General features: G+C 39.6%; 1 protein-coding gene across 1 annotated transcript; it reads right to left on the reverse strand.

Moving 5' to 3' along the window:
• Positions 1 to 13,899: 13,899 nt before the first annotated feature.
• On the reverse strand, positions 13,900 to 96,977 carry Arsj (arylsulfatase family member J). Its single transcript, XM_021158790.2, has 2 exons — positions 95,741 to 96,977; positions 13,900 to 16,611 (listed from the first exon to the last, which is right to left on the reverse strand). Exons 1-2 carry the CDS (start codon positions 96,130 to 96,132, stop codon positions 15,207 to 15,209), a joined length of 1,797 nt encoding a protein of 598 aa, XP_021014449.1. The 5' UTR covers positions 96,133 to 96,977; the 3' UTR covers positions 13,900 to 15,206.
• Positions 96,978 to 144,179: the final 47,202 nt, after the last annotated feature.

The following is a 144,179-nucleotide window of genomic DNA, read 5'->3' on the forward strand; positions in this document are numbered from 1 at the left end:
TGTGCCTGGAGAATATGTGTTATGTCGTGACATATGGGTGGAGGTCAGAGGGTAATTGAGGAGCTAGTGTTCATCTTTCACCTTTATGTAGGTTCTTTCTTTCCACCTTTATGTAGATCTGGGCTCCTGGTTCTGCCATCAGGCTGGGAGGCAAGTGCGTTACCCACTGATCCCTCTGCTCTTCTTACTCACCACTTCTTAAAGTAAATTGTATGTCAATTTTACTTATAGAAAGAATTATGATTACTAATAGACAACCAATTTTTATTCAAATATAATTTCTGTCATGAATTTGGGGGGGGTTATGGTAGATAAGTACATCAAATTTATTTGATACTGAAAGCATAAATTTAATGTGAAGCTTCATAGCTTCTGTTTTGAATGCTGCTTCTATATGTATGTAAGCTTCTTAAGTTATGTAGACTTTGGGTCCACCTAATTTTGACATGTGATTTTTACTCTTTTGCAAGTAATTTTTATAATTAACATTATCAAATAGTAGTAGGCCAGGCAGTGGTGGCACATGCGTTTAAAGCCAGCACTCAGGAGTCAGAGGCATGTGGATCTCTGTGAGTATGAGGCCAGCCTGGTCTGTAGAGCCAAGGCTACACAATGAAATCTTGCCTTGAAAATCCAAACTAAACAAATAGAAGTAAACAGAAATTATGAATGATAAAATAGGGATGGCTTAAGGAAACAGAAAGTAATATTCATACATATGAATGACTCATCACCCAAAAAGCATAGCTTTATTTGTCTCACTTCAGGGTAAATATGCATTCACTTTAAAATGTATAACCCTGCAGTATGTCCCTTTTGCAGTAGAAAATCTAGCAAGACACGAGGTTGGGCTATCCTAATTCACACAAGCATAACAATAATTAAACATGCAAAGATGATCATGAATCTGGTAGTAGTTAATTAAACCTTTTGTTATTATTGGATATCCTTAATATCTTTAGTTAAAGGTAAAGATATTAATATTTAAATATTAGTGGTTAGGGGACAGAGTAAGGCACAGTGACAAATAAGAATGCAGTATATGTAAAAAATGTCATACATAAGATTACTCTGTATGCTAACTTAAGAATTAATAAAACAGAAAGCATGTGTATAGATTCTAATGTTTAAACAATCATTTTTCTTCAGTTTTTAAGAGCTATTAAAGTGATTTTAATTGTTGTAAGAGGGTAAAAAGAAAAAAAATGGGCAAGAGGAAAGAGTCAGTGTAAGGAGAGAGGAATAGAGGAAGAAAAGTGTGGTGGGTAGAATAGTCTAAGAAATAGAAGGATTGTCACAGAAATATTTGAGAGCAATGGAGTATTTAAGAGGAGTTATACTTTCTCAGTAGAGTGCCATAGAACAGGAGAATATACATGCAGGGGCGATATATATTTTTCATTATAAATTTTATTAAAATTTTTATGGGAAATGAGTTTGGACTATGACTATAGGACATGACTCAAGTGTGAATTAAATACACATGCAGATTTTACTATACTTATGAATATGGTTAATTGTATTCACATTAGACATGTGATCTTAACTATATTGCCCCACTTTTGTGAAGTAATTGTAAATGAACTGATTCGAACTATTCAAACAATAATAGGGCCAGGGGAGTTGGTTCAGAGGTGAATCAGCTTTTCTAAATTCTGTGTACTGTTCTAACTGAACACTATAGTGTGCAAGACACTCTTTTAGCTGCATCTTGTTTTTTCTTGTCCAAGTTATGTAGGTATCTTTTTTTAAATTTATTTTTATTACGTATTTTCCTCAATTACATTTCCAATGCTATCCCAAAAGCCCCCCATAACCTCCCCCCCCCACTCCCCTACCCACCCACTCCCATTTTTGGCCCTGACGTTCCCCTGTACTGGGGCATATAAAGTTTGCGTGTCCAATGGGCCTCTCTTTCCAGTGATGGCCGACTAGGCCATCTTTTGATGCATATGCAGCTAGAGTCAAGAGCTCCGGGGTACTGGTTAGTTCATAATGTTGTTGCACCTGTTATGTAGGTATCTTGAAGTGGAAATTCTATTTAATGAGATAAGCACAGAGTGGCCATGTTAATATGTTGTACGTAGGGAACTGTCTAGAGGTGTATAAGAGAGAAGTGTAAAGCAAGTACAGGAATTCACATAATCATAGTTATATGGAGCAATAAAACGTAAAAAACACAACAGACAGTATTTAAACAAATGGTTCCCAGATGAAAACACTGACAAAATTTAAAGTCTTAGTTACTTTTCTAATTGCTCTGAAGTGACACCATGACCAAGGCAAGTTACATAGGAAAGAGTTTATTGAGGGTTAGATTTCAGAGAGTGAGTCCATAGCCATCACAGCAGGAAGCCTGGCAGCAGGCAGGCAGACATGGTAATGGTAGCAGAGCGCTTACATTCTATATTCAAGTAGAATGATGATGATGATGATGATGATGAGAGAGAGAAATTGGAAATGGTTTGGGCTTTTGAAACTTCAAAGCCTACCCCAGTGACACACCTCCTCCAACAAAGGCCACGCCTCCTTATTCTTCCCAGACAATACCCTGGGAACAAGCCCAAGCATTTAAATGGATGGAGACCATTACTAGTCAAACTACTATATCCCAGAAGTCCCAACTGTAACCTTTTAATAATCACCTAACACTCCTTCCTCATCAGAATAGCATTCCAGTGTATGAGTTTATCACATTTGCGCTCCAACTAGTGGTTATTTGGAGAACTTTCCAGCACTAAGCTAACAAGACTACTGTTGGGTTGGAGACCGTACTGTTGGAAGGGCAAGCCCTTCACAGCCTCCCACCCCCCCAAAAAAGCCAATTGGCCTTGTACTAAGGAGCCAGCCGTTACCCCCCTTCTCCCTGTTTCCTGCCTGTCATCCAAAAATGCGGAGGAATATCAACTCAGTGTTATTCTTAATAGAGTGCATTTCAAATTTGTTCAGTCAAACTTCACCAGGGATCCAACGCCCTACTTAAAATTCAACTAGGAAGTTACCTATTCAGCACTAATTAGCATTATAAAGTCAGAGCCTACAGCTCAGGGCTTTTCTGTTAGTTGTTTACTGGGATAGAAAGGACAGTCTTATCCAGATACGGTTTACCATAAGAAAAGTTAGGGAATCCAGACAGGTTTTTTCTTTAGCCCTAAGAATTCAGGCAGAACTATTGAGCATAGATACATTTTTTGCCTCAGGCCAGCCTTTTCTTTTTTATTTTTATTAACAACAGGGAGGAGATGCAGCCTCCCCTCACCCAGCCTTAATGGTTCCACTGTTTACACCTGGATGGAGCTTGCCGGCTCAATTGTTCTGCCGCGCTCACTGCTGGAACCTGCTGCTTTGCTGTTCGGAGCCGTGCACGTGGTCACCCTGCTATTGGACCCCAAGGTTAATTGGCGGGAATCGGGCCCCTCCCCCTTCCTTTATAATGGAGTGCCGGAATAGTAAAAATTGAACCTTGAGCAGAGACCTTTGTCTTGGTTCCTTCCTTATCTCGAGCAGCCCAGGCCCTCTTCTCTTCCAGGTTTCCAAAATGCCTTTCCAGGCTAGAACGCAGGCTGTGATCTGCTGGCCAGACACAACACTGTTGTTAAGAATTTCTACACTTTTATACAAATTTTAGTGAATATATAAAACACACTTTTGTAAGTATATACATAAAAGTGCACATTCTATGCTGTAATGGCACACACAGACATCTTGATGTAACCAAAAATATTCTATATGTACTCATCTTCACTGGCATGGCCAAAAGATGTCAGACGAAGTGGTTTTATTGAATTAGACTCTTTTCAGATGCTTATCATAATCACTAATATTTTATAGTGTCATTTCATTGTAGCCTTCCCATAGAAGTGCATAGCTGGAGTGCTATGATTTTTATGTATATATTTTTTTGACGCTTGTTGACTCTGAGCTCATTGTCATGGATTTGTGTTATCTTTCATGAAGAACTTTGTACTTCTCTTATTGATGTGTATAAATTTCTTATGTGTTTCAGGAACTAATCTTTTGTGAAATTTATTAACTGTAAAACAATTTTCCTAGTGGCAGTTTTCATTTAATCCTATATACACTGTATAGTTTGCTGTTTTTAAGTGTACAGGTTGGGAATTTTTAGGGCATTACCTATGCAATTGTACAGCCATCCCTATGGTTCAGTTATAAAATACTCACTTTATTCCCAAAGTTTACCTCACTCCTATTTGTGGCTAATCCCTGTCCTAACCTGTACCCACAGACAGTCACTGGTCAATGTTAAAGCAAATATTTTCACGTTTCCTTCTGAGCAAGTGTTACCAGCATCTGGGGAAAGGGAAATGGTTTAGAAAGGACAGCAAACATCACTTTTCCCTCAGAGCCAAAGGGTTATCAGGCTGGGTTTTTCACAAACTCTTAGCTTTCTAAGAGAATTCATTTGTGTTTCAAAGGCTTGCAAATGAGAAGCCAAGGCGGTGCAGTCAGTGTGGTTCCTGCTGTGGAAACTGGAAGACTAGAGTTTGGGTCATTCATACTCACACACACTCACAGTGATCTCTAACCTCAGCTCCAGTGGTGGTGAGGTGCAAGGCAGACTGGATCCCCAGAATTCAATAGACAACTGGTAAATACATGCTGATTCAGTGAGAGACACTGTTAGAAATCCAAGATGGAGAGCGATAGAGGAAAATGATATGTCTACACACACACACACACACACACACACACACACACACATGAAGCTCCCCACCCCCTCTTAAAATTAAAAGGTGGAAGGGGAAGGAGGGTTTTTTTTTGCTCAGATAGGAGGGGCGGGGACACAGCAGATGTGCTTTCTTTTATTAAACTCTTGGTTCCCAAATGCATAGTTCTTATCCAATAGTGACTCTTGACCCTTGCACGAGCTTTGAACATATGCTTTGTCATTATTGCTGTGCTGTGTGGACTCTGACATGTTCTACAAGACTCTCTCCTTTGAGGTAACAGATAGAAGTGAAACCTAAGCAGAAAAATCGATCCTGGCTCCCATTGAGAAATCACTCCACACACACAGGAAAAAAATAAGTAAAAAGCTCTTTAGTTGTAGTATGCATCTACTTTTGGCTAGTGCCCAAAAAGGAGCTAGCCTCAAACAGAAAACTTGACTAACCTATTTAGACTGGATGTTTATACATTCACCTACATGGATATACTTAAACCTTTTCCAGGTCCTGGCCCCAGGTTACATTTTGAACAATTTAAAGAGAGACAGGAGACTGTAATCTGGCAGTTTAGGCAGATGAGAGACTTCACTGTAAAGATGTTGCCAGGACTATTTTGTAAACCTGTGGTGTTGGTTTTTTTCCAATAATTGTCACATAGGGTCATCTTGCCAAACATGGCTGAATTATGCTTTCCTTAAGAAAATAAAGAGGGCTTTAAGGTGGACGGGGCTTAAGATGATTGTTACCCTGTGCATCCCCCTGAGATGCCTGGATAGAAGTCTTTCATAGGCAAAAGAGCCTAATGACCCACTACAAGTCAGGGTTGTCTCCTTTGTTATGGAAATGAAGCCAAATATCTGATCAATTCTGATCACCATTTACATGCTAGTAATCCTAAACTTGGGCTTATTCCAAGCAAACCTGGTTAGTGGACTCCTTATCTTTGGGGTATTTTAGAGGCAGAGCCTCCTTAGTGGAAGTCTACTTTGTGTGACCTAATGTCTCTTAAGCAAGTTTATTGGTAATTTCTTTATGACATCAACTCTATTACTTCAAGTTCTTTTTACATCAAAATCTCATCTATTTTGCTGACAATCATGAGAGCTTGTTTGAAATGATTCCCTTTTCTGTTCTCTTACTCTTTTCTTGCTGCCTTCCTCCTCCTTCTCTTGCTCTTCCTCCTCCTCTTGCTCTTCCTCTTCTTCCTCCTCCTCTTCTTCCTTCTTCCTCCTCTTCCTCCTTCCTCTCTCTCTCTCTCTCTCTCTCTCTCTCTCTCTCTCTCTCTCTCTCTCTCTAAATCGAGACAGTCTTGCTGTATATAGTTCAGGTGGCCTTGAACCCTGGCAATCATCCTGCCTTAGCCTCTGGAGTACTGGGATTCTAGGCCTGCACCACAAGGACTGGGTTTTGAAACATGATTGCCTAGAAGAAACAGAAGAGAGACCCACTTCTGACTGGCAGGGTTCGAGAGAAGCCAACAAGAACAGCAGCAGACGTTTTGAAGAGGGCACAGAAAGAGCCTCCTTAGCGAAAGTCTATTTTGTGTGACCTAATGTCTCTTTAAGCAAGAGGCTTGTGCTGAGGGCAGTGAGTCAGTTGGTCTGTGGGTCAGGTAGGGCAAATGGTGTTTTTGTCTTCAGTTCTAGGGAAAGGAAAAGAAGATCTGGGATTTCCAAATGCAGGATTTCTTAAAACGTTGTCTAGGTTCCATGAAAGTCAAACATGGATCATTCTTGTACTTTAGGTACTTAGAAATTGCTTTTGCTAAGAGGCACTGGTTGACAGGGTAACCAAAAGGATCTGTCCTGGCATCTCTACGTGCTTTTGCATCAGCGCTTCATCTGCAGGTAGCCATGACGATCATTAGAAGAGAATCTATCCAAAGGCCAGTAATACCTAATCTTTCTTATTTCCTTTTAAAGCTGCAGGCATAATGATAAGAGTTTCTGAATGGTCTTACCAGCAATGTGTTGCTGCATCCCATTCCAGACCCCTAAAATACACCCAAAGGTCTGTATCCTTTGTCTTAAATCTGAAGTCACCTAGGATCACAGGAAGAATGAGGCCTAGGCAAATAGGATATCAGTGCACAATACAGTAATAAACAAGAGTGATGCTGTACCCTGAAGTGGTAGTAATCGTCTCATCTAAAATGGTCTGTTACCTCAAGCAAGGAACTTCTTTGAACCACCCTGTAGAACCATAATTGAGATAATCATTAAGGAGACGCTATTTGGAACCCGGTCAACTTAATCTTGAATACCTTTTGCATCCTGTTCCAGTTCATCCTTGATTTAAATCTAAAGTTTATGACAGCACCCCAAAGATGAACTTGGGGTCACTCCACCCCCATTTCTGCTCCCCTTTCCCATTGTGCCACACTCATTCTGTCTCCTTTCTCTGCTTTTCCCCATTATCCATCCATCTCTTTAGCAGGAGTAGTGGGATGGGTGGCCAACCAGAGCTGTTGAGTCTGGAGTAACAATTTCTTGAGGGATGTGAAATGGTGCAGCTTGAGGCCAGTGAGGATGCCAGGAACTGCATAGCACAAGCCAAAGTGTAGGGAAAGGTGGGTCTTCTCCACACCATGCATTGCTTAGGCCCCACTGCTCCACAGACAGCAGGGAGACATCGGGACACCGAGGCAGCTGGGAATTTCATAGCTGGAATTCTGTGGTAACTGTAGCTCTCAGGAAAGCTTGAAGGAAAGAAAAATAATTGATAGCATTATCCAGCTGATATTAAATCTAAATGCCTGGCAAAGATAATGAAAGACAGTGTGCTCGCCTTTTTCTCTGTATGGATGTTAGACAGAGTTGTTCCTATCAGGAAATGCTAAAAATAGAGAATAGGTTCCTGCATAAGAGATGGCGAGTTCCCTTGACAGACACGTCATCCTATTTCTCCTTGATCCTCTGGATGTTTGGTGGCAGCAAAATATAAAAAGAAAGTGGTTTTAAGTAATAAAAGATTTTTTTCCCCTAATCATGTAAAGAATTCCATTGACTGTCACATTCAGGTACAGTGACCTTATAAGGTGACAATTTTAGGTGAAAGGAGTTTAGAGCCCAAGATGTAGGAAGGTTTTTCTTGATACCTCACAAGTTGTAGGAAGCATTACCGAGATACCAACTTGTTTGCTAAAGTATCCTGCCACGGAGGAACACACTTATCTGTGGTCCCTATGCCATGTTTTCATTAATTAAGCTCCTATCCTTTAAATTTTCCTTTAAAATTAAATGTATATGTGTATATAAATTATATATGTATACAAATATGTATATATTATATATTATATTTACATCATTTACCACTCTTTCCTCTAATTTATGTCTTCCCAAACACCCTCTCATATTTATGGTCTCTTCTTTAAATATATATAACATACTTAATTATATATACACATATGAATAAAATGTAAATACAGCCTGTTGAATTTTAGAATAAGATCTTGCATACAACCTGTACAAACCATTGTCACATAACACTTTCTTCTACCATTTTGATCCTGTTTATTCTGGTCTTCCAAAGTATTGTTTGTAATCCTCTGTTTTACAGGCACATTAGACTGCGCCTTTAAAGTGTCTCTGAGCCCACTGATTCTTCTATATATCACTAAACTTTCTCCGCAAACTGCGTGCATTCTGCCGTTTCCTTCCCCTGTAGGGTGTAGGGGAATCTGCACCATGTCTCTCTGGTGCCTATACCTTCACTTTGTGAATACTTTTGTGCACATAAGTCATTTGTGTATTCCTCCTATTAAACAGGCCAGCAGTTCACTCCAGGACACGTTCAGAAGGCACAGATAAAAGTTCTCCTTTTGACCCCACTCTTATTTATTGGAATTTCATGGTTGTTTAGAATTTGAATGTCAGTTGATGCCACTTTTCAGTCAGCTCTCAGTGCAGAAGGGACATTAATCCTGACAGCATTGATCCCGGGAGGATTCATATGACGTAATCACATTGATGACTGGGTTTGAATTTTTATCTAGAAGACACATTTTACTTTTGATTTGAGAAATAACATGTTTCCCATTTAATTATCAGTAGAAAAAAAATTGGCAGGTAGTGAATAGGCAGGATATTTTTAATGAGCCTTTGTGTTATTGAATTTCAACATAGAGATTTATTGTTCCCCATAGTTGTATTTTCCAGTTGACAGAGACTGTGACAAGATTGTGACAAATTTGAGAGAAAGGAAAATTTAAACCAGAGAAGTGCAGTCAATATTTGGGTAGGTATAGTTTAAACTCTGTAACTTCCTAGAACATCATGATGCCAGGCAATGAATCAACATCATTCAGATGTCCAGCCTACCGGTAATACGAATAAGAAGGGCATACCTTTTCCAAAACCAGGATTCTTACTCTTGTCAAACTGGAGAGTTTTACAAAAACAGACAAACGAACAAACAAGAAAACCAAACAAAACCAAGATGTGAACCATAAACCATTTAGCTTCCATGTCCCTAGGGAGACACAAAAGTTGATCTGATAATTACATTTTTTTTCCCTTTCCCCAAATGGTACAAACAAATCATTCACAATTTCAGCCCCTGTTTGTTTCCTGGAGATTGCTTAAAGCTCGTGCGCTTTGAAATACTCAAAGCTGTGTTAGAAAGGCAATATTCTGTGTTATGAGGAAATAAAAATGATACAGATAAAATTTGCTCTTCATTTTATTTGATTCTTGCTAAGGTTTTGACTGAGACACTGTGTTCCAGTAAACAAGTTTTTTTTTATAGCACTAGAAACTTCTCTACTTTATGTCACTTTTGTTATTATGAGGAATGCTATTAAACATAATTAATTCTAAACTAGGTATGGTGGCACACATCTGTAATCGCAGCACTTTAGAAGTAGAGGCAGGATTGTAGGGTTGGGGCCGGTGGGTGTGGGTGTGTGTGGGGTGTCCCTTGTCCTCTTCGCCACAGTTCACGGCCACTTGGCAGAACTGCAGAATGCAGACTTTAACTGCACTTATCCCATGACGCTGCCAAGAGGGTTGTTGAGCTGTAGGGGTAGCCCAGATGCACCGCTCCGGGGTGGGAAAGCTCAGTCTGAGTTATGAAAAGGCGGGAGCTGGCTCGGGGGTCCCTGGGCCTGGGTCAGGGTCGTGGGGTTCTTAGGCTGTTGGACAACTGTGAGCACTTATAGTCGCAGAAAAACTGAGAACAGAGTGGGGCCCACCAGATGGGTCTAGCCTGGTGTTGGGGGAGGTGGAAAGGAGAGCTCCCGCTGGTCCCACAGGGAGAGTCTTTGGGTTGCCAAGTGGCAGGCTTGGTGGTGGTAGCGGCTGGGAAGGGAGAGAGGCCTTCCAGGAGAGACTAGGCTGAAGCTCTGTAGGCATATCTCCCCCATAATAAGAGGCAGTCCTTGGTTCTGAGGCATTTATTGTCTTGGTGGAAAGTGGGTGTTTAAATCTTCTCAGGTTGGGCCTTAATTTACATAGCTTTTGCAGGGAGGAATGTCTGGAAAGGGAATCTTATTGGCAACCACCTCTGGACCTCTGGGTACCTCATTAGCATGGAGACCTCTGCCTTGAGCCTACATGACAACAGGTCACTTCTCTTTCCCTATTGTTTTGGTCTGAGATGTTAGGGATGCCTCATCTACATATGGAAGGACTTGGGTGTTGCCCTTACATGACTGATGGCCCCAAATCTATGAGGGGGCTGTGGCTATGAGACAGAGGACTGATACTGGGAGCAAGAAAACCTCCTATGGTCCTTTCATGGTGTCTGGGGCTTCAAGCTTTAGCTACACAGAGGACCAGGCTTCCTCTCAGGGTCCACTACCCCACACAGCATTCTGAAGTTCAAGATCATTATGGTGGTATGGATAAGAAAGGCCCCTATAAACTCATATATTTGAATGCTTTGTTTCTAGGTGATGGATTTTTAAGGAAGGATTAGAAGGTGTGGCCTTCTGGAAGAGGAGTGCCACTGGGAGGGGCTTTGAGGTTTAAATGCTCACCACTGCCCACTCCCTTTCTGCCTCCAACTTTTGTAGATATAATCTAAGCTTCAGCTACTTCTCCAGCACCATGCCTTCCTGCCTGTTCCTGTGTTCCCTGCCATAGCAGTAATGGAGTGACCCTGGAAATTGTAAATGGACCCCCAATGAAACGCTTTCTTTTATGAGTTGCCTTCGTCACGGTGTCTCTTTATTGCAATAGAACTGTAACTGAACCGTCATCCTCTTATAGTTTAGTTAAGTGCATTTGAACATCCTGGGCTATATGAGATCTTGTTTAAAAGTAAAAAAGAAGGCCGGGCGTGGTGGCGCACGCCTTTAATCCCAGCACTCGGGTGGCAGAGGCAGGCGGATTTCTGAGTTTGAGGCCAGCCTGGTCTACAAAGTGAGTTCCAGGACAACCAGGGCTATACAGAGAAACCCTGTCTCGAATGAACAACAACAACAACAACAAAGTAAAAAGGAAACCTGGCCATCATGGTGGTGTGCTCCTGCGGTCCCAGCACCTGGGATGCAGATAGGAGGTAGGAGGATCACAGTGAGTCAAGGACAGCTCGGTCTACACAGCAAGTTCCGGGATAGTCAGGACTCCATAGAGAGACACTGTTTCAAGAAGAAGAGAAGAAGAAGAAAAAGATAATTAGTTCTGTTTTTAAATTATGAAATCCTCATACAAGAAATAAGAAAGGAAACATAAACAAATGTAGAGTATATCATTTTACTTACTCATTCAAGTCTATGTTGAAAGCACCATGTTTGGGGTGTGGTTTGGGGTGTGGTAATGTTGCTGTAGATGAACAGGCACATCAGCCTGTGTAAGACAGTGTGACTCAACATGGAGAAAGAGCAAGAGGAAATGTGAGTCATGTGCCTGGGGGTTGGGGGGATGTTGTGATTTTGTCTTCTGGGAGGATGGATTCAGCAGGGATCATTGGATCCTGTCTGCTGTTGTCATTATACCCTTGTGTATGTCACTACTATGGCACTTAACAGATGCTGAGCCAATGAGTGATTAAGCATTCTTTAAATGAGGTCTTCCTGTAATCTTTATGTCTTTTATATGAGTTTTCTGTTTAGCATCTAACTAACCTGTTATTGTTTGTTTTTGTTTTTTTTATTTATTGAGTACTCATTTGGCTAGAAAGTCCTTGGCTAGAAAGTAACCTGTAAAAAGGCAAACCATTGTAAACAGCTGTTAAATAAATGAATATTGTGATGTGTTTTTTTTCCCCCTTAAGAAACAAAATAGCTACTGGCTTATCATGTGCGGATTTGTTTGCTGGGTTAGGCAATTTCTTCCTGTCAGCTACTGCACAGTCACAATTTACATGCTTATGAGTATTACAAATAAGAAGAACCAATCCTGAAGGCAAATTCCTTGGAGAATCGAAATGTAAAATATATTAACTATAATTATTCAACTTTCTGTGGCACATCTTCCCAGTTAAGATTTTTAATGGAATCTTGATCAAGAAAATTATAATATTCATCAATATTTAGGAAAGTGAGAAATGTGAGTATATTCATAAATACAGATGAAATGAGTTTTGCAGCAGACTAGACAGGTAAGAGCTCTGTGGTTCCAGATTGTAAAGTTCTTCATACAAAACTGTTTTGTAATTTTTTTGTTTGTTTGTTTGAAGACACCATTCTTAATCTCCATTCCCATCCTGTCCATATAGCCACCTCCACAAATTATTTCCTGGCAAAGCCAGTGGGGATTTCTCAGGTCATCCTCAGGAAAGGATCAGAAGTCCTCAATGACGTAGTTTATTCTTGAGAAAGCCACAGGCAGCAGAGAAATGCATCCGGAGCCTTAGCCAGAAGGGAACAGGCAATGGGGTACAGAGCTGGAGTAGATTGGAAGGTGCATCCCTTCTGAGCCATCTGGGGATGCACAGTGATTTGTTGAGAGTGCTTGGGAAACAATTTTGTTCATTCTTTTGAGTTTCCAAAGAGTGAGACACTGATACTTTTCTTCATTAGCCCACCCAGGACCACGGGCAAAGGGCAGGAGGGAGACTTATTGGGAAAAGAAGTTCTGTGGGAGTGGGTAGGGTGATCAGAATACATTGCCTACATATACAAACCTGACAAAGAATAAATAAACGTATTTTCAAAGTAGCAACAGATAATTCTAGAGCCATTTCCTGTCAGGAAACTTTTGGCTTATATTCAGTATTAAGAATTTATGGTTATTTATGGAGAACAAATAGTCCCACCACAATAGGTAACTGGGCTCCCATATGGGTTAGGATTCACAATCTTAATTTACCTCTTTGATCCTTTTTTGGTCCCTCTGCCATTAAGGAACATATAGAAAATTGCACGGTAAGATTCTATGCTTGTAGTAGCAATTTTACAGTCTGCCAGAATCCTAATCCAAATAATGAATTATAAAGAAGACTTTTTATGATAAAATAAATGGCAAAAGGCTATGTAGAAATTCTCATCTTTTGTAATTTTAATGCCAAGTGGGCTTTGAAAAAGTATGCATTAGTTAATGTTTTAATATTTTTGTTTCTTTTTGTTTTTCTCCCAGGGTCTCTATAACCCTGTCTGGCCTGAAAATTGCTATACAGACTAGGCAGGTTTTGAACTCCGGGAGATCCACTGGCCTCTACTTCCCAAGTTATGGGATTAAAGGTGTGCACCAACATGTGTGGATCAACCAAGGATTATTTAAAAACCTACTATAATAAAACCTTATATTATGTAAGTCACAACACAATCTTGCATTCTACCAAGAAAGGCCTGTATTGACATTGTTTCTATAAGACAAAACCTCAGGACATGCTATATAGCAAAATGGAGCATTACTCTTTAGAAACAAAAGAGTAAAATTAAGCATTTTTACTCATCTGGCCCATTTTAGTGCAGTTTCAGCGCTAGCTCAAAGATCCATCCACAGGTTTTCAGAACCACGGAGGGCAACCTCTGTTTTCTTATATTTGCATGGTAAATGGTGCAGGCCCTACCCAACTCCACCATCACCCCTGTCTGATGGTGGTTCTTAGCCACAGTTCCTGCTGTCTGTGGCTCTTCAAGTGTGGCTTCATGCCTTCTGCATTAAGAGAGAACATGGCCAAGAAAGCTTCACGCCAGGACACTTGTGGCTCCATGGCCCTGTGATTAGCTCCATTACAGAGCGTCATTCTTTAACCCTCTCAGGTTCCACTGCAGATCTTTAACTAGGCCTCATGTAATCTGTACTTCCCATTTCTATTTTTCCCCTACTCTGTACTATATAAAAGAGCAGGGCCATCATAGATATTATTTATCAATAACAGGACACTGTTCTCAGTGCAGTGAGCACATGGGGAGAAATCTCTTCATTTGCAAAATCTTTATTTATGACTATGTTAGTCCACTATCTCTTCTAATGCCCATTTGCAAAGATAGTTGCCTGTTACCAGGCAAATTATGTATATATTCATAATCATAAGTTCAAGGTTAGCCTGGGCACCTAAAAACACTAAAAAGATTTTTATTTGTCAAAATGAATAATATGATTGTTTCTGGATGTAAAAAAATTAAATCAGGAAAGCCACACTAATGCCATAAAATAAATCACTTTAATAATTAATATACATAAATAGTTTATGTTGGAGACAGTAAAGTCAAATCAACTCTGTATAGCAACAAATTTACAAAATTTAAAAAATATATTCATCTTCTAACATCTAAATAATGGTAAAATATGATGGCTGTAATTTTTTTGAATGAGTTTCCCCTTATATTTTATGAACAAAAATAAATTTTACAGTAACTTATGGTATTACAGTGCTTAGTCACCTTAAAGAATTGAAATAAAATTCTAACGTAGAACCTAAAAATAAAATAATTAAAATCACTTGTGTAACTCTTTTGAGAAATAAATTAGGCACTTTATATTGAAATTCTTGTTCTATCAAAGTGTTTGGGACGTAGTTACATTCATTTCTGGCAATGTTCAGACATGATCTGCCGTTTCTTTAAGCAGGATAAGATGAGATACAAGCTGTCCGCGAAGAGAAGCAGCTTTTCCTCAGAGAACAGGCGACAGCAATACAAAATAGAATTAGCTTAAAAGCCCAAGTTTCATGTGATACATACTTTCTTTTTTTTTTTTTTTTCATTTAAAAGTACAGTTTTTAGACCTTTGAGAGGATACAACCTCTGACGGCATCAAAAGTCATCTCTTTATCATGTTACCCTGTAATTACCCTGCACTCAAGTACACGGTGGGTCACAGTTCCTCTCGTGATTCAAGGGATTCAAAGCATTCTGTTTGGCCAACTCACTCATGATTCATCACGGTTTACACAGACTAGGGATAAATAAATAACTGCGTCCTCCTCCCTGTGTGGCCTGCAGAAGCATAGCCTTTGGCACCCAGGAGGGTAGTTTTGTCCATGTGGTAGCCAGGTACCAGAAGTCGCTGGCACAGAGCAATGTGAAAACAAGCCCGAGGCGGTTGGCCGAGGTATTTCTGAGCCAATTTCTTTGAATTACCTAGAAACCAGGCAGTATAAGTTTAGCCAAGGCAGAAAGTTTTGCATTTAGCCAATGGCAACACTTGGGTGGCATTTTGTTGAGGAACGAGCTGCCAGCTGCTTCCTCATCCTCGCCTTACTTTTTTTCTTTTGCATTTTGTTAGCCTTGGTTTTGTTTGACTTCTTTTTCTTGTTTTCCTCTTTATACCATGGACCCCAGACTCCTCCGTTGAGCCTAGGGTTGCTTCTGGGATCCTTCGGGGGGTACCTGACAGGCACGGCAGTCTTGTTGAATTGTGACAGTCTCCGCAGCAGCTTCTTCACGATGCCTGGATACCTGCTGGATAGGTCCACTCTCTCATACGGATCAGCCGTGATGTTGAAAAGCCAGATACTCTTGCCAGTTGACAAGGTAATCCTTTCATTGTGCCACCGGTTTGGGCCCAGATTGCTGAAAGCCTGAGGGGGGACCCAGTCACTGTAGCCAGGATTGCCTGTGAGCAGTTTCCAGTGTTGTACCCGGATGGCCGACTGGATTGCGGTGTTCCAGATTCCATAGCCTGCTGCCCAGGAGCCATTTTTCGCCTTGGTGTATATGGGGTCAATGTTGTGCAAAATATCCACTCGAGGTGAACGAAGACCTTCGCTTATGGTCTCCCAGATATCGTATCCATCTAGCTGAATGTCTTCATCAATCTGTCCTTCAGCCAGTGAAATCAAGGTTGGGTACCAATCGGTGATGTGCACAAGTTCCTTACATACCGTTCCCTTGTTTTTTAGAAGTGGGCTATGCACAAAGCCAATTGCCCGGATGCCTCCTTCCCAATATGTTCCTTTGCTGCCTCTTAGTGGCCAGTTACTTCCTCCTGCTGTGGGCTGCCCACCATTATCTGAGGAGTAAATGATAATGCTATTGTTATAGAAACCATACCTCTTTAGGGCCAGGGTCACATTGTGGATTGCTTCATCCAAGCAGGAGAGCATGGCTGCGTACCTCCTCCTGTTTATGTTGATAATGGATCGGTAGTGTTCAAAGTATCTACCAGGGGCTTGCAGTGGTGAGTGGACAGCTTGGTAAGCCACGTATAAAAATAGAGGTTTTGTGGGATCATGGGTGGCTAAGATTTGCTGCACTCTCTGCGTGTACATCTGTGTAGAATAGATGCCATTGTCATAGTCCCAAGCTGCATTGTCGTTTTCGTACAAGTCATAGCCACACACCCCAGGACTGTCACATTTGTAGTGTGTATAATAATCACCACTTCCCAAAAGAGAGCCAAAAAAGGTATCAAATCCTCTCTTGGTGGGCATGCAGTCTTTTCTGTAAAATCCCAAGTGCCACTTCCCAACCATATGGGTTGAATAGCCGACCTCCTTTAGCTTCTGAGGTAGGGTTGCGTTGTCCAGAGGTAGACAGTTGGGTTGGGTAGGTCTAATGATGGAATGCTGAAGTCCCGTGTGTATCTGATACCTTTGAGGAAAGAGCAAACATTTTGTCAAGGCAGGATAAAAGGGACATTCTCCATACAGATGATTCTTAAGTTAAATAAAGATTCTGTCAAGATCAACTCAACCCCGAATTAAATATAAACAATTGAGTAGCTCTATTCTATTTCCAAAGTTTTAAGTGGCTTCATGTTTAACAGTTGAAGAGAATTTTCAATACTTAGGAAAGTAAGATTTACCCCTTATCTCAAAGTCTTTCAAAAATCCTTATAAAATTTAATTAAAATAAATAGTGTTTTAATTATACGACAGAGTGCTACTAATATAGAGAATAACTCACAAAATTAGAGCATTCACACTAGCTTCTGAATCATATCCTGAGATTACGTATCTCAAACTAACACCAGTGTTCTAGAACACAGGCAGAAATAAGCAAAAATCCCTGGGGTAGCTTGTCAACCAATATTTCACGCTTCATTCCCCAACCCACTGGATCTCTGAAAAAGGAAATGGTTTCTGGTGCAGAAACCAAACTCAGTGTCTACAGCTAGAGCAGGAGGTTGTTCTTCTAGTTCCACAGGAAGTAAGAGCACTTCTGTTTGCCAGTGTCTCCCTTCCCCAACCTCCTTCCTCCACCCCATCCCTCAGTAAATTGCTTAGAATGAAGTCTAGGAAAGCAGAGTGACCTTTCTGTACTGTATTAAAATGACAAGGAAGCTCATTTCCAGCATTTTCCCTAGACATTTTCCCAAGGGATTACCCCCAGAACCAGTTACTATCATATTAAACATATGGGGTTACTGTGAGTCCACTTGCACCTGTTAATTGATGATATTTGAAAACAGAATTGACTGCAGTTATTGGCCATGCTCAAAATAACTTTTAAAATAGAACACAAACACAAAGGCTATTAAAAAATTTAGGTCAAAATGAAGGTATTCTTGGACTCAACTAAATTGCAAAGACACAAAGTAAGAGAGAAAGCCCAAGCTTGGGCTAGCTTCTTCGCAAGAATTTTATTTCAGTTCTTTAAGGTTACTAAGCACTGTAATACCATAAGTTGCTGTGACATTATGTTTGTTTATAAAACATAATAGGAAACTCATTCAGAAAAATTACGGCCATCATTTTTTTGCCATTATTTGAAAGGAGATGTAAGAAGATGATTATATTTTTAAATTTTTGTAAATTTGTTGTTATATAGAGCTGATTTGAGTTTATTAATTTCCAACATAAACTATATATATATATAAATTAGTTATTAAAGTTATTTCTTTTATGACTCAGTAAATAAAATGAAGACCTGAGTTTAGAACCTCAGAACACACAAAGGAAAAGATAATCATGGTGGCCTATCTATGTAACCTAGCACTGGCGGGGACAGGCAGATCTCTGGAGCTAGCTGGTGAGAAGTTTAGCTGAATCACGGAGCTACACAAATATATACACACATAGACCTAATAGAACACACACACACACACACACGTGCACACATACACACATTCACATACACACACGCACACACATACACACACACACACACACACACATACACACACACACCATAAAATGCTCCCCAAACCAACAAATGTCCACAATGATGGACTTTTGGATGGATATGTACTTTGGTGTGTTTAAATGCTTAGTAGGCAGTGTGATGCAAGTGTGAGTTCCTGAGTGTTAAAAGCATATGGGTGCTGATGAGGGAGTAGGGCCTGTGCTGACCTCATCTCACTTTGCCAAGCTGCATTTGCATCTGCCAGTCACTCCATTCAGCATTAGCAGTCAGCATTTCATATCAATCTCAGTTGTGGGAACTTAAAATGGAGAAACTCCTAAAGACATTTCACAGTTCAGAGGGTGTTATCATTGTTCTTGACAATTTTGGTCTCGCTGAGGATCCATAAAAATCCTATGTCAGATCACTAATTTTGTACATAAAAAATTGAGAAAGGCCTACCAAGGAACAAAGCATGTATTTGTAAAATTTTACCAATAATTCACAGGACTATGTTATTATATCTATATCTATATCTATATAGATATAATTATCATACATATACCATATATTGACCTGAATGCATATCTAATTCCTCAAAAGGTTAAGGATTTCAAGCCTTTGTAATTAAATTGGTTATTTCTCATCGAGGGGTAGAAACAAAGGAAATGATGCTTATGAAAATGTAAGAAATGTTTGTGGAGGGGAGAAAGGTAAAAAGAGAGGAGGAGAGAGGAGAGAAGAGACAAAACTGAAGATGGGGAAGATGTTAGCAGATAAATGACAGTCCAGAGTCAGTAGTGAACCAAGAGGCATCTGCTTCATTTTGAAGATGGGGAAGAGTTGGCAGATAAATCTGAGTCCAGAGTCACTACGGAGTTAAGAGGTTTCTGCTTCTCCTAAAATAGAAAGGTTTCTATACTGGGAAAATTTGAACCAATAACAGAAAGTTTTGCCAATAACTCATAAGGAATGAGAGCGTTTTCAGGTCATTTTCTCCATTAGTAGTTCTGAGGCTCAGACTACAGGAAAGAGTTAGGAGCAGAATGTGGGACCCTGATTAAGTAGGCAGGTGTTAGAATCTGACATACCTGGGTTTGGATTTCCACAGTTATCTATGAAATTGGGGGGATTCTTTAACCCTCTGATCTTCAGTTTCCTCATCAGGGAAATTAGGATGATAGTATATGTTGGGATGTTTGGATCCCAAAAAGAAGCACAGAGTCTAGGGTGGGGAGGACAGTTAGAAAATGGCAGTTGTCACTATGACCAACTAACAGTGTAGACTTGGTGTGTAATGACATTGGTAGAAAGTTTTATAGTTCGTAGATTTTCTTTCATATGTCTAATTACACTCAATCCTCAGTGTTGTAGGGAGAAGTCACATTCTGTGTCTTCATTTCATGGCCAGGAAGGCAGAGAGGCAGAGAGTTGTCGTATTTTTATTGACTGCATCAATTGCCCACCAGACTGTGACCCTGATTTTGGAATAGCATGGCTGTGCCTGTTACTCATTCAGTTTTCAAGCTATTAGTTACTATGACTACTTCCTGAAAACATCCAGGGGCAGTCAAAAGTGAAGGATTAGCAAACCAGATAGTGAGGCTTATGTTGATCACAGAAATATTTGAGATTTTAGCAGAACATTGGGCAAAGGCAAAAAGAAACTCTTTTCATGTTAGCCAACCCCCCCCCCCCCACACACACACCTTCACCCTTGCACATGATTCCTTCGCTTCCTAAAGCTTTGTTATTTCCTAGGCATAATCAAGATACAGCTAACAGTGGAGGCGACTTAAAGGTACAAATTCTCTTGCCTTAAGATTAGGGGAGATGGAGGCAGTGCCTGCCAATCATATGGAAAGCAAGTTGCTGCTTCTTTTTGTTCCTTCTCCCACCAAGAACATTGGTAGATTGTTTTAATTCAGACAAGAGAGGGATGAAATCTGAGATGAGTTTGCCTGAGTATTTGGGGTGAGCATGGCTTTCACTCGACAGCAGCAACTGTCCAGAAGACACAACAGATAACTTCAAAATATACCACCAAATCCTGAGTGAACAAAAGGTAGTTTCTTTCTTCTTTGATCTCAACTCATTGAAGGAAGAGTCTAAAGGACCCCTTTTAATCAGGAGGCCAAAGTTAATGTGATTAGTAATGAGACAAACTGGAACTGTGTGGAATGCTACTAAAGAGGAAGTTCTAGGAAGGAAGATAAAACAAAAACAACACACAAAAAAAAAACCCCACTATATTCTCTACAGAATTCCAACCAAACATACAGAGCTTGAACTTACTACAAGATTATGTTGTGCTAAGAAGGGTCTTGAAGAAGGGGTATTTCCAGTTTGGAAGGAATTAAGGGGAGGTGATGATCAAATGTGTGATCCTGAGCTACAGTGAACACAACCAGAGAGCTGAAAGAGCTAAGGTGACTCTCAGGAGTAATTGAGAAGAACTATGTTGGTTCCCTAATTTGATGGAGTCTAATAAAGAAGAAAAAAGGCAATACGGGGGTGGGGGGTAGGGGTATGGTGCGTTGTAGGATAACAGTATGAGGGATGGTGCATGCTCATGTTAGAAATTAACTCTTAAGATAATTCAAGGAAAAATGTTTCTGGGTTTCCCTGCAATTTTTCTATGAATATGAGATGGGGTCAAGTATAGTAAAATACATAAAAATAATTATAAGTAAAAAATATTTCCATTGAAATTTCAATTAGTTTAATGGCTGTATATGAATTTATGGAATTAGATCCACTCAACTGTAAATTCAGTAAACAAAAAGAGAAAACATACTAATGAGAAAGAAGAACTAAAGTGCTAATAAGGAATTATATTATATTAAAGCAAATTCTGAGAAATAATAATTCCACCCTATGCAAATCAGAACATAAAGAGAAAACTGTTTACTATTGAAGCACGTGCCTCAGTTTATACAAGTGCACATTTGTGTACTATTATAAAACAAATGCCAAATAAAAATTTAAGATGAGACAAAACTAAGAAATTAAGGAAAATACCATAAGATGGAAAGACCTCCACCTTATACTTTATTATTTTCTTAGTCATAATCAAGAAACCACTAACAATGGAGACAACTTGATGCTTATGCTCAAGAATCAATAGGATTAATATTGTGAAATGACTATCCCGCCAAAAGCAACAGTCCCCATCAAAATTCCAACACATTTCTTCACCAAAATTAAAAAAAAAAAAGAAACAATTTCAAGCTCAGGTGGCAACACAAAAACCCTGGATAGTTAAAACATCCTGAATAATAAAAAGAACTGTTGGAGATAACACCATCCCAGATTTCACATTGCATTGCATAGTATAATAAAAATTTCATGGTATTGACATAAGAACAAACATATCAACCCAGTGGAATTCAGTTGGAGTCCCAGACATAAATACTCACACCAATAGACACCTGATTTTTTTTTTTTTAAAGAAGCCAGAAGTGTTCATTGGAGAATGAAAGTATCTTCAACAAATGGTGCTTGGCAAACTGAAGGATGCATGGAGAAGAATCTACATAGATTCATACTTATCACCCTGTGCAAAACTCAACTCCAAATGGATCAAAGACCTCAAAATAGGGTCAGATATATTGAGTCTGATAGAAGGGAGAGTAAGGAATAGTCTTGAGCTCACGGGAACAGCAAAAGGCTTTCTGTATAGACTATTATTAGGCACCAAGAACAAGAATTAATAAATAATGTTATATATTTACTCTCATATATGGATGTTAGCACTTCAACCTTGGATTTCTATGCTGCAACCTGAATAATCACAAAGGTTAGGTACCAGGATGGGGGCAGTGAAGGTAGAGGACCTCCTAAGGAAGGGGAAATAGGATTTAGTGTTACTGAGAGATAAAGGGGAAACTATATATATATATATATATATATATATATATATACAATTCAAATGAAGTTATTGTATAATGTGGAAGACAATAGCCGAATTAGACATCTTATTCTACCAAGTAAAACCTCCATCAGGTTTTTATATCTTACTGAATCATTGGTCAGAGGATCCCATGGTCTGCCCAAACTTTGCAGGCTATTGTCAAGGCTATTCGTTGCCCTCTACAACCTGATGCTAAACCCTGTTGCTGAACATGACACTTATGTATTGAAGTCACTAATAGAATCTTTACCCCTACTGACAAGAGTTCATAGCGCTGAAGAGATTTTATGCTTTGGAAAGAGAAAGTTCATCATCACTGTCACCAAGCTACAAACCCTGTGACCTACAATAGTGACCTACAATAGTGACCTACCTTCAAGATATACTGCTACAGATGCAGCTAGAGACATGAGCTCTGGGGGTACTGGGTAGTTCATATTGTTGTTCCACCTATAGGGTTGCAGACCTCTTCAGCTCCTTGGGTACTTTCTCTAGCTCCTACTCGGCCATCATTGGGAAGAGAGGCCCCTTGGTCTTGCAAACTTTATATGCCCCAGTACAGGGGAACTCCAGGGCCAAGAAGTGGGTAGGGGATCAGGGCATTGGCAGGGTACAGGGAACTTTTGGGATAGCATTTGAAATGTAAATAAAGAAAATATCTAATTAAAAAAGAATAAAAAAAAAAGAAAAAAAAGATACACTGGTACAATAGTGGCACAAATGCCATGAAAGTAGCCAACCACTTTTTGACTATTTGTACGGTCCATTCCATGGGATAGAATACATGCCTGGCTGCTAAAGTGACCAAGAACCTGAAACTAGACAGGTCATAAACCTAGGGGGAAACCTAATAGTATTATTATTTTGCTTAAAAAAAAAAAGAAAACATATGCTGTCCCAAGCTATCGTTCTCGCCAGCAAGAACACACTCGGACAAACAGATTCTTCTGTGGCAAGCTTTATTGCTTCTTAAGGAGGGAAGACCCAGACCCCGGAAAATGGTGCTGCTTCTATAGCCTTCAGCGTGGTGTTTCAGCACCTGATGTGGCGTGTCAGCTCCTGATTTGTTGCTCGCCCATCACCTCATTACTACGCCCCGAGATAGGCAGTGACTAGGCGTGAGTTCACTCTCGCACTTGCGCACAAGGCTTGTTTACTAGTTAGGCACAGCGGAAGCCAGCACAATCTTATAATGGTGATTGCTCACAGCACGCTTCTCCACAATATGCAATAAAAATGACCCCTAATGACATTACTGTACCCATAGATCAGTGCCTTGTTCTGCCTTCAGCAGAGTAGCCTCTTTATTCAGTAGATGGTGTCTGTATATGTATGATGTGTGTGAAAATTAGTTCTGTGTTAGCCATCCACTGCTGAACATGGGGCCTACCCTTAATTGTGATTAACGCATGTGTCTTCTTCATAGAGAGTATTTTGAAAGATTGCATTACCTTTATTAAAAATAAAGTGACACTCCTGAACTAGTTCGCTTTTTTGGTCTGCTTCCTGTGTGAAGGAGATTCAATAAGATATGCATGCACCTGGCCATGATGGCCACCTGGTAACAACAACTACCACCATTCTCATTTCCCTGCCAGTTGACAGGAAACACGCTAAGTGGCCCTTTCACCTTGGCAGGAGAACATAGGAGGGAGTTTATAATCTTTAAAAAAAGATATTAATTTGTATCACTAGGTATTCGATATTATAATTTGAAAATAATTCAATTTGTCCAAGAATGTAGGATCAAATTATGGTTTAAACTAATTACACATGCAACAAACCTTTATAAGCAGAATATAAAATCAATGCTAATGGGTCTGTGAGGATTCCGAAGTCCAGAAGCATAAAAGAAGCCACGAGTTCAGTGAAAATTGATTTCAATAGGAGGGAAACAGACATAGGAGATTATAGTTTATAAATCGAGTAACAGATATTCATAATGCATAAAAATAATATTGCATATTGCAAAAGGTAGTTATTTATCACTTGCTTTAAGAAGACTCTGCTGTCTTGCAGAATAATTCTATTTATAGGCCTTAATTTCATCTTTCAGTTAATTATACCCTGGAGGTTGGTGCAGCTGGGTATGGGTGTCACAAGAGAAGAACTCATTTTCTACTTAACAGTCATTTCTCTACTATCGTCCAAACACAATGCTTACTTTGGGGGCCATAAAAATTATTGAAATGGTCTCTGCTATCAAAATACTCAGTCTAGGGGATAAGACCAAAAAGCAATTAGAGAACCTTCTGATTACCAGCAAGCAGCCCAGCATTCTTCCATTAAGTGCTGATGGGCAGGATCAAAAGACTGCTCATTTGGAGCTATGTTTAGACATTTAGTACAACCACTGGAGTATCTTGGAAATGCTGACCAAAGAAATTGAGAGAACACAGAATAAAGCACACTATTGGGGGAACCAGACTCTAAGATAGTTCATTCAAGAGGAAGCACCATCCAGGTGGGGGCTGAAGGGGAGATAAAGAATGTTCCATGCCTCCATGAGATCCAGCTGTAAGTAATTTTCTCAATTAGTGATCACAGAGGGAGGGACCAACTCATTTGTGGGTGGTGCCACCCCTGGGCTGGTCGTCTTGGGTTCTATAAGAAAGCAAGCTGAGCAAGCCAGGGGAAGCAATCCAGTATGCAGCTCCCCTCCATGACTTCTGCATCAGCTCCTGCCTTCGAGTTCCTGACCTGTGTGAGCTCCTGTGCTGACTTCCTTTGGTGATGAACAGCAATGTGGAAGTGTAAGCAGACTAAGCCCTTTCCTCTCCAACTTGCTTCTTGGTCATGATGTTTTTTTGTGCAGGAATATAAACCCTGACTAAGACAAACATGAAAAATCCATACATGTCTTCAGAGGACATAATGTGATGAAGCTGGAAGCTGCTAAATGACACAAGCTGTGTTATGGTATTGAGCAAACTAAACATTTCATATAGGTCATCGATCAGCATGGGTGCGCTGTTCAAAATAATGCATAATAAAACCCTTGCATTAGCAAACTCATTCAGACAGCAGTGAGGACAGATTAGTGAAACAAGACATACTTGTGGCTATTTAGTCTAAGAGAGAAACAGTGTCAGCAAAATCTAAGATTGGCACAGTGAAGTTGAACTATGGGAATATTGTGTTTATAATAGACACTCTATAGGGCTACTAACTGTGGATGGGGAGCAAGGAAGACAGAATGTTCAAAGTGGGCTCCCCAAGTCTGGGTGTGAGGAGGTCTCTTGCACTGAGATATGCATCCCAGGAAGAGACATTGAAAGGGAGGGCGGTGAGTCCTGATTTGTGTTGCTAAAATGTACAATAAAGTAGGGGAGATTCAATACTCATTAGCTTGTAGGCAGCAGTCAAATTCATTAGACTGTAGACAGATAGGGATAGAGCGGGAGAGCCAAAGTGGAAGCCTAGAAAATATCCCATTTTGGAGCAAAGCAAGAAGTACTAGCAAAAGGCTGAGCTGAAGCAGCTACTGTGAACTAGAGCAGGGGAGAGTTTTTAAGAGGTGGAGGCGTCACCTGCCATAAAGAAGCAGGAAAGGTGAGACCTGGAAAACATCAACAAGATGCAACACAAATACATTTCAATAGAAGTCCGAAGAAACAGAAAAGAGGGAAGACACAGGTGGGGAATGGAAATGATCAGATTGTGAACATGGACACTGTTTCCAGAGGTGGGGCTGTAAGTGCTGATGGGGAAAAATGTTGGCAATATATCACCACGTGAAAGAACAATGGTTGAAGCAGAATGACTCTTCTATTATAAAATGTTTATGACAAAAGTGTTTAGGTCTCATAAGGATAGGGTCTTTTTCCACTACTACATTACCTAAAACTGTTTGGGGTTCATACATAATACATAGTTTAGGAAGCTGTTAGATTAATGAATAATGTAGCATATTCATAAGGAGAGAAAAACCAGTGAGACTGTATGTGAAACTATTAAACATGATTATTTCTATGCTGATGACAATTGCAGGAGAAGATACTTTTATTTTGTTTTATAAACTGATAAATTTATATATAAGTGAAATTTAGATGATTGCCTTAAAATTAGTCTTTTCTACTCAGAGTACATAGTAACTCTTGTCGAGTCTACAAATTATATATATCATAATTATATATAATAAATTACATGTATCTACTGTCTAATCTATCTTGGTTTTCAAATCCTCCTGTTTGTCCTTGCAATTGCCCAGGATCCCCAACTGATTAACATCTTCAAATTTATTATTCTGTTTAACTAAATGCCGATTTCCTTGTGGAAAAGACCTACTAATCACACACGAAGTGGCTCCTCTTTGAAAATAGTTTCAATCAAGAGGAAGATTCATCACTAGTACAGAATTTTCTCTTTTACATTCTTCTATTCTCTGGGGGTGAGATTAATTGATGTTAATTAATTAATATGATACTTTATCTTTTCAGAATCAATCCATGGAACCTGGGCTACTTTCTCCCAAGTGTTAGGATTACAGGGTGCATCACAGTATGAAGCTCTGTAGACCTACTGTGCAATCATAAGATCTCATGTGGAATTTACGAACTACCACATATCTTTCAAAATGAATACCCCTTCCTGATTTCTTTGTATGGCAACTTATTTTCAGGAAACATTTCGAGGAGCAGCTTTGTGGGCACATTTAAAATTCTCTAAACCAACATGTTTCTAAGACACAAATAATCACATAAGATAGTGTGTCCATACTTCAAAGTACTTATAGTTTCCTTCTAGTCTCAATATGACCACAGCTTACTATTATATAAGATAAAGTTTTTCATGTTCAGTCTCTCTACTCCAAACAGAAAATATATTTAATATTAAATGTTAAACCATGCATGACATTAGTAACTATGCCCTAGAAACAGGCTACATTACAGAAAATATCCTTAATAAGTGTTTTGTAAGAACAATTAGGATATCACAGTAAAATATAGTTCCTGGGAAAATGTAAAATCCTTTCAATTAATTCAAAAGTATTACCTCTCTCTTTTATATGAATCAATCTAAAGAGATTAGCTTTTCCTTCTATAGATATAAATGTCATATTTAAGAAGTGTAACATCTCTTTGTAGTTATGCCGTTTTTCTTGTTTTGTGTAGTGTGCTTGTTCACATGTGTGTATGTGTACACATATGCATTCATGTGGGGGGTGCAGAGATTGAATCTGGGTGCATTCCTTCATTGCTCTTCTCCACCCTGTGTTTTGAGACCGAGTCTCACATTGAACGTGGAGCTCATCCCTTCCCCTAGGCTGGTCGGCCAATGAACTTCACAGATCCTCCTGTATCTGCCTAAACCAGCTGCTCCAGCGCTGTAGTATAGTTAGAGATGCGCTACCATGCTTGGCTATTGAGGGTTTAATGTGGATCCTGACAATTCCAATTCAGGTTTTCATGCTTGACCAGCAAGGACTTCTCCACATGAGCCTTCAAACCCGGGAGTCATAGAACTTTGAAGAAAAAAAATTAAAGTTATGAACACTTTCAAATTTATCTTCATTTCGTGATTCTGCAGCTATTAATCCAACAAAAAGTTCCATTCATGAACAGATTATTTCCTTTTAGCTGTGGTTAGGAAGTACCTGTCAAGCAACTGAATGTCGTGGCTTCCTCCATTAGACTGATAATGTCAAAGTATCTCATTTCAAACTCATGTGGAACACATTTGCATCTTAGCCCTAAGGCATGAAAAAGGAGTTGAAACTCAAGATGGTAGTTCCAGGAAAAAAAAAAAGGAAGAAAATACAAATTTAATTTAGTAGAAGCTGCACTTCTCAAGCCCTTAAACATTATGGGTACTGTAGCTCTGGTGACGATGTTGGTGAAGTATAATGCATCATGAAGATAGGGAAATTTGTGATATACTATGTATCTGAATTAGGGGACATTTTTCTGTCTTACAGAGAGTTGAGCAAATAACACAATTGTTTATTCACCATCCCGGCTGCTTCTCTTCACGTTCAGCTTATTACCTTCAAAGGATGTTTATAATTCTAGGATGAAGCAGTTTCCACGCATAGGGGAGAGCATCGTTGAGTAAAATGTACATTAATTGCTATAAATGGAGCTGATGAATGGGATGGTTGGCACAGGCACACTGGGGTAAAATGTATCCACTCATTAACGGGTGTTAGGTTTCCTTAACGTCTGAAGTTATGGGCTTTAACGCACCTGTGCCTTTGCCCTTTGATTAGTGTGCTTTCTAAATTCTAACAACGACAATAGTTGACTCTGCTAGATAAAAACACTGAACCACTGTTTGTTTGTTTATTTATTTTTATATTAAATTCTAAGTAGATCATTTTACTCTTTCCTTTCCTCCCTCAAACTCCTCCCACTACCTGCTACTTGATTCCTGTCAAATTATGGACACTTTAAAAAAATTCATTATTGTTTCACACAAACATAAACACATGCAACACACACACACATATATACACACACATTCATACTTTTCATCTATATCTATATCTATCTACTCATTCTGTTTACTCTTACTTGTTTGTATCTGATTTCAGGGCTCATCATCTGGTACTGGATTACCAAGGAGGGCTTTCATCCCTTATGGAAAACTGTATCTCCAGCACGGGACCATTTTTTCATAGTTTGGGATTTGTTATTAACATGAAAATATTATGAAGCAATTCATACTAACAAATAAAAATATAGAATTAATATATAATGAAGTATTAAACTTTAGAAGTAGCTTTAAAATTTCACTAGAAAATTAGCATGGTAAAATGTATTTGTTACCCTAACATTTATTATAAATTATTTTCCCTATCCTATGCACTACAAAGGCATAGCTGTTACTGCTTTGATTTTGTATAGCAATTTTTCTCTTCTTTTAGTTTTCTCCTTTATGTAAAAAAATTACTCAAAATATTTGCTGTATTCAATTCTTAAGGTTTTCAGCTATGAGATATTTCCTAGTGGTAAGAACCACTTTTAAAATCCAAAAGAAAAATGGATATACCCAGATGATCTCTGATACATGTGTCTCCTGTCTTAAATACCCCAGGAGTGAGAAACCACCCACATGGCTTTATTCTTGCAGCCACCTCTTAACCCCCTTGCAGCATGGAAAAACAGTCTTCTTTTGTGGTTATTAAAAAAAAAAAAACAAAATACATTTTCTCTGTAAGCCTATAGAGTCCTATGTTTTCCCCAGGAATGATATCCTTAATTCCTAATGGAGTGATCAGGAATCACTGCACATAGGGATTGCTGCAGTCAGGTGAGAGTCCAGTGCCTGTGTGGTGGGGAGACGGCAAGTAGATGGCTCCACACTTTATCACACACACTCTCCGGAGACTCTTGATTTTGGGAAACGTTTCTCTCATGTTCATAGCTGAACCTCAGAGGATAACTGCCCATTTCCTGGACGATGAGCGGGAAAGTGAGTATATCTGTTAGGAACCAGGGTTTGGGGTGATTGGTAGGCACCCAAACTGTGCTCCACTTTTGGATATTCTCATGATTTGACATTATAGGCATGTTCTAGCAAACATTATGGAACATCCAGCCAATATGGTGACGCTATGAGAAGCTGAGATGGGTTGGTGGTGATTATAAGGCCAGTGTGGCTTCATAGTGAGCCTCAGTGAAAAACATTAGGAAACAAACAAAAAAGGAGAGGGGGAAAGGGCAGGGGTGGGGGTTGGGGAAGAAAAAAATAGCCCAGAAGAGTCAAAATATACAGGCTCAAATCTTGTTCTCAGGTAAGCTGAAACTTTGGTTAAGTGAGCTCCCCTGAACCTCAGCACCATCTTTATAAAGCAGACAAGAACAACACCCAAACTCCACAAGGCTTTGTTCCTTTGTCCTTTAAGTAAACTAGAATATATAATGCACATTGAATAAATGTAGGCAACAGGAGTTAATAAAGGACTGCTCTGTTCCTACATCTTACTTCCTCCCATTCCATGGTCCTTTCAATCTCCTTTTTTCTTTTCTTCCCTGTTCGTTGAACACAATTAGAGAAGCTCAAATCAGAGTGAAGCAGAGCTGGTGCCTAGGGCTGCTCTAAGGCCAGTAGGATGGCGAGCTGTCTGCTGCCTTCCCTTTTCCTGGGGGCTTGGAATGTGCAAGCATCCACCATCCGAGTTGCCTCTTCTCCTCCCTTTTACTGCACTAATATGTGAGTCCCTTGAGGTGTCTGTGAGGAGATGCAAAGAGACAATCCGCACTGTGAATGTGGAAACCCATGGTTCTTGCTAGTGACTCAGATTTATTTTCACAAATCAATATACATTCCAAAAGGAGACAGTTTGAAAAAAAAACCCACGAGGATAAGTGTTGAATCTATACGAATATTTATGATATGTTATTATACCAATAAACAAAAAGTCTGCTCAGTAGTTAGACTTTCTAGTGTTAATTTAACATGTACATTTTGATACACCCCAAAATTTGTTCCTGAAATTTTTCTTTTCGGTGTTTAATATGTTTAGTGTATTATCAGAGGCAAGAATGGTTGGTAGATAATTTCTGCTGGGATATTGTTTTTTTAGTCACTAGAGATAGGTTCCCAAACTACTCTACAAACACGGCATGCATAGCTCCAGGAAAATAGCCATTTCTGGGAGAGGTGTCTGTCTCAGAGGCAGCTGTGTTGGTCACTGCAGTGCATGTCCTTTTGTCTGACTCTCTTGCCTGCTGACCCTTTCCTGAATAATTGAAAGCAATCATTCAGTCACATTCCTCCTTCACCCTTCACCCGCTGGTCACCTCCTTTTAACATTTGTGGTGTAATTCCAGTACTGTCCATTGCCATAAACTTCGGCAATCCTACAGAGTCCAATCCTGCCAGATGTGTCTTGCAGTTAGGTTCTAAGAGAGAGATTTCCCCAAAGTAGCTTAATTATAATTGACATTGATGCTATTAAAAACGTTCATAAAAGAATGAGAACTAAAATTGTTTTCAAATGTTCAAATGTACTTCTTATATTTTAATTATAGCACTGAAGGCTACTAGGAATATCAAATGATCTGAGCTACTAACCATAAATTATGCATTTCCTATTATTATTTGCCACTATATCATTGCAGTATTCAGTGTGACTGATGTATGCTTACCAGTAATTCTGAAATTCGGCTCCACATCTTTTTTTGGGAGGGGGCTGGTTTAATTTACTTTGAAATGGTCAGCTATAAAATTATGCACCTGAGAACACAAATGGAAATTTCATTTTGTTTTTGTATTCTTCTCATTTACAGAAAATGGAATAGCTTTCTCACTGAGTTACAATGATTGTTAAAAGAGTCAATATATTAGAAAAACATTGGAAGTACAATATCAAGCAATTACAGGTTCATAAGGGTTATTAGAATTTTAATAGTCTTATCATACTTTCCAGCCTGTTGCTTGTTTTGCTTGTTGCCTGGTATTACCTCATATTAATAAATAAGATTTTAAAATGTTTGTGTGTGTGTGTGTATGCGCATGAGAGAGAGAGAGAGAAGGAGAGGGAGAGAGAGAGAGAGAGAGAGAGAGAGAGAGAGAGAGAGAGAGAGAGAGAGAGAGAGCAGGGTAACTGTGGGAAGTCCTTTTTCTCCTACTACTTTGCAGGGCCTAACCTCAGGTAGTTAGGTCACTGAGCACCTGCCATGCTGTCTTGCTGGCCCGGTAAGATGTTTGATGAAACTGTTGTTGACCAACTTTTGACCTGAGAACACAACATACATTCATTTTCCTTTTCTGACTACATACCTCAATAAGGCTGAATTTTCTGTATAAGCTTAAACAGAAACAATAGATAGTAAAGAAAAATCTAGATACTACCAGTCAGTGTTGGCATTAATAGTTTCAAAACAACAAAGGACACTACTCTTCTCCCTCCTGATCCTTGCTTTGTAGACTGGTTATATTCCATAAGAGGTCTTATTTCCTATACTCATCCTTATTCTGGTGAAAGCTAGTAGGTAGAACTCTGCAAGCACACCTGATTTGGGAACACCAGTAGTGATGTGGGTCCTGAGGCTAGAGCTGGTGCTTAAATATCTCTGAGTTATACTATGATGAAAAGGATTTGAACAGATGTGTCAGTCAATGGCAATGGGCCATACATTCTTTATTTAAATCATAAAAATCTCCCTCTAAAACCTAAATGATAATATTAGACAACAGTATTCTAGTCATTAGGAGATGGGCTTTGGAGTGACCATTCCAATACAGAGTCCATCCTGGTCTCTGTGGCAGAATGAAAACAAATATTTCAAAAAGTGAAAACAGTGTGTGGATTTTTTTTTCATAACTCAAGTCTACATTGAAAAAAATCTATATTTCTCCCTTAAAATTCTCCAATAGTTGGCCATATTTTTATGAATAGCTTAAAAATAAATAAAAGGAGAACCTTTTTCTGCTATATGAGCTATACTTAAGCTTAGAGATGTCTAGTTTTAGAGCAGAACATGGGGTTCAGCTGAGATCAAGGACCCAATTGAACACAGTCCTGATGGGACTGAGAACCTCTAGAAATTAGTGGAAGACTCCTGAGACTGCTGGACTGACAGGCATTGAAACCAACTTTAAATAGGTCAAACAGCATGAAGTTCCAGGCAGAACCTTGGGTAAACTTCTTCTCAATGCATACAGAGACTAGGAGTTCTTAACAATTAATTAAACATTCCATGCCTTAATGTGAATGAAGCATCTGTGTTAACTTTCATGTACTAATCCAGTGATAATTATTCACACTGTGCAATTAAACAGAGGAGTCCTGGCTTGCGGGCCGAGCACATTGCTGTGGGTTAGGCCTTGTCACCTAGCTCCTTGGATTTCCTTTTATAAACATCCTGATCACAGCTCCCTCTCTCATTTCCTCCCAGTCCCACCCTTACAAATCCCTCCCTCCAATACTCCTCTTCTCCTCAGAGAAGGGGAATCCCTCTTGGGTACCACTCATCCTGGTATAAACCTTTATATAGAGATAGAAAAATTAAAACTACTGTTCCGGGATCACAGTGGTTACCTGGGTCAAATAACCAAGTAGCTTCCCTGAATATGAAAATACGCTTTCATAGAAAAGTCATGTTTTCACGATCTTAACTATCATAAAATGTCCTCTGGAAAACCTTTGGTTGCTATTAGGTACAGATGAGATTGCTTAATCAGTATACCACACTGAGTAAGTGAAATACTATCCAGGATCGCTTTGTACTATCCCACATAGTGTGAACCCATACCACGTTTACAGGAAAACATCTGAGTGACTATTTCTGAAAAGCTAAAGGACTTAATTAACAGCACTTGTAAGGACCCTGGGATAAGGGGATCCCGGGAGCCTTTTCGTTCCAATGTGCTAATGTAAGAAGCTTTCGCCAGCCATTGAACGCTGAAAGATAAACTGGATTTTCATAAAATAAGAACTCTCTTTTGGTACAAAGGGAAATCATGGGCTGGGGAGAAGAAATGGGTCAATGAATGAACTGACACACTACTTGCTGTCAGCTGTGGGGACATGAGCTTGGATCTCCAGAACCCTGTAATGTTGAGTGTTCTGGGATGCATCTGTGATCCCAGCCTGTCTACTGTGATGTAGAAGGCTGAAACTGGAGACTTCCCATGAGTTATGGGCCTGCTAGTTTGATGGATACAATAACAAAGAAAAAAAAGAGACCTCTGTTTCAAGCAAGGTGGAAGGCAAGGACTAGGGCCATCTTCTTCCCTTCACATGGGTCCCGCCATCATGAAATTAAAAAGAGAAAAGAACAGTCATAAAGAATGCAGAAAACTATGTGCCACTCTAAAGGTGGACTGAAGAATTGTGACACATGCTTAGTACTGAAGTTGGGGTTTAAATCCATGGGACATGGCTGGTGAGTGTAGTCCTGCTATGATTGGATACTATGAGGAAGTCAATCTGACAAGAATTTTACATATATTATCGTATTGTTTAGTAAAAGTGGATATTTAAAACTTTAAATAGCAATGCATCAAATCATCAAATGTCACACTCATATTTGATGTGGAAGAAGAGCAAGCCCTAGAAAGCTCCCAGTGGGGAGATTTCCAGGAATAACATTACACCAGGACACTGAGGCTTGGTTAACTACATTGGAGGCCTGGACTATGTCAGTATTGTCGGGGGCTAATTTATGTTCAAACAATAAGAGATACTGTTTAAAGTATTCTGAAACACACACACACACGAGAGAGAAAGAGAGAGAGAGAGAGAGAGAGAATTTTCAGCGTTCACGATTCACCCAGGTGTGGTCACATACACCTGTTATCTCAGAACTTGGATGACAGAATCAGGAAGATCAGGAGCTCAGTATCAGCTTTTATTGTATAATGAGTTTAAAGGTAGCCTAAGCTACACAAGACTCCACTCCCCTTCGCCCAGAAAACAATAAGAAAGGAAAAATAATAGAAACTCCAAACTTTGGGTAATCTCAAAACCTTAACAATATTTGCAGGAAACCATGAGAAAGAAGTGTTGGCACCGAGCTTTACAGCCTCTGTGTTGATGATCGCTGTGCTGAACATTGCTCATTTTAGCACTATTTGAGGAGTGGAAAAAAGAGGGCTTAAGACAGCAGGCCATTTCAAGCAGAGAATACTAACTAGTAAGATTCTTTTAATCTGCATCCTTTTAAAAAAAATTCTCAGTTAAATGCCCATGGAAAGAGGGGCATTCAGAGTTACTCACCCAAAACTATAGAACCTGCTTAAATGGCTAGAGATATAAATTTTAACCAAGAGGCCCTGAGCTCCAGATACAACCAAGCTAATTACACAAGCTGTTATGAAAAGCCCTGCTCCCATAGCTCAAGGAAAAGCTGGAAGCTATAGGAACTATTTCCCAACATGTGGTAGCTTTGCTTCTTAGAAACTAGATGCACTAGAGTTGAGTTTTCTCCTTCACAGATTACTGGAGCAAAGGCTGCAGCCAGCAGTTTCTAACCCAAATCATACGCATTTCCTACTTCAGAGAATCTACATGCAGACAGCCTGGTGAGTGAAAAGCAATGAGAGGAGCCTTGGTTTGCACAAGTGGACCTAAACCAAGGAGTGCCAATGGTAATGTGTTGTAAGAACAATTTAAACAACAGGCAGAATGCCTGGGCAGCACACGGCACACAGCACACAGCACACAGCCCCCTCTTAGGATCCATCAACATCACTGTGAGAAAAGTACTGTATTGATGACATAAGAGACTATTTAAGAAACTCATGAAATAGTTGCCTGTAACTATTTTCCCAAAGCAACACTCTGATTAATTAAACCCCATCCCTTTAGACATTGGATAAGTATCAAATTGCAGTTCTGGGTGTGAAAATGTAAACTAGCCCAAATTAACTTGAAAGAGTGTTAATTGGTGAGAATTTTCAATCAAGGAAGAAATGTAATTCATCACTTAATTTTCATATTAAACATGTAAATAGGAGAGTTACTATCAAATATTTTAGGTATTCTTTTGTGATTAGCTATTGTTCTGGGTTTAATTATGGCCTATATAGCACAGTATTTTCCTGTCTAGTTTGTTTCTGTTCTTCTCTCTCACGTCACCAAATATATAGTCATGTTTTATAGGTACTTGATACAAGCATCAGTACACTTAGCTCTCATCAATCCCTCTTATAGTCTCACTAGGTTAAAGACAAACTTAATAGTCTTTCGATGTATACTCATAACTTTAAAAACAAAAACAAGACATAGAGTAAAGTTTTAGGATACCATGAAATGTTGTAATATAAATTAAATTATAAAACTCTCTCTAGCGACAGAATTCCGTTTGATCATGCAGAGCACTTTTCTTTAATCACATTTCCTTCTAGTGTGCTCCATGGAAGAATGCAACTTGTTCTACATAGAAAATTGTGGAATGAACCAAGTCAACTTGGCCAAGCCAAGGTACACAGATATTTCACTCAACAGTAGTCTAGATAGTTTCTGAGAGAAATGTGAGGTGAGACTAAGACTTAATTCAGTTGATTGTGAGCGATCAGATCGCCCCCTGGGTGGGTCTCATCAACTTAGTGCAGACACTTGAGAGAAAAGGTACATTTTTCTTGAAAATAGAGTTCTGCCAGCAGAACATTGTTTGACTGACACTGCCACATCAACCCCTCCTTCCTGTGGCTCCATCCTGTCAGGTGCCAGTTACCCTATGGATGGTGGCTTTGTGCCATCCACAATTCTATAAGGTCATTCCTAAAATCACTCCCTGTCTCTCCTACCAGCTCTGTTTCTTTACAGAATATTGACTAATGTCAACTATTATTTCAATACTCGAAGTGCTTTGTAAAATGTTTTAGAAACAGAGAGTAACACTGATATTTCTTAAATTATTAGGGAATAAAGAGTAATATAGAAGCTTGAAAGTTAAAAATTCATCACTATACTAACGGAAACTGTTCAGTGTAAAGAATACAGAACCAAAATTAGGGAAAAGAATGGAAGTTGTGTGCAGCTTTGTCGCACAGTATTAGCATTGAGTTCTCTTTGTTGCTCGATGAAAGAATAAATGAGAAAGTGGTTGGTTTCCCTTAAGACTTTTCATAAATAAAATAGGACGTCTGTATTTAGCTAGCTGAGGAGCCCACAGTTTGTTAGAAGTATGTGTGGGTTTTTTCCCCCCAACAGAACCAATTTAAAGGAGAGAGGTTTTATTCTGTATTACGGTTACGGTGTATAGTCCATCATGGTGGAGAAGCAAGGTATCAGGAACTTCATGCAACTGGTCACAAGGCATTCATAGTTAGAGATTAGGTGTTGATGAACACAGGATGCTGCTCAACTTCCTTACCTCCACATTATACATCCCAGGGTCACAGACAGAGAATGGCATTACCCATAGGGATAAGTCTTTCAGTTTCAATAAAATCAAGATAATTCCTCACAAGAATGCCAACATCCCAGTCTCTAAGATAATTCTAGATTGCCAAGTTGACAATCATGACAGTACCTTTCCAACATCCCATTTGGTAAGTAGAGGAGGTGAGAGAATCCAGGGCTATCAAATCAAGCACAGCTGAAAGGTCAAAATAGCCCCTAATGACAAGCAGCCATTTATATTAAATGTAATATTAATTAAAACCCAGTTTTTTTTCGTTACATTAACTACATTTTCTGTGTTCATTGCTGCCTGTGGGTAGTGGCTATGAAATAAGGTATAGAACACTTGGGTCACCAAGTAAAAATCTGTAGGATTGTATTCTCTAGTGCAAGATTGTAGTTATGACTTTTAGTTTTAGTGTTTATTTGCGGAGTTCATCAACTTAACTGTTGAGTATTTTAGTTTTCTTGTATATAGTGTGATAATTGTGGATTTTATTAGCATGGGCTGTTTAGATAATGAAAGACAATATGAAATAGTTAATGCTTTGTAAGCATTTTCATAACTTCATTCAAATTGTAAAACAATTACTTTATGTACTTATTGTGTTTTTATTTAACATATTGGGTACTATACTACTACTGGCATCTTATAATCAGTAAATTATGAAATACTGTATTCTCAGAGCAAGGAATGCATCTCAGATTTAGAGATCAATGTGATATGCAATTTTTATAACAAGGAAGTTAGACCAGAGTATGAGCAGGGACTAGTTTGCAACAAAGAAAATTTGCTTTTATTTGTTTTCATTAAGATGAAAGTTTAGACCTGGGATAAGCCAAGAATCAGTGAGGGTGACCTTGGCTGTGACTCACAACAGAGGGGATATGGAATCTGAAGAATCTACCTCCTGTCACCAGTTAGGAACCCCAGTGGAACGTTAGGGACACCAACTTACCAATGAAATGTTCAACCCAAATTTTATTCTTACTACAAGAAATGCAGGCACAAGAGATGGAGCAGAGACTGTGGGAATGGCCAACTGATAATTGGCCCAACCTGAAACCCATCCTATAGGCAAGCACCAATTCCTAACACTATTAATGATTCGCTGCTATGCTTGCAGACAAGAGCAAGATGTTCTCTGAGAGGCTCCATCTAGGAGGTGAATCAGACAGATACAGACACCCACAGCCAAATAGGGGATAGAGCTTGGGAACTCTTATGGAAGAATAGGAGGAAGGATTGCATGCCCTGAAAGAGATAGGAACTCCAAAGTAAGACCAACAGAGTCAAGTAACCTGGAACCTTGGGGCTCTCAGTGTCTGAACCACCAACCAAAGAACATGCACAAGATAAACCTAGGCCTCCCTGCACATATGTAGCAGATGTGTAGCTTGGTCTTCATGTGGTTCTTGAACAACTGGAACACGGACTATCCCCCAAACTGTTGCCTGTACATGGGATATGGTCTTCTAGCTGGGCCTCCTTGTCTGGCTTCAGTGGGAGAGGAAGTTCCTAGCCTCACAGAGACTTGATGTGCAAGAGTTAGGGGAATACCCAGGGGTCCCTTTACTGTTCAGAGCAGAAGGGAAGCGGGGATAGAAAAAGGATTGTGGGAGGGGTGACCAAGAAGTAGGCAGTGAGTGGGATGTCAAATGAATAATTAAAATAATTAAATTGAATTTAAAAAAAAGATGAACTTTCAAATATATGTCATGCCATTTATACTATGATGGTATACCACAAAGTATAATACTTTTTCTCTTTAAAGGCTGAAGCAAGGACACATCATATTTCAGTCACCTTTAGTTTTATAATTAACCCTTCCCACCCCTCCTTACTTTCCTTCCAACCTTCCTCTCTCCCTCTCTCCATTCCTCCCTCTCTTCCCAATAAAGTGTCCCTAAAACACAGATGAACAAGAGGCAGCTCTGTCTCTCAAGGAAGCTACAACCAAGCAATAAAGGATGAGATAAATAGCCAGCTAGTTTAGTATGTTAAGGACTTAGACAGTGTTGATGGCAGGGTTGTATAGGAACTTAAATGTTTGTAGGTCTAGGAAGTTCAAAGTAATATTATATGAGGAAATAGTTAAGCTGACATACCTATGTGAGATAAGAAGCGACTTGTGGTAAATAAGAACCTTATAAGGGAGGCTCTGGGATATAGACAATCATTGCCCCAGTACAGGGGAATGCCAGTGCCAGGAAGTGGGAGTGGGTGGGTTGGGGAGCAGGGTCGGGGGAGGGTATAGAGGGCTTTGGGGATAGCATTTGAAATGTAAATGAAGAAAATATCTAATAAAAAATAAAAAAAAAAGAAAAAAAATTAAGGGCAGAACTGGAGACATGGAAGGACAGTCCTGTCAAAGCCTGAGTGAAATTAGCCAACCGAGTGTTGCTGACATGTTGCCAAATCACCTCTGCAGTTATGAAGATCTTTTGAGTTTTAATTTATAGGAAGGAAGGTATACATGCACTAAAAAACCTGAAGAACCAAAATTTATGAAAAGACAGGATGTGAGCAAGATGGTGCCCATAGTCTTGGGTTTCTTCACAAAAGCTATGATTAGACACTTAAGTCTATTTTAGTGCCACAGCTGGGCACTGAGGTCCAATGATAAGGGTCAAACAATCTGAAGTCAAAAGCCAGAGCTCCAGAAGCCGGATTCCTATCCTCTTTGGCAATGTTTTGTCTCTTAGAAGAACTTCTAAAATGAAGAAGTCCCTATAGACAGCACAACAGCTTGGGCTATTGTATGTATGGGAATAGCAGCATAGACTCCAGAAGAAGCAAAAGAGTTAAACCTCAAAAAGCAATCAAGTAAGGGAAGCATCTGAGCTTATGTGGACCTACTGTAAATTGTTGGTACCTATTGCAAGAACTTATGACTAAGGACCAATGCTTGTCAATAACCTAGGAAAGGAGTCTGCGAGACACTGATAATTTTTGTGTCTCCAGAGAACACTGTAGTTCAGTTGCCTTTGCTTTGAGATCATCATTCTGTCTAGTCTCTGTGACAGGTACTTGGTTAATAAACTAGCTGGATATACTCACATCAAGGTGGATACAAAGCAGAAACCGTAATGATTAAAAACAATGTATGTGTTTATCATTCTTTTAAAATTTCTCCTTAAGATTACTATTTCATATATTACATATTCAAGTGTATTTCACCTGTAATGCATACTTACCTAAATATTTATATAATGCATTAAAGATATATATTAGAAATTCTTTTATTCAAGGCTATCAAGGCATCCGTGTAAGATCTCCATTTTCATTTCAGTAACTAAAACTCAAATATAGCTATGACCAATGGAAATTGAAAAGTAAAATGTCACATAATAGCATCAACAATGAAGTACTTCTTTTTATCGTTATTTTTCAGCACAGTTCACATGTGTTTTTGATTCTACTAAGTGTGGGGAAATAGCCAGCAATGAAAGCAATAAAGTAAATACAGGTAGGCAGACAGTTCAGCATTTATGATTTTAAACAAGATTAACATTCAGCATTTATTTTAAACAAGATTAACAGTGCTAGAACTAGATTCTTCTTCTTCTTCTTTAAAACAAGTTTGCTCTCTGCTTTGGCCAAAAGTGAGTAAAAGGGAAAAGGAATTAATAATGAGATAATCAATGAAATCAAAAGGCAGAGGAGAGCAAGACCAACTGACAAAGGGGCTCTAAGAGGACAGTTAAACCTATCAAGGAAAACCAGAAATGCTCATCCTGGGCCAAGCCTCATGTACGATGTCACCAGGGTTTCTGTCAATAAATGTCCCAGAGAAACCATTTGTTACCTAGTTATAATAAAAAACAACTTTTGGAGTTATTTTAAAGTGAGGAGAAGCAAAATATTTCTCCTCTGAGGAATCTTTACACATGCAAGCAAAGTGCCATGCTGAGGGGATGAGAATGTTCGTAAGAGAAAGCATTAATTGACAAATAAAGATAAATTAAAATAGGGATCAAATGTGAGGAGTGGCTTCACCTGAAAGATATTAAAATATAACTTTGCTTTCATATTTGAAACAAACTGAGATGTAAAAGAAGGGGGATTAAAGTATTGGTCTTAATCAGGAAAGAATGGCGCTAACTCACAATAAACCAACAACTGAGAATGGAGCTGGAGATCCTCCAGGGAGCAGCCAACCAAAGGCTACCAGTTCTACTTCTTCTCAGTCAGAAAGGCTGTCATCAAGACAACAAACATCACATACTTCTGAGGATGAAGGAAAAAGGGACATTTTTCATTATGTGTAAAAGGGACACATTTACTCGGTGTCAGGGTGTAAATTAATCTGTCATATAGAGACAGTAGCATGGAGGTTCTTAAAAAAACCCCAAAACAATAACAAAAAAATAAATAAAACTAGGTGTTTTTTCATATTTCATCTAAATTTATAGCCCAAAGAATCAGTCAGTTTACTATAGAGACAGATGCATACTCATGTATATCATGACACTGTTAAAATAGCTAAATAATTATGGTAATAGCCTAATGCTCATGTGGATCAAAAAATATAAAATATAAGCTCCCTACACCACACACACACACACACACCACTAGATCTTAAAAATGGATAGAATTCGAGGTCATTGAGTTAAGGGAAATAACACAGACTGAGAAAGGTAGGTCTTGCATGGTTTTGCTGATATGTAGAGCCTATGAAAATAATAAGAAAGAGAAACAAAGGCAGGAAAGTAAAGCTGCCAGAGACACTTCAGGATAGGATGAGCTAAGGGTAAGCGCAATAAGATGAGCAAATGTGACCCCAGTACATTATATACAAATGAGAAATACTACAAGGAAATGTGCCACCCGTACAACTACTGCATGCTAATCACGTTTCTAAAGTATGGCCTGTGCCTTCAGCTTTCATGGTTGCAACCACACTGAATTGTGGCCCCTTGAACGGTTTAGAGGAATTCTATTCTATTCTGGTTTTAGTGCATATTTTTTTTCAGCATGCTTAAAACAGAGAAACTGTAGGCATGGTGAGTGGACCTTCACGTTGGTCCTGGTGTCAGGAATGTATTACAATAATCTAAAAACCAAGATACAGTGGGTTGAATGAAATCATCTTTGATCTAGACTCTGAGGATCTGACTGGTCTTGCTGTCACCCAGGACTATATTTCTGTTGCAAAGCTCCAACAAACAGTGCTGTGAATAATCTCAGGTCACTCTGCCTGCTGACAGAGTTGTTCAGGAGCAATGGCTACAAACAGAATCCATCAGAAGAGAGAGGAGGCAGGAAAGTAGCCAGGAAACAACTCACCAAGAAGAACAATTTGATATTACTTAGATGACTGGCAATTGCCTAATTTTCATTCTCACTGCAGTTGCTAAGCAGAATTTGAGAATAGACATATTTTTAACTAATGAGCACTCATACTTGAGCCAGAAAATTGGTTCACCCAGAGTACTGCATCCATCATAACCACACTAAAGTTAAATGCTATTAGCAAAGCTTAGACTCTGAGGAAGTGAAGGGGAATCTAGGAGTCAGGAAATTCTCTATAAGTTACAGCGTGTGAAACCACAGATCGCTCCAGAATAAGATATCAACATCTATGGAACTATGATGGCAACCTAGGTAGGACACATCTCACACAAACCATCCCCGAAGCAAGTGTTTCAGAAACGGAGTCTGATTGAGCTGAATGCCCAGTCTCTTAATTGGTAAATGGCTCAAAGTTATACCAGGAATATCAGAAGATATTACATAGACTACTGTTGGTTACCTATTTTTTCCATTCTCAATGTGGTTGCTAAGAAGGTTTGGAGAATAGACCTATTTTTATCTAAGTAATGAATTGGCAGTCATACTCAGGCCAGAAATGGTGAACTTAATCTTGTTTTTATTTTTCAAAATTTTTATTCTAATCTTATTTGTTAAAATGTGTTTGTGTGTATATTGTGTACACATTCATGTATATGCTGGTGTATGTGACCATGCATGCTGTGGAGGGTGGAAGGGACACTGGGTGTCCTGATCTGCCATGCTCCACCTCATTTTCTAATGGGTGGATCTCTTGATGAGGCTGTCAAGCCTCTGCAAACCTTCTGTCTTTGTCTCCCATAGTGCTGGGGTTGTAGGTGCACCTGGCAATGCCTAGATTGTTATGAAGGTTCTGGGAATTCATGCTTGTATCATGTCACCAGGTTTGCATAATAAGTCCTCTTAACCATTGAGGCATATCTCTAGCCCATACATCTATTCATATGCATATCCTTTCAGGATCCACCAAAGAAGTCTCATCTCTTAAAAACACCCGTTTTCCCAGGCTCTGTGCAGGTGCAGTTCTTGCCGCACTAAGGTCCAACATCCCGATGTCTACATCTCTCCTCCGCTCAATGCCAGCACCACCTTGCACTTCACCATGTGCAAATCTCACACAGTAGATAAAGTGAGCTCCAGTGTAATCTATGATTCCCTTTGGCTTCTGACATTTCTCTTTCTGTTTTCATCTCTACGGTGCTGGAATATTGTACTCTCTGGAGCTTTCACTTAGCTAGGAGCAAAGTTTGCCTTGTCTTGAATTAATAAAAATATAATATTATTTTAAAAGGCCTGTGTTTTTCTGGATGGTGGAAGCGGCTCTATCCTGTGGAGTTTAAGCCATGGTTCTGTTCCACTCTTTTCATGCACTGCATCTGGAAATAGGTTAGTTATTACCCCTGCATCTTACTGTTGCTTGAAAATAATTTTCCTGTACCTTTTCTTACACATAACTCTGAGCATCATGTGATCAGACTGTAGAATCTATCACTTTTGCTTGGACCTTGGCTTACTATCAAATATTACTCAATCCACTTCTTTTTCCACAATGAGTATCCTCCTCATGCCTTGAACTCATGGTTACTTGACTTCTCCTTCTCCCAGAGTCTTCTCTTTTGAGCTATGGTCTCCTATGAGCATGATCTGGAGGACTTCAAAATCACCAGTTTTTGAAGGCATAAAAACTACAATTTATAGTACTTCATTTCCTAATCACTGATATATTTTTTCCTGCAAAAATCCGAACCTATTGAGACTACTAATCTGTCTACTCTACCTATCTGTTCTACCATTGCTGTCCTTTTTGTCTCCTTGTTGAGTCTCCATGTATGAGCAGTTTTCTTTTTTTTCCCCCATTATCACCATGTCATACTCTTTTGGTAAACTCCAATTTGTCTCTGTCCAGAGGTGGCAAAGTCATTCCCAGAGGAAAATCTAAAATGACCCACACTCATTGCTCTGGCTTGAATGTAGCCTGGAAATTTTTCTGCAATGTAATTACCAGCATGATAGCATTAAGTGGTGGGGTTCTCCTATAAAAGACATTAGGGAGAATTTTCTAGACCCTTCCCTCTTTTCTGCCATAAAAGGAAAAACGAAAAGGTAGTATATTTTGCTGCAGCGAGCAATGTTTACCTGATACTAACTCTGATGGTGCATATCCAGTCTCCAGAACTATAAGAAACACATTTCTATGATTTACTAATCACCTAGGTTAAGACTCATCTTCGATCAGTCTAAGCAGACAGATACACTGATCTCATGGTCACTTCCCTGTCGTAGCCCCTTATTGTTGGCCTCCACTCCTACTGGGCTTCTCTTCATCATTGCCTTACATTCTTAAATAAATATTTCATGTTATATTCTCCTCAGTTCCTGCCTCATCTGTTCTCCAGACTGCTAAACTTGTCTCCTATCTTGCAAAATGAAACAGCAGCTCAACTTGTGATCTGATTTCTGTATTACCCCAATTGATACTTTATTGCTCTGTGCCCATTCATTCTCTTCCTTTCATGTTCATGGCCACAGCCAACCTTTATTTCTTCACTAAATCCCATCTTCTCCAACAACTCTGTGCAGCCTCCAACCTTCCCATGTAAACATGCATGCATAACACACACACACACACACACACACACACACACACACACACACACACAATTCAAAACAGAGCCCTGACTTATAAATATTCAGATATACCACACACACATACATATGCACAAAAGTTAAAAAGGAGCATCTTTCTAGTAATTTTGCTACTCTCCAGGATTATCAAAACTTCCCTCTTCATTGGATCCAGTGACTTATGCATGTTCTATTGCTATCCCATTTTGCAAAGCACCTTTTTTGATGCAACTTTTTATACGCTGCCTGCATTCTCTCCCCATCTATAGCAAACCTTTGGGAAATACTTGTTAACTCTCCTGCTCATCTGTACCCCCCACCATCGTTTTGTCCTGCTCTAACAGCTTCTGTAGTCATCTCTGATTCTAAATACCACCGGTGGCCTCCATGTTAGTAAATCCATCAATTTCTCACTTGATTTCTGAGAATTTTTTTTGACAAAGTTCCTTTTTATGTGTTTTCTCCTCTTGAGTTTTGAACATTGTCTGTCTTATGTTTTTATATCTCATTGATCTTCCCTTACCCAGAACAATAGCCTTTGAATGAAGCCAACTGTATAATCCTGCTATTAAAAACATAATTACCGGCTCTGGGACTCCACCGAACTTAGTCTGCACAGGTGAGAGTGAGGACCACAGAGGCAGACAGCTTCTGGGACAGGCAGGAGCCACAGAGCCGCTGAGGCAGCACCCTTTTGGGGCCGCAGACATTCGGCACCCTCCCAGCTGGAAGACAGTGGTCTGCCCTGCACAAGAGCCCTCTGCCTCAGGAGCAGGTAGCACATCTTGGATCCAGGACTCCACCGAACTTAGGAACTTAGTCTGCACAGCTGAGAGTGTGCACCACAGAAGCTGTCAGCTTCTATGACCTGCCAAAGCAACACAGCATCTGGGAAAGGTCCTGTTTTCGGCCTTCTTCTTCGGCCAGGAGGAGGTCCAAACGCCAGATATCTGTACACCTTCCCTTTAAGAGGAAAGCTTGTCAGCAGGGAGTGCTCTAACCACTGAAACTCAGAGGAGAGAGTCTGTCTCCCAGGTCTGCTGACAGACGGTACTTAGAATCACCAGAAGAACAACCTCTGAACAGAGACAACTATAACAACTCCAGAGATTACTAGATGGCGAGAGGTAAACGTAAGAATCTTACTAACAGAAACCAAGACCACTCACCATCATCAGGACACAGCACTCCCACTTCGCCCAGTCCAGGGCACCCCAACACACACGAAAAGCTAGACCTGGATTTAAAAGCATATCTCATGATGATGGTAGAGGACATCAAGAAGGACTTTAAAGAACTACAGGAGAACATGGCTAAAGAGTTACAAGTCCTTAAAGAAAAACAGGAAAACACATCCAATCAGATGATGGAAATGAACAAAACCATACTAGACCTAAAAAGGGAAGTAGACACAATAAAGAAAACCCAAAATGAGGCAACACTGGAGATAGAAACCCTAGGAAAGAAATCTGGAACCATAGATGCGAGCATCAGCAACAGAATACAAGAGATGGAAGAGAGAATCTCAGGTGCAGAAGATTCCATAGAGAACATCGGCACAACAATCAAAAAAAATGGAAAATGCAAAAAGATCCTAACTCAAAACATCCAGGAAATCCAGGACACAATGAAAAGACCAAACCTACGGATAATTGGAGTGGATGAGAATGAAGATTTTCAACTCAAAGGACCAGCAAATATCTTCAACAAAATTATAGAAGAAAACTTCCCAAATCAAAAGAAAGAGATGCCCATGGACATACAAGAAGCCTACAGAACTCCAAATAGGCTGGACCAGAAAAGAAATACCTCCCGAAACATAATAATCAGAACAACAAATGCACTAAATAAAGATAGAATACTAAAAGCAGTAAGAGAAAAAGTAAAGGCAAGCCTATCAGAATTACACCAGATTTTTCACCAGAGACTATGAAAGCCAGAAGATCCTGGACAGATGTTATACAGACACTAAAAGAACACAAATTCCAGCCCAGGCTACTATACCCAGCCAAACTCTCAATTAACATAGATGGAGAAACCAAAGTATTCCACGACAAAACCAAATTCACACATTATCTCTCCACGAATCCAGCCCTTCAAAGGATAATAACAGAAAAAAACCAATACAAGGACGGGAACCACGCCCTAGAAACAACAAGAAGGTAATCCCTCAACAAACCTAAAAGAAGACAGCCACAAGAACAGAATGCCAACTTTAACAACAAAAATAACAGGAAACAACAATTACTTTTCCTTAATATCTCTTAATATCAATGACTCAACTCCCCGATAAAAAGACATAGACTAACAAACTGGCTACACAAACAAGACCCAACATTTTGCTGCTTACAGGAAACTCATCTCAGAGAAAAAGATAGACACTACCTCAGAATGAAAGGCTGGACAACAATTTTCCAAGCAAATGGTATGAAGAAACAAGCTGGAGCAGCCATTCTAATATCTGATAAGATTGACTTCCAACCCAAAGTCATCAAAAAAGACAGGGAGGGGCACTTCATACTCATTAAAGGTAAAATCCTCCAAGAGGAACTATCAATCCTGAATATCTATGCTCCAAATACAAAGGCAGCCTCATTCATTAAAGAAACTTTAGTAAATCTCAAAGCACACATTGCACCTCATACAATAATAGTGGGAGACTTCAACATACCACTTTCACCAATGGACAGATCATGGAAACAGAAACTAAACAGGGACACAGTGAAACTAACAGAAGTTATGGATCAAATGGATCTGGCAGATATCTACAGAACATTTTACCCTAAAACAAAAGGCTATACCTTCTTCTCAGCACCTCATGGTACCTTCTCCAAAATTGACCACGTAATTGGTCACAAAACAGGCCTCAACAGATACAGAAATATTGAAATTGTCCCATGCATCCTATCAGATCACCATGGACTAAGGCTGATCTTCAATAACAAAATAAATAATAGAAAGCCAACATTCATGTGGAAACTGAACAACACTCTTCTCAATGATACCTTGGTCAAGGAAGGAATAAAGAAAGAAATTAAGGACTTTTTAGAGTTCAATGAAAATGAAGCCACAACATACCCAAACTTATGGGACGCAATGAAAGCATTTCTAAGAGGAAAACTCATAGCTCTGAGTGCCTCCAAAAAGAAACTAGAAAGAGCACACATTAGCAGCTTGACAACACACCTAAAAGCACTAGAACAAAAGGAAACAAATTCACCCAAGAGGAGTAGACGGCAGGAAATAATCAAACTCAGGGGCAAAATCAATCAAGTGAAAACAAGAAGAACTATTCAAAGAATCAACCAATCAAGGAGCTGGTCCTTTGAGAAAATCAACAAGATAGATAAACCCTTAGCCAGACTCACTAGAGGGCACAGGGAAAGCATTCTAATTAACAAAATCAGAAATGAAAAGGGAGACATAACAACAGATCCTGAAGACATCCAAAACACCATCAGATCCTTCTACCAAAGTCTATACTCAACAAAACTGGAGAACCTGGATGAAATGGAGAAGTTCCTAGACAGATACCAGGTACGAAAGTTGAATCAAGATCAGGTTAATGATCTAAACAGCCCTATATCCCCCAAAGAAATAGAGGCAGTCATTAATAGTCTCCCAACTAAAAAAAGCCCAGGACCAGATGGGTTTAGTGCAGAGTTCTATCAGACCTTCAAAGAAGATCTAATCCCAGTTCTTTACAAACTATTCCACAAAATAGAAACAGAAGGTACTCTACCCAACTCATTCTATGAAGCCACAATTACTCTGATACCTAAACCACAAAAGACCCAACAAAAATAGAAAACTTCAGACCAATATCCCTTATGAATATTGATGCAAAAATCCTCAATAAAGTTCTTGCTAACCGAATCCAAGAACACATCAAAACAATCATCCATCCTGACCAAGTAGGTTTCATCCCAGGGATGCAGGGATGGTTCAATATACGGAAATCCATCAACGTAATCCAGTATATAAACAAACTCAAAGACAAAAACCACATGGTCATCTCGTTAGAAGCGGAAAAAGAATTTGACAAGATTCAACACCCATTCATGATAAAAGTCTTGGAAAGATTAGGAATTCAAGGCCCATATCTAAACATGATAAAAGCAATCTACAGCAAACCAGTAGCCAACATCAAAGTAAATGGTGAGAAGCTTGAAGCAATCCCTCTAAAATCAGGGACTAGACAAGGCTGTCCACATTCTCCATACCTATTCAACATTGTACTTGAAGTCCTAACCAGAGCAATTCGACAACAAAAGGAGATCAAAGGGATACAAATTGGAAAAGATGAAGTCAAAATATCACTTTTTGCAGATGATATGATAGTATATATAAGTGACCCTAAAAATTCCACCAGAAAACTCCTAAGCCTGATAAACAGCTTCAGTGAAGTAGCTGGATATAAAATTAACTCAAACAAATCAATGGCCTTTCTCTACACAAAGAATAAACAGGCTGAGAAAGAAATTAGGGAAACAACACCCTTCTCAATAGTCACAAATAATATAAAATATCTTGGCGTGACTCTAACTAAGGAAGTGAAAGATCTGTATAATAAAAACTTCAAGTCTCTGAAGAAAGAAATTAAAGAAGATCTCAGAAGATGGAAAGATCTTCCATGCTCATGGATGGGCAGGATCAATATAATAAAGATGGCTATCTTGCCAAAAGCAATCTACAGATTCAATGCAATCGCATCAAAATTCCAAATCAATACTTCAACGAATTAGAAAGTGCAATCTGCAAATTCATCTGGAATAACAAAAAACCTAGGATAGCAAAAACTCTTCTCAAGGATAAAAGAACCTCTGGTGGAATCACCATGGCGGACCTAAAGCTTTACTACAGAGCAATTGTGATAAAAACTGCATGGTACTGGTATAGTGACAGACAAATAGACCAATGGAATAGAATTGAAGACCCAGAAATGAACCCACACACCTACGGTCACTTGATCTTCGACAAGGGAGCTAAAACCATCCAGTGGAAGAAAGACAGCATTTTCAACAAATGGTGCTGGCACAACTGGTTGTTAACATGTAGAAGAATGCGAATTGATCCATTCCTATCTCCTTGTACTAAGGTCAAGTCTAAGTGGATCAAGGAACTTCACATAAAACCAGAGACACTGAAACTTATAGAGGAGAAAGTGGGGAAAAGCCTTGAAGATATGGGCACAGGGGAAAAATTTTTGAATAGAACAGTAATGGCTTGTGCTGTAAGATCGAGAATTGACAAGTGGGACCTCATGAAACTGCAAAGCTTCTGTAAGGCTATAGACACCATCAATAAGACAAAAAAACCACCAACAGATTGGGAAAGGATCTTCACCTATCCTAAATCAGATAAGGGACTAATATCCAATATATATACAGAACTCAAGAAGGTGGACTCCAGAAAGTCAAATAACCCCATTAAAAATGGGGCTCAGAACTGAACAAAGAATTCTCACCTGAGGAATACCGAATGGCAGAGAAGCACCTGAAAAAATGTTCAACATCCTTAATCATCAGGGAAATGCAAATCAAAACAACCCTGAGATTCCACCTCACACCAGTCAGAATGGCTAAGATCAAAAATTCAGGTGACAGCAGATGCTGGCGAGGATGTGGAGAAAAAGGAACACTCCTCCATTTTTGGTGGGATTGCAAGCTTGTACAACCACTCTGAAAATCAGTCTGGCGGTTCCTCAGAAAATTGGACATAGCACTACCAGGGGATCCAGCAATACCTCTCCTGGGCATATATCCAGAAGATGTCCCAACCAGTAAAAAGGACACATCCTTCTCAATAGTCACAAATAATATAAAATATCTTGGCGTGACTCTAACTAAGGAAGTGAAAGATCTGTATAATAAAAACTTCAAGTCTCTGAAAAAAGAAATTATAGAAGATCTCAGAAGATGGAAAGATCTCCCATGCTCACGGATTGGCAGGATCAACATTTTAAAAATGGCTATCTTGCCAAAAGCAATCTACAGATTCAATGCAATCCCCATCAAAATTCCAAATCAATTCTTCAACGAATTAGAAAGCGCAATCTGCAAATTCATCTGGAATAACAAAAAACCTAGGATAGCAAAAACTCTTCTCAAGGGTAAAAGAACCTCTGGTGGAATCACCATGCCAGACCTAAAGCTTTACTACAGAGCAATTGTGATAAAAACTGCGTGGTACTGATATAGTGACAGACAAATAGACCAATGAAATAGAATTGAAGACCCAGAAATGAACCCACACACCTATGGTCACTTGATCTTTGACAAGGGAGCTAAAACCATCCAGTGGAAGAAAGACAGCATTTTCAACAAATGGTGCTGGCACAACTGGTTGTTAACATGTAGAAGAATGCGAATTGATCCATTCCTATCTCCTTGTACTAAGATCAAGTCTAAGTGGATCAAGGAACTTCACATAAAACCAGAGACACTGAAACTTATAGAGGAGAAAGTGGGGAAATCCTTGAAGACATAGGCACAGGGGAAAAATTCTTGAATAGAACAGCAATGGCTTATGCTGTAAGATCGAGAATTGACAAGTGGGACCTCATGAAACTGTAAAGCTTCTGCAAGGCAAAAGACACCATCAATAAGACAAAAAAACCACCAACAGATTGGGAAAGGATCTTTACCTATCCTAAATCAGATAAGGGTCTAATATTCAATATATATAAGGAACTCAAGAAGGTGGACTCCAGAAAGTAAAATAACCCCATTAAAAAATGGGGCTCAGAACTGAACAAAGAATTCTCACCTGAAGAATACCGAATGGCAGAGAAGCACCTGAAAAAATGTTCAACATCCTTAATCATCAGGGAAATGCAAATCAAAACAACCCTGAGATTCCACCTCACACCAGTCAGAATGGCTAAGATCAAAAATTCAGGTGACAGCAGATGCTGGTGAGGATGTGGAGAAAGAGGAACACTCCTCCATTGTTGGTGGGATTGCAAGCTTGTACAACCACTCTGGAAATCAGTCTGGCGGTTCCTCAGAAAATTGGACATAGTAGTACCGGAGGATCCAGCAATATCTCTCCTGGGCATATATCCAGAAGATGTCCCAACCGGTAAGAAGGACACATGCTCCACTATGTTCATAGCAGCCCTATTTATAATAGCCAGAAGCTGGAAAGAACCCAGATGTCCCTCAACAGAGGAATGGATACAGAAATTATGGTACATTTACACAATGGAGTACTACTCAGCTATTAAAAAGAATGAATTTATGAATTTCCTAGCGAAATGGATGGACCTGGAGGGCATCATCTTGAGTGAGGTAACACAATCACAAAGGAACTCACACAATATGTATTCACTGATAAGTGGATATTAGCCCAAAACTTAGGATACCCAAGATATAAGATACAATTTGCTAAATGCATGAAACTCAAGAAGAATGAAGACCAAAATGTGGACACTGTGCCCCTTCTTAGAATTGGGAACAAAACACCCATGGAAGGAGTTACAGAGACAAAGTTTGGAGCTGTGATGAAAGGATGGACCATCTAGAGACTGCCGTATCCAGGGATCCATCCCATAATCAGCTTCTAAACGTGGACACCATTGCATACACTAGCAAGATTTTGCTGAAAGGACCCAAAGATAGCTGTCTCTTGTGAGACTATGCAGGGGCCTAGCAAACACATCCTAGTGGATGCTCACAGTCAGCTATTGGATGTATCACAGGGCTCCCAATGGAGAAGCTAGAGAAAGTACCCAAGGAGCTAAAGGGATCTGCAACCCTATAGGGGGAACAACATGATGAACTAACCAGTACCCTGGAGCTCTTGTCTCTATCTGCATATGTATCGAAAGATGGCCTAGTCGGCCATCACTGGAAAGAGAGGCCCATTGGACTTGCAAACTTTATATGCCCCAATATAGGGGAATGCCAGGGCCAAAAGAATGGGAATGGGTGGGTAGGGAAGTGGGGGGCGCTATGGGGGACTTTTGGGATAGCATTGGAAATGTAATTGAGGAAAATATTTAATAAAAAATATTAAAAAAAAGAAGAAAAAAAAAACAAAAAAACATAATTACCTACAGTGTACACAAAATATTACCATTTCAGAATATAAGATCTTTGAAATAATGACCTCAACCTTTTACAAACCCAAGTCTTAAGTGCCCCATCACCCAACTAGTTCCAGAAAACTCAAAGCAGTATGACTCCTGTGACTTTCCCTGAATCTCTTCTGAAGCCATGCCCAGATATAATGGCCCATTTCAAGTTTTACTTCTTGTTTTAGGCTTCCCCTACCTCTTGAATATGAGGTAGAGTACAATTGCTGACTAGGTGATCTTCAATTACATCAAGCAGAGAAAATATGGGATGTTTAGGTTTTCATTTTATTTTAGCATCAAGTAGTACTGATAGTATTTCAGAGATTTTCCTTAAAATTGGATGAGCCATAAAATAAGAAAAATTAGCACATTTATTTTGAAATTCCTAAATAGTATTCATTATGTTTGTTCCAACATGGCATCGATCCTAAGTGATTTTCAGCTGTCCTAAGCTGTAACCCTTTAATATAGTTCCTCATGCTCATAAATTTATTTATTCCAGTTTCAGAACCCTTGCATGCCCTGTAGCCTCAGCCAGGATGAATTCTCTCCTGTTAGCACTCAGTCCATGACATCTCAGTATCCAGCTGTGAGCTGGGAAGCTGTCCCTTCACCAGACCTTCATTACATCCTCAGAACTAAGAGAGGAGCAGGTGACAGATGCTGTCAACCCTTTTAAGACAACAGAGCAACGTTGAGCCCCAAGGTAATGGACTCTAATTACAAAGAACTTAGCGGTCCCCAGTCTAAACCTTGTGGTGCTTTGGTCTAGGATTTGTTGGTGTGTGAGAGTTTTGCTAGGTAGCTATGAACAAACTCTAGACAGGGCACTAACAAAAGACCAAAGAAACAATTTTACCCAACTCTAGTTTGATGAACCAGTGAGCTTACTGGAGTTAATCTCATGAGCATTAGATTCTTAAGGCAGCTGCACTGCTGTTGGGTGGGGGTGGAAGACATACCAGAGTGGATGACAACTTTTAAATCTGAAAACAAGAGTCCTCTGCACAATGTGTAGTCAGCTTGAACACTGTGGAGGGTCTTCCTGCCCTAGCAGTTATTACTGCTAGTAAAAGCTTGGGAAGGATTCTCGACAATCTTGTGGCTTTCTGAGCATTCTGAGCCTTGGAAGTTTCCATAGATCCTTGAGTCTTTTCAGTCTTCCTTCTCCCTTTAGGATGGAATATTTCCATTTGGAGGAGGAAATATTTATACAACAGCTGGAAATCACCAAAGATATTCAAGAGCTCCTTTCACAAGTGAGTGTCTATGACCACAGTCGAAAGATGTTGTGCACATTTGTTTGTTCCTAGTCTTTGCTTGTATGCTAAATTCAGTAAAGGAAATTGGGAAGTTTTAAGCAGAAGAAGATAAGATCTGGTTATAAAAAGAAAACTATGGTAGACTTGTGTTGAACTGATTTGGTGTGGCAAGCAAAAGATAAACTACTGTATTAAGTTGCTAGTTCCTTGTCAAGTAAGCAGGTGTCTAAGGGTTCATCGTTGTAGAATCAATTAGCCATCAAAAAAGATCTATTAAAAAAAAATTGAAACCAACAAATCCAACAAAATTATGTTCTGTATTAAAGCAGTTGTCCATGGCCTGGAATCAGGCTAAAGCGATTACATGGTGTCCTTTCAGGGGCATGCTGGGGACGGGGCAGGTAGAGGACTTTCTGGGGACTACCATTTTTATAGAAATAGATGTAAGCCTCTGACTGCCAAGGGTATTTTATCAACGTAAGTGGTAGCAAATTGAGAGCAGAACAAATTATTTTAACCATACCAATGTAACTAAATTTGTTCATTAAAAATACATTTTATTTTTCTCTATAGAAAAACATTATCCCAAATATTATATTTTAAAGTGTGTTAACCAAGATTATGTTCATCAAATTCACTTGAACCTTTACAAGTATTTGCATAACACCCTCCCCAATTCTCATTTGAATCGGTAGCATTTTAATTGCTCTCTCCTAAAGTTATGACTTTAATAAAATCTTGGATATATTTTAACTCAGGATTTGAGGATAATGTTTTCAGCTTTTGAAGTTATGTGTTAGAATGGAGAACAGTAGTACACAGAAAAATTAACAAACATTTCTGGGTTCAAATAGACAAATGATGTCATAGTTCTTTTTTAGGCTCTCCTCAATATTATTTTTGACAAGGGGACAAGCTAGGATAGAGGTACTTCAACTTTTACTACTGAAATAGATGATACTGTTTCGTCGGTCACTGAATTCTGTGGAACTGACTCCAAGGCATGAAAATTAGGGGGAAGGTTTTTGAGGAATGGAGAGACATCATAAACAGCCATGAAAAACTGACACAATTGCCCTCATAAACCCTAGAAATATTAACATGCTCGATATAGGCTACCTTTATGTTTCTACAGATCTGTTTATAGAAACATATAATCATTACTGTTTAGAAATGACTGGGTACTTTCTCGTGGTCTGTTTTTTTTTGTCTCTCCTTCTTTTTCAAGGAAGGTAAAACACTTCCCTTAAGTAATTTCTACACAGCTTCTTCTGTAATTTTAACCAACCATTTTGGTTCTTGATGGAGCCCATAGGGGCTTGAAAAATATCAATTGGTTCAGAGTTGCTGGCAGAGTGATTTAGGAAAGCAATCTCTTATAAAATACTTTTCTTTCTATTCTTTAAAAAATAAATTTCCCCCTAGAATCACTTTTCCCTCTCGGCATAAAAGTAATTTGCTTTGCAGCTATTGGAATGATTAAGTTAAAATAAAAAGAGTGTAAATCACATTTAACCCTGTTCGCTGGTTGAATGAAAGACAGTGAGAAGGAGTCTCCCTCTTCACCCTTTGCACAGTCTGTTTTCCATTTTGTTATCTGTCTCCTTCGTTTTCCTTGAATTAGATAAAGCAGGGACTGTACTTGCTCTACTTAATTAAAGCAAACAGCTCTTCTAATGTGGCCACCACTCTGGATTTACTTGTAGTCGGCGTGCATAAATACAATGATGTAGACAGAAAAGGGTTTTATATCAAGATTTACATGTCAAAAGACACTTTTGCACCAAAAATAAATGCATCAAAAACAAAAGATACTGACAACAATTTTAAAATATCATGTTTTCCAAAGTGAATTACCACTTCTGTAGGGATAAGATTTTTTGTGTATTGTGTGGAAGTATCACCTGTCAATAAAAATCTGATGGCCAATAAATTGAGGCAGGATTAAAAGGTGGGGCATTAAAAAGGGGGAGGTAAGGGTAAAAAAAAAGGTGGGGTATTTGGTAGAGAGAGAGGAACTCTAGGAAAGAGTCTGAGGTGTAGGAAGAGTCTCTGCTTGGACTGGGAGGAAGTTTGACTCATAAAACAGAAGAGAGGTAACCATGTGGTAGACAGAATAGTAGAAAAGTAGAAACAGGTTAATTTAAGTTATGAACTAATGGGATCAGGCCTAGCTTGGCATTTATTATTTTTAAATAAATAATAAGCCCCTGAGTCATTATTTGGGAATTGGGACATGGTGGAAAGGACGGCATTTACACACCTCAGATTTTATACATGATCAACACTGAACATTAGAGAGTAAAAATAATAATGAAATAAAAGTTTCTTTTTTATACCACTTCCTATATACATCTATATGAAGAAATAATTTATGTCTTTAATATGTAAAACTCTCCCAAGTTTATTTCTAATTTACATAACCTTAATTTCTGTTTGCCTCAATAATAATAATAATATATTTATAATATTATATATTTGCATAAATTATATAACTTCTCCCCATCCATAGCATTATAGTTTAGCAGGTTTCACATCAAGACACAGTAACTATGTTGTTGCTGTTACATGGATGTATCTCTTCTGTTTCTTGTACAGAAGTCTCTAGCTTCTTACTTCCTCTGTCTACATGTCTTTACTTTTTAAATTACAAGAGTCAAGTCATGATAATGTAGCAACAATTACTTCAGAATTGTTCATGATTGTGCAAGACTCATCAGGCTAAGGCAGGAAGATCACGAAATTCAAGGCTACCCTTGGCTACATAGTCGCATGTATCCTTTGTCTCCAGTGCAGGGATTACAGACATGCACAGGTTTGCTCTGGCTTCTTAGGTGTCTTCTGGAGTCCAGTCTCAGGCAGGTGTGCGAAGTTGTACAACATGCACTAACTACCAAGAACTGGCCCCTCACTCCAGGCCATCTGAAGTAGTTACTAATAATGGGTTCAATTTAATGTTCACCCAGGCCCTCCTTGCTTAGAATCTCAGAAAGTACAGATCCACCCACCCCCCACTAGAATTCTTCACACATGTAAGGATTGCTCCCATCCTCTTGAGTTGGTTACTTTGCCAGGCATCATGGTCTGTGCTTGCCAGAGCTAACCTGGCACTTTGAGTTGAATTTAATACTCTGGATGTGTTCTCAGTGTTGCAGAACTCCATAGGACTATCCCCTTCCTCCATGGGAAGTTCAGTGTCTGTTGGCTGTACATCTTACTGTGCTCTTCCTAGCATAGAAAACTAAGATTTTTCTATCTTGGTTGTTTTTAAGTCAGCTTCCCCACATCTTGTAGAAAAGTCATCCATTTTCTTGATCTTTATCGAGAATTTTCTATTTCTTGAGCCTTTCCCTCAATCTTCCACCTATTTGTAAGTCTTAAAAATATTTGCTTTCTCATCAAAGTACTACCTCACCCTCCTGTTAATTTTAGTAAATTTGTGTCTTCCTGTGAATTATGTTTGAGTTTGAGGTAACAGTACTTGTGTTAATGATAAATACTAAAGTACTTTGGATGGCAAAAATCAACATTTTGTTCATTACTCATTGCATTTTAAAATTTAAATCAGTCACCTTTTCTATAAATTTTCCTTATTGAAACTAAGGTATAACATATGTTTAACTTTCCCTGATATCATTATGTTAGAACAAACTTAAACAATGTTCTTTTTGCATGCACTTTGTAAATAATACAAAGTTGCTTTTAATGATCGATAATGCCTTTAGTGACTTCCATGCAACCAATTGGCTAACAAAGGAGGATGTTTAATCATGGCACCTGTAGTAATTAATAAAATTTCTAATGTTTAAACTGCTTCTCTTTTTGACATGGCACATTTTACATCTTCAGTATTTTTATTTCCTTCATTTTCATGAGTCTTAAATATATATTATTAATAATTTAATACATGGATATATGTCTAAAATGCAGCATGTAATTTAATCTACTCTGTGCAATGATTCAACTAACTGCTCTTACAGTCCTTAGAAAACCAAGGGTTTCAGTGGGAGGATAAACCGTGGGTGAGGCAGTACTGAAAGCAGTCACTAGAGGGCAGTAGAGGGTAAAGAAATAGGTATCAAGCTGAGGCCTGGTCAAAAGGACAAATAGACCAATTGGACCATTTAGGATGGACAGTGAAGGCCAGTTCCCCGTCTTTGTAGGAGAGGTTAATATCAGTCAGGCCTATCCTAAAATTCCAGCTTAAAAGAGAATCACATGAGGACATGGATACTATCGTGTCCAAGTCAGCTTGTAAGCACGCAACCACTCACAAAGCAATGTAAAAGACGCTTCTACCAAATCTAGGGCAGATGTCAGACAATAGCTTTGAAATGAAAGCCTTGGCGTAATGGTTGAAGTGGAAGTCTGATTTCAAAGCTAAGATCAAAATGGTGTAGACTCAGCATTCATGGACTCAATGTGTTGACTACTTACCACATGTCTATGAGAGAACCAAAAAAATTCTTCCATGACTGGAACAACTTCATAAAAGGAGTATCATGCCTATTTCACTAGAAGGAAGCTGGGAACAGGGTGATAGGGATTTAGACAGCATAGCCATGTTTGATATGAGCGGAAGACAGCATAACTCTACTGCACAGGCTATGTTAAAAGACTGTATGTAGGCTTGATGCTTTACTCATTAGAGTGTCTGGGAGGAAATGGCTGGGCGCTTGGAGTGGGGGACCTGATGGCAATCTGCTCCAAGACCTGACCCTCCCTGTTAGTCTCTGTAGAGGGTCTGTCTTCTCACTAGTCGCTCACAGTCTGAAGTTCATTGTATAGTGCTCGACGACACGAACAAAACTATTGACACATGTGGTTTTCTTTAAAGTCTTGAGGAAAACATATAACCTACAAGTATAATAGATAACTTAGTTGACTTGTATGCATTTAATAAATGTAAGGGCAAAGTCCAGTATTGATTCTAACATCAGATAAGATATGCACCATTTCCCCCAAGTATTGGGTACATAAGTACCATCCTAGACCAACGTAATGGAAATACATGAAGCAGTTAAGGGTGGGTACGCTTCGAGAGCTAAAAACACGTTGAATTTGTCCATCTGTAAATCTAGGTGGGTGGATAAACACAGTTTAAGTTAAAATGATTGGTGAAAGCTCAATAAACGAACCTTTAAAGAACTGACTAAAATGACAAAGACCAAGTACTCAGAAAAATAAAGGTGACTCCAAAGGTTAACTCATGAAATGATAAGGTCCCTGGTGTTGTAGATGCATGGCATGAGATTGAATGAAACTGTTTGAGAAGGCCTGCAACTCAAAAGGAAGTATTCCTAGTATTCTATGTATTTCTAGAACACTCTAGAATGAGCTGTAAGTAACTGTAATAAGCACCATTCTTTTTATAAAGTACAGTTTTCTAGAGTTTTGCTGTTCTGGGCCTCTAGGATCTTTCTGAGCAAAGGAGGATTTAACTATTTGGAATTTTCTAAAGGGACTTCTGGTTTCCAAAAGTGGCTAACATTTTAAAAATCTGAGTGAATTTGTTATATATCTAGATAGACAAAAGCTATTAACAATGACTTCCCATGGCTCTACCCCTTTTCAGTCACAAAAAAATGCAATATTCCTTTCAACTGATTCAAGTTTTCCCCTGAGATTAACAGATACTTAATTTTCTTAACTTATTATGCTTTCATAATAGCATTCTCTCATTAAAGAACAAACAAACTTCATTTTCAATAAGTATGAACTGGAAAATGCTTCAGACTTATGGACTTGTGGACAGGCCCACAATCACATTACTTGTTTATATTTTCAATTGCATAAAATTTTATTTAAAATTTATCATAAATACCAAGAAACTAAACAATATGCCTTATTTCAAAATTGGCTTCAAGCTGTCAAGAGGATTTTTCTCCTTTATGTCATTTGAAGCTCAAACATCAAATGGAACTTTGAACATCTCTCTTATCTTTCACTACACACATTATTCCGAGGATGAAGATCCCCACGGCGCTGATGGGAATATTTTTGTTTTCACATGCCAGTACAATAGGTGGAAATTTATCTCACAGCAACAAGACAGCTGGTCCCGACTCATAGCAGACAGCAACGGATCAATGTGCAACTTCCTAAAGTGGGCTGCTTCTAAAATGTCCACAGACACCCCACACCTATGTTCTAGGAGCCGTGGAGCCTCCTAGAAACCATCTGGGGCTTGTTCTAGTGAGACAACCTTCTGCCTTTTGCTGTTCTCTGTGTACTTATTTGTCTCGTGTTATTTTCATCTCCTCTTCCCTCCTATAAATGGAGCCCTGCTCTTTTCTTTCCTGTCTCAATTTCTTGACTGTTTTCTTTAGATTGTGCGAGCATCTGTTTGTGAGCCCATGCCAGATGGATACAATTCATTATTGGGAAAATCTGAGGAAAAATAAAATCAAGGATCTTTTTACACAGGCAGGGGACGAGAGAAGGGTGGGACTGGAAAAGTAGACACTGGTCAGGAGTATTCTGAAGCCACTCAGGGTTCCACTAGATGAGAGGCACTGTATAAACCCAGGATGAGACTGGCCTTTAGCAGTGCAAGGAGATACACTCCACTTGCCATCCCTCCACCAATTGTATGTAAAATCTGTCAAACTCAGCAAGGAGTCTGGTTGTTATGGAGATATTCACTTAACACAATACATCAATGCCTATACAGCCTATAAGGTCTTAGCGAGTTTCCTGATTATCTCAGTGACCATGTAATTAAATAAGAAAAAGGGCTGGGAAAAAAACAATGGAAACACTCAAAAGCCCAGTTGACCTGCAAGAGCTAGGTTGTAGCTCTTCTTGTAAAAGAAGCTCCCTGCTCCCATGGGCAGAGCTTCATAAACACCATGCAAATTATAATGACTGACCTGTTGTGTTTCCCAGTCTACTGTTGCTTTGCATATATATCTTCTATAACCATTACAATCCCCATTTATAGCTAAAGTAACCTAGTGTTAAAGTAGTACAGAGATTTAGTGGCCTAGATCTTATAAAAAAAAAAAAAAACAACTTTAAAGCACAACTGTCAACTCCAAATGAGATTTTTTGGATTCTAGATCTTCTATTAGTTCCCACATAATATGCTGATTCTTCAAAAATGTTTAGCCAGTCTACACTGAAGGACCGTCCTATCATGGTTCGGATTTTAATGTATTTTTCAGGAAACATTATTATACAGTTTCTTCTATCATAAGGAGCTATGTCCCAACAGTTCCTGGAGATAGTACTTGAGAGTCACTGATATTAGTGAACGCTGAGGTTTTCCATGAAGACCTAAGGAAACACCCATGTTGTATCAAAACTATCCCCTCCCCACGTGCTGAGCTTTGAAGTTTGGGGAGACTAAAGCCACAGAGTCATGTCATCTCCCTGACGCCCACCTTTCTTAAACACACGGGGATCTTGATGGTTATGGACTCCTGCTCAGCACAAATGAGCAACTGAACCATGGACAAAGGCAGTGAAGAGCGCTGGTCTGAAATGCACTTTGTGAGGAGCAATGTTCAAAGCACGCCCCCTGTAGGTACCTTTGGCCTGGGTGTTCCAGGGCTGAAGGGAACTCAGATCTTCACACCTTTAGGCAGTGCTTTTGCCATGTTGAGTGATAAGTTTTCATGCCAAGCATGCTTGAGCTAGCACTGCTCTTTAAGGCTTGCCAGTAACCCTTCTAGTCATGAAAATAACAAGAGACAGATCAAGTAACAGGGCTTTCAAATTTTAAAGATGCTGTATTCCTCTTCATGGGAACACAGCGTGACCAAGTTTATTTAGCTGAGATAGAAAATAGTTTGAGACGCTCTGAGTAGATTGAGTGCTGTGTTTCAGCACTGCAAACTGTCAAGCTGGTAATTTTAATAGAAACAAAGGATACAATTCTAAGATTTTCCCACTGTTCCTGGAACCGAGAACCAATTCCTTCATGTTACTTCATCTCAAAGATTTCCTTTTGGAAAAAGAGCAATTCTGGTTTCCCTTAAGTTACCTTATTTACCACTACTTTGTTTGTTTGTTTTTTGTTTTTGTTTTTGGAGACAGGGTTTCTCTGTGTAGTCTTGGCTGTCATGGAACTCACTCCATAGACCAGGCTGGCCTCGAACTTAGAAATCTGCCTGCCTCTGCCTCCCAAGTGCTGGGATTAAAGGCATGTGCCACCACGCCCGGTTTATTTACCACTCATGTTATCAGTATGTATGTCTGAGATAAAAACATGACATTTTACAGAGTAGAGAAGCTCACATATCAGAATTTAACTGATAATAACAGAAGATTTTCCTGTTCTCCATCTCAGATCCACCTGTCTTAGGAAGGTGAAGTGCCCTGGAATGCTGTGCTCTGTCTATTCTGCTCCACTATATTCAGTTTACAAGTTAAGAGATTAGATAGTTTAACTCATTTTTCTTTTTGTGCAACTTTAGTGATTCACTGAATTTCACGCTGAGCTTTTGTACACTTATAATCCAATGATGAAACAAGCTCCAAAAATTTAAAACAAACAAACAAACAAATGAACCAGGGCCTAAGGAACAAATCATTCATTTAAAATCAGACAGCCTCAGCCACAAAGTTCACTGGTAGAGGGAGGGGAAGTGGACCCTGCTTCCAAAGATAAGCTGGAGGCAGCCATAGCAGCTTTACCCCCAGGCCACAGCTGCCTCACATCCCACTACTGCTGTTGAAGAACAAGACCTCCAGTCTGTGGGTCAGAGGCCAACAGAAATCCCATTTTGTCAGGATAGATTACTTGGAAGACAATGACCCCGGTACCATTGAACTAACCACCATTGTTGACACCTGAGCTAGCTCAGAGCCTGACATCAGCTAGCACCCACCAGTCAGAGAGCCTCAGTTTAGCCTGCTACAAGCCCCTGCTGAAAGACTCTGAGATACAGTTGTTGAGAGCAAGAGGGTCGGACACTGCTAAATGAAAGGATGCAGAAGGCAGGAGTTGGGCTCAAGCTGAGAAGTGCCTTAACAGAGAGAGTCTTGTCTTCTGCAGCTAAAACCAGCTCTTATCAGCAGAACTTACTCACTGAGTTCAACAGCCCTGAACTTGAAGCCAAAGAGTCATTTACATTCGGGAGCTGCTAGCCATGCTTCACTGCTATGGACCCAAGAACTCTTAATTCTCAGTACTGTCTGACTTCACAGTGGCATCCCTCCAGAGATTGATGACATCTTGAAGATAGGAGGTCCTTTGATTTTATCTGTCTCTGTCTCATACTCTCAATGTGTGCAGGAGACAAACTTTAGATGAACGTTCCCAACCAGGTAAAGGGTATTCTCCCAGGACTCTTCAGGAGGGAGGGGAGAGCTAAGTGTGGCATACAAAGTCCCTGGCATACATACAAAAAGAAAAAAAAATTACCGTGGAAACAGCTCTGGCAGACATCAGGAACTTTTCAACACAGACTCAACAACAGTACAAGCCATAGGAAAAACAGAAGCTCAGTGTTCAGCTGCTCCTGACACCCCACCCCACATACAGACATAGCAGATCTTACTTGAGAAATCAGAAGGAAGGTGATGGAACGTTTCACCGAATCCACATGGGTTCTTGTTCTGGTTTGTTTTGTTTCCTAAGCAACACAATTAACAAGTCTCTTATTTTGTTTTAAATATAAAAGGCTATTTGGCAATATGATACTTGTATGGAAAGCACATTTGTAATCAGTGCACTGCAATAGTGTTACAGTTTAAATTTTTTGTTTATTTGTTTGTTTTCAAGACAGGGTTTCTCTGTGTAGCCCTGGCTGTCCTGGAACTCACTTTGTAGACCAGGCTGGCCTCGAACTCAGAAATCTCCCTGCTTCTGCCTCCCAAGTGCTGGGATTAAAGGCATGTGTCACCACTGCTCGGTTACAGTTTAAAATTTTTAAATATTTTTATTTATTACCTTTAACATATTCATCTAAACTTTGTTTAGGCATTTTCCTCCTTTTGGGGGCAATATTCTTCTTTAGTTTCTTTTTATTCTGCTTGTCTGTGTTTCCCTCTTCCTAGTCCAATATATGTGGTCTTATTCTGACTTCACTTTATGATTTTTTCTCTTAAATCCTCATGTTATATTATTGCTACCATCATCACATTTAACTGATTTGAATACTCCCATTTGTTTGTTATTTTGTTTTGAGATGCTCTCATGTAGCCCATGTTAGCCTGGCACTTGCAAGGAAGACATATTGGACAGAGGAAGCTGAGATAACATTAACTTGCAGAAAGTCTCCTATAGCTACAGCCACTTAATTTTTAACAAAGGTAACTAAACACACACACACACACACACACACACCCTTGAGAAATTACTGCTTATTTGATTTGGTTTTTTTTTTTTTTTGACCCAAATGGTGTTGGGTCATCTACAACTCAACTGTGTTTTTAAGTGTAGAATGAAGCTAAAATTGTATTTCTCACCCTACACAAAAGCTACAAGTTTTTAAAAAAACCAAAGACCTGAACATAAGGACTGTTTATTGGACACTGCTTGAGGAAACCACAGGGAAAAGTTCACAGGATACAGTTAAGAATTTTCTGAACAGTCATGATGTAGCACAGGAAAGAATCTCAAGGGTTGCCCTCTGGGATGACGTGGAATTGGAGAACACCTGCACAGCAAAGAGAACAATCACCAGTAGGGAGAGATGGTCTGCAGTAAGGGAGGAGATCTCTTCCAACCATGTATCACTTGGGGATTAGTATCTAGGATATACAAAGAGCTCAAAATATTTAGCAACCCCCATCATCCAAACAATAGATGGGCTGATGAGATTAACATGAGAAATACAAAGGCATGTAAGTTGAAAAATATTCAATATCCACGTCATCAGGTGTAATGGCTATTCCTGGTTGTCAACCTGACTATATCTGGAATGAACTACAATCCAGAATTGGAGGGCTCACCTGTGATCCAGATCTTGAGGCTGGAAGATACAAGTTTTTGACCTGGATCTTTGCATGGAGATCTTGAGGCATAGAGGCCTTAAAAAGCTTAGGCCCAGGCAAGGTAGCACATATCTTATTTCCCCAGAGACTGAGGCAAGGAGATCTCTGAGTTCAAGGTCAGCCTGGGACAAAACAAGTCCCAGATCCAGGTATGGTGGCACACACCTTTAATCTGGGCCACACCTTCTGCTGGAAGCCTATATAAGGACATTGGAAGAAGATTCACTCATCTTCGTCTACTTGCACTCAGTAGCCAGCACAAGTGTTGAAACCTACTTCTACAGAAGACCAGCTGAAACAACCAGACTTTTCAGTCTGAGCAACTACTAGATTCTTGGACTTCCTATTTATAGCTGACCATTGTTGGGTTAGTTGAACTACAGACTATAAAGGATGGACCATCTAGAGACTGCCATATCCAGGGATCCATCCCATAATCAGCTTCCAAACGCTGACACCATTGCATACACTAGCAAGATTTTGCTGAAAGGACCCAGATATAGCTGTCTCTTGTGAGACTATGCTGGGGCCTAGGAAACACAGAAGTGGATGCTCACAGTCAGCTATTGGATGGATCACAGGGCTCCCAATGGAGAAGCTAGAGAAAGTACCCAAGGAGCTAAAGGGATCTGCAACCCTATAGTTGGAACAACATGATGAACTAACCAGTACCCCTGAGCTCTTGTCTCTAGCTGCATATGTATCGAAAGATGGCCTAGTCGGCCATCACTGGAAAGAGAGGCCCATTGGACTTGCAAACTTTATATGCCCCAATACAGGGGAATGCCAGGGCCAAAAGAATGGGAATGGGTGGGTAGGGAAGTGTGGGGGGCGCTATGGGGGACTTTTGGGATAGCATTGGAAATGTAATTGAGGAAAATACGTAATAAAAAATAAATAAATAAAATAAAAAAAATTCTCTCAATATAGAGACATTTCTTAAGTTCTGTGACTGTCGAGAACCCTGACTAATACATCAGGTGAATGCAAATGAAAACTTTGACATTTCATTTAACTCAGTTCTGATGATTATCATGAAGAAACACATCAATACAAGTGCTAGAAAAAGATGTGGGAAAAGGAAACCATTTTTGTACTGAAGATATAACTATGAACTGGTCCAGACACTATGGAAATCCCATAGAGTTCCCTCAAAAAACTGAAATATAATTCATTCATACTGCTTTTGTGAGTATACCTGAAGGATTCTAAGACAATACACTGCAGAGGCACTTGCACATCTGTGTCTATTCCAGCACAAGTTACAACAGCCAGTTGTGGAACTGGTCTAGATGTCCTTCAACAATGGATAAGCAAATGTGGTATGTGTACACAGCAGGATTTTATGAAGCCACAAAGAAAAGCATAACCTTGACACTTGGAAGGAAATGAATGCAACTGAAAATCACCATGTTAAGCAAAATAAACCAGGCTTATAAATATTGCCTGTTTTTCTCTGACATGAAACAAAGTTTAAAAGTGTGTGTGTGTGTGTGTGTGTAGTTATTGCTGTGTATGTAGTTCATAAGTCTAGAAGGAGATCATGAGAGAAGTAAGAGATCTTAAGGAAGTTGGGAATTCATGAAGTTAAAGAATGTAATGTAATATGAGAGCAGATGTTAGGACTAATCCAAGAAAAGATAGGGATAATGGGTGAGAGGAGTTTCTGAAAGGAAATGAATAAGAATAAAATTACCTGATACATGTCAATGAAGATTCCATTGTGAAACCCATTACATTTCATGTTAATATAAACAAAGATGATAAAAGCATACTTTGATGAATTAAAATATATTTTTAGCTGCCAAGACTAGTCTGCACAGGCTCCAGACATCCAGGCACCTTCCCTGCCAGAGGAGAGGTGTCCAACCTGCCCGGGAGGATTTTGCCGGAGGAGCATCTGTGGGAGCCATCTTCATTCCTGGATCCCGCCAAGACTAGTCTGCACAGGTGAAAGTGTGGACTACAGAAGCTAATGGCTTCTGGGACAGGCAGGAGCCACAGAGCTTCTAAGGCAGCCCCCATTTCAGGCTCCAGACATCTGGGCACCTTCCCTGCCAAAGGAGAGGAGTCTGCCTGGCCCAGGAAGGCCTTGCCAGAGCATATGCCTGAGACATCTTGGTTCCCGGATTCTGACAAGATTAGTCTGCACAGGTGAGAGTGTGGACGACAGAAGCTAAGAGCTTCTGGGACAGGCCCTGTTTTGGGCCTTCATCTTCTGCCAGGAGGCAAGTCCAAATAACAGATATCTGTGCACCTTCTCTGCAAGAGGAGAGCTTGCCTGCTGAGAGTGCTCTAACCACTGAAACTCAGGAAAAATCTAGTCTCCCAGGTCTGCTGGTAGAGGCTAACAGAATCACAAAAAGGACAAGCTCTAACAAGAGACAACTATAACAACTGACTCGAGAGATTACAAGATGGCAAAAGGCAGAGGTAAGAATCTTACTAACAGAAACCAAGACCACTCACCATCATGAGAACCCAGCACTCCCACCTCAGCCATTCCTGGGTACCCCAACACACCCAAAAAGCTAGACCTGGATTTAAAGGCATATCTCATGATGATGGTAGAGGACATCAAGAAGGAATTTAATAACTCACTTAAAGAAATACAGGAAAACACTGCTAAAGAGGTGCAGGTCCTTAAGAAACAGAGGAAAACACATCCAAACAGGTGATGGAAATGAACAAAATCATAGTAGACCTAAAAAGGGAAATGGACACAATAAAGAAAACCCAAAGTGAGGCAACACTGGAGATAGAAACCCTAGAAAAAAAATCTGGAACCATAGATGCGAGCATCAGAAACAGAATAAAAGAGATGGAAGAGAGAATCTCAGGTGCAGAAGATTCCATAGAGAACATTAGCACAATAATCAAAGAAAATACAAAACGCAAAAAGATCCTAACTCAAAACATCCAGAAAATTCAGGACACAATGAGAAGACCAAACCTACAGGTTATAGGAGTAGAAGAGAATGAAGACTTTCAACTTAAAGGGCCAGCAAATATCTTCAACAAAATTATAGAAGAAAACTTCCCAAATTAAAAGAAAGACATTCCCATGAACATACAAAAAGCCTACAGAACTCCAAATAGACTGGACCAGAAAAGAAATTCCTCCCGACACATAATAATCAGAACAACAAATGCACTAAATAAAGATAGAATATTAAAAGCAGTAAGGGAAAAGGGTCAAGTAAGATATAAAGGCAGGCCTATCAGAATTACACCAGATTTTTCACCAGAGACTATGAAAGCCAGAAGAGCCTGGACAGATGTTATACAGACACTAAGAGAACACAAATGCCAGCCCAGGCTACTATACCTATCCAAACTTTCAATTACCATACATGGAGAAGCCAAAGTATTCCACGACAAAACCAAATTCACACATTATCTTTCCACGAATCCAGCCCTTCAAAGGATAATAACAGAAAAAAACCAATACAAGGACAGAAATCAGGTCCTAGGAAAAGCAAGAAAGTAATCCTTCAACAAACCTAAAAAAAGACAGCCACAAGAACAGAATGCCAACTCTAAAAACAAAAATAATAGGAAGCAACAATTACTTTTCCTTAATATCTCTTAATATCAATGGACTTTAACCCCCCAATAAAAAGATATAGATTAACAGACTGGCTACACAAACAGGACCCAACATTTTGCTGCTTACAGGAAACCCATCTCAGGGAAAAAGACAGACACTACTTCAGAATGAAAGGCTGGAAAACAATTTTCCAAGCAAATGGTCTGAAGAAACAAGCTGGAATAGCCATTCTAATATATAATAAAATCAACTTCCAACCCAAAGTCATCAAAAAAGACAAGGAAGGACACTTCTACTCATCAAAGGTAAAATCTTCCAAGAGGAACTGTCAATTCTGAATATCTATGCTCCAAATACAAGGGCAGCACATTCATTAAAGAAACTTTAGTAAAGCTCAAAGCACACATTGCACCTCACACAATAATAGTGGGAGACTTCAACACACCAATTTCATCAATGGATAGATCATGGAAACAGAAACTAAACAGGGACACAGTGAAACTAACAGAGGTTATGAAACAAATGGATCTGACAGATATCTACAGAACATTTTATCCTAAAACAAAAGGATATACCTTCTTCTCAGTACCTCATGGTACCTTCTCCAAAATTGACGATATAATTGGTCACAAAACAGGCCTCAACAGATAGAAAAATATTGAAATTGTCCCATGCATCCTATCAGATCACCATGGACTAAGACTGATCTTCAATAACAACATAAATAATAGAAAGCCAACATTCATGTGGAAACTGAACAACACACTTCTCAATGATACCTTGTTCAAGGAAGGAATAAAGAAAGAAATTAAGGAATTTTTTTATAGTTTAATGAAAATGAAGCCACAACATACCCAAACTTATGGGACACAATGAAATCGTTTCTAAGAGGAAAACTCATAGCTCTGAGTGCCTCCAAAAGGAAACTAGAGAGAGCACACATTAGCAGCTTGACAACACACATAAAAGCTCTAGAAAAAAAAAGGAAGCAAATTCACCAAAGAGGAGTAGATGGCAGGAAATAATCAAACTCAGGGGCAAAATCAACCAAGTGGAAACAAGAAGAACTATTCAAAGAATCAACTAAATCAGGAACTGGTTCTTTGAGAAAATCAACAAGATAGATAAACACTTAGCCAGACTCACTAAAGGGCACAGGGACAGCATTCTAATTAACAAAATCAGAAATGAAAAGGGAGACATAACAACAGATCCTGAAGAAATCCAAAACACCATCAGATCCTTCTACAAAAGGCTATACTCAACAAAACTGGAGAACCTGGATGAAATGGACAAGTTTCTAGATAAAAACCAGGTACCAAAGTTAAATCAAGATCAGGTTAATGATCTAAACAGTCCCATATCCCCTAAAGCAATAGAAGCAGTCATTAATAGTCTCCCAACCAAAGAAAGCCCAGGACCAGATGGGTTTAGTGCAGAGTTCTATCAGACCTTCAAAGAAGATCTAATCCCAGTTCTTCACAAACTATTCCACAAAATAGAAACAGAAGGTACTCTACCAACTCATTCTATGAAGCGACAATTACTCTGATACCTAAACCACAAAAAGACCCAACAAAGATAGAGAACTTCAGACCAATTTCCCTTATGAATATCAATGCAAAAATCCTCAATAAAGTTCTCGCTAACCGAATCCAAGAACACATCAAAACAATCATCCATCCTGACCAAGTAGGTTTCATCCCAGGGATGCAAGGATGGTTCAATAAACGGAAATCCATCAACGTAATCCAGTATATAAACAAACTCAAAGACAAAAACCACATGGTCATCTCGTTAGATGCGGAAAAAGCATTTGACAAGATCCAACACCCATTCATGATAAAAGTCTTGGAAAGATCAGGAATTCAAGGCCCATACCTAAACATGATAAAAGCAATCTACAGCAAACCAGTAGCCAACATCAAAGTAAATGGTGAGAAGCTGGAAGCAATCCCACTAAAATCAGGGACTAGACAAGGCTGCCCACTCTCTCCCTACCTATTCAACATTGTACTTGAAGTCCTAGCGAGAGAAATTTGACAACAAAAGGAGATCAAGGGGATACAAATTGAAAGGAAGAAGTCAAAATATCACTTTTTGCAGATGATATGATAGTATATATAAGTGACCTAAAAATTCCACCAGAGAACTCCTAAACCTGATAAACAGGTTCAATGAAGTATCTGCATATAAAATTAACTCATATAAGTCAATGGCCTTTCTCTACACAAAGGATAAACAGGCTGAGAAAGAAATTAAGGAAACAACACCGTTAGTCACAAATAATATAAAATACCTGGGTGTGACTCTATCTAAGGATGTAAAAGATCTGTATGATAAGAACTTCAAGTCTCTGAAGAAAGAAATTAAAGAAGATCTCAGAAGATGGAAAGATCTCCCATGCTCATGGATTGGCAGGATCAATATAGTAAAAATGGCTATCTTGCCAAAAGCAATCTACAGATTCAATGCAATCCCCATCAAAATTCCAACTCTATTCTTCAATGAATTGGAAAGTGCAATCTCCAAATTCATCTGGAATAACAAAAAACCTAGGATAGCAAAAACTCTTCTCAAGGATAAAAGAACCTCTGGTGGAATCACCATGCCTGACCTAAAGCTGTACTACAGAGCAATTATGATAAAAACTGCATGGTACTGGTATAGAGACAGACAAGTAGATCAATGGAATAGAATGAAGACCCAGAAATGAACCCACACACCTATGGTCACTTGATCTTTGACATGGAAGCAAAAAACCATCCAGTGGAAAAAAGACAGCATTTTCAACAAATGGTGCTGGCACAACTCGTGTTTATCATGTAGATGAATGCGAATTGATCCATTCCTATCTCCTTGTACTAAGGTGAAATCTAAGTGGAATAAGGAACTCGACATAAAACCAGAGACAATGAAACTTATAGAGGAGAAAGTGGGGAAAAGCCTCAAAGATATGGGCACAGGGGAAATATTCCTGAATAGAACAGCAAAGGTTTGTGCTGTAAGATCGAGAATTGACAAATGGGACCTCATATAATTACAAAGCTTCTGTAAGGCAAAAGACACCATCAATAAGACAAAAAGGCCACCAACAGATTGGGAAAGAATCTTTACCTATCCTAAATCAGATAGGGAACTAATATCCAATATATATACAGAACTCAAGAAGGTGGACTCCAGAAAATCAAATAACCCCATTAAAAATGGGGCTCAGAGCTAAACAAAGAATTCTCACCTGAGGAATACCAAATGGCTGAGAAGCACCTGAAAAAATGTCCAACATCCTTAAAAATCAGGGAAATGCAAATCAAAACAACCCTGAGATTCCACCTCACACCAGTCAAAATGGCTAAGATCAAAAATTCAGGTGATAGCAGATGTTGGTGAGGATGTGGAGAAAGAAGAACACTCCTCCATTGTTGGTGGGATTGCAAGCTTGTACAACCATTCTGGAAATCAGTCTGGTGGCTCCTCAGAAAATTGGACATAGTACTACTGGTGGATCTCATAATACCTCTCCTGGGCATATATCCAGAAAATGTACCAACTGGTAAGAAGGACACATGCTCCACTATGTTCATAGCTGCCTTATTTATAATAGCCAGAAGCTGGAAAGAACCCAGGTGCCACTCACCAGAGGAATGGATACATTTACACAATGGAGTACTACTTAGCTATTAAAAAGAATGAATTTATGAAATTCCTAGGCAAATGGATGGACCTGGATGGCATTATCCTGAGTGAGGTAACTCAATCTCAAAAGAACTCACATGATATGTATTCACTGATAGGTGGCTATTAGTCCAGAAACTTAGAATACCCAAGATATAAGATACAATTGGCGAAACACATGAAGCTGGGGAAGAACGAAGACCAAGGTGTGGCTACTTTGCCCCTTCTTGGAATTGGGAGCAAGGCACCCATGGAAGGAGCTACAGAGACAGAATTTGGAGCTGAGACGAAAGGATGGACCATCTAGAGACTGCCATACCTGGGGATCCATTCCATAATCAGCCTCCAAAAGCTGACACTATTGCATATACTAGCAAGATTTTGCTGTAAGGACCCTGATATAGCTGTCTCTTGTGAGACTATGCCCGGGCCTAGCAAACACAGAAGTGGATGCTCACAATCAGCTATTGGATCAATCACAGGGCCTCCAATGGAGGAGCTGGAGGAAGTACCTAGGGAGCTGGGGGGATCTGCAACCCTATATGCAGAACAACAATATGATCTAACCAGTAACCCCCGGAGCTCATGTCTCTAGCTGCATATGTATCAGAAGATGGCCTGGTCGGCCATCAGTGGAAAGAGAGGCCCATTGGTCGAGCAGACATTATATACCTCAGTACAGGGGAACGCCAGGGCCAAGAGGTAGGAGTGGGTGGGTGGGGGAGTGGGTGTGGGAGTGTGTGGGGAACTTTTTGGATAGCATTTGAAATGTAAATGAAAAAATATCTAATAATAAAAAAAATATTTTTAGTGATTTGGGCACTCACACCATGGAATTCTTTTGGTAATTCTAATGTTAGGTAGGGAAGTTCTTGGGACAATTCCTTATATGAAAAATTAACAGCACCAGACTTTAACACATTGCCCAAGGCCTTGTGACAGCAAATGGTTCTTTTATATTTTGCTTTTGAAAAACTATTGCTGCAATGTAATTCAAAAATAGTGATTAGAATTCTGAAGCACTAGCTTTTTTTTTTGTTTTTTTAAAGTCAAGTTGAAAAGACTTTTTCTTTGATGAGTAAAGAGTAATGCCTTTATGTATACAAAGAAAAATCACTGTAAAATTTAACAGATAATAAAAACAGAAAAAAGCACCCAGCATGGTCGCATATTTGAGAAGACACATTGTTCATTCAAATTGTTCTGTTGTATTGAAGCCTCTTAAGTCAACCTTTGCATGGTGGACCATCTAAGAAAACAGAAGACTCTGCATGTTCTTTACTCTTTAGCACAGACATGTAATCCAGTGCACAAACACGCTTTCATACAGCAGAACTGATTTCCCTTACATACTGAACATAATAATTGGTTTTTTAAAATACTTTTTAAAATACTTTTTAAAACAAGAAACATTAAATTGCAAAAAAGATTATAAACTGCTTATGCTAGGAAAAAGCAAAAACCCATTAAAACCAAGCTAGAGGTTTTTTTTTCCCTCTGCAAGGCTTAAGTACCTTCATTAGTTTTATGATGAAATGGCAATCTTAAAACTTTTATGAGTAAGTAACATGCAGCGTTCCAACACGGACCTGACATCCTATCCTGATAGTATCTTCCATGTTAAGACTTAGCAATTACCATTTTATATTCCAGGGTTAGTCACCCAAGCAAAGCAACTTCATACTGCACAATGACATACGCAAGTGCAGCAAATCCTTGCAAACCTCTTTGCTGTTTGGAGAACCATTGACAAAGAAACGGTAAGCCAGCATATGGAAAATTATAAATGCAGCCAGAGGTTGCCTGGGATCTAGTTAGAGATGCATTCCAGCACTACCTGGAGCCTCTTCATCAGAGTCCCTCCTTCCACATACTATAGGGGGAGGGGCAAAAAGAGAGGAGGGAGGGAGTAAGAACGAGAGGAGGAGTGGGAGAAAGAGACTGAAGTAGAATAAAGGAGAAGAGGCCGGTTATCAGAGATTGATTTATTTAGTGATTTTATGCAAAGCACTGCTTGTACTGCCTATTTAACAAGCCTGACTTCACTTTTCTACCTCAAAAAGAATGATGTAGAGACATAGCTGAGTCAATAGGTCATTGCCCTTAAAAACCTGCTGACTTCCAGATAGGCTTCTGTAAGACCTTGGTTACTTGCACCTCCCACCTTGTAGTTTTAGGATATAATATGAGGATACAAACTGGACCCATCTTTGAAGCCTTTCAGGACCTGTCCTGGCTTCGGTCCATCTTTACTGCACTCTCCTCGGTATCAGGGTACTTGTCCAGGTAAATTCCCACCTCAGGACCACCACTGTAATGAGTGCTTCTATGCTTAAGACATTACTTTATAAAAAAAATAGAGTCTAGTGGGCAAGAGATATATAAAAGTAACAACCAGTGTTTAAAAACTGTGGTGGTTTCAATACACTTGGCCCATGGAAAGTAGCACTATTAGCAATGTAGTCTTATTGGAATAGGTGTGGCCTTTTTGGAGCAAGTGTGTAATTGTGTTGGCAGGCTTTGAGATTCCTTAGTGCTCAAGCTCTGTAGAAGAGAGCCTCCTCCTGGATGCCTTTGGATCAAGATGTAGAACTCTTATGTCCTTCTCCTGTATCATGTCTGCTTGCAGGCTGCCATGCTTTCCGCCATGATGATAATGTACTGAACCTCTGAAACTTATAAGCCAGCCCTAATTAAATGTTGTCCTTTATAAGAGTTGACTTGATCATCATGTCTCTTCTCAACAATGAAACCCTAAGACAAAAACTTATGTGCATTCCAGCAATACAAAGCCTCATCAGTGTTATGACTAATGATCATATATGGCTTCATGTTTATCTACATGTATGGAAATTAATATATTTAGTTATAATAAATTCCTTTAAACAGACGTAAGATAATTATTTACACACACACACACACACATATATATATATATACATATATATATATGTCTTCAGACTCCATATCTTGATACAAACTAGTCCCTACATTAAAGATTGGTTGCTTTTCTCTGTAGATATGAACTGATACAGAGAACTGGAGAAGAAGACAGACAATGGCTTACATTTTCAAGGTTAAGTAATATTTCAAACAGGCTTCATTTCTGTGGTTCAAATTCACTTTTCTGATTGATTTAACTGCTTAATTTCACTAATCTGTGGGTCCATCTTGAGAACACCTTCCTTTTGAGCCTTTGACCTGGCTAGTTCCATAGCAGTCACTCTTTCCTGTGCTTTAGGCTAAAGCCCTCACTTGGTTACCACACTTTCTCCTTTTCTAACCCACCAGCATTTTTTAAAACCTTCTAGAGTCAAAGCACTTGCTTACAGAGTATATGTGTGGTGTGGTGGCTGGAGGTTTAATGATCTTTTGTTTGGCAATTTAAAACATAATAAAAATTTAATTATGATTGGAACTCTGAGCAGAACATTTCTTTTTCAGGCAAACATTGTGAAATTAAGTGTTATGCCACCAGTTGCTGTGGGGATTGTGCTGAGTGGCTCGATGGAACATAACCATATCATCCAGTCATAGACTGCGGGGGAAATAATTTCTGTTCATGCTCTGTTCAGCATACTAACTCGTTAGCAGTCCAGCCTCTAAACAGACAGGCCATTTCTTTTTTTAAAAAAACCTTCTGTTTAATGTTTCAAATGCACAGGCTCAGATGTGGTGACTCAGATTCTCAGCACTGAATCATGTAGCCAAATATGAGTCAGAGCATTAGGGCCGTCGCAGACCTTCAGCTCTCTAAACCCGAGGGAAGTATGTAAACTTGTGAATAACTTCCTGGTCTTAGTGGAGACAGAATTTTTTAGTTGTTATGAGATGTCAGAGTAAGAGAGAACCAGTATGAGACGGTTTTCCTGTTTTATCTTTTCTAAACTTAAAAAGATCTGTTAGGACAATCTCAGTCCCATTATTACTTCCCTTAAAAAGATCACAGTGGCCACGTGTGGCATTTAAACAATGGCTTTCAAGCAGCTGCTGTACCTTACTTTATGCTAATTCACTGTGGATTTTTAGGCCATTTGGCAACTACAGCCAATGCAGGATTAACTATTCCATCAGAATGTGTTTATTTGGCAGCGTATTATCACAGGAATTTTCTTTTTCTCTGAAAGATGAGATAAACACATGAAGCCAAATGGCCTTGTTTAGAGTTGTTCTCCACTTCACATTGAGGTTCTTGTGGATCTAGTTAATGTCACGACACCCCATCCCCCAAGCAGAACTTTCTCTGTGAAAGTTTTAGCTTCTCTTGCTTGTATTCCAAGGTTCTGGGGACCCACCATTAAATAGCATTCTAGCCCATTAGAGCAGCTGTTGATTTGTTCTCAGTTTGTAACATTGTTGCTATTTTTCTTTCACTATTTTAGTTTTCTTCAACAGGTCCCTTTTCACGGTCAGCAGTGCATTCACAGGACTTAAGGAACAAGGAAGCCAGGCTGGAGGGGTGGCTCAGTGGTTAAGAGCACAGCCTGCCCTTTCAGAGGTCTTGAGTTCAATTCCCAACAACCACATGGTGGCTCACAACCATCTATAATGGGATCTGATACCCTCTTCTGGTGTGTCTGAAGAGAGCAATGGTGTACTCAAATAATTTTATTTTTTTATTTTTTAAATAAAGGAACCAGGAAACCATGATGAGGTGATGGTAAAATAAAAGTGGCAGACAAGGCTATTTTCATACATGCACATGGCACCTAATTCTTGCCAGACAGGAGAGAGGAGGAGTGAGCGTGAGTAATGGATAGTCACAGATAATCAACAAGCCTTTTCCCTTGGAAGAGTTTGCCCATTATCGCCAATGAAGCTTTTGCCACCTCTACCTAGAAGGGAAAACTGGCCTTCTCTTAGCCTTCTCCAGCTCCTTTGCCAGCATGTGTCTCCAAGGCTCCTCTCCAGACCATGCAGTTGCAAAGGCTTTGTGTTGCTGCGACCAGAGGAAATATTAATGATTCATGTGTTTGCGGGTACGACAAATTTGAAACTGTTCTAAAGGGTATCTTTTTATGAATGAAATGAATTCAAAACGGTTTAATTACAAAATGCTATATATAATATAAATATGAAAAAAGATTGTTATTGAACTATCTTATCTTTAATATCTCTATTTAAATGATACCTTGAACAATTAAAACAAAGACATTTCATAATAAAATACATGTTTAAGAGCCTGGTGTTCTCTGCTTCTGATACTGATGTGTTATCATTTTTACATTTTCTAACTCTTTTTGATGCCTATATTTGGATTATGATTGCAAGCTCAATGTTTCATTCATTTATTGCATGAACTTGGCAACTTCTCTCCCTAAATATGGTTTGTTTGTTTTTTAAATCCAGAACATTTCAAACAATGACCCAGGAGTCCTGAAGCCTGGTAGAAGGTCTGCGAATCTGCCTTGGGTGGCAGTGCTTGGGGTTGGGAACCTGCCAGGTTCCTTGATTTCATGTCTGAGCTTCTCTTTCAAAGATGCCATCTGAATGAAAAGTTCCTTAATGGGAAGGAGTCTGTAAATCACAGAACACATGTCAAGTCCAACAAGAGAATAAGCCAATGTACCTATGGCAGACATGTGCAAACCTGCCGACTCCTGTAGCGGGAGTGACAGCAGTAGAGTACCATGTGTGCTATGTACTGTGTACTATGTACTGTGTACTGTGTAGCCCCATGTAGGCAGAGGAAGGCCAACAGAAGAGGCCAAGGATGGGGTGGGGGTCTGAGAAGGTTTCCAAAACTTGAGTGGTAAAATTACACAGACAAGGCAACCCTGCTTGCCCCAAGCTTCATGTTATGATTTAAAATAGTGGGTAGGGAGAATAGAGACTGAAGACAGTCAAAGTATATATGACAGATATTAACAAATGTTGTGGGATGCATCACTCTGGAACTAACTGTGTGTGTGTGTGTGTGTGTGTGTGTGTGTGTGTGAGAGAGAGAGAGAGAGAGAGAGAGAGAGAGAGAGAGAGAGAGGATTTGAAATTGTAAAGTATTCCTTACACTTCACTTCATTGAAGAGACAACTTTATTTTGTATCAGAAAGAGACTATTTGTATGTATTGATTTAAGATCTGTGAAAATGGATATTTGGCCTTACATGTTAGATTAGATAGACCATATATTTTATATATTTTAATTTCAAACTTGGATATGGTAACTAAGAGGAATGTATTGTATGAAATATTTATCTCTATAGACTTACTGTTGTCTGACTAAGTCTTACTAAGACTTACTATAGTCTTACTATTGGCATAACTGATTATTCTTTGGCCCAGAAAGCAACTTGTAGAAGACAGCAGTGTTAATCCCAGGCTGGCTCATAGACAGCTCAGCAAGTGCTGTGTCCTGGAGAACAAAGATGAGATCACCATGTGGAAAAGATTTTTCTTTTTTGTTAAGACCATTTTCTAAAAATAAAAGCAAAATGGCATATTTTTAGATATTTCAAAATAAGAAACAAAGGGCGTGCCACAATTCTTCAGAAACAAAACACCCTATGCTCTCAGAAATAAATTCCTAAAATTTTTGAATATTAAAAGTTCATATACGTGTGCCTCTGCACTTGCATGTATCTGTATGTCTGTGCTGTTAGGGGGGCATTTGACATTAATGCAATTAATAATCTGAAATCACAGTGCTTTCTTCTTCATGATAGTTTGCTTTTCTCACTGTTGGCCTTTTTGGTAAGGCAGCAGTGGGCTGCTTGGTCCATGGCTGTGGCAGCTGTAGTAGTGGAGCATCTTCACATTTTGGTGGATCAGAAAGCAGGGAGAATCTAGTGTGCCTTTTTGTGGATCTCTGGTGTTAACTCAACCTCCACCAGCCAGGCCCCACAGCCTCCCATATGGTCCCACAGCTTCCAGTACATTTCCACAGTCTTTCATATGGTCCCACAGCCTCCCATATCGACCTGCAGCTTCCCATATGGCCCCACAATCTCCCATATGGCCCCCACAGCCTCCCATACAGCCCCACAAGTTGGAGAGAGAGCACTCAAAGACATGAGCTATGAGGAACTTCTCACATTCCAACCAAGATGCGTGGAGTTTTCTTCTTGGTTCCCTTTCCTCACCTGACTGGTTATGCTGATGTGTAAGATCTGTGACTGTGTGCAGGATTTGGAAAAGAGATGAGGACTGGCAAATTCATACACTTAATGCTACCCTGGACAAATCCCTTGGTGGCACCTCTTAGTGATAGTCACCAATGTAGCTGTGTCTCCTTTTAAAATACGACTGAGTGCCCATGTAAATACTTGATGGAAACATACTGTCCCACCTCTTACTCTTAATTAAAAATAAAAATATGTGTGTGTGGCTGTTACCACTCAAACTATAAAACCTAAAGGAGCCAGGAAAGGCAAGGGAAAAACAAAGGTTATTATTTATTGGTGGCTTTAAAGACTAAAGCAGAATTTTCAGAGATTCCTTTGTGACTGGTTCTAAGTGCTGCTTGAACAACATCTGCTCAGTAAAACCCTTTTTGTTTCCCTCATAATATCTGGCTTTGAAGCTGTCTTGGTGCTTTGCCTAACTTCTGGTTTGGTGGCCATGCCTGCTGGATCTGCTCCACAGTCAATCAGAACTCATCCATTTCCCCATGCCTGTCACCACCATGTCTCACACAGCACAGAGTAAAAGTTTCCAAGGCAGGTCTTCCTATGTAAACCATACCTCTGAATGTATTGCCAGCACAGCTGCTGAAGGACTCCTATAAACCTACCTGAGAACATGGCACTCCTAAAACCCTCCTCCTCCTCCTCCTCCTCCTCCTCCTCCTTGTTCTTCTTCTTCTTCTTCTTTTGTTCTTTGAGACAGGGTTTCTCTGTGTAGCCCTGGCTGTCCTGGAACTCACTTTGTAGACCAGGCTGGCCTCAAACTCAGAAATCCTCCTGCCTCTGCTTCCTGAGTGATGGGATCAAGGGCGTGCGCCACCACACCCGGCTTAAGCTCATGCCTTCTTAAGATGGCTTCTGTTACTGATTCCATCTCATTTCTTTTCTTCTGTTCTCCGGTCTCTCTGGTCCAGTTGCAGTGTGATCACCACTGGGTGGTACCTGAGCACACCAGAGATGTTACTCTCCCAAAGCCTATAGATTTTATGCCCTTCCTTCTAGGAGCAGTTGAATGCAAGGGCATCCCTTATTGTCTGATCTCTGTAATATGTCTGGTCCCAATTTTCTTCCTTCAAGCCTCCTTCCTGCCTTCTTATCTTTTGTAAAGAAGGATATTACCTCTGCCATACTGTGTTCTTTACTTCATTGGTTCTTCTTGCATCTGAATAGCCGTATCATCCAAACAGGGGTCTTCAGGTTTTATGGACTTGTAGAGTGTGTAGTAGTGCTTAACAGTGACTGAATGGATGATGAGTGAACAAATGAATGGTGGATGAATTTCAGGGGACTAAATACAAGATCAATTAAAGCAAGGAGCATTAGTTCAGGATGTATTAAACTAACCAGCAGTAGAAAGTTGTGGAAAGCCTTATAGTTTAGTTAATACAATCTTCTCTTTTATAGAACTAAGACTGTGCACCAACCTCAGAACCTTCCTCTACGCAGCTGAGATATTAGAACCTTTGTCAGTTTACTGGACTTGTGGTAAGTCAAAATCTATATCGCCTTACTTTGGTCTCAATTAAAAACACAAAAAAACAAAAAACAAAACAAAACAAATCATCTTATTTCTAACTACTTGTATTTGTTCACATCTGAGGGAGTGAGGACACTTGGAGTTCTGTTCTTCAAAACAACTCACTCAATTACTTTAGCAGTCCACTGCTCCAGCTGGCCCAGCTTTCTTTGGAAGGTCAATAAATGATGGCAGCACACTGTCTAGCAAGTAAGGATGGTTGTGACACTTCAGGAAATGATGGCATGTGTAGACACCACGAAACTGTTGAAGGTGAGCTCAATGTCATGGCATAACTGACTCAAGTTCAGAAATAAGTATCCATTTTCTTCGAATTGGCGTTGTGTTACAAAAGTTCAGAAATGGCAGTGTTCCAACTTTTTAACGGTCCAAATGCCTTTAGTTTTATGACTTAGTACTCAGAAAGTCTATTGCCTTTTTCTCTTATACAAATTGCTTTGTCTAAAGAGGGGCTCTTCCTCTCATTTATTTTATGGGAGACAGAGACTGTGTACGAGATCTGCAAGCAGCTTTCATATTAGAGTATGAAGGGGGAGATGCGAGTTTTCCAGCTTGCTCCTGAGATTTTAAGTCTGTAGCACTGAGAGAGAGCGACACACACACACACTTCCAGAGAACCTTCGACCAGAGCTCTAGTGCAGGGCCACTCAGCATGGTCCCCAGAGCTGCTGCTTGTCATCACCCAGGATCCTGCTGCAGATGCAGAAGCTCACATTTCACTTGCCTTCCACCTCTGGGGTGGAAACCAAGGGCTTTAGGTTGAAAGAAAAAATCCTCCAAGTGATTCTCAGTCCCATTTACTCCTGCAAATCGTAATTGTTAACACTTTGGTGGTGGTTAGATTCAAACTGGACTTGGAGGACCATGTTTGTAATTCTAGCACGTTGGGAAGGAGGAAGGAAGCACCAGGGTTCAAAGGCATGCTTGCTACAAAGAAACTGTGGAGATCAGCCTAGGCTACATGGCACTCTGTCTCAAAGCCAAATACAGCAGAAAGAGACTGTTAGGATTAACAATGTATTTGAAGCAATTATTTTAAATTTTCAAAGTCAAAATATAGGAACTAGATAATTGCTACTTCTAACTAATAACAAAAGTTATAGTCTAAGTACATTTTAATTGTCTAATGAGACCTAAATATGTTCAAATATTGTCATTAGAGTAATGATAAAATATTAACACATTTCATCTTTCACTATGAGAAGGTAAACTAATATTGCCATTTTAAATTTATATATGGAACAAATCAAAGTAAGCACTAATTTAAACTAAATAAACTTGAATGGAGAAGCCAGTTATAAAATGTATTTTCAAATAATTACATCTATTTTTCTACAGTTATTTACTGGAGGAAACACACAAACATCACACACACACCCACACACACCACTCACACAACACACAGAGACACAAACAGGGGCACACACCACCACCATGACCATTATTAATAACTAGATCAGAAGCCATTACCAATGTATCAATGTCCCCTTTCAAAGATAACATCGTATCTTATTTGTTTAGCAAAGATGGCTGCTTTTGCAGTTGGCTTGGGTTCAGTTTTCAGCACCCATATGGTGGCTCACAACCTTCTGTAACTCTAGTATCAGGGGTTTCAGTGCCCTCTTGGGGTCTCTGTGGGCATGAGGCATACAAATGGTGTGAAGACATATATGGAAATAAAATGTTCATATGCATAAAAATTTAAAACCTTTGTAAATGACAAGTTTTAAACCAGACTATCCCTGTAAAAATTTAGGTAATTTTCTAGTATACATTAAAAAAAAAAAGAAAACCAAAAAAAAAAAAAAAAAACCACAGGAAAGTCTCTAAATCTCAGGGTAAGGTCAAATATCAACACAAATACTAACATTTAAAAGAAAAATGTCTTGTCACAGAGCTATTCGTGTGATTCAGTACAGCTGGTGAATATACATTTATTGTGAGTCTGTTTCACAACAAATATTATCTATAGAATTACTAAAACATGTTCTTTGTGGAAATGACCAAAACAAGGTTACATAGAATCATATATGACTGGCCCTGTTTGCAGGGATTTACATACACAGTCCTACATCATTCTCTCAATAAGTCCCATAGATAGGTTGTTGTATTTGTTTTCCATGGGAAATCTGATACATAAATGCATGCACCCTACATCTTACCAACTCGTTTCTCCTCTCTTTATGTCTCCATCCCCATCCTCTCCATATGCAGGTGCTTGTGTTTATTTGGAGATAGTGTTTCATCATAGAGGCCAGACTGGCCTTGAAGTCATGATTCTCCTGGCTCAGTAACTAAAAAATTGGGTTTATACATGCACCCCATGCACAGACATTTTAGATGAGACTGTACAGATGTTATAATTTAGTGGATTATTGCATATTTGGGGGTTAGGAGGAAAAAGGTACATATTGGTAACATTTTACAATAATTGAAATGCAGTAGTCACTGTAGGAACAAAAGTGATGTACTCAGCTCCATTTTGCCTGGTGCAGGGTGAGAAAGTAGGTCAGAAATCCATGGAAAAGGAGATGAAAGCAGTGGAAGGTTTGTAGCCATAGGATGGGGTTTTCCCAGAGAAGAATGTAGAATAGCCCTGCAAGGAAGAAAACCAGGGAAGGGTAAAGATCCCTGTGAGAAACAGCTAGGATCTTGTCAATGATGATCACGAGTGGATAAATGTGTGTGGTGTGTGTGTGTGTGTGTGTGTGTGTGTGTGTGTGTGCTGAGTCAGATTCTGTAGGTTCTCAGTTGAAATTAGAAACTGGATTACAGTCTTCAGAGAACAGGAACTGAAAATATTAGCTGTCAGGACTTGTGCAGTGTTGTGGGAATTTCACTCAGGTTCTTTGTAGAGATGGATTTTGATGCTACAAGCACAGTCCTTTGCAAGTTATTGAAATGATGGCTATGAAGCCTACATTTATGGGTTAATTTAAAACTAGTTTTGGTGCCCCTACTGAATGTGTCAACTCTGTAGCAAGATGGTGTTCAAAGCTGAATAGAATGCCTACATGTCTGCATATCATCTACATATCCATATATCTACATATGTACATATCCATATTTTTATATACTCATATATCTATATATGTATATATCCATATGTTTATAGATATCTCTCTATATAGATCTAGTATATTTATATGTTTTATTTAATTAAGAAAATGTTCTAAAATAAATGATTAAATAAAGCTGAAGACATCAGCCTTTTGTACTACCTGTTTTGAATACTTCTCACTTAGCTTCATATTTGTAATATTATTGTTCAAATATTTCCCTTATCCCAGAATTAGCAGGCTACCAGCAGGCTCTGCCCATCTTAACAATCAGCAATGGATACAATCCTCAAATGCAGAAGCTTCGGAAATCCTATTCCTGTCACCTTGTGGACACCCCAGACCTAATGTTACATGGAAAGTCTGGGAAAACAAAATACACAAAAATAAAAACATACAGACTTCAACTTTAACATTGCTAATTGACACTGAAATTAGAAAAGCAAGATAATTACATTAATGGAAAACTTTTTACAAAACACATGAAGTAAAATAGAAGCACACCACTTTCTCCCTTCCTCTTCTTCCCTCTAGCCTCTTCTAGATTCTCTCTTTCCAACCCATTCCATGCCTCCACTCTCAGATTAACATCATCCCTTTTCTATGATTATTATTGTTAAACACATACATATATGTGTATGAATATGTATTCATCATTATATAATTACTATCTGCTCTCTAGACAGAACACCAGTAGCACAGGCCCTAAGAACAACAGTTAATAAATGAGTGGTCCCTTATGAAACTGAAAAGCTCCTGTATGGCAAAGGTCACTGCCATTCAGAAAAAAGCAGCAAGGCTGCAAAATGGGAAAAGATTTTTACCAAACACTCATCCATCAGAGTAGGAATATCCAAACTACATAAAGAGCTAAAACCAAACCAAAACAAAACAAAAAAACCTCAGATATCAAGAAAACACCCCCCCCCCCCGGCCAGCTCGTGTCTCTAGTTGCATATGTATCAGAAGATGGCCTAGTCGGCCATCATTGGGAAGAGAGGCCCATTGGTCTTGCAAACTTTATATGCCCCAGTACAGGGGAAAGCCAGGGCCAAGAAGTGGGGGGGGGAGTTGGGGGGGAGGGTACGGGGAACTTTTGGGATAGCATTGGAACTGTAAATGAAGAAAATACCTAATTTAAAAAAAAGGAAAAAGAAAACTCAATTAAAATGGGGGTACAGATCAAAACAGAGTATTCTCCAAAGAGGAAACACAGTCAACGGGAAATGCAAATCAAAACTACTTTGAGATTTCATCTTACACCATTTTAGAATGGCCAAGGTCAACAAATAAGAGACAGCTCATGCTGGAGAGGCTATGGGGTAAGGAGACCATTAATCTATTGCTGGTGAGAGTACAAACTCTTAAACCACTATGGAAATCAGTGTTGCAGTTCCTTAGGAAATGGGGAATAGATCTACCCCAAAATTCAGCTACATCATTCTTGGGTGTATACCTAAAGGACTCTCTATCCTACAACAGAGATACTTACTTAACTGTGCACATTGCTGCTCTATTCACAGTAGCCAGAAATTGGAAACAGACTAGATGATAGTCAATGGATGAATTGACAAAGAAAATGTGCTAAATTTACTCAGCTCTCGTTGAATTGAAATTTGCTGATAAATGAATGGAATTAAGAAAAATTATCCTAAGTAAATTAGCTTAAATCCAAAAGAGACAAATGTGGTATATTCACTTATATGTGGATGTTAGCTGTTAAGTTTAAGATAATCAAGCCACAATCCATCTAATCACAGAGGTTAGGAATACAGTAACTCTGGGGGAAGAGTTGTAAGTGACTGGAAGGAAACCAGAATAGATAGTCATAGTTGGGTGGGGGTGAGGGTAGGAGTGGGAAGACCAAGTGAAGAGGAGGAGGTGAGAGGGAGGTAAGGGAAGGAATACAGAGAGGGACATCTAAAACTAAGGGCAATTTGAGGTGTCATATGGAAACCTAAGACTGGTAGTCTCCTAAAATATATACATATTTGAAAGAGTTCTAAGTGGAATCACTAAATAATAGTGAAACAGAGACCTGACTGGACATTTCTCATCACCAAATGAAGGCCCCACTCCTGGGAATGGGTTACACCCAATTGAGCTGCTGGCCAAAAGAGCCCCTATGAGAACCCTAAAACTACCCAGGTTACTGCTGAGACTAATCCCCCCCCCCCTTTTTTCTTTCCACAAACTGCTGGTAAGGCCTTGTTGCTGAAGATAACAATCACACAGCTCACTGAACACAGAGAAGCCAAGCTTGTTCCTACCTAGAGCCTTCACACCTGTGGATTAGTGTTCATGGTACTGGACCATGATTTGCCTGCTTCCAAAGGAGAAACATTAACACCAACCCAGACACAAACTTTTCTGTCTACAATAGTGAACTGCTTACAACATGCATTAGCACGATGGCGGCACAAAGCTTGTGAAATGAAGCAACCAATTTTTGATTGGATTTGAGGCCCACTGAATGAGGTAGAACCCATCCCTAATGCTGCACAGATGGCAAGAGCCTGAACACTGACAGCTCGGGGATCTAGGGGAAGATCTGCTAAAGAAGCATAGCAATAAAATGACTCCTAACGATATTCTTCTACATCCATAGGTCACCGTCTTGTTAGCCACCATCCGTGACGTCTCCTCTTGCAGTAGTTATCAACTGATATGGAGACCCAGAGTTAGACAATGTGCAGAGAGGGAGAGACCTTGGAACACTCAGTCCTCAATAGCATGTCTCCATCAATTCTTCCCCTCTCAGGGTTCAAGGAGCTCTGGGACAGAGGAGGTAAAAAGATTATAAGAGTCAGATGGAATGGAGGACCTAAGCAACCAAGGCCTTCTAAATACCACAGGGCCGGCACACATATAAACTCCCAGGGAGGGTGGCAGCATGCATACATCCTTCACTGGTCTGGGTCTGAGGGGGTGACATTCACTGAGATGAGAAGTGGACACAAACTCCCATCCCTAACACAGAAGCTCTCTTCAGTTGATAAATGAAATATTAGTTTTTCTCCAGTGGAGTCTTTCTGGATACATAAACCACATTTAAGGGCAGGCCCCATGCCTAGCTGTACATGACCAACACAAAATGAACTCACTAGTACTTCTAGAGTTCCTTTGTCTCATAAAGATTTGTCAGTTTTTTTGGTTCCTTTTTTTTTCCCTTTCAGGTCCTGTGTGTGTGTGTTTGTGTACTGTGTGTATATAGTGGTTTCTAGTTTTGCATTTCTATGTGTGAAAGTTTGCATCTCTGCATGTACATGTATTATGTGAATTTTTTCCTTTAGCTCTTTTCCTTGTCTTTGTTTTAATTTTGTATATTATTATTATTTTTCTCATTAGTTTCCTGATGAGAAGAAAGGATATGGATTTGGGTGGGCAGGAAGTTGAGGATCTGAGAGGAGCTGGGGGAGGGAGAACAGTAATCAGAATATATTTTATTAAAAATCTGTTTTCAATTAAAACACATTCTGGGTCATTTTTACCCGATCACACTGCCTACCAGAGGGAAATAAATAATTGTTTATCCAACTATTCCTTCTTTCATTCGTCACATGTTTTCCTAGCACCTATGAGTACAGAGCTCCCGGCTGGGGGCTGTGAAATTTATGGAGTTGTAAATCAGAGCCTTGTTCCTCAAGGGGCCAGCAAGAGAGGTAAAAGGCTTCCTAAGAGCTATGAAGGAGTGGAAAATCATGCCTAATACGACAGTTATAGAACAAGTTGTGAAAGGTCACTGTTAAGATAAATTATTTCTGGCTAAGGAATCATGGGAAGCTGTAGGAGGAATGTGGTGTTTTTGCTGAATCTTAACGAGTGGTTGGCATTTGGGCAAACAGTGAAAAGGTGTAAACCCTAGAAGTGGAGCAGATGGGGACCTAGACATACAGGTCCTAGAAACTCTGAGCCATCCACCCCAGCCTCTGAAGTTTGCAAGGCTGAAGAAGCTGCTTGGAGACTGGAGACTGGAGTAAGCTGTGCTTCTAGTTTATGCTGGAGGCAGAAAGTACTGAAGAGAGCTATGAGGGAGACTTACAGTTCACGCTGAAATTCAAGCTCTCCAGTTTAGAAGCTCGGCGATCATAGCCAGTTTATATAACTCCCCTGAAATTTTAATAGTCTATCCATAAAATGAGAACATTTGTTAAATATTTTATTAATATTTTCAAATATTGGGTGTGAAGATTAAAAGGCAGGGTGCTTGAAAAGAAAAGAAAAAAGCACATGAAAGCCCTCAGAGAAAATTAATTTCTTTTCTCATTTCTGGTACATTGGGGAACCAAGGGTACTGTTTGCCAAAGGGGCTCTTGTGATGAAGCTTATGTTTTAGTAAAGCAAATGCATTGGATGAATTGGAAGAGAAAGGGGTAAAGGCTAGAGGATGAGAGGCAGGAAGGTTTCCTTCTTCTCTTAATTACAATAGAGCACATAGAGAACTCGATGCCTCAAAGAAACACCACAGCTGGGAATGTTTAATATCTAGACTATTAAAAGAACATTTCATCAAACTAATTTTATCATAGTAAAATACCCACAGGGTGAGATGAAATCAAAATTATCTGTAGAATTTTGCTAGTTTTTTATTTTTTTATTTTTATTTTTTTTTAGTTGTTAGCCCTCTGTAGCTGAATACCTTTCCACCTTCTGGAATAGCACTTTATGAAGCTTAATGGTATTACCTGGACAGATGTTTATTGAAGGAGATGAAGAGGTCTGCAACCCTATAGGAGGAACAACAATATGAACTAACCAGTACCTCCAGAGCTGGTGTCTTTAGCTGCATAAGTAGCAGAGGATGGCCTACTCGGCCATCACTGGGAGGAGAGGCCTCTTGGCTTTGCAAACTTTATATGCCCCAGTACAGCGGAATGCCAGGGCCAAGAAGCAGGAGTGGGTGGGTAGGGGAGCAGGGCGGGGGGGAGGTATAGAAAATTTCAGGATAGCATTTGAAATGTATATAAAGAAAATATCTAATAAAAATATTATAAAATTAAAAAAATGGATTTGCCTAATTTTAAATGATTCTTTTGAGGTTCATTTAAAATTAGGCACTTCGATCATTAAGGTGGGTCTCTAGCCTAACTAACCAGCAGTTCTACTATGAGGTAATCCAAAAGTCAAGTATGAATAAGCAGCTATCTGCTGGATGGCTTTGGCTTTGGGCTTTTCTTTATTGATTGTCTATGAGGTTCAAAAGCCACTCTCTACTTGTTATAATCACTTTCCAATGATGAAATAAGGCTTGAAGAAGATTCTCATTTCTTATTGATTGATAGTCATAAACATTTATATTTTCACACATGCCTAAGCATTAGATAAATATCTGTGAAAGCAAGGAGTGAATATATTGAGCATTCTCAGGAGTATAGAATACTACTTACAACTAGGGTTTTAATCAAGTAGGGTTAATAAGCATTTTAATAAGAGTGGAATCAAACATGATCTTGATGTTGACTATATAAGTTGATAGGAAATGTGTGTGTGTGTGTGTGTGTGGAGAGAGAGAGAGAGAGAGAGAGAGAGAGAGAGAGAGAGAGAGAGAGAGAGAGAGAGAGAAAATCTTTTGTGAACTGTGTAAAAGCATTCGCCTGTCAATAAAATGCTGATTGGCCAATGAGCTGAGGCAGGATTAGAAGGTGGGACTACCAGCAGGGAGGGAGATTTCTGGGACAGAGTCAGGCAGAGATTCACCTCAGACTCTGAGGAAGAATCAGACACATGAAACTGAGAAGAAGGCAACCAGCCATGTACACGCTCAGAAGAGAATAAACTGGATTATTGAGATATGTATGAACTAGTCAGGATCAGATCCAAAGCTATCGGCCTAAGCGTTATTCATATACAAGAAGTAGCAGCGTTGTTATTTCTGGGAACAAAGTGGATGGTAGAAAAACACAAGGTTGCAGATGGCAGCAACTCTGTGTGTGTGTGTGTGTGTGTGTACATGAGGCCATACAATGAACTAATTAAATCTGTTTCCCTAAGCTTTCTCCTGTCATTTTATGATGAGAATGACTACAGAATTCAGTTGCCTTTCCAGGGTTTCTGATGCTGGTGCAGTTGATAAATCTCCCGAAGACACACCCTAGCTCTGGAGCCCTTGGCAAGCCTGCAGAGAAGCTCTTTGGATCCCCATCCACTGGGATGAATTGAAAGCCCTAGAGCTCTTGGCTATGCACACAGCTGTGCAGTGTGACTTCAGTGATACATGACAGACACTTGGAAGGCTCAACTTTATCCATCTGCACAGGGAGACTGTCATTAAAGCCAAACTCTTGGAGTTTCCTAAGAAAGCTACTGAGGGGAGAAAAATCTCATCATAATTTTGGTGCTTTGTGTAAATCTCTACCATAATTCAAGTCTTCCTAACATATCTGCCTTGGCTCTGATTCTAACCTCTATGTTTCTTCATGTTCTCCATTTTAATTCAATTTCCATCCTTACTCACCAGTCCTTTCTAAAAAGCCTTCGATTATTGACAGTTTGCTCTGTAGAAATCCCTCTTGACATTAGCACGGCCCTGGGCCTTCCCAGTTTTCACTCTAATCATTATGGTCTGTCCCTGCTTTACTCTCAGCTCTGGGCTGGTTCTTTACTCCCCTCCACTTCCCAGACTGAGGCTGGAGAGGTAGGCATCTTCTTAGTTCCTCTAATGAGGAACACTTCTATCTGTCAAAACTCAGTCCCTTTAGAAAGCAGCAGGACAGACCAGACTCACAGTCTTTTAGCTAATTCCAGCCTCCACCCCGTGTCCCTTAGACAGCGACCACCCCTGTCCCTGCACTAGATTACCTTCCTCTTCATTATGGTTGTTCTCATAATTCTCAATGACCTCACGTCCACAAGAACAAAGTGTCCAGCACTCCATCTTAACTGCTTTACTCCAAAGATCTCACCCTAGGTCTCACTTCCACCCTACTTCTCTATCATCTGTAAACACCGGAGTACTTGGAATTTTGCTGCAGTATGAGATTTTCAGTGACCATACGGTCTAGGCATGGGTAGTATTTCCACTAATTCCCATCCTTTCTCTTAGTCTACTCACCGGTGCCCATCCAGAAACTCAGTTCATATTCTGTCCAAATATAAACTCCCTGCACTTCTTTTTCTTTCCACATTCAAGTCCATGATCAGTCACCGTGTTCATTTTGGAAACTCCTAAATCTGCTTAATTCCAGTTCTGCAACCCAGGTGCTTCTCCACACAGCATCTGAATATAGCTGGGTAGACACAAGTATCCTGACCCCATCATATCTGAGCCCACAAAGCTCAGGTGAGTTTCAGGAATGCCAGCTTTCTATCTGCACGTCCCTGCTCAATTCACTTTCCCACTCCCTTAGAAAGCATTTTACATCCAACTCTTTCAAACACCTAGAGTTTAATTCTCAGTGGCTGGTCTCACTTTTTATGTTATTTGGTAAGTAGAAAGATTCCAAAGTGAATCCCTTCATACTCCCAAATCAAATCCTCCAATCTATTTGTGCTTCATAATTGTCTTCATTACTATTGTAGTGAACGAAGTGGTAAAGAACAGTCTAGGATATCTTGAGAAATGATGAGGAGGATTTACATTCTAGACATAAATATTTGTCATACAACTATGCTTAAGAGGTGGCCCCATTGGAATAAAGGATCGTTATTAGAACAGAAGAGTCAAGAAGTGGACCCCATGGAGCAGAGTTGATGAAGATGATTCTGCAATGCTACAGAGAAAGTGGTCTTAGAGCACACATTCTCTCTCTGTCTCTCTCTGTGTTTTCAGGCATGTGTGCGACACAGCATGCATGCCCATGTCATGACATGCTGGTGGAGACCAGGGAACCATTCTTGGGAGCCCTTTGGGACTCAGTTCTCTCCTGCCACCTTGTGGGTTCTGGCGATTGAGTTCAGATTGTCAGGCCAAATGGACAGATACAGGAAAATGAAAACTTTGGGACTCTGATTTAATGCTTCATCAAAAATGAATTCCAGTTGATCTAACATAAAAACAGAGCAATAAAACATTTAGGAGGAAAAGCCCATTATGGTGATATGGTATAGGCAAGACTATCTTAAATAAGCACAGGGATTCAAAGAACATAATTTGAATTGCAATAAAGTTAAAACCAAGTCATTAAAAACACACATTAGTGTAAGAGTTGAAAAGAAGTGAAGGATTTGTGCAATACAAACATCTGACAGAGGAAGAGATCATATAATTATCACACTCCATCAAAAAACAAATAGTCACCTAAATAGAAAGTAGGATGACTTTACATCAATACTAAGCAAAATACATTTGACATTATCAGGTAGTATGAAAATGCAAAATTTAATCAGGACAGGCATAGCATACCAATGTACAGTGACTATACCAAATGTTGGCATAGGGGGAGTTTTCCCACACAGTTGCAGCCCAAGTCCAGAAGTGTTGCTTTGGGAACTGTTGGACAGTATCTACAAAAGGTGAACACATGTATGCCTGCATCTCAGCAGTTCTATTTGATGAACATACTATAAGAGGAATGTAAAGAGATGCTCATCAAAGCATGAACAAGTATGCTTATGGCAGCATTTGAAGAATGGTATCAAACTGGAAACCACCAACATCCTCCACGGTATAATGGATAAACAAACTGCAGCACATATTTAACACAGAAGAACAGGCAGGATCCCACAATGAGATTCAACAAATTGCATCAATAGGCAACAATATGGAAAAAAAACCGTAATAGTAATTATGGTTTAATAACTTACTGTGAGATAAATTAAATTCAGATTGCCAATCTTTCCTTAAGTCTTCAAAACCACATGCCTAACACTTGCAAAGCCTATAATTCTTTAGGAAGCTATGGCTGTTCTTCTTAAAGAATAAGTGCTGTTGTTTCTCTGTGCCACCACTTGGCACACTTCCTTAAGAATAGTAAAGTTGCCTTGACATTGATTGAACACAGACAGCCACTTTCTCAATTAATGTTTATGTCATCAGATGAACCATGAACTTCCATTGACCACACTGCATCATTACCTCTCTTGGACTCTTAGCAAATCTATATAAAACAGGAACAACAGTAGCTGCTCTATTACCGAACTGTTATGAGAATCCAACAGCGATAGCTCTATAGGTACTTGCATTTAATACAGATGCTTTTAATTAGCCATAAAGAGGGATATCATCAGAAAACCCTGACATGTTCATAAAAATTACTTCTGATTTCAGGCCACCCCCACCCCATAGCTGCTGAAGCTGAATGGTGGGTAGGTCAGCAAATTTATATTTTGATTGGCATTTGAAGTGATTCATTCTGCACACTTGAGTTTGAGGACTACCACCTACCAACCAGATTTTCTCAATTGTTCTTTACAGTTTTCATGGAGCACTCTGCATGCAGTGAATACTTCCGGACAGGATGACTGCTATTCAGTGTTACCAGAGTGGTATGTTGCAAATTATAAAAGGAATTTGTTATAAATCTGTGTAGCATAAAAAGCAAGTTTCAGGTTTTGACTGCAGAAAAATATGAAAGGGGCTGTTGTTGTGTTAGTAGTATCAAAAGTCAATTCAGCTCCAGCCATTAGACTCTTCTCAAGCCAGGCATTTGACTCCTCTCATGTTCCCTTACAAAATAACCTACCCCACTGGGACTTATATTGCTTCCTTTCCCCAGCCCCCTTTAGAGAATGCAGTAGGCACAGACTTTTTCTCACAGACAGGATAAGTACCATATTCTCTGGGCCTGAAGTATTCATGTTAAGCTGATAACTAGACAGTCATGACCACTTTCATTCTTACATCTGTATTCATTTATAAGAAAGTCCCAGGGAAAATGTCAAGTAAGACATCTCCCATTGCTTAACTCAAGTAGAAGTTTGTCTGAAATCACAGTAGCTACTTGAACTATTATGAAACAATTATGTGACTTATTTCACTGAACCAAAATTTTAGGAGCAAGCAACATCTTCCCATTGGATGTTTGATTGCACCCACAACACTGAGTCAGTCTCTTGTTAAAAAGGAAAAACAAAAACAAAACCGAAAAAAACAAAAACAGAAACAAAACAAAAAACCAGGAGTTATTTCTGCCTCCATTTGTTCCATCTAATTAAGTAAACTTAATGGTAAAAAGATAAAGGTAGAATAGATATTCTATCTGTTTAAGGTATTTTCAAATGTCCTCTTTCAGTACAAAGATTATTTTACATACTTTATTATGGAAAGGAAGTTCATGAACTCAGTTTAATTTTTTTTTCAACTACTGTTTCAACTCTGTGAAAACCTGAATTCCCTAAATCCACTGAAGTATCTTTAAGTATCTTTAAGACAAGCTCACTTCATTAGTTAAGGATAAGGATGGTTGGGAATAGAGGTGAAGAACTTAATACTAGGCCACTAGATGGGCTTGTTTTCCAGACAATTGTAATTGTTGCTGTATAAATCTCAAACGCTCTTGACTTTGTGATGCAATGATTAACCCTGAAGAAGAATCTGGACACGAAGACCTGTCCTTCTTCCTTTGCCCCCTCTTTTTCCTCCTCTTCTTTTTCTTCTCTCCTTTACATTTTTCATCTTGGCTTGGTTTTTGGACTTTTGAGATGGGCCCTTACTTTGTCGCTCTGGCTGACCAGGGACTCACTATGTAGACTAGGCTGACATCTGACTCACAGAGCTCCTCCTGCCTCTGCTTCCTGAGTGCTGGGGTTAAAGGTGTGCACCATCATACTCTGCTCTCTACCTCTTCTTGCTAATGCTGGAAGAAATTATTTTTCTGGTAGTGAAGGTAAATTTTGAAAGTTTGCTAAGCAGTGGAAATTATGCTGTAAGCAAAAGTCGTTGCAAGACAGAGGTTTCTACAAAACACCGTAGTCATAATTTTTCCAGACTGGTTACTGGCGACCCTTACAAGGTCCAATTCCAAGAACAACTGCACTTGAAGCAAGGGTTCTCTGTCCTGAAGCCAAAATCACAAGGCACATAGATTAAAGCCATCAACTGTTCAGGAGTAGCTTGACCCCTTGACCCCTTTGCTTTGCTTTCCAAATGGAATTTGCACCATGAAAGCAAGTTACAATCATGTATATTCTGACAAAGTAAAAATAGAAAAATGCATGAACACCTTAAGAAGATGAGCCATTTAGCAAACTACTGACAACATTTCTTCGTCCCCTGAGCTGCATTAGTAACTCAGAACCCTTCCCCACGAAGGAGGAGGAGCAGCAGCAACAACAGCAAATCCCACGGAACCCAGGGCATTTTGAGAACTGCCTTGGCAGACAGATAACTGACACCATGAGAGGAAAGCACCCAACAAAGATGCAGGCAGAATTCTATCCCACACCCGTCATATTCTGTGTCACCTTTTCTGCTTTTGTGGCCTCTGTTCTCTCTGTGATGACCTGGGGTTTCAAACATTCAATTCCTAAATTTTGTGACAAAATAAGAGTTGTAAGTGGCATTTTTTTCCTCTGTGGATTCTGTTCTGATACCTGAAATGAAATGTGAATGTGCTTGACAATCAAAACAGATTGGGAAGTAGCAACCACGGAGGTCTCTGGTTGATGGATGAGTGTAAAAATACTGACACAATTCAAAAGCTCACAGCTGGCTGTCAGGGAAAGGAAAGGGAGGAGATTAGGGCTGGGGTATGACACTAATGCTGAGGGTCTGTTCATTCATTCATTCATTCATCCATTCATTCTCTTGTTCATTCATTGGATTGTTTCCCACATACTTTTAGATCCTCTCTTAAATTAGAAACCAGTTTTAAATAAAGGCTTAAGAGTTTTCCAAGTAATACATAAAAGTGGTAACACTTACTTTCCGGTAATAAACTGGCTCCTGGATGGTGTGCAAATAGGCTGGACATAGTAGTTCTCTAGCTTAACTCCTTCTGCAGCGAGTTTATCAAGGGTGGGCGTCTTTATCTCAGATCCGTGGTAACCCACATCTCTAAATCCCTGATCATCAGCTAAGATAAAAATGAGATGGGGCTGGGAGGTGCCTGCTGTGCCTGCTTCAGGTCTCTCATCAACTTGAGCTCTTAGGGCTCCCTCCTCTTCTAAGTCCTGGCCCCAGCACAGGTAGCCATAGGTGAGCAGGCTGAGGACCCAGAAGCCTGCCAGGGCACCCATCGCTAAGATCTTTCCAGACCAGATCCAGGCCTGTGGAGACAGCGGAGGCAGAGGCTCCGCACTGTCCCTGGGGGCCATTCACTCTGGTCCCAGCGGAGACTCCACAAGCAGAACCCTGTCCCCTTTGCTGCTGCTGGTCCACTCATACATGCGAAGGGGTAGAGACAGCTGAAGGAAGGCTGTGAGGGAATCCTGCTCTATTCCCCAGATGCCACCAATTCCCACAACTTCAATCCTCTGGAGGTAACTGTTTAACTCACGAACGCTGGAAAAAACTAGAAGGGAGCAGATGTCCTCTTCATTGACTTGCAGTTCCTTACTTTTCAATTTTTCTTTTACCTCCTAACATCACCCGGCAGCTTGCAGAAAAGATAAAAAAAAAAAAGTTATTATCTTCACCCAAAAGTTCTCACGAAGAGATAATAAAAATAATAAAGGACAAGAAAGGGACTGAGAGCCACACAGGACAGGGACGTCTGGCAGTCATATCATCCTCCACATCTTTGGGGAGCAGGACTGTGTCCATGCGCAGGCAGGCACCAGGCGTGGTGGGACTGACATCGGTCCAGCGTTCCAGGCACCCGGGAAGCCTTGCCAAGTTGCCCCGAGGAACCCCTTGCTTATGGATGAATGACAGGCTGAGCCGAGGGGACCTTCTTCCTGCTGGCCGCTTCTCCTACCTTTTCAAGGCTAGTTCCCCATTTTCCGCTGAGCGTTTGTCAATCTTCTTGACCCCTCTCCGGGCCCCTGAAGTGAGAAAGGATCCTGCCCCAGCCAGCCTCCTCTTCAGCAATTCCTTCTCTACCCCGCAGCGCTTGGGGACATTCACAGAGTCCTGGGCGGCGATCGCAGAGCGCACGTGTCCCCTGTGGGTGCTGCAGCTGCTCCAGCGTGCCCTTGGGTGGCTGACTTAGTTCTAGCCATCTGTGCTTTCCTCCTCTGCTCGCCAGGCAGTCGCAGCCGGAGATCCATGCTTGCTGGTTGAGGGCGGGCCCAGGCCGGGGAGGCGCTGGCTCTCCGCCCTCCTTTCTGCGAGGAAAAGGATGGACCCGGGAAGGGCGGCTTTGCTGCGGGGCAGCTCCCTGGGGTCCCCAGTGAGACTCCTCGGTGCAGGTGAAAGACCATCTTTCTGTGGGTCTGCCCATAGACGATCCCCCTTGTCCATCCCGAAACTTTGGAAGCTACTGGAGCGAGTGAGAAGAGAGCAGGAGAATCAACAGATGGCACAGAACACTCTGTGGCTGGTTTTCCTTCATTGCTCAACTACTGCATCCCCCTTTCCACCCGCCACCCATTCCCATCCCTCCCTGCCTTTGCCGTTTCTTTTCTTTTCTCTTTATTTTTACTGACAGCCACAAGTGCAACTTTTAAACTAGTTCTTTTTCTATCAACAGTTGACTTTTCCGGTCTCATCACTCTCTTCCTTAGTGAAGATGTTAAGAATGTAGGCTTTCTGCCTCTCTCCAAACTTGGTTTTGCCCGCCAAGAATGTAGAAAGAGAGGAAGGTTACACCCCGAAGAAGGAAGCCCATCTGTCTGCATAGTGTTGAGTCAGCGATTCGTGTGCTAACCTGGAACTTACTACATACCTGATGGTGACTCTGAGCATCTGATGCTCCTGCCTCCCTTCCCCAGACCATAAGATTTCTCGAAGCCAGGTTCATATAGTGTTGGATGAACACACACACACACACACACACACACACACACACACACACACACAACCTCGGCACACTGTCATATAATGTTGAGTCAACTCCTGCCATCTGCCAGCTGAGCTGTGCCTCCAGCTCCAGCCTTTGAATTTGTTTTGCAGTGAACATAATATCACGGTGTATTCTCTTCTCATTCCTCCCCCCTCTCTCTCCCTTTCTCTCTTTCCACTTATATCTCCTTTCTTTTGTTTCTCTCCTCTCCCTACAATAAAAGATTGCTTTCACTGAGAAACATACTTTATTTTTTACTATAGTTAGAACCTTTTAAAACACTGTCCAGAGGGAGGATCTTTATAGGAGAGGCATCAGTGCCAAAAGTGGTATATATATAAATGTTTTCAACACTTTCTTACTGAACACCTAGTATAGACTGGCATACAACATCCAAGATTCAATTAATGGCTAAGTCATAATTCCAAGTTTCATTTAGCTGTTACTTTTAATTCCCTCCCGCTATTACAGTTCCTGTCAACTTTGCAGGCAAACTTGGTGAAATGGAAACTTAAACTGGGAGACAGAATGCAGTTTCATGCAGCTAATTTTGCCAACATGAGCAGGCAGTGGCATATTCTGGCTGCTTCCAGGAGAGATGTTGAGATTTAGAAGACATGCTTAGAACTGAGAGTAACAACAACTCTCTAAGTTTAAATTTCCAAACATTTAAAAAGAGTCAGTTCTACTGGGAGATTAAAAGTACCGAGAGGTAGGGATTCCGACTTCACTGGTCTAGAGGGGTGGGTGCTGGAGTGGAAAAGATGTACACACTCCAACAGACCCAGCTATTTTCAGTTGGAGAGCTAATGAGTAACATGGCAGGAGGGTCGTCTGTGTTTCCATGTGACAATAACAAGCATTTCCAATTTAGATTTTTGGCAAGCATTTTCTTTAAGCCAACATTTACGTAATATCTCCTGTGAGCTAACCATGGTACCCTAGACATGGACACACTTATGCACCCTCAAGTCTCTCTTATACTTTATTATTCTAGACTAGCCCTGAGGAACATTGTTCCACTTGACAACAGTGGATGAGATGGGCCAGTAATAGCAGTGGGAAGCAAGGAGTGAACTAAATTAGGATGCCTGGACTCTGGTAGACCCTCTACTATGGGGATGAAGAAAGATCTCACTCAACCAAGACCTTCAGGCCCCAAGTGCTACTGTGAGAAGACATTCTGGAGAAGACAAAAACAAGGAAATTATAAAGCAAACACAACTGATGCAAGATGTGTGTGGTTAGGAGGTGAGGTCCTTCAGAGGAGTGAGCTTTAAATGGAAAAGGATATTATTTTATTTGTTATCTTTCTTTTTTCTGCAGAAGTTTTGGATGTATAACTTTGACTTCAAAGCTCCTTCTCTTCAAAAGATTCGCTTACAAATGGGGTTTCAAATCATTCCCAGCCAACAAGCACAGACTGGTCACAACTGGCAGCCAGGAGTCTATTGTCTGTGTACTTGGGTTATAAATACGGACTCAGCATTTCCTACCATAGAGTTGGAATTCATGCTCTCTTGTTTCAGACAATAGTCCCACCTCCCTCATGAAATGTCAAGTTGACATGTCTGTGCAGCTTAGTAGTTTTCTCACATTAGAACCAACATTCTTGATTCCAGCAATCAGTTGTTTCCATGGAATCTTGTCTTAGGTTTATTTTGGTTTGGGTATACTTAATTATAAATAAACCCCATTTAGTTATAGAATGGCCATATGTCTTGGCTACTGTTCTATTGGTGTGAAGAGACACCACGAGTAAGGAAACTAAAAGAACAAAGCGTTTCACTGGAAGCTTGTTTACAGCTTCAGAGTGTTAGTCAATTATTATCATGCCGGCCAGCAGGCAGGCATGGTACTGGAGAGTAGCTGAGAGCTAACATCTGATCCTCCACAAAGTGTAGGCAGAGATGATAGAGATAGAGACAGAGACAGAGGCAGTGGCAGAGACAGAGACAGAGACAGAGACAGAGACAGAGACAGAGACAGAGACAGAGATAGAGATAGAGATAGAGATAGAGATAGAGAGATAGATAGAGCATTAGGTAGGTGCATAGAAACTGAGATTAATAAGCTCCCATGATATCATATACTTAGGGAATTTGAAGAGCCGGCCAATGACTTTTTGGACTTTAGGAGTGAATCGCTTTATGAACAGGACATGTCACTGTAGCATGGTCTCTTCTGGGCTTGATTTATAGTAATAAAAACAACAAAGAACATTTCATCCCATGAGTCTGACTAATTATAACATCCTTTCAAGATGACTGACAATTGTGAAACCTTTTGATTAGAACAAGTAGCGATGAAGAATATAGGAAGAAAACTTGGAGATTTCTTTTTCAGGGTATGTTTGGAGGAGTAGAGGGTGGACTCCCACAGTTGCCGAAAAGTTTGAAATTTTCACAGTAGTGCATCCCTTGATTAAAACATTAGGCTTTGGTTATGAGGACCGATATTCACTGAAAACTCAAAAAGAATTATTTGACTAAGAGGGGAATGGATACAAGTTTGGGGACTCCAGGTAGTGTTTTTCTTCAGTAACATAAAAGTCAAATGAAAGGTGGGGCATATTAGGAGCATGGTAACTACTTGGAAGGGCAATCAAAATACAACATGGTAGCAGCAGCCCTACCCAGGGACTGGCAGGTTTAGGGTGTAACATCACTGAAGTTGACAGTATAGGGTACAGCAGTGAGTCACAGTGACCCATCTGTGAATAGTAAAGCTAAGAACATCACCAACAAGCAGCAAAATTAGTAACTGGGCAAGTACTACTCTGGGGCACTCATGGTCAATTTCTCCATAAAATGACATTGTTCAAATCCAGTTAATGCAAGGATAGAATTGCTTTAGCTTGAAAACTGCATATGCTTAGTATTTAAAAAGGCGATCAGACAGTATTCCTGCCATTTTGCTCTGCTTCTTACCCATAGATGTTTATTTTCAAGTAAACATGTACTCGGATACTTAAAAGATGTAACACATTTTAAAGGCAGGTTCAGAAATTGGAAAAAGAGTCCATTAATGACTTACAGATGACTTAAGAGCTTCACTGGGCTTATGTGTATGTTAAATACTTAAAAATGAAGAAATATCATAAACTTTAAATTAAAGCACAAATAATATAAAACAGATGTCTGTCCTAATGTGGCCATCTTGACATGGGCCTCTGTGTCAGTCAGGTTTGCATTACTGTTACAAAATACCGCAGGGAAGCAGTTTACTTTGGCCCAGTTTTGAGGCGTTGAATCAATGATCCATGACCCTATTGGTTTTCTGCTAGTGTCAGAACAACACACCATGGTGGGAATATCTGGGACATCAATGAGAGAGCTGAAAATGTTAGAGCTCCACAGCTCACCATCAGCACATGGCCCCAGTGATCTTAAATCTCTCAGTAACTACCATCTCTTAACGTTTTTACCACTTCCCAACAGTGTTATTGGTTGTAGAGTAATTCTTGAACTTGTGCATCCTCAGAGATGCTCATCTAAACCATCACAACACTGTACCATAAACACATGGTTCTGTATGAAACTGAGACTACTTGAATCCTTAAATACAGCAACAACATGAGCTCCGAGAATAAGAACAGAATGGTTAACTAGCTGGGTTAGTTATACTATTCAGAACTCATTTTCTTGTCTAGGGAAATATTTGGACATAGGCTACAGCACTTTTTAAATAAAAGAATGGTATTGTAGACTGTAAATATATTTCAATATATAATATAGGAAATTAAATATCTCCCAAATAGCAAAGTTTTTGATACTAGAAAGTCAGATAATCAAGACTGCCAAAGAAGTGTCTTCAAAAAAACACTTATATGAAACCCAACTCTAAATCAACATTTAGTAATGCTAAAGCCCACAATTTTCTACAATTTTAAAATCTGATCCCATTGCTTAAATAATAAATAAACTATGTATTTTTATATATTTACAATATTCTATTAAAGTTCTAAACTTGATTATTTATTATAAAAACAAACATATTTTTGTTTTTAGGAATTTTCCAATTTCTGGTGGGGTGTGGGGCTCAATCAAAAGATCTATAGTGCATGAATATATATATATACATATATATCTACATATATATCTACATATATATACATATATATGTAATTAAAAATTTTCTGTGTGGTTCTGTTCACATAGATGGTCAGAAGCATCAAGAAATATTTTAATTATTGTTTATTGGGTGGAGTTGGTTTCATTTACCAAATACAATATAGGAAATGGAGCTAAAGCAATGGGTGTCAGTCTATAATCAGAATGTGTGGTAAGGGCTGCACATCTCATTTTGTAATGACAGGAGGAAGCCAAGTTGAAGAACAATCAGTACTGGGGTAAGAGAATAAGGAAGGTGTAGAAGGAGAATACCAGGGCAGCAGCTTGTGCAGGGACTGATGGATGCAGATAGAGTCAAAAAGAGCATTGAGAAGAAAGGTCTCCTTTAATCGAGCTTCTCTAGGTGATGTCTGCAAGCAAGACAGACATGGACCAGTGGTAGGAGACTCTCACTCACATCTTGAGGTTAAAGTGCGTAGTGTAGGAATGGGATTTGACAGAGGAGGAATCCAGGCTCTAACCTAGCCAGTGAGAGTGAATGCCTGATAGTCAGGAAATAGTGAAAAAATATTCCATAAAGAAATTAATAGAAGTTGCTGAATTCAGAATTAAAATGACAGGGAGGGAGGGAGGGAGGGAGGGAGGGAGGGAGGGAGGGAGGGAGGGACAGAGGGAGGGAGACAATCCTAGGAGAAATGACTGGAATTGGGGAGCATTTCAGGGGCAAGGAGGAAACCTCATGCAGTAGTAACTCCATAGAATCTATGAGAATAACCCTGGCAAAAACTCCTGGTAAAGAAGGATACGGGGCCTGAGCTGGCCATCTTCTGTAACCAGGCAAGGGCTCAGGTGGAGGGATTGGGACACCCATCAAGCCACAACACCTTCAACCTACAGATCATTCTGCCTGCAGAGTGGGCTGGAACCAGAGCCCAGCAGAGTCATCATCAGAAGAAGGTCACAGTTGAACTCTCACTACATCTTATAAAATGAGTAGTGTGATCCAGAATAGGAATAGAATGGAGTGTGACAAAAGGGTCTCAGAGATGATTACTAAGGATGGAGAAGATGAGAAGTAATGAGAGAAACACAACTGCAATGAAACATGGATCAAATGGTACCCAATAAAACACTCTGCTAAGTATCCTCCCAAGAACTGTGGCAGTGCTGGCAGAACCACTCCATACAGGTAGGCACATGTGAGAAACCAATGCTGTTTGTACAAATGGGTGGGAAGTAAGAAAGGAACACTAAGACAGTTGAAAATCAAATAGCTAAAGACCAAAAAGGCAAGGAAACAAACAAACCAACAAAACCACAGCACCAGGAAGGGGAGAGGCTGACAGAGCTGTCAGGTATGGCCATGAGGACCATAGAATATATATCCTGGGTGTCAGGTTATCACTTGGTCAGGATACTGTCCTTTACATGGCTTATGAATGCCTTTTTCCTATGCATTCACAAATATTGACAAAGGAAGAATCCCAACATCTGAACACATTGACGTACACGAGATAGGCTTAAGGAAGAAAAAGTTTTTACCTCGGTCAGTAAAAGGGAATTGACAAATGTGAAATAATAAAATGAATAGCCTGCTGGATGAGACATAGAATCTTGACAATAAACAATACAGTTGCAAAATAAGTTGAAAAACTTAAATAAATGTATTCAAAGACCATCTAGAGACTGCCCCATCTGGGGATCCATCCCATCTGCAGACACCAAACCCAGACACTATTGCTGATGCCAATTAGTGCTTGCTGACAGAAGCCTTGTATAGTTGTCCCTTGAGAGGCACTGCCAGAGTTTGACCAATACAGATTCGGATGCACACAGCCATACATGGGACTAAGTATGGGAACCCCAGGGAAGAGTTAGCAGAAGGACCGAAGGAGCTGAAGGGGATTGCAATCCCATAGGAAGAACAACAGTATCAACTAACTGGACAACACAGAGCTCCCAGGGACTAAACCACCGACCAAAGATTACACATGGAGGGAACCATGACTCCAGCCGCAGGTGTAGCAGAGTATGTTATCTGTCATCAGTGGGAGGTGAGGCCCTTGGTCCTGTAAAGGCTCAATGCCCTAGCATAAGGGGGATGGTAGGGTGGTAAGGTGGGAGTGGGTGAGTGGGTGAGGGAGCACCCTCATAAAGGCAGGGGGGGCAGGGAGAGGGGATAGGGGCTTGCAGAGGGGAAACCGGGAAGGAGGACAACACTTGAAATGAAAGCAAGTAAAACAACCAATGAAATAAATAAATAAATAAATAAATAATATTTTGTTAACACATCAAGACTAAATATAATAAAGATGAAAAACATCAATCTACCTACTTGCTAAATTATGAGTTACTTGACCTGTCTTTGCCTTAGTTTTTCTTATCCGTAAAATTGGAGTAAAAATAGTACCTGCTCTGGAATATGCTATGTTACTTATCAACTGGCAAACAAACAAACAAACAAACAAACAACAAAAATCAACAACCGTGGGGAGATTGCTAAACAAATCTCCCCAAAATTCAACAATTTCAAGCAACAATAATTCAATTTTACAAATCTCAGCATTGGTCCAGCTTTCTTCCTGGTATTGTCTCTCTTTCTGTGATCAGTGACATAGATACATGCTCCTGTTATGTCAATAGCAGAGGAACATCTGCCCAAGGAAGGATACACTCAGCCTACCTCCTTACATCCCTTACATGCCATTGGTTGATAATCAAAGTCACAAGATGAATGCTAGTGTCAAGAAGTAAGAAATACATCCCTCCCAGGAATGAATCTATAAAAAACCCTGTGGATCTACCAGGGGTGAAGAATTGGGGTTGATAATTAAATCTACTTTGGTTGACTTAAGAATGATGTAATTTAATATCTGAGAAATATTTTAGGAGTTACTAGATGGGTACTAAAGACTGTGGTGGTTCAAATAAAAATGGATCCCATAGGGCCATGTGGAGTGGCACTGCTAGGAGGCATGGCCTTGTTGGAGTAGGTGTGTCTTTATTGGAGGAGGTGGGCTTTGAGGTCTCAGGAGCTCAATTCAGTTCTCTTTCTGGTGTTTACTGATCCTGATATCAAACTCTCAGCTCCTTCTCCAGCATCATGTCAGCCTGCCTGCTGCCATGCTTCCTACTAGGACAATATGGACTAAACCTCTGAAACTGTAAGTCCTAATGAAATGTTTTCCTGTGTAAGAGTTCCCATGGTCATGGTGTCTGCTCACAGCAATAGAAACCACAAGTAAGACAAAGACTATAAATACTAATTTTAATTTCTTTCTTTCTTTCTTTCTTTCTTTCTTTCTTTCTTTCTTTCTTTCTTTCTTTCTTTCTTTTAAATTTTATTTAATCTTCTGTTTTACACTCCAGATTTTATTCCCCTCCTGGTCTACCCTCTGATTCCCACCTTAATTTGTAAAATAAAAGAGAGCTGATGGCTGGGCAGATAAAAGGGAAGGTAGAGCAGACGGTAGAGAGAGGGAAGAAGGAGAAAATGGAAGAGGGAGAGGACACAGAGGAGGAAGACGAAAAGTAGAGCAGAAGCACGTGGCCTGGATCAACGGCAAGTTCTAAGGGGTCTCATAGATGTGGAAGATGGTAGTGTAGCAGTAGATCTGCCCAATCTAGGCACACAGCATGTAATCATATTAATTGTGTTGTGTTTTCATTGCTGGTGCATATTTGGGCTGGAGATTTACTACAATGTTTCCATATCCTATACTTCCTCCCTACATGTCCATATGCATGCCCCTACCCCCATCCCCCACCCCACCAGACCTCTCCACTCCCTGGGGCCTCCAGACTCTTGAGGGTTAGGTGCATCTTCTCTGACTGAACCCAGACCTGGTAGTCCTCTACTGTATATGTCTTGGGAGCATCATATCTGCTGGTGTACATTACCTGGTCCAGTGTCTGTGAGATCTCAGGGATCCAGGTTAATTGAGACTGCTAACCTTTTCTAAACTAATTTATAGGTTAGCGTTATTCTAGTCAAAAATATCACTTTAATGCTGACAATACAGAATGCAGCATCCAATAATCTCAAATTAAGATAATATTCCCATTCTTATTACATAGTATGCAATATTACATAATCATGATGTGTATTCATAAGTAAAACACAGGAAAGGCAAAAATGTATCTGGTGTTATAGAAAAACAATATGTAAACTAAGCTAAGTATTTATGTAGTTATGTAACTATGCTAAAAATAACCCATATATTGTAGCATATGCCAAAAAAATCTATCTCATTTAGAAAAAAAAATACTTTTTAAAAGAGTATTTTAGAAACTCCAGTAGACGTTTGAATGGCTAGACTCGTTCAGGTATAATTTTCCAGCTTTTTAGTGATATGGGATCTTCTGCGACATATGGCCGATCATGAAACAAATACAAAAGACTATTAAGTTACAAGTTTTAAGTGAGGAACTAAAAAACAAAGCTGTGTTTTTTTCCAAAACCATGTGCCAGGACAAGATGCCAATTTTCCATACAGATTATAGAAAACCAGTTGTACAACTCTTAAAATCCTTACCTCCTCCAATGTATACAGATTGGAGAGGATTCACGAGGGTCATTTTTACAAGGGAGTTGCTATGTCCTGGCTACATCTACTTCTGACACAGGGCGGTGGTGGGACTTTCTCACCTTCTGACCTTCACATGGTCTGGTGCTTGGTTTTCTCCCAGAAATCTATGGAGTAGCTGCTGCTGACCAGAGGGAAAGTATAGGTTACAGAAAGCTGCTGATTCTTCACCACTTCCTTAGGGCAAAGTATACTTACCTGGCCCCTAGAAATGAGATACTACCACCCACAAAGCAAAGCTGTCTTTGTTGTCTTTGGTCTGTGGAGTAGGTGAAAGTGCAGTGGTGTGGTTCAGACAGGGTTTTATAGAGTATAAAGGAGTTCTACATGGAGGAGGTGACTCTTGAATATATCTATCTCTAGAGAAGAAGCCCTCCGAGATGGATCAGGCACCTTTACCAAACAAAAGTCATTCCAGGACACATGCTGCCTTAGCAGACATCATATTGGTCATTTGACCTAACTAGGAGAAATTAACCTAAGAAGATAGGGAAGAAGGAGTAGAAACTCTAGCTAAACACTACAGTGTTCTACATCTAGGGAGAGGAAAAGGAAAAGGTTTGCTTCCATTCAAGAGTATAGTTTTCATAACTGTGTATTGTTGGACTCATATTTCAGCACTGAGGTCAGATTTGTTATAGATAGTGATCAAAAGACTGTTAGTTGACAGTGCTGCTCAAATCATTGGTTGGAATTGTTCAATGCTGTAGTTTTACTAGCTTAGCTAAGGTTCCTATTGCTGTGATAAAACACCATGACCAAAGCAATTTGGGGAGAAATGTTTATTTGATTTATGCTTCCATATCACTGTTCATCATCAATTGAAGTCTGGACAGGAATTCAAACAGGGCAGGAACCTGAAGGCAGGAAAGTGGCACAGTGCTGTTCAGGAGTGGGCCTATCCCCAGTAGACTGGGCCCTCCCACTTCAGTTACTAATTTAAATGCTCCACAAGCTTGCCTACAGCCCAACCTTATAGGGGAGGCATTTCCTTAACTGAGGCTCCCTCCTTCACAAGGACTCTACCTTGTGTCAAGTTGACACAGAACTAGGCAGCACAGTTAGATATGAGCATGTCAGAGATATGAAAACAACAAAACTAAATTCAAAATGAAACAAAACTATTTTATTTTCACCATAAAACACGAAAAACAGTTAAGCATGTATGGAATTAAAGAGAATTCTTTCAAGTTCATAAAAAATATACCTTCCAATAACTCCGTAAAATGTTTGGACCCAGTTAATATAAATAGGGATGAGCGACAAGGAAGTAAGGACATTTGTCTTCTTAGTAGTGAGGACTATAAAATAAGCAGCATAAAACAGGCTTATTCTGTTTAAATGATCAAATATACTGCTTTATAATGTGGAATGTTGGTGAGATTAGAGTGAAGCTGGTCTTTACATCTCTAAGCAAACAATTCAGGAGAATAAAGAAGGTAAATCTATGAAACTGGTCACCATGGCACTAGCTCAACAGAAAACGTGATAATTATTTAGGAAAGTAGCTTACATACATTTGGGGGCATCCAAATGATGCAATACTATGATCATTAGAAGTGTTTAAATACAATAAAAATTAAATTATTTTACAATGCATCAAAAACATACAGTATTTTCTATATTAAACCTCTAAGTTGCATTTAAATATTTATGTTAATTCCAGAAGATAAATATTTTTTAAAATTAGTCAGGTTGAGTCTCTGGGTAGAGATAGTGTTAAACAGAAGAGAGGATCATAAGAAATGGGGAGGAAAGAACACCAGCTGGACAGAGTGGAGACCCCCTTCCTGGGCACAGGGAGGCCATCAACTCCTGTTCTGCAGGGTTAGGGTTAGGGTCTCATGCAATGTCTCCTCATGATATAGAGCAAGTCCCTTAATTTTTCTGAGTGTTGGTGGCTTCAAATACATAAAAAGAGATGAGTCCCAGGCTAAAAATAATATCTCCTTTTTCTTTGAGATTCCTTTTCTATCTCCTTAATAAAAGAACACAGAATTTCTAGGGCAGAAGCCAGTTGGATATCAGTACCAACTATATGTCAGAAAATGTTCAAACAGAAGCCAGCTGGAAGAGCTTGTGTCTCTGAAAGACTACTGAACTATCTCATGGTAGAATTATATATAATCTTCACTGTGAGTTATATAGTCTCTTTTAAAAATAACCTTAAAATATTTCACATACTTCAAGGAAAAGATTAAGACAGAGTTCGACTTTTTTTCTTACTGTCCATCAAGACAGTACATCTTTTCAATGCTTTAGTCTGTTACAAGTGTGAAGAGTGTGGTCTCTACTGCTATTGTTATTTTCTGTGGATTGGGTAGGAATAATACACATGAAAGTGTTTTGTAGCATCTCTGTAAATTTCTATATTTCTCCCGTTTTCTCCATAGCTCTGACTTCAGAAAATTCCTTGAAAATGGGTCACCTGAGAATTCAAATGATTACTTTTTCATCTAAGGAGTCGGGGAAGGGCTAAAAGCTAGTGTATGGTAGCCTGGTAATGCAGTTTGAGGCCAAAGAAGGCTCATTCAAAATCACACCCTGGTGAGGCCATCCTCAGTATTGTGGGATGGGGCCAATTTTTTTTAAAGTGGAAGATCAGATATCATTAAAATATTTGTCTAATTGTAATAAACCAAGCTGACAGCCAAATATGGTTGCTTACATCTCTGTAATTTCAGGTGTTAGGAGGTTGAGGTTGGAGAGTGCTGTGAATTTGCTGTCAACCTGAGCTATATAATGTAAGTGGCTAAATAAAAAAATGCACCTCCACTAATAAACTAATAAATTAGGTTAAATCCTTCTATCTTCTACATTTAATTACTTTGGTTGGCAACTATTTCAAGTCTCTCTTCTCCTTCTGTCTTTGCTCCTGGTCTCTAACATTCTTGGATACAGGACACAGACATCTATGGCACTTATCTAGACTGCACACACATCAGACAGATTTTGGCTTTCCATATGATCCACAGGACACATAGTAGCTGGGTGGCTATTGAGGGTCTATATAATCTTTATATCTATCTATCTATCTATCTATCTATCTATCTATCTATCTATCTATCTATCTCCAGGACACACCTGGAGAAGTATCTATGCATAGAATATTGTACTGCTAGATACTACAATTAAAGAGAGAAGGGCGTATCTTCTAGATGGTACCTTGTTCTCTAAAGAAAACAGAACCAGAGAAGGTACAGAGAGTAGCTCCTTCCTGGTGAGACGTAGAAAGAATGGCCCTTTGCCAGAGTACACAATGTTCCTAGATCTCTAATTCATTGAATTCTTTAATTGCTTTCATTCAATTTAGCCACCACTGTGCTCAGTTTCATTTGAGACATTTTAATCTTGGGAAAGAAGTAATCTCAATGAGTATTTTTCCATTGGAGTATTTCAAACTTAAGTTGTCACATACTGTCCAGTACTGCCTATTTTTGCAAATTAGTTTACCTCATATATATTTTGGTTATAAATACTGTGCCACTTTTATGATAACTTGTTTCAAGAGAGTTAAATTTATCACATAATTCAACCTGTAACCTTGGCACTCCTCTCTTAACATCAACTGGGCATGGAGAAAGAAGGGATGGTGCCAAGAAGTCGTCCTCATGCCTACCAGGTGACTCTGAATGGGGTATAAGCTTCAATGTTGGTCCAGGAAGTCTTCAAGCTGTTACTTGAATTCCCAAAATGTCAGGTAGCAAATCGCTGACTATGTGACAATAAAAATATCAGCTGCTTGCTATGCTCCTTGCTATTTTTTTATTAACCATGTCTCTTCAGTTTTGAAAAAGTACAGGGCTGGAAAGATGGTTCAGCAGTTTAGAGAACTGGCTGCTCTTCCAAGGGACTCAGTTTTAATTCCCAGCACCTATGTGGAAATATTCCTAAGTATAGCCTGTTGAATTCATGTCTTGATGTTTATATGTTTGTTCTCAGGGCTCATAATCATTTGTAACTCTGGGGATTCAGTTCCCTCTTATGGCCTCCCTAGGCATCACACTTTGATTACACAGACATACATCCACACAAAATACACACACACACACACACACACACACACACACACACACACACACACACACATACACAGAGACACCCACAGACACACACACAGACACAGACACAAAGACACAGACACAGACACACACACACACACACATTATTTTCCATTGAAAAAGAAAGTATCTATGTATTTTTGTTGTTATTGTTATAAAGCCAGAAGATTTTGTTTTGTTTTGTTTGTTTTGAAAACCATGGTGTCTTAGACACTTTTACTGATTTATTTTTGAGATTGTAATTTAATTACATTTCTCCTTTCCTGTTCCTTCCTCCAAACCCTCCCATACTCTGACCCTTGTTCAAATGCATTGATTTGAATGCACGAATAATTTACTAGATCAATTGTGGTTGCATGATATATGTATTTATATTCCTAAAAATATTCCTAAGTATAGTCTGTTGAATTCATGTATTGATGTTTATATGTTTGTTCTCAGGGCTGAGTGTTTGGCACTCACCAGCCCAATCATCCCTGAGGAGGACCATTTTCTCCAGTCCCAACTTCACTTTGTTGCTTATATTTTTTCATGGAGCATTGAGACCTCACAGATTTTTCTCTGTGCAATTTGTCATTTTCGTTGGTGTTCTCCTTGCTCAGCTAATGTTTGGTTGGTCATGGTGAGATTTTACATGGATAGCTTCTGATCTTGTTGTCAGTGATAGCATGGTTATTGGGGGTGGGGAACTACAACCCCTAATTTACTAAACCAGTATAATCCTTTTTTTTTTTAATATTTTTATTACATATTTTCCTCAATTACATTTCCAATACTATCCCAAAAGTCCCCCATAGCGCCCCCCACTTCCCTACCCACCCATTCCCATTCTTTTGGCCCTGGCATTCCCCTATATTGGGGCATATAAAGTTTGCAAGTCCAATGGGCCTCTCTTTCCATTGATGGCCGACTAGGCCATCTTTCGATACATATGCAGCTAGAGACAAGAGCTCCAGGGTTCTGGTTAGTACATCATGTTGTTCCAACAATAGGGTTGCAGATCCCTTTAGCTCCTTGGGTACTTTCTCTAGCTTCTCCATTGGGAGCCCTGTGATACATCCAATAGCTGACTGTGAACATCCACTCCTGTGTTTGCTAGGCCCCGGCATCATCTCACAAGAGACAGCTATATTTGGGTCCTTTCAGCAAGATCTTGCTAGTGTATGCAATGGTGTCAGCGTTTAGAAGCTGATTATGAGACGGATCCCTGGATACAGCAGTCTCTAAATGGTCCATCCTTTCATCACAGCTACGAACTTTGTCTCTGTAACTCCTTCCCTGGGTGTTTTGTTCCCAATTCTAAGAAGGTGCACAGTGTCCACACTTTGGTCTTCATTCTTCTTGAGTTTCATGCGTTTATCAAATTGTATCTTATATCTTGGGTATCCTAAGTTTTGGGCTAATATCCACTTATCAATGAATACATATTGTGTGAGTTCTTTTGTGATTGTGTTACTTCACTCAAGATGATGCCCTCCAGGTCCATCCATTTGGCTAGGAATTTCATAAATTCATTCTTTTTAATAGCTGAGTAGTACTCCATTGTGTAAATGTACCATAATTTCTGTATCCATTCCTCTGTTGAGGGACATCTGGGTTCTTTCCAGCTTCTGGCTATTATAAATAGGGCTGCTATGAACATAGTGGAGCATGTGTCCTTTTTACCGGTTGGGACATCTTCTGGATATATGCCCAGGAGAGGTATTGCTGGATCCTCCGGTAGTACTATGTCCAATTTTCTGAGGAACCGCCAGACTGATTTCCAGAGTGGTTGTACAAGCTTGCAATCCCACCAACAATGGAGGAGTGTTCCTCTTTCTCCACATCCTCGCCAGCATCTGCTGTCACCTGAATTTTTGATCTTAGCCATTCTGACTGGTGTGAGGTGGAATCTCAGGGTTGTTTTGATTTGCATTTCCCTGATGATTAAGGATGTTGAACATTTTTTCAGGTGCTTCTCTGCCATTCGGTATTCCTCAGGTGAGAATTCTTTGTTCAGTTCTGAGCCCCATTTTTTAATGGGGTTATTTGACTTTCTGGAGTCCACCTTCTTGAGTTCTTTATATATATTGGATATTAGTCCCTTATCTGATTTAGGATAGGTGAAGATCCTTTCCCAATCTGTTGGTGGTTTTTTTGTCTTATTGATGGTGTCTTTAGCCTTGCAGAAGCTTTGTAGTTTCATGAGGTCCCACTTGTCAATTCTCGATCTTACAGCACAAGCCATTACTGTTCTATTCAGGAATTTTTGCCCTGTGCCCATATCTTCAAGGCTTTTCCCCACTTTCTCCTCTATAAGTTTCAGTGTCTCTGGTTTTATGTGAAGTTCCTTGATCCACTTAGACTTGACCTTAGTACAAGGAGATAGGAATGGATCGATTCGCATTCTTCTACATGTTAACAACCAGTTGTGCCAGCACCATTTGTTGAAAATGCTGTCTTTCTTCCACTGGATGTTTTTAGCTCCCTTGTCGAAGATCAAGTGACCATAGGTGTGTGGGTTCATTTCTGGGTCTTCAATTCTATTCCATTGGTCTATTTGTCTGTCACTATACCAGTACCATGCAGTTTTTATCACAATTGCTCTGTAGTAGAGCTTTAGGTCCGGCATGGCGATTCCACCAGAGGTTCTTTTATCCTTGAGAAGAGTTTTTGCTATCCTAGGTTTTTTGTTATTCCAGATGAATTTGCAGATTGCACTTTCTAATTCGTTGAAGAATTGATTTGAAATTTTGATGGGGATTGCATTGAATCTGTAGATTGCTTTTGGCAAGATAGCCATTTTTACAATGTTGATCCTGCCAATCCATGAGCATGGGAGATCTTTCCATCTTCTGAGATCTTCTATAATTTCTTTCTTCAGAGACTTGAAGTTTTTATTATACAGATCTTTCACTTCCTTAGAGTCACGCCAAGATATTTTATATTATTTGTGACTATTGAGAAGGGTGTTGTTTCCCTAATTTCTTTCTCAGCCTGTTTATTCTTTGTGTAGAGAAAGGCCATTGATTTGTTTGAGTTAATTTTATATCCAGCTACTTCACCGAAGCTGTTTATCAGGCTTAGGAGTTCTCTGGTGGAATTTTTAGGGTCACTTATATATACTATCATATCATCTGCAAAAAGTGATATTTTGACTTCATCTTTTCCAATTTGTATCCCTTTGATCTCCTTTTGTTGTCGAATTGCTCTGGCTAGGACTTCAAGTACAATGTTGAATAGGTATGGAGAAAGTGGACAGCCTTGTCTAGTCCCTGATTTTAGAGGGATTGCTTCAAGCTTCTCACCATTTACTTTGATGTTGGCTACTGGTTTGCTGTAGATTGCTTTTATCATGTTTAGGTATGGGCCTTGAATTCCTGATCTTTCCAAGACTTTTATCATGAATGGGTGTTGGATCTTGTCAAATGCTTTTTCCGCATCTAAGGAGATGACCATGTGGTTTTTCTCTTTGAGTTTGTTTATAAACTGGATTACGTTGATGGATTTCCGTATATTGAACCATCCCTGCATCCCTGGGATGAAACCTACTTGGTCAGGATGGATGATTGTTTTGATGTGTTCTTGGATTCGGTTAGCAAGAACTTTATTGAGGATTTTTGCATCAATATTCATAAGGGATATTGGTCTGAAGTTTTCTATCTTTCTTGGGTCTTTTTGTGGTTTAGGTATCAGAGTAATTGTGGCTTCATAGAATGAGTTGGGTAGAGTACCTTCTTTTTCTATTTTGTGGAATAGTTTGTGAAGAACTGGGATTAGATCTTCTTTGAAGGTCTGATAGAACTCTGCACTAAACCCATCTGGTCCTGGGCTTTTTTTAGTTGGGAGACTATTAATGACTGCTTCTATTTCTTTGGGGGATATAGGGCTGTTTAGATCATTAACCTGATCTTGATTCAACTTTGGTACCTGGTATCTGTCTAGGAACTTCTCCATTTCATCCAGGTTCTCCAGTTTTGTTGAGTATAGCCTTTGGTAGAAGGATCTGATGGTGTTTTGGATGTCTTCAGGATCTGTTGTTATGTCTCCTTTTTCATTTCTGATTTTGTTAATTAGGATGCTTTCCCTGTGCCCTCTAGTGAGTCTGGCTAAGGGTTTATCTATCTTGTTGATTTTCTCAAAGAACCAGCTCCTTGATTGGTTGATTCTTTGAATAGTTTTTCTTGTTTCCACTTGGTTGATTTCACCCCTGAGTTTGATTATTTCCTGCCGTCTACTCCTCTTGGGTGAATTTGCTTCCTTTTGTTCTAGTGCTTTTAGGTGTGTTGTCAAGCTGCTAATGTGTGCTCTCTCTAGTTTCCTTTTGGAGGCACTCAGAGCTATGAGTTTTCCTCTTAAAAATGCTTTCATTGCGTCCCATAAGTTTGGGTATGTTGTGGCTTCATTTTCATTGAACTCTAAAAAGTCCTTAATTTCTTTCTTTATTCCTTCCTTGACCAAGGTATCATTGAGAAGAGTGTTGTTCAGTTTCCACGTGAAGGTTGGCTTTCTATTATTTATTTTGTTATTGAAGATCAGCCTTAGTCCATGGTGATCTGATAGGATGCATGGGACAATTTCAATATTTTTATATCTGTTGAGGCCTGTTTTGTGACCAATTATGTGGTCAATTTTGGAGAAGGTACCATGAGGTGCTGAGAAGAAGGTATATCCTTTTGTTTTAGGATAGAATGTTCTGTAGATATCTGCCAGATCCATTTGATTCATAATTTCTCTTAGTTTCACTGTGTCCCTGTTTAGTTTCTGTTTCCATGATCTGTCCATTGGTGAAAGTGGTGTGTTGAAGTCTCCCACTATTATTGTATGAGGTGCAATGTGTGCTTTGAGATTTACTAAAGTTTCTTTAATGAATGTGGCTGCCTTTGTATTTGGAGCATAGATATTCAGGATTGATAGTTCCTCTTGGAGGATTTTACCTTTGATGAGTATGAAGTGTCCCTCCCTGTCTTTTTTAATGACTTTGGGTTGGAAGTCAATCTTATCAGATATTAGAATGGCTACTCCAGCTTGTTTCTTCATGCCATTTGCTTGGAAAATTGTTTTCCAGCCTTTCATTCTGAGGTAGTGTCTATCCTTTTCTCTGAGATGAGTTTCCTGTAAGCAGCAAAATGTTGGGTCTTGTTTGTGTAGCCAGTTTGTTAGTCTATGTCTTTTTATCGGGGAGTTGAGTCCATTGATATTAAGAGATATTAAGGAAAAGAAATTGTTGTTTCCTGTTATTTTTGATGTTAAAGTTGGCATTTTGTTCTTGTGGCTGTCTTCTTTTAGGTTTGTTGAGGGATTACCTTCTTGTTGTTTCTAGGGCATGGTTCCTGTCCTTGTATTGGTTTTTTTCTGTTATTATCCTTTGAAGGGCTGGATTCGTGGAGAGATAATGTGTGAATTTGGTTTTGTCGTGGAATACTTTGGTTTCTCCATCTATGTTAATTGAGAGTTTGGCTGGGTATAGTAGCCTGGGCTGGAATTTGTGTTCTTTTAGTGTCTGTATAACATCTGTCCAGGATCTTCTGGCTTTCATAGTCTCTGGTGAAAAATCTGGTGTAATTCTGATAGGCTTGCCTTTATATGTTACTTGGCCTTTTTCTCTTACTGCTTTTAGTATTCTATCTTTATTTAGAGCATTTGTTGCTCTGATTATTATGTGTCGGGAGGTATTTCTTTTCTGGTCCAGTCTATTTGGAGTTCTGTAGGCTTCTTGTATGTTCATGGGCATCTCTTTCTTTAGATTTGGGAAGTTTTCTTCTATAATTTTGTTGAAGATGTTTGCTGGTCCTTTGAGTTGAAAATCTTCATTCTCATCCACTCCTATTATCCGTAGGTTTGGTCTTCTCATTATGTCCTGTATTTCTTGGATGTTTTGCGTTAGGATCTTTTTGCATTTTACATTTTCCTTGATTGTTGTGCCGATGTTCTCTATGGAATCTTCTGCACCTGAGATTCTCTCTTCCATCTCTTGTATTCTGTTGCTGATGCTCGTATCTATGGTTCCAGATTTCTTTCCTAGGGTTTCTATCTCCAGTGTTGCCTCATTTTGGGTTTTCTTTATTGTGTCTACTTCCCTTTTTAGGTCTAGTATGGTTTTGTTCATTTCCATCATCTGTTTGGATGTGTTTTCCTGTTTTTCTGTAAGGACTTCTACCTGTTTGATTATGTTATCATGTTTTTCTTTAAGGATTTGTAACTCTTTAGCAGTGTTCTCCTGCAATTCTTTAAGGGATTTTTGTGCTTCCTCTTTATTGTCTTCTGCCTTTTTAGCAGTGTTCTCCTGCATTTCTTTAAGTGTGTTATTAAAGTCCTTCTTGAAGTCCTCTATCATCATCAGGAGATATGCTTTTAAATCCGTGTCTAGCTTTTCCGGTGTGTTGGGGTGCCCTGGACTGGGCGAAGTGGGGGTGCTGGGTTCTGATGATGGTGAGTGGTCTTGGTTTCTGTTAGTAAGATTATTACGTTTACCTTTAGCCATCTGGTAATCTCTGGGGTTAGTTGTTTTCGTTGTCACTATTTAAAGATTGGAGCAGAAGCTGTGTTCCACTCACCAGCAGTCTCTAAATCCTGCGGCGGGGGTCGTGGGTAGCTGACGGTACCCCGGTGCTGGTCCAGCCGGAAGAGGCCTGTGGTCCTACTCAGGCCGTTTTTCTGCTTCCCTAACTAATGCAGTCTCTGGTCCCGCGTGTAATTGGATTGGAGCAGAAGCTGTGTTCCACTCTCCAGAAGTCTTAAGATCCTGTGGTGGGTGTTGTGGGTAGCTGGTGAGTGTCAGCCGACCCTGCGCCCCAGCTGCCCCGGTGCTTTTCTGACCGGAAGAGGGTTGTGGCCCTATGTAGGCCGGATTTCTCTCTCCCCAACCAGAGCAGTCTCAGGTCCCGCGTGATTGGACTGGAGCAGAAGCTGTGTTCCACTCACCAGCAGTCCCAAAATCCTGCGGTGGGGGTTGTGGGTAGCTGGCGGGTGTCAGGCAACCCTGCGCTCCCGCTACCCCGGCGCTGATCTGGCCGGATGAGGCCTGTGGTCCTACTCAGGCCGGTTTTCTGCTTCCCTAACTAATGCAGTCTCAGGTCCCGCGCAATTGGATTACCAGTATAATCCTTAACAACAGTCTATAAACAGTCACTCTTACACCCACAGACAAGTGTAGTCCTCATCTGTTTGGAACAGATGGAGACTACTACAGAAAACCACAACCAATCAATACATAGTATTGCAGAACCCAGTCTCAATTGACTTCTACAAAGCAATCCTACACCTAAGGCTCAGGGACTGCTGAGACCCCCTTGGTGACTGCGTAGAATGGGTCTCTGGTTGCAGGTGGACAAAGGAGTCGGAGAAATGAATGACAGACAGATCAACACAAGAGGTTGTGTAGAAGCTGAATGTAATTTGTCAAGTTGAGCATCGAACTTTTTATACAGAAGAGTAACAAGAAACCAGGTGAGATACATCCACCGAGTTACAGTGACACAAACCATAAGGAATGTATACATCAGAAGATGGTGGGGACCAGGTGCTGCTGTTTATCTCTAAGAAGGGAGCCAGGTGTAATGCTAGTCTATTGTTAAACCCACCACCAGGGGTTCTAGTGAAGAAACCTGTCTCAGGGGGATTCCCTAACTCTCTCATGGTAAACTCACCTATTTGCTAGGTCATTGTGTATTCCCTTGTCTGGGTAAGACTGGCTATTGTCCCAAGTAAACACTCTACAGACCAGCCCTGAGCTATTCCAGCTCTGTTCTTTGTAATGCCTAATTAGTTTCACCTTCTCTACTAGAAATAAATTTGAATGTTACTGAATAGATAACCTTCTTACTGAATTCCTACTGAATTCTAAGTTTGTTGGCTTCAAGGATTTTCTGGGACATTGGAACACTGGCGAAGGCTTAGCTATGTCAGAATTCAATCTTCAAAGGCACTTATAATAAAATAATACTAAAAGAGAGCACGTGGATCCATACACTAGACTAATTCAGGGATAGGGTATGAGTACACGGGTTATGAGAAAGCCAAGGTTCAAGGAGGTAAGTTTCTCTGAAACTCTTTGCCTCGTGATTGCTACCAGGCATCTCGGCCTGTTAAGCAGACTACACTGGAGTGTGCATAGCAAGGGACCATTGCAGAAGAGGTAGTGGAAAGATTGTTAGCACCTGTAGACGTCTGACTCGCCAGCAAGAAAGATGCCACAACAGGATCCTTTTGCAACACATTCATTGGGAGAGCATGACTGCGAATGCGAAAGACCCGGAGCCCCAGAACTGGCGCTGCTTATATAGGCCTAGGAGAGGCATGTCTACACCTGATGCTTTCAGTACCTCATTAACATGCCTCGGGCCAGGCAGTGACTTGGCAAAAAACTCTTACGCACATGCGCACATTGGTTGTTTACCCATATTCATGGGTGTCGGCTTATTGAAACCAGCGCCATCTTGTAATGGTGTATGTGGCTTCCCACAAGAACCAGAGGATCAGGGATTTTGCTGTGAGACTGTGTTTCCTAATAATGTCAGATTTTAATTTTAGAAACATTTTCAACCATCATAATGTAAGGGAATAATTTACTAGGCCAAATCTTATACTTAGTTCAGAAAACATAATTTCTAAAATATGAATTACACTGGCTATGACAGTGCCTTTGTATTATGACAGGAGTCCTAGGGGGCCTCCTGTTTTTCTTTCATGGTCATTGAAAGTCACCTGCATAATTGATAAAGTTCATTTCTCTCTCTCTCTCTCTCTCTCTCTCTGTCTGGGGGTGGTTAGATTGACTTGTGGGTCATCACACCCCATGGCTGAGACCCACACTGAATGTGCTTGGTATAATTCTGTAGGCCGGAAATCTGGATGGGACAAAATCAAAGAAGAGGGAAAGATGGGATGGGAGATGATGCGTTGCAGTTATAAGACTGGTACCCTGTTTGCTGCTGACAACCTACTCTAGGCTCTATGTTCTTCAGTTTTCCTTGATCCTCTTAGTCCTCAGCCTGGACTCGGTGTTCCACAGTCTCTTCCTCTTGTCCTGAGGTCCAAGAGTGAGTATCTGCTTGTTCCCCATGCTTGGCCTGTAGACAGCCACTGTAGGAATGTTCAGCCCCTGGCTGTGTAAGTCAATTTAACCAATTTCCATTTATAATATATGGATCTTATCAGTTCTAGGCCTCTAAGGAACCCTAATACTGCCCCACCCATCCCCTTAGGAACTATTTGGTTTTATGTTGCTGGGTCAGCTGGACAATAAAGCTGTTGTTGAGCAACACTAAAGCAAACCCAAATATTTTGGAATATTTCTTGTACAAAATAGGGAGCAGCCATTTTAGTCATAAGGTTTTAAAATATATATCTTAAAAGCTTTAATGTTTTAAAAAATGCTATCAGGTTTTCCTTTTAAGTTTATCACGTGAGAACTATTTTGGAAACGTTAATCATTTAAACATCATTGTAATGGGCATGATTTCTATTTTGTGTGTCAGTGATATGGCTCATAGATATCAGAGAGAATATTTCCCTCATGATTATCTTGTGACTCTTTGCAATAATAAGTAGGAAAACAGATTTTTTGCAGATGTTTTTATTAGTATGTTGAGTATTCCAAGCCAGAAAGTCTTACTTAAATTTAAATAATACATCTTTTAAAACCCTTGAAATTAATTTATTTAGTTTTCTTCAACTTAATGCCATATGGGAACTTGTCTTATGACATCCAGGAATTTCTTTTCATATGAGTTAATTTTAAGAAATCTGTTTTTCCTTTACAATAATGTTTCAATATTTTGGCAAAAATACATATAAGTAAACATGTAACTGTAAGCTATCTTTGTGGAACCAACAATGAACTCACATGTGTTTTAACTTAAGATAAAATAACTAATAATTTTATGTGAACAGCTGGTATTATGGGAGCTTTTCAAATTCACAAATGAAGTGGAAAATAATTCCAGCTAATTGCTCTTTTCTTCAAGGCTGCAATATTGTTTGAAATGAAGAATCTTTTTGCTCAAAGTCATTGCTGTGGTTTGGATACAGTTTGTGTTAATTCCTCAAGGGTCATGTGCTGACATTTCGCTGCCCTGCTCATCCTCCTCCAATTTTCATATTATCTCTGTGCTCAATTCCACATATGAGAGGAACACATGTGGTAATCATCTTACCACGTTTGGCTTATTTTACCTAATGAAATGTTCTCCACATTCCTGTAAATATGATTTTATCCTATTATATATGTTCTACTATATGTTTGTACCACATCTTCTTTATCCATTCACTGACTTCCAAGCCTCTGAGCTCACTCTATATCTTGGCTACTATGAATATTACCATGGTACGCATTGGTATGTATGCAGGCATTTTTACAGCAAGCTCTTGCTGATTCCTTTCAGTACAGGTCTAGGAAATGTGCAACGGGGTAGCAAGGTAGAGCTGTTTTCAGATTTTCAGGCAGCCTCCTTATTGACTCCCAGTGTAGCAACATTAATTAACTCTCCTCTACAGCATTTAGGTTCCTTCTCCCAGTCACCCCTGTAAGTGCCTTGTTTTTATTTCTGTGTTCATATCCATTCTGATTGGGGTGAAATGGAATCACAACATAACTTTGATACATTTATGTGATGGTAAGGATTTTGAAGCCCTGCAAGAGTGGTGAAATTAATTTTTTGTTATTCAGTGGCAGCAGGCATGGCACTTTGAAGAAGGAAATTTTTTTTTTAAATATGATTTTTTTTTTATAAAAGATTTCCATGAACTTGGACAGAAGTGAGCAAATAAACGCACACACACACACACACACACACACACACACACACACACACACGATGCCAGAGCCACTCAACACCCAATGAAGCTCAATACAACACCTACCTTCCTTAGAATGTAAACAACTGGGTAATAGTAGTTGTGAAACTTCCTCTGACTTCAGCTCCTCTTATCCACCAGTAAGATTTTCAGTATCTATTCAGGAGCCTGTCTGTACCATTTACCTAAAGAAGAGGGATGCTGCTGATGGGTGTCCAAGGTCATGGCATTCATCCATAGCTTTGTCTCACCTTTACTATCTTACTACCTCCATCTCAGCCTTAGTGAGAGCCTAGTTAACTGTTGATAATATCCAGTTTCCTTGGGCAATGTATTTTCTTGTGTAGTCTTAGGATCAAGGCAATTATGAAAGTTAAGCCTTCCACTGGAATGTTTAGGGAAAGATAAGCCATGGACTCACCATTGTAGATTCTATAGAAATTTTCCGAAAAACCAAAACCAAAACCAAACCAAACCAAATCAAACCAAACCAAACCAAACTACACCAGTTAAGCTGGTAGCCACAGCTGTTAGGCTAGATCATGGTAGCTTCTGGGCATTGGGAGGACCAGTATTCATTATCACCTCTCCATCAGTGGAGGACTCAGTGGCAGAGACCAGAAGAGGATATTAGGCCTTCTGGATTATATTATAAATGCTTGTAAACTACAATGTCGGTTTGGTTTATGAAACCTGGGTTCTCATCAGGAAATGATCTTAGTGACTGAGCCATCTTTCCAACCCATCTCATAGCTTTATTTCTTTAGTTTTTCTTCTGTTCTTTTGGCATTTTAGTTAATGCCAAATATGCTGTGGGGAAGCCCCTTTCTGACAACATTTCTAGATAAATCCTGTTCCTGGAAGCCTCCCTGATTTAGGAAATGTCCTCTGGTATCCCACTTAATAGGTCTTCTGTGGTTTTTAGTCTGTACCTTGTCAAGTCTGGTATTCTAATGTTGTTCCAAGTGTTGTTCATGTCCTGCTCATAATTTTTTTATTATTACTTAAATTTGTATATTCACCAATTTCATCTTGATACCAATTCTGTTTAGAGAACGATTCACAACAAGTGTACTTCCAGCTTTAAGTGAGAAAGTTCATTATGTATGTAGCAAATAAAAGGAAAAGGATAGCAAAGAGTGGTTAAGTGAAAGAACATAAAATTGGGCACTTACAATGCTCAGCATAAATGACCAAAAAAGCCCTGTTGAGATAGCTAGGTGGGATTTTTCAGTTGGGAGTCCTGAGAAGAATAGATTTTCTCCTCAGGTGAGGTTTCCCATGTCCCATTTCCACCAAATTCATTTTTATACCATGAGATAAGCAATAGTGATGCCTGTTAGAAATGATTTACCTTCTGGTTGCCCTCAGGGCACACCGTTTTGAATACTTCTGGCTGTTAACTGTTCTCCATCTTCCTCACAACAGTATCAGTGGGCCAGCTCCAGGATAGGCAGTCTTAGAGGCCATTTGAGATTAAACATGGTTGAGTCTCAGATAGGAGGCTCTCTGTTGCTCCCAGAGTTTGTTTTCAATGAGTGTGGACAACATACAATTTATTAATATGATTTATGTTACAATGTCCTACATGTTCCTCCTCTGCTTAAGCCAGTCTATTATTGATGTTTCCACTGAGTTTTTAATTTGACATCTTGTGCTCATTACGTCTAAGATTTCCATTTGGTTTGTTTTTCCAATTCACAAGGACATATTCTTGTCATATATTCTTTATTGCTGTCCTTAATTTAGTCATTTTTGTACTATCTCAGATGGTACTGATTTAAATAAAACATTATTCTATATTAGTTCTCTGATATTTCATCCATTTCAATGTAGCTGGCCTAAACTACTACTGAAATATGAACTGGCAAGAATGAATATATGTGTGTGTGTGTGTGTATGTGTATACATATATAATGTGTATGTATATGATCATATATATGCTCATATGTATTGTATTTCTATGTTGTTTTTGAATATCTGCTGGGATGAGTATCTTCCAATTTTATGTGAAAATCTTTCAGCAAGTGTCCTTTTGTTGATGCTTTCTGGATATCACATTAGTATGTTATTGAGAAGTGTCATGGGGACAAAATAAGTATAAACTTTAATTTTATAAGATGATCTTTAGACAGCTTAAGCTGCCAGACTTGATAAAAAATAATCAATCTCTGCTTTGTGTCTTCAACTGGATTCCACTTCTTACCAAGCTTGCTTCCAGAGGTACTCAGCCTGCGCCACAGTGAACAACTGGGTAGATGCTGGAAGAGACGTGGCGATATTATTTGATCTGCATTCCATGGGATAGGAAAAGGCAGAGGCATGTGTTTCCCCAAGAGGTATGCTTGGCCTTTCCTAAACATCTTCTTATTATGAATCTATGCTTGTGTGCAGGGAAACGCAAAGCAAAATTCAAGTACCAAAGACCAAGCAGCTCCCAGATCAGCTTAATTTTGAATGCTTCTAGTCTGCATGTATTATCAAGACCACATTCCTGCTGTGTCTCCCTACTTCCCTTTTTATTATATCTCTGTCCTGCCACACCCAGGTTGTGGCAGACCAAGCATTGATGTACTCTTTCTTATTGTTTGTTTTAGAGCAATCCCTATGTTTCCCTATGTCTTGGAGAGTCCAATATTGAACTGTAGTGTGTTCTTTCAGTCACCCAAACTGATGAATGGCTGTTCTCTGGTTGCTTTGTGTCTGAGCTACAGAACAATTGGAAAGCTCTGCTCACTTTTAAAACTGACCAAACATTCCCAAATATGATTTATTAAATCACTTTTAGTAAGGATAACATGTCACCTATCAACTGTTAATATTTTTTATATAACATATAAGGGATGTATTTCTTTGCCAATATTATTTTCTGAAGTTAACTAGGCTAAACCCATTATAGAGAGGAATTTTTGCATTTCAATTACTTTTGGCATCTACAATGATTCAGAGACAAAAAGCACCTAGTTGAGTCTGGTCCAACTGGTAACTCTTTCTTAATAGGAATGATTAGAGCAAGTTTTAACAAAGGGTATTTACCTTCTACTCAGACTCTACTCCAGTTAAAAGACACATGAAAAGAATGTACGATAGGACATTAAAAGTACCAAGAGCACAGGAAAACATTTTTTAAACACTTCCTAGTATGCATGTTTTTATATATAGAATAGAGATTTCTTTTCAAATGTCCTAGACAAGTGCACATAAAAAGAAGTTTCTCTAGTAATTTTTAATAACTGACTAAAAATGCCAGTTCTCTTCCAAAGTGACATCAAAACATTTTTACTACTTTATTATTCAGAGTCACCTCAATAGATTCTCTTCATTCACCCAAGTGCTAGCTTTCAAACAGTTACACATCTGAAAAAGCATCAGTTCTGTCCATCTACAGCATCTGTGTTTTCTTCTGTATGCCAATATCAGTTCTTAAAGGTAATGTGGTTCCTTTATTAATTCATACCTCTTCCACATAAAAGAGAGTAGGAGTAGCCCAGCTTCCCCACAAATACACTTGTGTTTCAATTTGTTTTGCCCTATGCCTTCTTGTGTCTTGTGTAGACAGCTTGTTGTTATGGATGACTGTGCCATCTTGGGTTGCATTTGTGGGCCTCCATGACAGATCTGATGGATAGGGTGGAGTAAGTTCAGAGTTTGGGCCATGTCATCTGTAGTGAGGGAAACCTGCCACAGTGCTGCTGTAATGGGTTGAGAGGTAGTGTTAACATCCAGCCACCTCAGCTGCTACCACAGTCGCCATTGCTGCTGTTGACAATTCTGCTACCCCAGGAACTGAGTTTGCTAGTGCTTTCATCATTACTATGGCTTCTGCTACTACTGTGGTAATCACCATTTCCACTGTCAGCCCAGTATTTGATGGTCCCACAAGGCTCTGAAGAGGATTTTCCTGCCAAATAGTGGGTGGTGTTAATGAGTCCTTCATCCTCTCCAGACAGCTAAGTGCAGTAGAGCCCACCCCGGCAGCACCTAGTCATGTAACAAAGTCATCCACCTAGAACAAAGAAGAGGAATATGCATGAAACACTCACCTACTCACTTTGCCTAGATAAATGCCATTCCTCTTGTTCTCAGAAAGCTAGTTTTGAGACTTCTCTATCCACTGTATTTATCACCCTCAAGCACAAGCCCCAGTAAATCCTTATTGAGATGATTTCTCACATTGAGCCAAAGAGCCCTCAACTAAAGTGATCACTCTAAGAGCTGGTAACATTGAACAAGGAGAGCTGGATACTTCAAAGCTATATTTAGCTTGTCCACAACACCACTGTTTGTTGGCAATGTATGTATACACGGGGCATGAAGCAGGTTTATTTTTATTAATCACTGTATAGGTTAGATCTTAAATTCACTAATTTCATCTTCCCATCCAGCCAATAAACATTTACAAAGCTCAGCACACTCCTGTCTGTAATAGAGGATATTGGAACTCTGACCATTTACCTAAGGCCTCTTTTGCCACTGACAGAAGGGTGGGATACTGCAATGGCATGTGGGCTCATGGACCGTGTTTTTTGCTTGGATATTTGCTTACTCCAGAGGACTGTGAATAATTTAATGTGCAGTTTTGTGTAGGGTAGACATTGTTGTTTACATTATAGGGTAAAGAACTCAAATTAAAAACAAAACAAAATCAACCTTCCTTTTCCTTTCTATCACCTTATAGAAACTTTGGTAGATTTGCCTCTTGGTTTGTCTTTAGGAACTTAGGAAAATGGTAGGCACTGCTTATATTACTAACCCCCACACCCCCAACACCCTGTGTGGGCATGGGGAAAAATTTTAGAAACACACATACTACTATATATGTTATTTAAACAGTTTTTTCCCCTTTTGCAGTGCTGGTTAGGAAAAAATGGTACAAAAAAGGTCCATATAGTTTCAAAGTTATAATCTTTAAGAAAATGTTTCAGATCTCCGATTGATCAAGCCATGGCTGCAGAATCTGGTATATGCTGACCTCAGGGACTGGTTGGCTATGTATTAGTGTGATGAAACAAGGAGTTTTCTCTGGTCTCTTGTTCCAGCTGGTCTTCCTCCTAAGACTTGAGGGATGCTTGCGGAGCTGATGCCCATATGTAGGCTCCCCTAGGTCTTAGACTCCTAGAGGCTATCGTTGGTCATTTATATCAACATGTAACCTTAACATTTGGCTATACTTTATTTTTTTATTCTTACTAGGAATCTCTACCTGTGTTTGTAAAACACTCATGTGGCAAGTTTCTTCTGGGAAAGATTCTAGTATTTCCTGCAGTTCAGCTTACTCAATGGCCTTAAATTTCAAGCTCATAGATGGGATTAAAATAACTAGAGTTTATTGAGAATTTTCTCACTGTTAGGTTGGTAGCAATACCTTTCTCTAATGTCTTTCTCTAAGTAGCTATGGAGCCCCTGCATACATTTTCATTTGAAACTCTCCTGCTTTCTGGAGGAGGACATTAATTAGTTTTCATAAGCTATACTCCCACTCAGAGCTGAATCCCATCAGAAGATGCTGACTCTCACTACATGGGATTCTGCTTTTTACATTTCCTCAGAGCAAGTGCAGATGGTAGATCATGGACTGTTTGATTCAAATATATTGCCCTATGGGACGTATATAGGCAGTGTCAGATCAAAGGTCAAGGGTCATTTAATCCAGAATGATGTGACACTATTTCTTGGGAGATGTGAACAAATGTCTACTCACCTCAGATAGGGAGTCAACAACACACCAATGTATGAATACCACCAAAGCCCAACTTGGTGAACCAATGAGTCTTACTGGGTTACGAAAATATGGGTGAGGAGTTAGTTATAGGAACAAAAATGATTGAAAGATAGCTGCATCACCAAATCCTATGTCAGCATTGGAGACAAGCTACAAAAGCTGACAATCTAGAGTACACTTCCCAGTATTCAGGCAGTGCAACAGATGGTAGCATGTCCTTCCTGGGTAGGTCAGCTGGTGGGAGTCTCTTAAGGTGGCTTAGCTGGCTTGTTTCTTCTAAGTTGTTGCCCTGATGTCTATGTCTTCCAAGTGGCTGGATTTGCCAGAGTCTTCTATGTTTCTGTCTTGCCTGAGAGTTACTCTTAGCATAGTTTACTTTATATATACTCTGGGAGGGAGGAGTCTAGTGAATATGGTCAGTTTTAGGGACTTCCTGAAGCTATTTTGAGTTATTGACTTCTGCCTTAAGGGAGCTTTCCTGTAGGATAAAGTATTTCACTTCCTTCTAGAACATTCTATTGTTTCACCTGCTTGTAAGCATCCTGTCCTAAAATATACTGTTGTTTTACCTTTATATTCTATATCTGAGGAACTTTCCCTCCAAGATAGAAGGTCTTGACCTTGGAGAAAACGGCTATACAACAAAGAAGTAGCATGCACTTCTTCACTTCCTTTGAAAATTGGTGAGGGAAAGTATACAGGCTTTTAATGGTTTACCACATTCAAGGACTATTTATTTTCCAAAGTTAAGTTAGTAAGAGTTGTACAATTTTGGACAAAATTGGCATGCTTCTCCTAGAGATTAGTGACTAGTTCAATGTAATATTTTATAGTTGTACACACAATCTGCTTAAGGTTGTATTACATAACCAATAACTCTAAAATTTCGTGTTTTTAAATAATGGGCACATATTGTCTTACAATTCTTATGAGTAAGAAATCCAGGCATGCCTTGGCAGGTTGCCTGGAAGTCAAAGTCTCTCAAAGACTTAGCCCTTTGACATTATAGTTTCATCTTAAAACTAGCCTGAGGTAGAGGCTGTAGAGGGGATCAGCTTCTAAGCTTATACAAGTGGGTGTTGGTAAAGTCTGGCTCCTTTCCACACCATTGAATCATGATGGGACAGCCAGTTTTTACATGGGAAGAGGGATGTGAGAGAAAACAAGCAGGAAAGTGTGTGCAAGATAGGAATCTCTGATTTTCAGGAAAAAAGAAAAAACTAAGAATGAGAACCCACTACTCTGCCATGTTCTGCTGGTTGGACTCTAGTCAATAATAACAGCTTTCATTCATGATGTAAATGACATAACATGAGGATCATGGGTGTCCATGTCAGAGGCTGCCAACCACACTTGCTGGGTATCTGTCCTACCTATACATGATAAAGAATGCAACAATGCCTAGAGTGGATGAGTTTTACATTGGAGGAATTTGAAGACACCATAAATTTATTGAATCGTTTCATATTTTTATCCATATTCTGCCTTTTACTAACTTTATTAAAGACATGTTACTAGTTTACTATATGTAAGTATATCCTTAAATTTATTAAGGATATGTTAATAGTTTACTATATCTTAGTATTGACTAATGTAATATTTCATCTTTTCAATGTATTAATTTTGCTTTTTCGTTTTGTCTTGTTCTGGTTTTGGTAGCAATTTGTTAGTACCATTGGGGTCTTTCCCCACTTTCCTTGGAAAAGAGGAGAGGTACAATGTTGGAAGACTAGGTCAGGGATGTGGCCCAGCGGTACAGTATTGCATAGCATATAAAAAGACATGGGTTCAATCCTTAGCCCTGCCTAAAGTAGCAATAGCACCAACAATAACAAAAACGAAAGAATTCCAAAATGAAAAAATTTGGGACACAGTCAAGTACAATGAATAAGAAACTTAATTCTGATTCAGTTAAAAGCCAAGAATAAATGATAGCTTGAAGCCTAGCATCTCTTCCTGTAACTTTGAAGAAATACTTAGATAAAATTACGTTAAAATCTGTTTTTTTAAGTGATTTTTTTTTCAAATTGTTTAGTAACATTAAAATAAAAACATTTAGTTTCTCTTATGCTAAAGCTATAAAGTTAACAATAAAATCAGATAGATAGGCTAAAGTAAGATCTTAGAGATGGTTTGTTCAGTCTATAGTTACAAAAAATCAGATAGATAGGCTAAAGTAAGTTCTTAGAGATGGTTTGTTCAGTCTATAGTTACAAAAAATCAGATAGATAGGCTAAAGTAAGTTCTTAGAGATGGTTTGTTCAGTCTATAGTTACAAAGATTCCAAATCTCCCAAATCTCCCAAAGCTTTGGTTTCTATGTTAGCATTCAAATATGTTCACAGCTTTATTCTCTGTGTTTTGTATCTTTCACTTAGAATTGCATTCTTTGGAATCTCCCAAAATCTGAAATTTTGGAGTGCTGAAAACTCAATATGTGCAGATATGTTCATGTACATAATTGTTCAAATATTATTTATAATTACAGCCACGTGTATAAGATATATACGAAACCTGTTCATTTTATGGTTAGTTTTGGATTTCATCCACAATATATCTAATGTATTATGCAAATATTATAAAATCTGATAAAGTTATGAATTTTGAAATACTTCTGACCCTCAGCAACTGGATAAGAGATGCTCAGTCTATGGTCTAAATGAAACTCATGATTTTCACTTGCAAATATGCTTGCCTTTCCAGTCAGTGGCAACATGCAAGTTCCTGATGATACCCACCTACTCTGTCTACTTCCCTGTGGAGCTTTTATGTGTAATTCTTCAATAAGGCACAGCTTGACTCTTACACTTTTTCTTCTTAGTGCCATTCTCTGCTTTTCATGATTGTGGTATATATTCTGATGACCCCTTCTCTGATTTTGCTCCTGTTGTATTTTAACCTAGTCTCTGCATAATAGGTATTCTAATTATTTTGAAACAAAGCTCTGTTGGCATTAGTTTAATTTCTCTTAATTGCTTTGAGAACAAAATAATAAACAAGTCCATTAATCCCTGACATATTTGGCCTCTTCTGCCGTATGTGCATCATTTCTCTTCTTCCATTGATCCAAGCCGAAATTTAAGCAATTTTGCTGTCTGAGAGCTCTCCTTTGAAATAGTCACTCTGCCTTAACCAATTTTTAATATGCCTGCCTTTTCCAGCCTCTTCACTATATCTCAGATCAGTTATCACTGCCTCCTAGAAGCACCATTTAAGCTTTCTGATACAGTGAAATTCTATTGCATTCTAATGGCCATAACACATTTTATCATTGAATTTTAATTTTGTATTTGAGTACCTCTTCTTTTCCATGTTAAACTCTTAGTGTCCTAGGAGTAGAGTCTTGGAATTATTTTTTATTACACTCTCTCAGAGTCTGGTACTAAATTTGAGCCCTAGAAACATTGTCTAGATTATCTGAATATAAGACTCAGCAGTTTGACCTCTAATAACCTGTTAACTTATCTTTACTTATTATTAAACAGGTCCAGTCTTTAATTAATATGGAAGGAGCATAGGATCTGTCATTTCAGGTTTAAAAACTTATAAAGATTCTGCCCTGACCCTAGGAGGAGCTATTGGCTTTTGGGGAGGCCTTAGTCATTTTCCTTCAAGGGTATAGGCACTGATAAGTTGCCCACGTTTCATTAATAACCCCACTCTCATACAAACAACTCTGGTTAAATTAAGTGGGCCATAAAAAGAACATAAATGAAGGAGGGGAACTTACTGAGAAGAACATGGTATTTGTGGAGGGAGGAAGGGAATAACAGTGGAGAGGGTGAATATGATCAGAATACATTACATGTGTACGGAATTAAAGATGTTAAATGGGTTGATGAATAATACTGCAAATGAAGAATAGGACCAACTGAATAAATAGAATAATTAAGGATGTATAGGTCTTGGAACTGAAACATATAAAAGGAAGCACTACTAATGGGGAAAATGAAGGAATTCGATAAGGGCTTATATATGTTCTCAGTGAGTCCAGTGAAGACATCAAGTTAGGGGAAGACTGAAGTCACAAAATAGGCTCCTAGATCACTATGATCACTAAGAGCACTATTTTGGTTGCATATAATGAAAAATGGGCAAAAGGTAAGTGCTTCCTAAGCTTTAAGACAAAACTCTTAGACCTGTCATGTTGCCTTTGCTAGCCCTGGAGCTATAGAAAAGATCGTCTTATTGACACTAATCTTAGCCTCCTTTTCTCAACGAAAGACTAGCTTGCTATAAGGTAAATAATGCCAGTAATCTAAACAGACACATTATCAGAGCTGGCTTTTGGCCACAAAATAATTTTTCTTTGATGCACTTCAAGATTTCATCAAACATGCAAAACTCTTGGCCATTGCCAATCACATCATGATTTCTTTTTCAAGATCATGATGTCTTTTTCAAGACAATGAAGAGAACTACCTTGAAATTGATGACTGTACAGAACTCTGTTCTTCTGTCTGGAAGAATCGAATGATAATGGCTGCCAGTATGACATCATAGCATCTGGGAACAAATGAGGTAAAGCCTGCTCCCTCTCAGATCTGAGTGAGGGTGTGCTTGATAACTTCTGGGGAGGACTACTCTTTCAGGTCTAAGGAGTAAAGTGAAAGACTTGCCAAATCTAGGCCTGACTGTGAAAGGTTCTATTAGGGCTAACCACTCAGCAAGTCATTGCTGTTACACAAGTTCTTAAACTAGAAATAATGTTTTAAGTGGAAAACTAGCAATTGGAAAAGGAATTTGCCTCTGCTTTTACACCACATGAAAATTGCTTAGTAAATAGCTTGTGACATTTGTCCATCAAGTTTTGGGAACATTTGGTAAAGTGCAAGTGAGTTAACAGTTGTGGAAAGATATTCACACATTTGTGTTTATTAATCTATGTAGTGGCTATTCTTGGTTGTCAACTTGACTATATTTGGAATGAACTACAATCCAGAATTGGAAGGCTCACCAGTGACCCTTATCTGGAGGCTTGGAGATCCTTATCTGGATCTTGGTATGGAGATCTTGAGACATAGTGGCTATGGATTCCAGAAGATTAAATCTCCGAGTTTAAGGAGATTTAATCTGGGCTACACCTTTCATCTGGGATTAAAGGTGTGGTGGAACACACCTTTAATCTGGGCTACACCTTCTGCTGGAGACAATATAAGGACACTGGAAGAAGGGAGTCTAGCTCTTGCTCCTTCGCCTGCTTGCCGTGTGAGACTGAGTAACTGCTAGATCCTTGAACTTCCATTCACAGCTGCGACTGAACCATTGTTGGGAATTGGGCTGCCGACTGTAAGTCATCAATAAATTCTTTTACTATATAGAGACTATCCATAAGTTCTGTGACTCTAGAGAACCCTGACTAATACAGAATTTGGTACCAGGAGTGGTTCTAGAGTAACAGAAGTACAAGGATGAATCTTTTAAAATACTGGAATTGGCTTGTTGAGCCACCAGCACTTTCAACTACTGAAACCTCTCCAGATTCTCTCCCTCCTGGGAGCTCAGAGAATTTTGAAGACCCATGGTTGAAACTATATTTCAAACTTAAAGAAGCTAATGCCCTTGATTTTCTTAATGAATTAGGTGATTCAGTGCACAAAGCTTTCTACAAGATGGGGAAAAAATCAGAAAATGATTTTACTGGCTGGCTGCTCTTAGTTTCTGGGGAAAAAATGATGAATGAAAGGAAGGAGTTGTGTGATAAAATCGAAAGGCTCCAGACACAAGTAAACGATCTAAAAGTTGCTAAGTGTGTCCTTGAAGAGAATCTTCTCTCTTGCAGCAATAGAGCTCAAGTTGCAGAAAATCAAACTGAAACCCTCATTATAAGGTTGGCTGAACTACAGCGAAAATTTAAGTCTCAGCCTCAGAATGTGTCGACAGTTAAAGTAAGGGCACTAATTGGCAAAGAATGGGATCCTATAACTTGGGACGGGGATGTGTGGGAAGACCATGTTGAAGCTGAGAATTTTGAATCTTCAGATTCTCAAGGGTTTGCCCCACCTGAGGAAGTAGTACCCTCAGCCCCACCCCTTGAAATAATGCCTTCCCCACATGAGGAAATTAATTTTGCAGAGTCTGATAAACCAGCAATGACTTTCACTACTGATGTTTCTCAAGGCCCACCAATAGTTTCTTCTAGACCTGTAACCAGACTCAAAGCAAAACAGGCTCCTAGAGGGGAGGTAGAAAGTGTAGTCCATGAGGAAATTCGCTACACTACTAAGGAGCTTAATGAGTTTGCTAATTCATTCAAACAGCAACCTGGTGAATATGTGTGGGAATGGATTTTAAGGGTGTGGGATAAGGGTGGAAGGAACATAAAACTAGAGCAGGCTGAGTTTATTGACATGGGCCCTCTGAGTAGAGATTCTAGGTTTAATACGGAAGCTCGCATGGTTAAAAAAGGTGTCAAAAGTTTGTTTGAATGGTTGGCTGAGGTGTTTATCAAAAGATGGCCTACTGGAAATGACTTGGAGATGCCTGATATTCCATGGCTTAGTGTTGATGAAGGGATTTTAAGACTTAGGGAAATTGCATTGCTAGAGTGGATATATTGTGTAAAGCCTAATTGTCCACAATGGGAAGGTCCAGAAGATATGCCCTTCACCAGCTCTATAAGACGCAAATTGGTGAGAGGGGCACCAGCACATTTGAAGGGTTTTGTTCTTTCCCTTTTCCTTGTGCCAGATCTTAGCATTGGAGATGCTTCTGCTCAATTAGATGAATTAAATTCACTGGGTTTAGTTGGATTCCGAGGTAACAAGGGCCAGGTGGCAGCATTGAATCGCCGGAGACAAGGTGATCCTAGTTATTATAATGGACAGCGTAGGCAAAAGAATGTTTATAATGACAGACCCAGTAACGGTCAGCACAGGAAAGGTGAAATTTATAATGGCATGACTCGCTTGGACCTTTGGTACTGGCTAGTCAATCATGGTGTTTCCAGGAATGAAATACATAAGAAGCCTACTGCATATTTGTTTGATTTGTATAAGCAAAAAAATTCTCAAACAAATGAAAGAAAGGCTACATTAGATCGTGGTAAACAGCAATCTCGGCCAGTGAATCAATTTCCAGACTTGAGCCAGTTTGCAGATCCGGAACCCCTTGAATGAAGGGGTGGCCAGGTTCCCCTGAGGAAGGATCCTGATAAGACACCCAAAGGTTTTGCTGTTACCCTTTCTCCAGTTCTTCCCCAGAGGGACCTACGGCCTTTTACAAGGGTAACTGTACACTGGGGAAAAGGAAATAATCAGACTTTTCGGGGTCTGCTGGATACTGGTTCTGAGTTGACACTGATCCCAGGAGATCCCAAGAAACATTGTGGCCCTCCAGTTAAAGTAGGGGCCTATGGAGGGCAGGTGATTAATGGAGTTTTGACTGATGTCCGACTCACAGTAGGTCCAGTAGGTCCCCGGACACATCCTGTGGTGATTTCCCCAGTTCCAGAATGTATAATTGGGATAGATATACTCAGAAACTGGCAGAATTCTCATATTGGTTCCCTCAACTGTAGAGTGAGGGCTATTATGGTTGGAAAGGCAAAATGGAAGCCTTTAGAGTTGCCTCTGCCAAAGAAAATAGTGAATCAAAAACAGTATCGTATTCCTGGAGGCATTGCAGAAATTACTGCCACTATCAAGGACTTGAAAGATGCAGGGGTGGTGGTTCCCACCACATCTCCATTTAACTCTCCTATCTGGCCAGTGCAGAAAACAGATGGATCATGGAGAATGACAGTTGATTATCGAAAACTAAATCAGGTAGTAACTCCAATTGCAGCTGCTGTACCAGATGTAGTTTCGTTACTTGAGCAAATTAACACATCTCCTGGCACCTGGTATGCGGCTATTGATCTGGCAAATGCCTTCTTCTCAGTACCTGTCCATAAGGACCACCAGAAGCAATTTGCTTTCAGTTGGCAAGGCCAACAGTATACCTTCACAGTTTTGCCTCAAGGATATATTAACTCTCCTGCCCTGTGTCATAATTTAGTTAGAAGGGATCTTGATCGTTTGGATATTCCACAAAATATCACATTGGTGCACTATATTGATGACATTATGCTGATTGGACCAAGTGAGCGGGAAGTAGCAACCACTTTGAACTCATTGGTAACACATATGCGTATCAGAGGATGGGAAATAAATCCAACCAAAATTCAAGGACCATCTACCTCAGTGAAATTCTTAGGAGTCCAGTGGTGTGGGGCATGCAGAGATATTCCTTCTAAGGTGAAAGATAAGTTATTGCACCTGGCCCCTCCTACAACCAAGAAAGAAGCACAACGTTTAGTGGGTCTATTTGGATTCTGGAGACAACACATCCCTCACTTGGGTGTGTTACTTAGGCCTATTTACCAAGTGACTCGGAAAGCTGCTAGCTTTGTGTGGGGCTTGGAACAGGAGAAGGCCCTTCAACAGGTCCAGGCTGCTGTGCAGGCTGCTCTACCACTTGGACCATATGACCCAGCAGACCCGATTGTACTTGAGGTGTCTGTGGCTGATAGAGATGCTGTTTGGAGCCTCTGGCAGGCCCCTATAGGTGAATCACAGAAAAGACCTTTGGGATTTTGGAGCAAAGCTCTACCATCATCTGCAGACAACTATTCTCCCTTTGAAAAACAGCTCTTGGCCTGCTATTGGGCCTTAGTGGAAACTGAACGTTTGACAATAGGACACCAAGTTACTATGCGACCTGAATTACCCATTATGAGCTGGGTACTATCAGACCCTGCAAGTCATAAAGTGGGACGCGCACAGCAGCAGTCTATTATCAAATGGAAGTGGTATATACGTGATCGGGCCAGAGCAGGTCCTGAAGGCACAAGCAAGTTACATGAAGAAGTTGCTCAAATGCCTATGGTTTCTACTCCTGTTACAATGCCATCTGCTGCCAAGCATGTGCCTATAGCCTCATGGGGTGTTCCCTATGATCAACTGACCGAAGAGGAAAAGACTAGGGCCTGGTTTACTGATGGCTCTGCACGTTATGCAGGCACCACCCAGAAGTGGACAGCTGCAGCATTACAACCCCTTTCTGGGACAACTCTGAAAGACACAGGTGAAGGGAAATCTTCACAGTGGGCAGAACTTCGGGCAGTACACATGGTATTACAGTTTGTTTGCAAGAAGAAATGGCCAGATGTACGATTATTCACTGACTCATGGGCTGTAGCCAATGGATTGGCTGGATGGTCAGGGACTTGGAAAGATCACAATTGGAAAATTGGTGAAAAAGACATCTGGGGAAGAAGTATGTGGATAGATCTCTCCAAATGGGCAAAGGATGTGAAGATATTTGTGTCCCATGTAAATGCTCACCAAAAGGTGACTTCAGCCGAGGAGGAGTTCAATAATCAAGTGGATAAGATGACCCGTTCTGTGGACAGTCAGCCTCTCTCCCCAGCCATCCCTGTCATTGCTCAATGGGCACATGAACAAAGTGGCCATGGTGGTCGAGATGGAGGTTATGCTTGGGCTCAGCAACACGGGCTTCCACTCACCAAGGCTGACCTGGCTACAGCTGCTGCTGATTGCCAGATCTGCCAACAGCAGAAACCAACACTGAGCCCCAGATATGACACCATTCCTCGAGGTGACCAGCCAGCAACCTGGTGGCAGGTTGACTACATTGGACCACTTCCTTCGTGGAAAGGACAGCGTTTTGTTCTTACTGGAGTAGATACTTATTCTGGTTATGGATTTGCCTTTCCTGCACGTAAGGCCTCTGCTAAAACCACCATTCACGGACTGACAGAATGCCTTATCTATCGTCATGGTATTCCACACAGTATTGCTTCTGACCAAGGAACTCATTTCACAGCCAGAGAAGTACGACAGTGGGCCCACGATCATGGAATTCACTGGTCTTACCACATTCCCCATCATCCTGAAGCAGCTGGCCTGATAGAAAGATGGAATGGCCTTTTGAAGACGCAGTTACAGCGCCAATTAGGTGGTAACAGCTTGGAAGGCTGGGGTAGAGTTCTTCAGAAGGCAGTATATGCTTTGAATCAGCGCTCGATATATGGTACAGTTTCACCCATAGCCAGGATTCATGGGTCCAGGAATCAAGGGGTGGAAAAGGGAATAGTTCCACTTACTATCACTCCTAGTGACCCTCTAGGAAAATTTTTGCTTCCTGTCCCCATAACTCTAGGTTCTGCTGGCCTAGAAGTTTTGGCTCCAGAGAGGGGAGTGCTCCTACCAGGAGCTACAACAAACATTCCATTGAATTGGAAGCTCAGACTTCCCCCTGGTCATTTTGGGCTTCTAATGCCCTTAAACCAACAGGCTAAAAAAGGAATAACCGTGTTAGGAGGAGTGATAGATCCAGATTACCATGGGGAAATTGGATTACCTCTTCACAATGGAGGTAAGCAAGATTATGTCTGGAGTGTAGGAGATCCCTTAGGGCGTCTCCTAGTACTACCATGTCCTGTGATTAAAGTCAATGGGAAACTACAACAGCCTAATCCAAGCAGGATGACAAAGGACGCAGACCCATCAGGAATGAAGGTATGGGTCAATCCTCCAGGAAAAGAGCCAAGACCTGCTGAGGTGCTGGCCGAAGGTGAAGGAAATACAGAATGGGTAGTAGAGGAAGGTAGTTATAAATACCAATTAAGGCCACGTAACCAGTTGCAGAAACGAGGATTATAAAGTAATATGAATGCCCCATTGTAAATTTACAAATGCGTTTGCGATTGTACGAGGGATAGTTATATCATGTTAGGCGTATTCACAACCTTGTTATTGTTTCATGTAAACATGGGATATTATTTGTGTCAAGTTGACAAGGGGTGGATTGTAGTGGCTATTCTTGGTTGTCAACTTGACTATATTTGGAATGAACTACAATCCAGAATTGGAAGGCTCACCAGTGACCCTTATCTGGAGGCTTGGAGATCCTTATCTGGATCTTGGTATGGAGATCTTGAGACTTAGTGGCTATGGATTCCAGAAGATTAAATCTCCGAGTTTAAGGAGATTTAATCTGGGCTACACCTTTCATCTGGGATTAAAGGTGTGGTGGAACACACCTTTAATCTGGGCTACACCTTCTGCTGGAGACAATATAAGGACACTGGAAGAAGGGAGTCTAGCTCTTGCTCCTTCGCCTGCTTGCCGTGTGAGACTGAGTAACTGCTAGATCCTTGAACTTCCATTCACAGCTGCGACTGAACCATTGTTGGGAATTGGGCTGCCGACTGTAAGTCATCAATAAATTCTTTTACTATATAGAGACTATCCATAAGTTCTGTGACTCTAGAGAACCCTGACTAATACAATCTATAAGGTGAGGATCACTATTCAATGTCTCACAATGTTGCTATGAAGATTTACAGATTACTTAATATATATACACTATACACATCCATGTGTCTGTCTGTCCATCTATCATCTATTCATCTACATATCATCTCTATTATCTATTGATTTATCATATCTATGTATCTATGAATCTATGAATCTATCTATCTATCTATCTATCTATCTATCTATCTATCTATCTATCTGTGATTTATCCATCATATATTATCTATCTCTCTCCTGTATACTATCATCTATGTATCATATATCTCTATCTCTATCTATCTATCTATCTATCTATCTATCTATCTATCTATATCTATATATATCTCCTAAATAGTTGACTGACTTTAATTAATACCACCAAGCAAAAACAAAACAAAACAAAGGAAAACTAAAGAAGGATGAATTTGAACAGAATCCAAATACCTAAAAATACACATAAATTCATTCTTCAGATTCTTCTTCTGTTTTGATAGAATAATGACTTCTGGTTTCCAGTGGTCTATTTGGTTAGAAGTATCGCCATGGACTTTTTTTTATCTTTAGAAACTCTTCTCTGATGCATTATGGAACCAAGCTGTGCATCTTCTGTCTCCTCCTTCTCAACACCAACAAAGTTGGAAGAGTCTGGCCTGTAGTTGAGGAAAGACAAGAGATATAACACAATAACTGTGCTTCTTATGATTGGAAAACGTTTATGTTGTTGAGAAATAGTTACATTTACGCAAACAAGAACTCAACAATCCCATTTAGTAAAGAAACCTTAAGCAAACCACATGAATTCAATTTCATGATACATAAAATAGTTGAAAAACTACCAAAGCACTTTTAGAAATACCTTGTTAACTTTTCAAGAGACAAGTGCAAGATTTATAAAATTTATCTAGTAAGTTATGCAGAATTCTTTGATGAGGCATAGAGTCCAAATAAAATAAATTAAAAGCACCACAGTATTGCTTGTCTCTCCAAGACATACACTGACTATCTAATTATTCTGTCTTTTGTTTACCGGATTTGTATCTGATAGTTTCCTTTGACAACCATTAAATTCTGGGATCGTCCTCTCAACCTATTCTTAGAATTCACAAAAGGAAAAAATATCTGAGAGTGTGTCAGAATTTAGGACATATTATTTTTTTTAAAGAAAATGACAATGTAGATATTAGATATACATTATTTAATAGACATCACCCTGGTATGTTTTACAGATGAAAAGAACACTAGTATAGATAAATAAATCTGGGAAATAGGAGTTTGTCCTGGGAAAATGTCCTTTTCAATGAGCATTTTCAAATCTGGGTACATTTTTTTCTAGTTTCCTGTCTGTCTGGCCCTCCTGAATCAGTGAGGCGAATGTATCCTGATTCATTTCCTGCTGTTTAAAACTCTTTCCTGGCATAAAGCTCTCACAGGCTGCCCTCCCGGGGGTAGTGAGTATTCTCTGCCTTCTTTGGACCTATTCCAGAACCAACTGTGCTCAGCCTAGCCCTTTAATTCTTGACCAACGATAATTTGAGCCCATCTCCTTTATACCTTATATGAAAATCTAGTCAGATGTAACATGTCTGGCTTTTTAGCTTTAAAGGTAAAATTTTAAACTATTTCATTGACTTACAGGAAAACCACAGTTGATGGCATTGAGTAAAGGCTTCTGGCAATGTGTGAGCATTATGGAAACATTAGGTTCAGCATCATGAATAAATCTGAAGTCCTACTGTTGCGGGAAATATTAAAATTGATATGGTTAAGTTCCTGATCTTGAACCAGCTACTCTCTGCCCTAGCAGAGGTATTGCTGCCTCTGGCTCCAGCAGCAAGTGATAGAGGTCTTCTCAGCTCAGGTTCATTTTTCTCTGGGGCTGCTAGTTCCTTCTCAAGCCATAATCCCCCCTCCCGTGTGGACAGCGGTCCCACATTCCAGTAATCCTCCATTAGAGTGTTCTCAACTCGGTTCGGAACTCCCAAATAACCCTTGGCGGGTTATTGCCATGCCAGCCCAAAGCAAAGACCGCTCCCCCATGCGGTCAGCAGCCACAACACCCAGCAACCTGGTAGGAACAAAACTCTAGAAACTTATAAATAATCAGTCAGATTTATATATCAATAAATTCTTAATTCACAAGCTGCCCACACAATAATTTTATGGCCAACTGACAATGATAAAAGCTGCCACTTAGATTTGACAAGATACCCCAATTATGTCTACCTGTGGCTATTTAAAGCCACACTGAGTCTGAATCATCCGGTTCAGTGACCTCCATTTTGCTTCCTCCTCTCTCCCCCAAGTCGCTTTCTGTCCCTGCAACTCTTTGCTCCACCTCCCTTTTCTCTGTCCAATCACAGGCCTCCTGTTGCACTAATATGTAAATTAATTGGGTAAAGAAAATTCTGCTACATCCTACAGTCTGGCTTTCTCTTGCTACCTTCCAGTAAACTCTCAATCGATTTCTGGATATCCTCATACCTCATTTATAACCGTTTTGTAACTATGGGTAAGAATATGGTTACTACCATGTTTGTTATGATATCCTCCGAGATGCTTTGCTTCTGTGTTTTAAGTCCATGTGACTGAAGATTTACTTGTTACCCTAAAATCTTTGATAATTTTCATGATACATTTGCTGTAAAACATATGTACAGCAAGATAATTTTTAATTTTTAATTTTTATTTTTTTTTTGCCTCCATGCATGTGTGTGCACCATGTGCAAGCCTTCTGTCTACAGATGTTAGAAGTGGTTGTTGAGTCTCTTGGAAATGGAGTTATAGATGGTTGTGAGCCATTATGTGGTTCTAGGAACGGACTCGAGGTCATTTACAAGAGCAATACGTTATATTAACCTCTTGAGTTAGCTCTCTATCCCCAAATTTTAATTGTTCTATGCATCTTGGTTTGTATTTTTAAAGCTACAAAGTTAGTAGAAAGTGTGAAAGAAAATGATTTTGAATCTTGGTTTTAGTTGAGATACAGTGATATAATATCGCCTCACATCCTGAAAATACTCACGCTAACTTTTAAGAGAAAAAAACGTACTCAGACTGTTTAGGTGAAAATTTGACCTCCTTACATGAACGGTGCAATCCTGTATATTTCCTTTCTTCCTAAGTCATTATAGAAGAGCAGCTGCTACATGGCTGTTTACTTCCTCCACGCGCTCTCAGATTATAACCACATGGACAGAGTTTTGGTACTTAAGAAAGAGTGCTAGACCTAAAGAGAGAAAAATCTTCCTCTTTGTAGACTGAAACTAGATGAATTATTAATTTTGAACAGCTGACATTAATTTGAAGTCTGGGGAAAAACACAGAGAAGGAGAGATACTGAAGACAACATATACTTGCACACATTGTAACTGAGGATAACATATGTTTGAATACGTCATTCATGTAACTGGTATGTGCAATGTTTTAGCACAGTGCACCTGATAAATCTATGAGGTGTTAATAGTAAATAACCATGTTATTATCTTAACAGTAATCTTGGCTTAACTTCTAAGATGGAGTGCCTTGTGTTAGACGAATCAGGAAGTTAACAATGCTGGTTCAATCATGACATTTTTCTGATGGCTCCTATAACTTTCAGAATCAGAATTTTTAGAATATGTTCTGATAATCCTATCTAAAATATGTCTCTGGTTAAAAAAATTGTCAGTGGACAGAGTGTATTGCTGAACTCAGAAAGACCCATGTTAAATTTTTATGTCTTACTTTTCTCATCTAGTGATCTTCATCTGGTTTATTCAGGAAAACAATATCTGATTTGTAGAGCACTGTAGAGTTGATCAAACACAAAACATCAATGAAATTGTCAGCCAAGGACTACTTTAAAACTCAATTAGCATGGTTTAGTCACCATGTATCAAACCATAAAATATATTCAACATTTATACTTGTAAATTATCATGATAATTTTGGAAAGAAAATAGAAAAAATCAGAAAATAATGTGATAATATAAAACAAATAACTTCAACATATTGAGATCTGTCAAATAGGACTATAGAAGAGTCCAAAGGCTAAATATTAAGAAATCAAGGAGTACTGGATGAGGAACTGAACAGCAACTGAGAGTGACGGAGCATCAGAATGGGCAGCATTGACAGTGATGTCAGAATGATAGAGATAATCAAGCTGACTAAATAGCTTTGAAGAATAGGTTAGAGAGGAGACAAACCAAGATCTCATTGAGAATGTTCCTAGCCTCAGGTCAAGAAGCAAAGTAGAGAGCCTGGGAAGCAGGCTAGATCTTGAGGTGACCTTAAGACACCAGGACAAGAAGATCAGTATCTCTGGATGTGCATGACTTTGAGAATTAAATTGTCCTCGGACCCTTACTGTTTGAATCAAGGGCACAAATGCCAGTGGGTGTACTTGAATATGGAGCAGTTTGAGTACAGGTGATTATATTCATGATGCCAGAAACCATGGCAGTTCTCTGTACTTGGGTTTCATTCTGTGCATAGAAAGTGTTTAGTAGAAATTTTTGTTCAAATTTGTTAAAATGATTTTGTGAAAACATTTTTTCAAATAGAATGTAAAGTAATACCTTTTATCATTACCTAAAACATAATAACACTTTAAAAAATACTTATGTAGAAGAATTTCCTCTTGATCAAAGGTTGGAGACAAAATGGGTTCTGATTTGAGTGAGAATGGCAAATCTTTCTGTTTCCCTGTGATTGGTAGGCAAGAATGACAGGGTCATTTCTTCAGGAAATGAGTCTATGCACATAGTTGTCAGTAGACTGGACATGGGGTTAATGACTGAAAGTAGAACAATTAGACATTATAATGTCCCTGAAGTAACTTGGGACTTGTATTCCCTAATACTTCACTCTCTAGTTCAAATCAGAGACCTGTTTCAGATAAAGAACCAAAATTTCCCCTGTCTTTTCTTCCTGTTTTTTTTTTTTTTATTCTGTAAAAGGAATGTCTTTCTAAAGACATTTTATACTTTCATAAAATTGGCCACATGGTTTCAATTTGAATTTCTGATTACATAAGTACTAGACAGAAATAAAGATTGGTTTATTATTATTTTACTAAAATATAATCATTACCCTCTTCGTGTTCCTTCTTCTAGCCCTTCCCGTATGACTCTTTGATCCTTCTCAAATTCATGGCTTCTTTCCCTCCAGTTATTATTGTTATATACATATATGAATGAATATGTATAATTATATCAATATATAAATTACTTATATGCATATTAATTTTGTGGTTGTTGAGTATTGATTTTGAAATGTTTCCCAATATCATTTGATATGAGATTTGTTTCTTGTTCAAATATTGCTTACTCAAAATTCTTCGCAAAGTCACATGAATTTCATTTCAAATGTAAAAATAATATGAAACATTTCAACTAAAATCAGGACCAAGGCAAGGCTGTCTACTCTCTCTATTAATGTTCAACCTAGTGCTTGATGTTTTAGCTGAAATAACAAGACTAGAGGAGTCAACAGAGGAGATAAAAATATGAAAATCTGGAGTCAAAGCATCCTTACTTGAAGATGATATGATGCTATACATAAAAGATGCTAAAGAGTATACCAGAAATCTCCTAATCTGATAAATCTAACTAGTATAGAAGCAGGTACAAAATTAATACATAAAAATCAATAGCTTTTTTGTATACAAATGACAAACAAGAAAACTATTAGGTAAATGATAAAATTTATAAAAGCATTTAAAAAAATCTTAGAATTCTTTCAAGCAAGGAAGAAAAAGTCTTGCCCAACGAAAATGTTATGACACTATAGAAAGAAATTAAAAGTGATAATAGATGAAAAGACATTCCATGCTCATACATTTCATAAGGTTACTGCCATCCTACCAAAAGCAATAGGTAGATTTAATGTAAGTATTCCCAAAATTTGAATACAATTA

This window comes from Mus caroli, unplaced genomic scaffold (assembly GCF_978045245.1).
Source record: "Mus caroli unplaced genomic scaffold, Mus_caroli_1 scaffold_3, whole genome shotgun sequence".
Lineage (NCBI taxonomy): Eukaryota > Metazoa > Chordata > Mammalia > Rodentia > Muridae > Mus > Mus caroli.

Bases quoted from the DNA above. Each gene is read 5' to 3' on its own strand.
- Arsj (XM_021158790.2), bottom strand. From the start codon at position 96,132: ATGGCCCCCAGGGACAGTGCGGAGCCTCTGCCTCCGCTGTCTCCACAG. The intron at 16,612-95,740 runs GTAAGTGTTACC...CTTTCCTCAAAG, and splicing joins AGCCAGTTTATTACCGGAAA to GTATCAGATACACACGGGAC.